General features: G+C 41.5%; 5 protein-coding genes across 16 annotated transcripts; 2 read left to right on the top strand and 3 right to left on the bottom strand.

Annotated features, from left to right (window-relative positions):
- Positions 1-1,772: 1,772 nt before the first annotated feature.
- On the bottom strand, positions 1,773-37,042 carry CAPS2 (calcyphosine 2). Of its 12 annotated transcripts, none has more exons than XM_033057658.1 (18): positions 35,809-37,042; positions 35,656-35,711; positions 32,171-32,220; positions 29,424-29,469; positions 29,188-29,298; positions 26,343-26,498; positions 23,959-24,078; positions 19,428-19,495; positions 16,057-16,176; positions 14,876-14,950; positions 13,259-13,354; positions 13,058-13,151; positions 11,714-11,829; positions 9,591-9,667; positions 7,853-8,007; positions 5,512-5,631; positions 4,346-4,442; positions 1,773-3,062 (listed from the first exon to the last, which is right to left on the bottom strand). In XM_033057658.1, exons 1-18 carry the CDS (start codon positions 35,819-35,821, stop codon positions 2,887-2,889), a joined length of 1,746 nt encoding a protein of 581 aa, XP_032913549.1. In that variant the 5' UTR covers positions 35,822-37,042; the 3' UTR covers positions 1,773-2,886. The 12 variants fall into 12 exon arrangements, with proteins under 12 accessions (XP_032913549.1, XP_032913547.1, XP_032913546.1 ...); XM_033057656.1 differs by lacking the exon at positions 35,656-35,711 and adding an exon at positions 34,506-34,613; XM_033057655.2 differs by lacking the exon at positions 35,656-35,711 and adding an exon at positions 34,506-34,630 and having other exon boundaries at positions 35,809-35,825.
- Positions 37,043-37,130: 88 nt separating this feature from the next.
- On the bottom strand, positions 37,131-45,065 carry CCDC107 (coiled-coil domain containing 107). Its single transcript, XM_033057663.2, has 6 exons — positions 44,858-45,065; positions 42,167-42,372; positions 40,923-40,989; positions 39,645-39,735; positions 38,427-38,536; positions 37,131-37,811 (listed from the first exon to the last, which is right to left on the bottom strand). Exons 1-6 carry the CDS (start codon positions 45,024-45,026, stop codon positions 37,522-37,524), a joined length of 933 nt encoding a protein of 310 aa, XP_032913554.1. The 5' UTR covers positions 45,027-45,065; the 3' UTR covers positions 37,131-37,521.
- A 4,453-nt stretch (positions 45,066-49,518) lies between these two features.
- Positions 49,519-55,312, top strand: LOC116995211 (glioma pathogenesis-related protein 1-like). Its single transcript, XM_033057664.1, has 6 exons — positions 49,519-49,698; positions 51,728-51,973; positions 52,400-52,512; positions 53,188-53,270; positions 55,002-55,028; positions 55,113-55,312. The coding sequence occupies exons 1-6, from the start codon at positions 49,519-49,521 to the stop codon at positions 55,310-55,312; spliced, it is 849 nt and encodes a 282-aa protein (XP_032913555.1).
- Positions 55,313-57,515: 2,203 nt separating this feature from the next.
- On the top strand, positions 57,516-68,753 carry LOC116994891 (glioma pathogenesis-related protein 1-like). Its single transcript, XM_033056847.2, has 6 exons — positions 57,516-57,842; positions 62,442-62,687; positions 64,688-64,797; positions 66,552-66,634; positions 67,751-67,777; positions 67,861-68,753. Exons 1-6 carry the CDS (start codon positions 57,663-57,665, stop codon positions 68,010-68,012), a joined length of 798 nt encoding a protein of 265 aa, XP_032912738.1. The 5' UTR covers positions 57,516-57,662; the 3' UTR covers positions 68,013-68,753.
- Positions 68,754-71,665: 2,912 nt separating this feature from the next.
- On the bottom strand, positions 71,666-77,430 carry KRR1 (KRR1 small subunit processome component homolog). The gene is made up of 10 exons (XM_033059044.2): positions 77,311-77,430; positions 76,770-76,945; positions 76,157-76,291; positions 75,762-75,887; positions 75,583-75,666; positions 74,926-74,982; positions 74,261-74,431; positions 74,040-74,117; positions 73,817-73,910; positions 71,666-72,321 (listed from the first exon to the last, which is right to left on the bottom strand). Exons 1-10 carry the CDS (start codon positions 77,405-77,407, stop codon positions 72,179-72,181), a joined length of 1,161 nt encoding a protein of 386 aa, XP_032914935.1. The 5' UTR covers positions 77,408-77,430; the 3' UTR covers positions 71,666-72,178.
- Positions 77,431-123,051: the final 45,621 nt, after the last annotated feature.

Here is a 123,051-nt window from a genome sequence, read left to right as displayed (position 1 = left end):
AACAACCCCAGCTCCCTCAGCTGCCACTCATATGACTAACTCTTTAGACCCTTCACCAGCTCTGTTGCCATTCTCTGGACATGCTCCAGCCCCTCAATGTCCTTCTTGTAGTGAGGTGTGGCCTCCAGCCCTGCTCCTGCTGGCCACACTATTGCTGATCCAGGCCAGGATGCCTTTGGCCTTCTCGGACACCTGGGCACACGCTGGTTCATGTTTGGTTTCTGCCAACCAGCATCCCCAGGTCCTTTTCCACCAGGCCACTTTCCAGCCACTCTGTGCCCAGCCTGTAGCACTGCATGGGGTTGTTGTGACTCAAGTGTAGGACCTTATACATTTGGATCCAGCCCAGATCCCTCTGCAGAGCCTTCCTACCCTCCAGCAGATCAATACTCCCACAGAGTCTGCAAACATACTAAGGGGGCAGTTGATTGTCTCATACAGACAATCAATAAAGGTTCTAAACAGGAGTATCCCACGACTGAGCCCCAGAGGGAACCACCAGTGACCAGACACCAGCTGAGTGTATCTAAGTTCACCACAACCTTCTTAGACCTGGTCATCCAGCCAGTTTTTCACCCAGCCAACAGTGCACCTGTCCAAGCCATGAGCAACCTGTTCCTCCAGGACAATGCTGTGGGAAATGGTGTCAAAGACTTTACTGAAGTCCAGGTAGATAACTCCCAAAGCCTTTCCCTTACCCACTAGGCAGGTCACTTGATCATAAAAGGAGATCAAGTTGGTCAAGCAGGACCTGTGTAAATGACCTTAATAGAAATTACAAGGATAGCAGGTTTCACATTATTACCACAGCACTGCTTTAATTTTCAGGAAAATTTTGACCTTTGGAAATTATCTTAGATTATTCTGTTAGGGATCTGTCTTCAGATTAAAAAAAATAATGCAGGCCTACCAAAGCTATGTTCTTATAACAGCATCTCATTTCCATGATAACAACAAAATAAATTTGTGGCAGATATGACCTATACAGCTTCTTCTGACAAGCAGACACTTAGTATACATCTATTTGTCTTGAATTTTTCCATTCCATAAAATGTGGGACAATTTTCCTAAAAGCTTCACAATAAAATTAAACATTGCATAAAGAAATATGCCAGTAACTCATTTCACAATCACTTTCATTCATTAAATTGAACAAAGTTTTATCTGTTGGTACAATTTTCCTAAGTGAAAAAGTCTAAATAAAGCACATGATACTTTAAAAAACTAACAAAAATTCGAGTTGGAATTTTTTTTCAGCTATTTGAATGGACACATTAACAAGCAGATCCCTCTACAACCAACTAAAGTTTCCCTTCTCAGAATTACATGCCCTTCTCAGAATCACAAGTTCCAAGAACACTAATTAACGAAACCTTTCCAGTGAGAGAAATTCCAGCAGGAATGGAGAACAAGAAAATCATAATGAGTCAGAATTCTTGTTTAGAATATGCATTGACAAAATCTGCCTTTCCCTGTAAAAAAAATGCATTCAGACTTTTGCAGCCCCAAAAGAATCCCCCAACATCCCTCATTTTGGAATTTAGAGTAGAGTGTCCAATACTTCTTATGTTTGATGCCACAGTCAAAGAATCCAGATATAAAAACACACAAGTTATTAGAGCAAGAAAGTGCTATATCTAGATTATGCTAGTCAGTCACAGGGGACCAGCATCCATTCCAGCACTAGCCTTTAATTCCTATGAAACACAAATTCTGTCTCAGAGGAAGATCTTTAAATGACAGACTATAAATTCAAAACCAGGCAGACAAGCTTAGAGGAAAGTTATATATTTTAATAGCATAGGCTTAAGAAATGCAGTTCAACATACAGTTAATTTCAGTGACAGGACTGAAAACCAAAGTCTCTCTCTCATTAACTACATATTTTTATTTCTTAACACAAAGAATTTTACAGAATTGGCAAGATGTATTATATTGAAAAGCATAACAGTCAGAACATTTGAAATAGAAGAGAATATTTTAATTTATGATTTAATTTTTGTTGTGGCAGAGGTGGTTGTTTTGAGCCTTTTTAAAAATACTTCGCTGTTTTATACTTTCTGAGTAGATATGAAATGCTATATATCAGTTTGACAAAATATATAATTGCTATGTTTTAGTTTAAAAATCACAGCAATATAAAAAAAACCAGATATTTAAATATAAATTACTTGTTTCGAAAACATATTAGCAAAATCAAGAAAGGAAGATATGCTTTACAAAATACATTTGTGTTTACTAAAACCTTTGAGATTCAATGCTCATCTTCGGATGCCTGACCAAAATGACAAAGCAAGATCAGTCAAGATGGTGCACAGACCAAGGGGTTAAATGCTGTGAACATCTCTGCATTTTCAGTGCAGCAGACATCCTCAAAATTGGAAAAGAATTACCTGCTCCCTGTCAAGCTAAGTACCAGCATAAGAAAAAATAAGCGAGACAAAGAATGTGAAAAGAAAATTTCCGAAGAAAAGCCACCATTCATGTTTATGAAGTCAAATCTGAAGCTTTTCACAATAAATCATAAAACAAAATTTTCTCTCCCACATACCCCTTCAGGCATTTTAGTATTCTAATTCCCTGTTATTTTAAAATAGGACACTTTATTTTAATATAAAAGAATATGGCTTTTGGTATAGGAAATAGCCTTAATAATTTCCAGTGCAAAGACATGAACAGCATTTTTATTAGAAGAGTAGCTAACATAATTCAACAGACACTCCATGAAATTTGCCATGTATTATTCTGAAAGCATCTAAACATTTCTGTCCCTGAAATCAGTTTAAGACACGAATTATAAAGTAATGCACATCAAAACGAAATCCTCTGTTATTAGTCACTCCTTGTTTAGAAAATGTCCCCTCTTCTTTTTTGCCATCTTCCATTCTAAACTCCCCATGAATTCCTTAAGATATCAACAAAATCATCATCACCCACAATTCCAAAACTTAGTCCTTCATAGTAATCTTCAAACTCAGAATAGGACACTTCATTGGGGTTGCTGCAGGACTCTCCTAATGCTTCTAGAAATGATGATTGCATTTCTTCTTCTGCAGTTTTGCCTGTGAAAGTATATTTTTCTTTTAAATACATTTTAAAGAAGAGTGAGTATGTAGTGTTTAATATACTTCAGACAAGAAATTTTCAAATTTTAGCTTGCCAATATTTTTTTTGGCATGAACAAATTCATGATTTCAGAATTAAGTCATTGGCTCACTTATTACCACCTGTAGAAATTATCTTACTTTAACAGCATGATAGAATTAAGTATCAACAGAAAACATGGGGTCATTGTAATTAATTATGAGATTGAGAAATTATGAGAAAATTTTTTTCTTCAAATGACTATAAAAGCTGCATGATGCATTTGTAAATTAAAATTCTGAAATTATCTTGTAACAAAGCATAAGTTTGTTGTAATAAAACTTCAGAGTTCTGGGAAAACTTTGAGATGGAAATTGGCATTTGAAAAGTGTTCTGTAATTTGCATCTGTGTCCCAGCAACTTTATAAAGATAATACTCAAGATGATTTCATAGCATTGAGGAAAAAAAAGTACAGAAAATACGGCATTGCAGAATTGGAAAAAAAAATCACATATTGTATCCTTATACCCCCATGTGACTTCATGTGCTACCATTAAAATCACTGGCAATATAAAAAAAAATCCTTTTTTCTACAGATAAAAAGGAAAGGGACATGACACCAAGGAGACTTTCACAGTGACTAGTTTGGCATATGGAGGTATTGTTTTTTTAAAAGTGACATACAAATATTTAAATTCCTATTTTTTCAATGCAGACTTTAAACATTTTTGAGAATCCTGAAAAAAAATGAAGAAACCAACATTTCCTCTGTAAAAGATAACAAACCCGTCCCAGAAATAAATTTGAGTTCCTTCTGAGTAAATTATTCAAGTGTTGTGTACATTCCATGTCAGTTGGGATCTTTGCATATTTTGATGGATAACAGAAATGTGAAAATGAGAGTATCCTAGTAAGTGAAAATTACTACTATCATATTTGCCACTGATAACTTACTGATGAAAGCTGAGAAATAACTGCTTACAGAGGTGGGAAGAAGAACTATTCTCATACAGGCAATATTAGCATCTTGATAAAGAACAAGTATTAAAATTGTGTATATGAACTCCATTACTACTTATAGTTATGTTCTGGAGAGGTTTAAGTCCTCAGATGAAAAAAAGTTCTCCTTTTAACAGCTGAAGTCTAAGTAAATATGAAAACAGTTTTATAACCAACCAGTTTCTGGATCTGCTGTCTCTGCTAACAAGATTACTTCTGTAGTTAGAGATTTTTATTTGTTTGTTTGTTCATGTGAATTACCTGCCAAAACTAGAGGATGTTTCTTTGCACAGTAACATTTTCTGACATCTACCATAGGCACACTCCCAGTTTTGTTGAAATCTAGCTTCATATAAGCCTATGGGGGGAAAAAAGAATTTCATATATGCATCTCAGAGAAAAAAAAAAAAAAGTGGAGAGATTAAAAGATCAAATACTCTTAACAACCTAACACATACTTTTAGATCTTGTGCAGAGGATTATGTCAATTTACCTATTTTATGTAAGGCACCAGATACCAGAAAATCATTCTACATTATGCAGTTTCATTATTATTTTACCATAACAGCTTTCACATCAAATATGTGTCTCCTGGTCAGCAAAAAAAAAAAAAAAAAATTGTCTTCTCTCCCTAATTTCTAGCTCATCCTTAGAATCAGAAGTTTAGCTGCTTCCCTTCTGCCTCCTCCAATTATCAAAATTCCGCCTCATTCTGACAGAAGCCTCCACATAGCCTCTCCAGCACTGCTAGCAGCAGCTTCATTTTCATTTTAGTTTACTCAAATACACATGCTTGATGCGTAAGGCTAGGAGAGTCACATCCTCCATGATTGAAAGCATGAAAGTATATGTCATTTTTCTTGATCTTGATGCCCAGTTGCTGCTCCTTGGGCTGGTTTGTGATCAGAGTCTGATACTGAAAACATCTCCACATTAGATTGCAGACAAATAACAAGTGGCATTTCACATATAACACCTCACAAATATAATGACTCTTACTGTAGGTCTCAAAGGAGACAAGTATTACTGCCTCCTATTTCAGGCACTGCGGGAAGAAACTCCATTACACATGTAGATTTGCCAAAATTTGTCATTTGCCGAAATAAGGAAACAGATTTCTGGAAGAGATTGTCTCAGGATGCCAGACACTTCATACATGGAACTGAACTACAAGAATAGCACATATGCATGAAAACTCAAAATAATAAAGGAATTAATCCTAGAATTTAAAGTGAACTAATTTAACAATGGAACAGTGTGGAGTCCACTAATTTACCTGTCTGTTGAGAAACTTCAAGAAGTCAATTTCCTGATACCAAACTTAAGAAAAATGACAACAAAACCCAACAACTAGAATATGATGAGTAACTAACTCCAAAGTTAGACTGCAAAATATTTGCACATTACATATCTGCAATAAAACTTACTTTTCTTACAAATGCTTTCCTGTATTCATTCATTTCTCCAAATATGGCATGAGTAAATTCTCTATAGTCGACCTTATCACTCTTGCTATCATGAAGAATAAGCCATAAGGATTCAAAGTCCTGAAATTTAAAAAAGACTTTCACTATATCCTGAAATAGAACAATTTCTATAATGGGAAATTACAGTATTCTCACAAAACCCCCCCAAATTTCTAGATCCAAACTCACACAAAGATTTGTAAAAATAACACATCATCAGCGGTCACTGATGGCCATAACTGACATTATTTGCAGTTCTGATAGATGTGAGCTACTTTAACAACATAATATATAAAGCAAAGAAAATACCTAAGTAAAGAGTGTAAACTAAATTATTTTTTTTAAGCCTAAAGAGAAAAAAAGTGATGCAATCACACTTGGCTTCTTTATGTCATGATGTTAAAAGATGGCAAGTTTTAAAATACAGTAATTTCACGAATACAAGCCGCACCAATTTGACCAAAATTTTGGTGGAAACCCGGAAGTGCGGCTAATATTCCGGGGCGGCTAATCTATTAACAAAATTCTAAAAGCTGCCAACACGGAAGTGAGAGCCCGCGGCAGCCCCAAGCCAAGCTGGAGCCCGGCCGGCCCCGGCAGAGGTGGGAAAGCCTGGCAGAGGCGGGGCCAGCAGTGTCGGGGGCGGGCGGCAGAGCCTGAGCCAGCAGGGCGGGGCAGGGAGGGCGGCAGAGCCTGAGCCAGCATGGCGGGGGAGCCCGGGAGAACTGGGGCTAGCAGCGCAGGGGAGCATGGCAGAAGCAGGAAGGCCGGCGGGTGGGGCTGCCTGGCAGCGGGGGAAGCCCAGCAGAATCGGGGCCAGCAGCGTGGGGGAGCCCGGCGGTGCGGGGGCCTGCAGTGCCGGCCAGGGCGAGGAAACGCGGCGGCGGTGCAGACGGGAGGGGGCGGCCGGCGAGCCTGGTGGCGGCGGCGGCAGCCCTGCCGGCGGGGCGAGCGAAAGCGGCGCTCGCGAAAGCGCCGCCGCGAGCCGCGAACCGCGAGCCGCGAGCCGCGAGCCGCGAGCGCGCCGCCGCGAGCCGCGAGCCGCGAGCCGCGAGCCGCGAGCCGCGAGCCGCGAGCCGCGAGCCGCGAGCCGCGAAAGCGCCGCCGCGAACCGCGAGCCGCGAACCGCGAGCCGCGAACCGCGAGCCGCGAACCGCGAGCCGCGAACCGCGAGCCGCGAAAGCGCCGCCGCGAACCGCGAGCCGCGAAAGCGCCGCCGCGAGCCGCGAACCGCGAGCCGCGAAAGCGCCGCCGCGAACCGCGAGCCGCGAGCCGCGAACCGCGAGCCGCGAGCCGCGAGCCGCGAGCCGCGAGCCGCGAAAGCGCCGCCGCGAGCCGCGAACCGCGAGCCGCGAACCGCGAGCCGCGAACCGCGAGCCGCGAGCCGCGAAAGCGCCGCCGCGAACCGCGAGCCGCGAACCGCGAGCCGCGAACCGCGAAAGCGCCGCCGCGAACCGCGAGCCGCGAACCGCGAGCCGCGAGCCGCGAACCGCGAGCCGCGAACCGCGAGCCGCGAAAGCGCCGCCGCGAGCCGCGAGCCGCGAACCGCGAGCCGCGAGCCGCGAACCGCGAGCCGCGAGCCGCGAACCGCGAGCCGCGAGCCGCGAACCGCGAGCCGCGAGCCGCGAGCCGCGAAAGCGCCGCCGCGAACCGCGAGCCGCGAGCCGCGAGCCGCGAAAGCGCCGCCGCGAGCCGCGAAAGCGCCGCGGGGCGGGCGCGGCGCTCGCGAGGCGCGGCGCGGGGTGAGCGAAAGCGGCAGCGGGGCGGTGCCGACGGGAGAGGGGGGCCAGCGAGCCCGGCGGCGGCGGCGGCAGCACCACCCGGCCAGCCCCGCCGAGCCGTGGCGCTGAGCTGGGCCACCCGGCCCCGTCGGCAACCATGAGCGGGCCGAGCCTGCCTGGTCCCGCCCCGAGCCAGTAAAGCCCGCTATGCCGCGATCCTCTTACTAATTGGCCAATTTGTGAAAGCTGCGCACGGATTCTCGCGACGAACGAAAGTGCGGCTAATATTCGGGGTGCGGCTTATCTATTGACAAAGACAGCAACATTGTCGAGGCACCGGGGGTGCGGCTTATAATCCGTGCGGCTTGTATTCGTGAAACTACTGTATATTATTTTTTATTTTTAAGAACTTCACATAGAACTGAATGCAGAAATGCCAACATATACCCTAATGGAAAAAAAACCACCAAAAGATAACAAGCACAACCCAGGTATTAAACTATAGATTTATGCAAAGAAAAGAAGCAATTCCATAAATTAAGAAAAATAATACCCATGTTTACGGTTTCAGCTAGACTCACCCCTTCAGGCATTTCCAAATGGAATACTTTTAGAGCTTCTTTCAAGGCTGCCTTAGAGAGAAAGCCACTTCTGTTCTTGTCTATTTGTCGGAAATACTTTCCTAAGCCTGTTATAACCTGAAATCCTCTTTTACTTAGTGTTTCTCTGAATGTACCTGAGGATTTAGAGAAATAAAGGACATGACATTTACCTGAAGTTATCCACTTGCTATGGAGACAATATAGAAGTAAAGAACACCATGTCTACATATGATGGTGCTGGTTAGAGAGACATGCCCATGCATTCGGGCTCCCTTGTTTTTGGTGAAAGAACGCCAGTCCAAAAGGAAACCATCAGTTATTTAACATTGCAGTGAAAATCATGTCAGTATGTCTAACAAGCAATATCTAACCAACTTTTTTCAGAGACCACATAAGGAAAGAAAAAATGGCAATTGCCCTCTCTATGTTCAGACTGTAAACTGCCTACTTCTGTGAGAACTGATGACATGCCATGATTTAACATATGAAGTAACTTTGGAACAGCTACTTCAGAGCAATACAAAAATTCCCTTATGAGACACAGAGTTGCTTCTTTATTCTACAAACTTGTTAAGTACACGAGACTAATTTGGAAAAAATCATTCCCAAATTATAAGCAATTTCTATGGTAAGATTTATGAAAGTCTTCAGCTAGCATATTCACATAGGGATGTCTGAGTTTCTCAGCATACTCTGTTAACAGAAGTCACCTGCTATTACCTTCAAATTCCTTGCATCTACAATTTCAAGACAAATAGGGGAAAGGTGAAAGAAGTAGGCTTTTTCCAGTGATGCTGAAACTCAGACGTATGTTAAAAGGTGCCTTGAAGTACACACACACAACATTCTTCCAGGCCACATCAGCAAACCTTAGATGTAGTCAGATAACTAAAAAGTCAGCTTGTGTCTATTATGCAAGGGGAAAAATGGAATAATTAGATTTAAAAATAACCCTAATTATTATTCCAACTTTTTTTTTTACAATTCTAGTGACCAAAGAGTGCCTACTTAAAGGAGGTTTAGTTAATGACAGTAAACAGGGGAGATTATATAAGCTGTGAGCTACTCAGATCAACCATTTCTGTTGACATGGTTACAAAAATAATACCTACTTTGTTTGTACACAGATGTACAAACATCTTTCCATAATCTTCAACAAAGAGCTATGCCTTTGTCCTAAAGACTGTAGATAGGAACGTGGTAGAATTTATTTACATATTCCAGAGTACACTACACAATTATACTCATGATTTTTAAAAAGCATAATAATAGAGAATATAAAAATGCAACTTATCAATGTATAGAAATGATGGCCAAAAGAAATATTTAGCACAATATTAATGGAAGAAATGAGATGGCATTTGTACACTTGGTCAATAACAAATTTAATGCCAATGTAACACAGCATCAGCGTTAAATTTCAGAATTTTTTCAGAGATTATGTCGACACAGAGATTAACATTGTATTGATTACATTCATAATTACTCTGTACATTCTGCTCAGTCTTTACCCAGAGTGCTTATTTGAAAAGATAGGAGAAAGCTTTCTTATGACTGATGTGTGCTGATATCAGATTCTAATAATATTCTGATAAATATCTAACTTTTGTTTAATTTAATTTACACAAATAAAATCTTCATGGCATTGTTCATTGCATTGAGCTGCAAAGATAGAGATACAGAAATTAAAATTAAATGGGTTCTGGTAGACACAAACCTTGAATCTTCTTGAAAACTTTGCTGTCATCAACCCCTTGCCTGGAGCACTCTTCCTTGAGTTCCAGAGAAGAAGCTCTAAAGAAGGGAAATTCTTTAGTTGATTGGTGAAATTACATGTAATATGACTACATTCAAAACAGATGTAGTAAAAAATCCCAACCTACCCAACTTTATATTTACTTCATATACTACCCTTATAAGCACAACATCCAATTGCTAGAGTTTGAGAGGGCACTCACAAAAGTCCTTGTTGACCAGCTGCAGATATGCAGAAATTATTTTCTAACAATATTAACTGGCATCTCCTCTACTAATACATTGACCATGGATGATTCCTCCCATGCATAAAATCTTCAGAAGTTTAGTTCAATCCTAATCTCATACCACTAGAAAAGTTTGTTAAAGCAGCCACATTTAACCACAAGGAAAATAACATGAAATACTTTTCAAATCTCTCTATAGAACACAAATAGCAAAAGTGTAGACCAAAAGTAGAGACTATGGTTAAATTTTGTAAGGTTTTTTATGCTAAATTCCCTTCTTAGAAGGGCTTCCCACAAGTTTTCATCTGAAATTACTATAAAGGTTGATAAAAAAGTATTGTGGAAGAACCTACTGGAAGAAAAAATACCAAACAAACCAAACCAAAAAAGTCCTACAATTATTTTAACAAGAATATTAGAAAAAAATGGAAAAGCATTATTGCCAACTCTGAGTTGCATGCTGACCAGTGTTTTGCCATGACATACTCCTGCTTTCTGAGGCCAAAGATCTGCTATCTAGTAGGACTTTTCATCTCTACTTTGGGTACCTCCCATTATGAAGTCCCTAAAAGCTCACCTATATCATATCACCTAAACTGGAAAGTCAACAACCACCTGCAGAGAACACATGTAAACTAAAAGATTCATGTTCGCGACAGAAGGACATAGCTGCTCCTGGGAACCTGCAGTAGATGTTTTGGACTGTAGCTGAACAGGATTTTTTGTCAGCAATGAAGGTAAGAGGACTCAATTCAAGAGTTTTGCACCAGCGTATAGACAGCTCAGTGACATCCTCATACAGAATAAAAAGACAGACTGAAATTCATTCACTAATGGAAAGAATACAGAGAGAGTATAAAAAAGGAAATAATCTATTCCACCACAGGTAGCACAAAATCCAAAATTACAACCCATTGAACAGGTCTTCTTTCTGGTTCTTCTATTCAGAGATAACATTGGTTCACCTCCAAATTTCAGAGATATAAGAACAGCAACAAACAAAAGAAAAAGCTGTTTACTTGAACAATGGGTTTCTGAAATGTAAAATGTCTTACATAAACTATCTGAAATTAAACTATCTTGTGTTTTATCTCACTGAAACCTTGCCAAGAGGGAACAATTAGCACTAAGCGTCATACAACTATACAGTTCTAGAACCAATTAAATTTGAATTTACTGTCCTATGCACTGTTAGTTTACTATGGTTCCTTTGCAAAGCTTTCAGTCTAAAGGGACTTTAAGTGAATATTACCGTATCTGAGAACAAGCTTCGTGTGTCTAAACACTTGCAGAAAGAAAATAATAGTCAAGTTCTGCTAATAAAGTAGTCTTTACATACTGAGCATGTTTAATTGAGATTTAAATTATTCTCTTCCTAATCAGGAAGGGATAGAAGTATAAGATATAGGAAGAGAGGCTGGGAGAGCTGGAACTGTTTAGCCTGGAGAATAGAAGCCTTGAGGGATCTTACCATCAAGTATGTATGAATATCTGACAGAAAGGAATAAAGAAAACTGAGCAGGCTCTGCTCAGTGGTGCCTGTTGACAAGACAGGAGGCAATGAGTACAAAGTAAAACAGGAGGTATATGATTTGTATATAAAAACATGTGATCTCAAACAAAGCAAATGGAACAGCTTCCCATTTCAATTCTTACTTTAAAATTACTTCTTACCATTCTAAGAAGTTACTGAACTATGCAAAATCCTCTAACATCTGCAACTAATTTCTCCAAAGAACAGCCTAAATAGGGATTCTGTTTTTAGCAGTATAAGTAATAAGGTATTAGGAGCTCAAAAAAAAATTATTTTTTTTTGCTTAAGGAAGGAAAGGTGATTTGAAAAGCAGTTAGCAATTACTTCAGATAATCCATAGCTGCTTCATCAATACTTATCACACGAAGGGTGAAGATTGGGTTCTGCTTAACACTTTCTGGGAGGTTATGATCAGCACTTCGGAAGGTCAGATTGGCTCCCTGTTGGTAAAGCACACAATGATTTAAAAATAGGTCATATGTTTCATAAATAGGGGGGAAGGTGTAAGAAGGAAAAGCAGCAAACTAAAAGCAAAGAAGAATAAAAGAATGCAGTAGTTCTAACTGTAATATCTGGGCAGGCTTGGTTTATAACGTCTCCAAAACTTATGAATTTGGAAGGAGGAGACAGAGGAACTGTTATTGTGCAAGGGTCTCTACCACTTGGACTTTGTGAGAGATCAGCATATCTTAATGTCAGCCCAGAAAGCGGGATTTCAGATATGGAGATTCACAGACACAGCATCATTCCAAAGAGCTACTGAACTCAATGCAGTACGTTTTCTGGATGACTTTATGATGCATCTTTATTCAGAACACATTTCCATCTGCAGGCTGCAAAAACACACGTGACAAAATACGAAAATCCCAAGAAGTAGCTTTATCTTCCATACCATAACCTCATCTATTTCATCTTCAAAATTCTTCGGTGGTTGTGTAGGCAGTTAGGATATGATTAGACAAAACACACTAAAAACTAATGTTAACTTCTTTTACTTTATACATTTCTCACAAACCTGGTTTTTCCTCTAAACTTCAGATTTGCAGGAGCATGTGAAGAATTTGGTGAAAACAGTCTGTACTTGAAAACATGCTCAAATATTTATAAACCATGAACACTTTACCCAGTACAGAAGTACAGCAGTACAGAAGGTGCAATATGCTTTTTAACAGTCATCAGAATTAGCTGGTAGACAAAGCTTAACATTGTTTCATACACTTGCTCTAAGCATCTGGTCGTTTACTTCAAAATGTAGGTTAGAGACAATTAACCTGCAATTTCTTCATGTTTAAAAAATATTTAATCATTGCTTCGAGCTAAAAATGCCAGCAGACCTTGCAAAGATTATTGTACGTACTTTGGTCTACTTCCTCTTCAGGACTCCCCTTCCCGAGTGGATCATTTCGCCCAAAAAGGGTCCGCACTGTCAGCAGTCTTGTGCCCTCTAGGGGGAAAACTGCAAACTACAGCTTAATCTGAAACCTAAACTGGGAGCCTCTGAAACACGGGACAACAAAACGGTCCAGACTTCCGAAAATCTTTAATTCAAAAACGTCACTTAAGGGGAAGACCTTTGGTCTTCCCAGAAGGCTACATCACGATTTACAATTCAAATATACAAATATTACCTCCAAAAAATAGTTTTACATTCAGCAGAAGAATACATACAATGTAGAAGTCACTAAGATCATAAGCATTTCCCTTTCTTTGTCCACGTTGATGTTGATAAACTCCCTTCTGAATGAAAGGCAAGGCATTTGTCCTGCAAAATAATTCAAAACTGGTACTAAAACAATTAAACTTATTTAAGCTTCTTAGATACAGTGAAATATGTTTTCTAAAACCCTTTTAAAAAGTAATTAATCCTACCTGTTTTTTCCAAACTGTCGAAATTCATACACAGTAAGGGATTTGTCATATGCAAAAAAGAATCCAATCAACTCCCTACATGCATCGTGACCATTTCTAGAAGGAAAATTAAAAAGCACTTTTATGTTTTTCATCTATATGAATCAAATTCGACCCAAACAGAAGTAACATTTCTTTTGGAATCAGAATGGTTTGAGTTGGAAGAGACCTTAAAGATCATGTAGTTCCAAAATCCCTGGCATGAGCCAGGATGCCTTCCACTGGAAAACCAGGCTGCTCAGAGCTCCCTTCAGTCTGGCCTTGAACATTTGCAGGCATGGGACATCCTCAGCTTCCCTGCAACCTGTTCCAGTGCCTCACCACCCTCACAGGAAAGAAATTATTCCTAATATCTCCTAATATCTAATCTAAACCTGCCTGCTTTTAATTTGAAGCCATTCCCCCATGTCCTACTACTACACACCCTTTAAAAAAGTCCCTCTCCAACTTTCCTGCAGCCTTCCTGTAGGCACTGCAAGAGGGTCTCCCTGGAGCCTTCCCTTCTCCTGCCTGGGCAATTCAACTCTCTCAACCTATCTTCATAAGAGAGGTGCTCCATCCCCTTGATTATCATTGTGACCTTCCTGTGGATCACTCCAACAGGTCCTTCTCATGCTGGGGATCCCAGAGGCGGACACAGCACTGCAGGTGGGGTCTGACAGGAGAGAGGCAAAGTGGCAGAATCCCCTCCCTCGCCCTGCTGGCCATGTTTCTTTTGGTTTCCTGGGTACAAGCACACAACGCCAGATCGTGCTGAGCTTCTCATCCACCAGCAGCCTCAAGTTCTTTTCCTCAAGGCTGCTCTCAGTATCCATTTTATTTCCAATGTTGCATGCTGTACAATTTATTTTTTTAAAGAGCTCTTTGACTACTTTCTCTAACCCACCATGAAATTCAACTTAGTGATTTGATCACATATTTTAATTCAATCCATTCTCCATAATGCTAAAAACACCTCTTGAGTCTTCATGTTTTAGTATGCCAATATAATTTTCACTGATTAACTGAAGGATTACATACACCAGGACTACTGCATTCATTGAGGTATTTGAAAGTATGTTGCTGAATACTCAGCTGTGTCTAACAAGTATACAGCTCACAGCTGCAGAAAAAAGCACCACGTTCAAAATAGAAAAATATGTTTATGCTACCACTACTCAAATCAGAACAGTTTCAAAGATGTTCTTGAATTTCATGCATAAGGAGTTATGAACAAGTTGCAAAGCCATTACTACTTACAGTAGTTGCCACATCTAAGATAAGGCTAAAATAATTTTAATCAACTGAGATGCAACAGCTAAAAGCATTATTTTACACGGCCCCTATGCTAACTGTCCTGAATAGAGCAATGGGTATGATAGCAGCACAACGTTGCTTACAGATATTAACACTGTACAATGGGGCTGTAAAGTCACTATCCATAGCCATGTCAAAATTGGTGCTACACACAGACACTCACATGTACTTTTTTTCTTCAACACAGGGAGCAGAAACATTCAGTGCAGTTAATCAGATCAAGAGAGTAATCCTCATTCACAAATTCAGAGCACTGAAAAGCTTCACAAAATTTGTGATTACCTCGATATAATCCTACTATCAAAGCGTAGCTTGTTGGAGAGCATGTTCTCAGTTAGCCCTGATTTGGTCCTTATTCTGTGAAAATAATGCAGCATGTTAATGATACCTATATGCTCACAGATAAATGTTACATAAAACTCAACCATTTCCAAACCACAAAAAAACCATGAAATACGGTATCCTTGGCAACTGGCTGAGGGGATGATCCTTTGTAGTTGAATTATAAAGCAACTCAGAGCTGTAAAGTGTTCTGATATTATATAATATGAGAGTACATTCACAGAGAACATAGATATGAATGGGAAATTTTGTTTACATACACTTATATAAAGAATTAACCTTTACCACTCACCATACTTCCTTGAACCATTTTGCATTCTCTTGCAAAAATACCCAGGTTGGGGAATTTTAACCTATCTAAATATTTTCTATTGGCCCTATTACTAGTTCCAGAAATGGAAATTTGTCTATATGATGGATTTAAGAAATTGAGACTGGTTTTGTTGTCTTTTTTTCTTTTTTTAAGAATACAAAGGTGACATTTGATGAGAAAGACTTTAGAGCAGGATGTTAAAATGCACAAAGTAGAAATGCTTGCGTGAATTTTGAGAAAAATTAACAGAAAAAAACTCAGATCTGCAGATTCGTTTAATTTTATGGATCATGGTGTTTCCTCAGGTTTTTTAAGTCCTCTGAGTGACTAGTTCAATGCTGACAGTCCAGGAATGTAATTTAAATGCCAATAGGGTTAATTATTGCAGCAGAAATCAAAACGTGAAGGAAAAGTATGATTATATTGTGAAGATCTAAATTAGCATTTACAGATGCATATTTATGCAATTTATGCACCTAAGGATGGGAATCTTTAAAAGCATATTGACAGGATTGCAACCACTTGGAAAAGGCTGCCAAATCCTTGAGATGAATAATATCAATATAAGCTTAACAATGTTCTCCCAGGTTTTATAAATTCTATGAATAAATCATAATACACAGAGAATTCACATAGAAAGGCCCTATGATCTCACTAGGTGATAACAAGCACAGGAAACCTATGAAAAAGCTCACATGAAGCTGGTAGATTCAAGCCAAATACAGACCATCTGGAAAGGCTAAAAGAATTCACAGAGCTAAAAAAAATAAAATAATAAACAGCAGAAAATTTATTATTATAAACTTACTTTGTTTCATGGAGTGTCCTTTTCCTAAAACGTGTTGGTGCTATCCCAGTTCCCAGAGGTCCTTGAGCTTCCTTGCAAGCATCAGAACGTGTGGACTGCTCTGGATCACTTATAACAGCTCTGACCACAAAGAGCAGAGGGAAAAGCCCTCTGACTATTAGTATGGTTGAATTTCAGGTCTTACATATTTTTATGCAGAAAAGAAAACACCCAAAAATAATATAGTAATACAATCTTGGAATTATCCATTAAGCTTGCATAAATTTGTGGGCCTAATTTTTTTTTGTTTTTACAAATCCTTAAGTCTATTTCTCAAAATCAAACATATGCAATAATATTCTGGCAGTATGCTGTTATGTAGTAATTTTACATGCAGATATGTATTATTTAAAGTACAGTAATTTCACGATTATAAGCCGCACCATTTTGACTAAAATTTTGGTGCGAACCCAAAGTGTCGCTTATAATCAGGTGCGGCTTATATATGGACAAAGAACAAAAAGTTGCTGTTTTAGTTTGGAGGACAGGTGTCTGCTGAGAAAGGCAGGAACTTCTCTTTGAAATGGAGAATGTAAACCCCCTCTCTCCAAATTATTATAATTTGGAAATCAAGGGGCTTTCAGGCAAAAATATGGAAATTAGGAATAACAGTTCTTTACTAGGGAAATTAAAATAGAAATACAGTACTACAAAGAACAAACCCCAAACCCTGACAAAGTCAGAGTACAACCTGACACCCTGTCAGGCAGGGTGTTGGCAGCAGTCCCATTAAATGGTGGCTGCATCCTCCTGCAGTGACAGATGTGGCTCAGTTGAAGCAGTGCTCCTGTACAAGGTGCAGTTTCCCTCCGGAGGTCCAGTGGTGATGTGGAGAAATCCGGTTTTCCTCTGGAGTCCAGTGGAGAAAGGGGTTCCTTTAGTGTCCCAAAACCTCTGTTTTTATCTTGGTGAGAAATGTTGGGCTCTTCCCCCTGACTGGAGCAACTTCCAATGGGATGCAGTAATTTTATCAGTCACACAGTGGGACTCAATGGGCCATTAGCAGACAATGACTCCCTGGAGGAAGGATGGGTTGTGGAAAGATAAAGAACAATGCCTTGCCTGGTTTCAATGGATGGCCCATTAGCAGATTATCTGCCATTGAGATAAGGATCACTGTCCCCACCCTCAACAGATGGTGATAGAACAGATACCTTTTATCACACTCTGTATTGTAACATGCGGCTTATAATCAGGTGCGGCTTATGTATGGACAAAAAACCAAAAAGTTGCTGAAACCCAGAAGTGCGGCTTATACTCAGTGCGGCTTATAATCGTGAAATTACTGTATATTTTATATATCTTCATATAAATAACTCTTAGTATCATGAAGGTTTGTGGGGTTTTTCATCATTTCAACTATTTCTGTAAATATTCCATCAGTGATGTTCTTTAACCATGGTTCCCTCCAATAGCAGTGATATCAGTTACTAGCACTGGCCAGTGACATCACCTCAGAATTATAGAAGAGTCTAGGTTTGAAGGGACCTTAAAGATCACTTAGTTCCAACCCCCATGCTGTGGGCAGGACACCTTTCACTAGGCCAAGTTGCTCAGAACCTCATCCAATTTGTCATCCAACAAAAACATTGGCACTTGCTCCCTCAAAGTGCTAACTACAGAGCTGAGAGGATCTCAAAGTCCCAACAAGCAGAAAAGAAACAGATGAACTGGGTGTTGAATATTTTGATATTCTCTGTATCAGTTCAACAAGTAAACAAAAGACCCTTCAAAAATAAATGAGATGCTTGTTATGCTATTGAAATGGTTATCAGAAGGGAAAATATAATTTTGCATGGCTATTATAGTTTTCTAAACTTGCTCTCTGATCTATACAGATACATCTTTGTACACATCAGTTACACTGATTTAACTGCAAGATTTGCTTTACCAAAAAAATATTCAAAACACCTTTGTATTTCCTTTAATAACCTTTTTTCATGCAACAGTTTTGAATGAATCTTTTCCGATTAACATCCTGATATCTGATACCAATTTGTTTAGAAATAATGGCAGAGTTATATTTGGAACATAAACAGAGATATTTTTTAAATTAAAGCTTCATCCTGATGCAGTTGCAGCACTACTGAATTTGACATTATCAACAGAAGAGTTCAGAGAAGGAGAAGGAATACAAGGAAAAAATAAGTCAAAGCAGCAGAAGGAGGTTAAACACAGAATGGGCATCCATGATCCAAATGCACAAAGCTGTACGTTTAATGCAGCATCAGTAGTACTGAAACACTTAAACAATAACCAGTGCATTTTTAAGATCACCTCTGTAATAATCTTTAAAGGGATATTACATAGGCCAAGCACTTATCTGAAAATTGGGAGTTTCTATTCTGTATAGTTCCATAATTTTAATCCTGCTAAATGAGGATTAAAATTGGAATTTAACATTGTGTTTTCCTCAGGCAACCTTCTTGTCATGTCAGCTTTTAAATAGTGTAAAAGTGTTAATAGACTTTTAAACAATATAGGTCATTTAAACTGCCATTGTAACAGAAACAAAGACAAACTAAAATGGTGAAGTACAACAACATTTCAACCTCAAAATCTTAGGATTTGATGGGCTGGAACACCAGTGCAGATGACTCCAGTGATTGTAAACTATGCACGGAATGCAAAATAATCTAGACATACCCACAGATAATTTTTAGTAAGTGTAAAGTAACATGAAACTATATTAAACTAGCTTGTATCTTCTTATATTGTCATAACCAGACAGCTTGCATAAAGCCCTGAATTATTAAAGTATGCTTAAAATAGAGGGATCTTTCTGCACAGAAGCAATGCTTTCTTGAAGCTAAAGGGATAGCAACAAAGGCAGGAGATCTTGCTGTTCAACATGGATCAACTCAATTAATAATTGTGCCTTTTTTTCCGACATGGCCAGCATTGGTATAATAGTCCTTTGTGCCTGAAAGGTGCTGTGCCAGTATTAATAAAGGATTAATAAATATTTATAAAGCTAAGATTTTCAGAAAGAACAATAAATATTGAGGATGTGTAATTTATAACATCAGGCATCCATATATTTTCTTGAGGTGCAAGAGACTATTGTAAATACCGTAAAATAGGTTCAAGTATAAAATTAAAAATTATTTCCAGAAAAAAATAACATACACATGGCACTTTAAACTGATATTTTAGGTTGCATTTAAAAGACTTTTCACTTAGAGAATTTTTGCAAATAATACTGCTGCATAGGACTGCACAGACTTGGAACAAGATGACCAAAACATCTCTTAAGCAACAAAAGCCAAATATTAACAGATCTAAATTCTTCTGTACAGAAAATTGAAATTTTACATTATAAATTCATTTACCTACATAATTGATCCACCATAACTTGTTCTACAACAGCCTGTTTTCTCCTCTCTGCAGCAACATCCTCCTGCAATGAAAAACTGGCTGAGAACAAATGAAATAAATAACAGCAGGCACTTCAAATAATAAGTTACCCTTTAAGACAGCATTCAGTGGTCACAAACTCAGCCATGCCACAATTAATATTTTTTTACATTTTTAATAGAGTTCTATTTGCATAAAAAATAGACATATAATATTCTCTGCGACACACTCGATTTGTCTATGCATATTAGTTGTAATAAATATGAGAATTCTTGTATTTGACAGACAAAATCCTTATTTCTATATTGTTTCCAATACATTCTGTAAGTACAATAGAGCCTGAGGAGACTCACATTATTCCAGGTTTTATGGGTGACACAGATTCCAACTAAGAGAATAAAACTTTACCTCCAGCAATATTTAGTCAAAAAAATTCTTTAAAGACTTAGTCTCAGTTGTAAGATTTTTCTTTCCTGCATGCCACAACAATTTTCTGCTGAGACAGGTCAATCTGAAAAACTTTTCAGGAAATATCATCCAAAAGGGGAAAGGGGATTTAACATGATCTTCTTATTTTTATTAGAGTAACACTGAACCATAACTTTGTGCCATTCACTGTAAAGTGGGCAGGTGTTGATCATAACCTGTTACACGGAGAAAAACCAATGCACAAGAGGATGGTCCAGGATAGTATGGAGTCCACCAGCAACAATCAGGCCTCAGCACCTCTCTTTATCTTCCACTGCACTTGTTTACTGCATTTAAATTTGCTTTTTATTCCAAAAAAACTAATTTTATATATGAAAAAATAGATATTATTGGTATTGAGGGGTATATTCAATCTTCCATATTTTTAGATATTCTGAAACTAAAGAATTATGATATTTCTTTGATTGATCTTGTGTGCAAAGCAAATTCTAGAGAGATCTAACCTTTGTGCAGATGAAGAACTGAAAAGTTCCCAGGTACCCATAAGAGATATTTCCTAATTCCACAGAGATATTATGGGTAGAATTCACAATCTTCAAATAAATACTGACTGGCACTAGTCAAATTAAAAAAAAAAATAAAGCAAATTGAAATAACCCAAATAACTAAATAACTAATGCAACAACAAACCAGTTGTTGGTTATTCTAAACTTACTTTAAGCCTTAGAAGATTTCGGAAGTATAAGAGATAGGGGGCTTTTTAGTTTTTGCACCTATCAGAACTACAGGGCACTTTATTCTGAGCTATTGATTCTTTACCCATTAACTGTTGCAACAGATGTATTAAAAAGAACGCTGTAAAGGAGGATACAGTGATAGTACAGAGCAATATTTGTTATAACATATTCCGTGGACCCTGGCTTATAGATCTAAACCAGTTAGCATGCCATGCTGAAAAGAATCTGATTTTCAAGAAACCAAACAAAGAAAACCTTACACCTTAATTTTCAATTGAATATTACGTCACCAAATGTAATCTTTCATGAAACATCTTCCATTCTGCTCTTAGACAAAAGCTCTACTAGGAAATTACAAAAATGCAGAGGGCAGAGGCAAACATTGAACTTGCAGCAGCTCTCACTGTTACAAAAGTAGTAACTGTTGTTCCCTAAATATGAGCATTCAGAGAAAACCAGTCTTCTTCAGAGGTTATATATGACATGTCTTGGCAATGGACTGTGAATCACAAAGCCACAGAACAAACTGAACTGGAAGGGACCTACAAGAAGCATCGAGTCCAACTCCTGGCACCACACAAGAACATCCCTGAGTGCCATGTGCCCACAAGCATTGTCCAAACACTTCTTGAACTGTCAGGTGTGGTGCTGTGAGCACTGCCCTGGGGAGCCTGTTCTGGTGCCCAACCACACTCTGAGTGAAGAACCTTTTTTGATATCCACCCCAATCCTCCCCTGACACAACTTCAAGCCATTCCCTCGGGTCCTGTCACTGATCACAAGAGTGAAGAGATTGGTACCTGCCGCTCCTCTTCCGCTCATGAGGATGTTGAAGACCACACTGAGGTCTCCCCTCAGTCTCCTCCAAGCTGAACAGCCCAAATGACCTCAGCTGCTTCTCATACCGCTTCCCCTCTGGACCCTTGACTGTACTTGTTGCCCTCCTTTGGACACTGTCTAACAGTTTCATGTCTTTCTTATATTGTGGCACCCAAACCTGCCCCCAGCACTGCAGGTGAGACCATCCCAGCTCAGAGCAGAGCAGAGCAATTCCCTTCCTTGCCCAGCTGTGATGCTGTGCCTGATGCCCCCAGGACAGGGTTGTCCCTCCTGGTTGCCAGGGCACTGTTGGCTCTGTCCAACTTGGCACAGACCAGGACCCCCAGGTCCCTTTCCCTGGCACTGCTCTCCAGCCTCTCATTCCCCAGCCTGTCCGTACATCCAGAGCTGTCCTTTCCCAGGTGTAGAATCCAGCACTTTGCCCTGTTGAACTTCATGTGGTTGGTGACTGCCCAGACCCTGATTTGTGGAGTCTCTGCAGGGCCCTCCTGCCCTCAAGGCAGTCAGCAGCTCCTCCCAGGTTTGTATCATCTGTGAATTAGCTCAGTGTCCCTTCCAGTCCTGCTCCCAAGTTGTTTATGAAGACATTGAAGAGCACAAGGCTTAGATGGAACCCTACAGAACCCCACAAGTGAACTTTCATCCCAAATTACAGAAAAATCAAGAGAAGTTCTACTTTAATATTTGACTTTTTGGTAATGATTACAGTAAAAGGACTGTTAGCAGTAAAGGAATCTTAACATTGTGCATTCTTAAGCAAAATTTTCAAGTACCTTAAAATGAAATGCCAACAATTGATGCAACATATACAAAATGGAATTAATACACATGCAGTCACTACTGCCAGTTTTTTCTGGCATTCTACCACTATCAGAAGCTGGACCTAGGAGAGCCTGAGATGGTCTTCAAAAGAGAGAATCACCCTGTGCTGACCATGAGTGCTAATGAACAACAAAAGGGCTCCTGAAGGTCCCACTAACCCCTTGCTCAGACACCTGCTGGCTTTAATTTAAAGCATGGCAGCTACAAAATATCTTCTATTTTGTGGTTCTGCACTGTTCCCTTTCTCAGGGCTTTCACTGTACTTGCTTTAGCATTAAGTAGTTACTCTAGGGATACTTCAAGACTTTTTTTCCATTATCTTTACCCGATAGTATAGATTTTTTAATTTATTCTAAAAATAAAAGCTTAAGTACTTTCCCAAAAGATTTTATTATCATGAAAATTAATAGTGACCTCTGTAGAGCAACATCTGCATTCATTTCAACGAGACTAGAAATCAAATAAATGCTTACAATGATGCAAAATTCAGTGCATAGTGATGAGCAAATAAAATGAATTAAAATTACTATTTACTTTTAAAAATTATGAAATTTCTCATGGCTTAATATTTTGTGAGAAAGTTAGAATGCATAACTCTTTTCAGCAATACCTTCAAAACCAGTTATAAAAGCCATCACTCTGCATATGCAAATACTGAATCATGCAAATATCAAATCAAGGTTCTTCATTGCTGCAAATGATCTTAAATTCAAGGCCTGACCTCAGATGGACAAGACTCCTGTTGTTCAGTCCCCAAAAGAGCAAAATTCATGTCTAGGTAAGAAATTAAAGTGTATTGGGTATATCCATGTAAGGAAGGTTTTAATTCCCCTCTCTGCAGGCTAGTGTGTCCATGCTAGTTTCCAGACTTCAAGGCTCCTTCCTTCCCTCAGAAAGGATTTGACAAAGGATCAGAGCAAAAGCCATCAAAAGGGGAGGCTAATGGAGCTAACATTTGTTTAGTTTTCATAACCAGCAGCTATGAGGCATTCTGAAGGGAAGTTACAAAGAAAAGAGAACCAAACTTTTTTTGACAGAAGCCAACAGAATAATATTACACACTGAGCCTTGGGAGGATTGGTGTACACAACAGCAATAACTTCTTCACACAGAGAATAGCATGTCACATGAAGATGTTGCCCAGAGACACGGTAGAAACTCCATCCCTAGAGCTTGAAGACACAGCCTAAGTTGTTGCTGACTCAGTCTAATACTAGCTGATGGAATTATGGAATCCATGGAGCATTGAACACAGGCTCAGCTAAAAGCTACAGATCAGAGGAAATCATAGAATTATAGATAATCCTGAGCTGGAAGAGACTCACAAAGATCCTTGAAGTCCAACTTCTGACAGTGAAGGTAACATGTTTTAAGTTCACTCAACTACCTCAGTTAGTCTTAGTTGTATGAATGTATCTGTATATATTGCTCATAATTTGTGTTCTCATTTTTACAGATTACTGCATAAAATACAAGCACTGCAGATAAGATTTTTTAAATGCTCACTGGATTGCTCAGTTCAGCTCCCATTGAAAAAAATGTTTAAACTCACACAATTTCAATGGGTTCAATTATCTACCAGATCCAAATCCCCAAAGGCATAACTTCTGTTGAACATCTGGGAAGCCATTCTCCACATCTAGGTAGTTAGCAGAATAACACCAGTCCAAATACTTACAGCTTCTGATTTCCTTATGTTGAGCTGCATATTATAAGGCTTTTTTGTATAGCATTGTTGCAGGAGAGCTTTGTTATCAAGAGTTACAAAATCATCACGTCCATCTTCCAGCTGTGTACCCTACACAAAAATGCATTCTTTTAATAACTCATATTTAATGAATTGTAATAAAAACAAACTAAGAAACCCACACGTTTTCCTCAACAATTTATTTAAAAGTACTACTTTCTTTCTTCTTTACTTGTTAAAATGTGTCTACTTCTTCCACTTCATGCTCATTAAAAGAGAATTTTTTTAAGCCCAGCTTTCTACAGAAACTGAGCTTACAAGGAAAGACTAAAGAGAGAGATTTGTATCTTTTGAATACTTATGAGTTTTCATTCATACTGAAATAAATAATAAATTAAAAAATCTCAAAAATACTGTGTTCCTACAAGCTTTGTGAAAAAACATCAGCAAGTCAGAGAAAGCAGACTTCAGAATCTCAGAGGAGAAGACAAGAACTCATCCTTTTTCTGTTCTGCTCAGGAACAGCTAAGTGGAAGCAGAGGATTTGCTGTTAGGAATAAAGCTCAAAGCTCACTGTAGAGATACTGCTTTGTGACAGTGAGGAAGTTAAATACAGCCTAGACAGGGAAAAGCCAAAGCATGCTGCTGGTTCTATCAGACTTGTAAACCAGCCCCAGGGTATTACAGAAATATTTCCTACGTGGACAACATGAAAAGAAAAGGATATGGGAAGTTTTTACAGAATTCAGGAAAGAGATAGCATAGGAAAGAAATCAAAGGAGTAGGTTTGTTAGCAATGTCCTCCATGAGCACCTTCTTTCCAGAAAAGATAAGTTGTTCTCCTAATCAAGCAAAACAAGTGTATTGAAATCTTTTGATTTATTCATCTAATCAGGTAGTGATAATATCTAATACAAAAAATTATTCTGATAGATGTTATATTAAAATCTGTGAAAAGAATTAACACACATGCTTCTAGTGCTTAGCAAGTATCTTTCTGGAACCCAAAATCATCAGAATACCAGCATACATTTGCCATCTATTTCTTCACTTTCAGATTAACTTGGCTGCTCCTGTAAATACGCTTTTGATGAGCTTGCAGTAGTGCATCTAAAAGAGTCACTCTTTGAAAAACAAATGCTATGAGTGTCAGACCAGTACATTAGAGTGGAATCATTAGGGGGGAAAAAAAAGCAACAACCACCAAACTATAACAACTCTCCAGAACAGAAAATCTTATCTGTCACCACAAAATACCTCAACTTTTTTTTTCATTCGCCTCTTATTCACAGATCACTAGCAAGACTATGAAGAGAAAGCTCTTTTAAAGCTATCTACGATATGTGAAACAATATTTCTTTTGAAAAACCTTCCCTTTTCATTCTACTGAATGTTAAGAAAGTAAATCCAATAAACTCATTGTTATTCATCACAAACCTTTTCTCCAGAAAGCAATGAGCACAATATGTTCCATCAACATTTGCACACTTAACTTTACATTAAGATTCTTAAATGGTCATCTCCCCTCAGCAGAATCTAGCACTCAACCAGTCCTCAGAGCTGTTGCTTACTCAGGTTTCCTGCTTCCTTACACCTACAATGATGCATCTTTCCCTGTTCAACCACTCTCCTACACTATCTCTTCCAAACAAGATGAAAGTTGGGTTTTTCACCCCTTTGTTTTCCAGTTTCTCTCTACTGATCTTCCCTTCTTTGCACCTTAGTTTAAAAACACAAAAGAAACCTGGTAGAATTAGTACAGCTTGCAGTCTAACTGTGCTGAATTTTATACAATATCAAAGCAAAAAGTACAGATATCTTTCATTATTTTAACCCTATATTCCTTTGTATTTTCAGTGTTAATAGTTCTCTAAGGAACAGATTAAATCTTTAATTTCTTCTTTTTTAAGTCCTATACACAGTCCAAATTTACAGAGCAGTAATTAAAATACTTCTGGATGTAAAAAATAAAGAAGCTTTAATGAATTTCTGGTTTTGGAAATAACATTGTACCAAGATCTTCCTGTTATCTCTTCTCTTCTTATAGGCTGTAAATTCTTCCTTATCAATCATGGCAATCTTCAGGGTCAGGCTAGAAGTGCACTAGGAAGGTCAGTGTTACTTTCCTCACCAGAAAACACAGCTATATATAAATTCTCAGAGCACTTCGGTTTCTCACTCTGCAACAACTGAAAAAACCTTCCTACAGTTTATTTCCTCCACCTCAACATTAGCTGCTTAAATTACACGTTTTTATTTCTTCATGATAAAAACATGAAATTAATTACACACATGTACAAACTTTTCCAAACAGTGTAATTAAATAGTGATGCACATTTGCTATTTAAAAATGCAATTTTTACTTTGCCAGCTACCTTTATTGAAGTGTTTTGACACTGGAGATGGTCTTTTTTCTTCTCTGCAATTTTCTGAGGATGCTGCTTATATTCTTCCTTCGTACCTGCTTCATACTGACCATGATTCAGTTTGGATCTGTCTGTGGGGGATGGCAGATTTTCTGGTCTTGTCTTCTGCTCCAAAACAGAATGTTAAAGCAATGAGTAATCAGCATAAAAGCCTCTGGCTGGTCTATTGAATGAGAACAGCATTTTTTTAATTCCTATCCAGTATAATGTGTGTAACTTCTTGACATGATGCTTCAAATTAAGAAAAAATGCAAACAGCACTGCATTTTCAGTCTTACTTTTCATTGAGTTCTTCAAATTCTACCATTTTTTAAATCAAAAAAATACACACTCAAATGGTTATACATCACTTTTATAGAAAGAAGTCAGATTTAGTGGTTCTGCCTTTACTAAAATGGAAATTCTGACTTTTGATTTTTGGATGGCTGAAAATGGATGGATGTTTTTTGGTCAGAAGTCCTAATACTCTTGTATAGCAGATGAGAAGTGGGACACTGTTCCTTAGAACAACATCAGCTGCACAGCTAAGTACCTTTCTAACCTCACACCCATTTCAGGGCTCTGCACAACAGAAGCTGGGATCAGTAGAAAGGGCAGCAATGACAGAATTCCAAGATTCCATTCTCTTCGGTCTCCATGAGTAATTAACACCTTCAGTACTTAAGTTATATTCCTTCAGTGCTAACAAAAGTAAGGTGGCCTTCTCTTGCATCTCTACTCAACTTGCAACAACAGTGTTATAGTCCTGCTCTAGAAAACCATTTCTCAAAATCCAGAAAGATCTATGCTTTGAAGAGCCAACTTTCTCCTTCAAAAGAAGACTCAGATCCCTTCCCTGGTTAATTCCTGAATTATAAGAGTGTATTTAAATATTTCTTCCAAAAGTGACCTATTTTAGGAAGCCTTACTTACACAGTTACTGAAGAAGCTGGAATCTGTCTGGCTCAAGGAAAGCTTGGTCAGAGCCTCAGAAGCAAGAAAAGCAGAAATAAAGGCTGCTCAGAGGAATAGATTAAAATAGTCTAAAAACCACAAAAGAACATGGGGAGCAAGTCAGGCAAAAAAGGGACAGAAAAGAGAGAGGAAGAGGGAGAAAGAAAGAGAGACAGACAGAGAGAGACAGAGAGAAAGGGTAAATAAACTGAAGATACATTCCAATACATTGAGCACTCACTATTTAAGACATAATGAAGGCAGAAAGAAAGCAACAAGACATAAAAGAAAGGGAGAAAGACCCTAAGAAACAAAGCCACACCAACCTTCCATTGGCACTCCTGCAGCTTGACAGAGTTATACATATGATCTTTGTTTAAAAGAAATGGTAAAGCAAGCAGTGCAATCACAAGCATCCAGACCCAAAAAGGCCATAACAACCAAAGCGTGTTTGGTTTACAAGGCAGTAAAAAGGAAAACAAACTATCTATAGTTACATGTTTACAGGTACATCTTGAGATGGGTAAATACCTATGTTGAGCATGTGTTCCAAAAATTAGTACATTCTTAGCACATTATTTTGAAAAGACCAAAATAACACTTACCATTTCAGTTTTCACTGATTTTTTTTTTTTATTTTTTTCAAGTAGAGAAACGATTTGGTTATACAGGGAAACATACAAATTGGCAGATTCACCTTCAACTCCAGCCAATCTGGAGTTCTGCCCTTCAAATTACTATATTATTTTTTTCAAGAAGCACAGGTTATATACAAATTATTTTAAAATTGGTTTTCCTTCTAGTTAAAATCCTGGGGGTTTTTTTAAACACTTTTTTAGATATTTCTTAAGTTTACATAAGTTAAATATTTTTGAAATATGGACTTTTAATCAGTGCATTTTTATAGTTTCTTCAATAAGCTAGTTCCTGTCACATAAAATAAATTAAAACATATTACATTTTCAGACCATATACCATAGTACTGAACTGATAAGACTTTTTGTCCCTCTGTATTTTTTCAACTTCTTTACCTCCATTTTTTTCTAACACAATTTTCTAAGGAAAACAGGAAATAAGATATATCATAATCAAATAAAAAATTGTCACATTTATTTTATTCATACTTAATTCAGATATAAAAGTTAAAAAAAACTCTTTTCCTACATTCAGGGAATTGTAATAACTGAGTAATTAAATCTTAAAACTTTTATAGTGGATATTGATTCTGAACAATGTTGTGCTGTACTGTAAACCAGAATATTAGCATCTGGGCTACTGATTTTCCTTAAGAAGCACCTAAGACTAGTGGTGATTAAGTTTCTTAGTTATCCACAGGAAAAAGAGCTAACATGATGAGGACATTTTAACAATAAAACGAGCACCAACAAATTAGACATAATTCCAAACTTTATGTCCCAGTTCTGTTTTAAAGACAACAGCCCTAAGACAAAAAAAAATGAAATGCTGCAAGTAACTCCAAAAGTTTCCTTTTCACCAGAATTAACTACTGTTCCATAGAAATAATATTTAGTGTTTGCAAACATGGATTTTGTCTTTAATCATACACTTTCTACTACTAATCTTTGTAATTTCTATTATTAATATATCTCTTAAAAAACAAGTACAACAAAAGGGTAAGTGCATCAATCAACAAAGAGCTAAGTTATATAATAAAATCATTCTTTCTAAGTATTCTAAAGAATACCAGTAAAAGGACTTTGCTAAAAATATTTTGGACCAACAGTACTTGGAGATATGAGCTTAGCCAAAAGAAAGAACTTACATAAAAAATTATATGTATGTTTTTCTAAATTACTCCTAAAGTGGTATATTATAAAGATATCTGTAGTGACAGACTGACATGTTGATGCTGTGCATATGGAGTTTGTAATGATGCTCTCCACTCTGAAGATGAATCTAGTTGACACCTCTGGGAAGAATTCCCAGCGCACGGTGTGTAAGAGTCTCCATCCTAAAATCACAAGAAAAAAAGGACAAGCAATCATAATTGTTTTATATTCAGAGTGATACTTGTATAAATTCCTGAAAAATATGAATTTCATAAACTTTTTGAGAAAAAAATTAATTTGCAATTACCTCTTCATCAGAAACTCCCAGCCTCCCTAGATCTAGGCATGGCACCCTGCAAGGAGTTAAAACAATTTTAATAGCAATACATTCCCTCATTTCTTAACTACAATAAAAACACTGCCTATCAGTTACTATTAAGTCCTTCACAAAAATTTCCCTGAAACTGGATGTGGCCTACTCAGCAAATCTCTATTAGCCCCTCTTGCTCCAGCTCACCGTGGCCACTGAGCTTCTCTTCCTAAGGAGCAGAGTACCCTGGCAGCTGAAAAGGACCCTTCTTTACTCCCACATTGGCTTCCCTTCCCTCCCCAACAGGAGCTACTGCAACAAGATCATAAATCAGGGACCCCTTACTCTTGTCTTCCACAGCACATCCGTGTCAACATTCCTCTATAATCAGTCAACAGAGAGGCAATAGAGAAGCAATTGCTACTTGGGATGCAAATCTTCTCAACTTTCCATAAGAGATTAACACAGTACCATACCCCAGTATTTTGTTCTGCTTAGAGAAATGAAAACATCTCCAATCCATCATAGCATCTCTGTGCCTTTTGCCTTTACTCTAGGTATATTGCAAAGCACCATGAATATGTATTTTTTATATTTTACTACCAATATTTCCAAGAAGCTCTATTATAACTTATTGGAATAAGAGCGATCCTTATTTTACAGTCTTTTTTTATTAAATAATGACAGACAGCACACAGAAATTTGAATTTTTTTTACTTTGGTTGGAAGAATCAAAGGTCATAGTCACACATACTCATAATTACATGCATATAGTCACACATACTCATAAAATAATTACAGTAATTTCACGAATACAAGCCGCACCAATTTGACCAAAATTTTGGTGGAAACCCGGACGTGCGGCCAATATTCCGGGGCGGCTAATACATTAACAAAATTCTAAAAGCTGCCAACACAGAAGTGAGACCCCGCGGCAGCCCCAAGCCAAGCTGGAGCCCGGTCAGCCCCGGCAGAGGTAGGAAAGCCTGGCAGAGGCGGGGCCAGCAGTGTGGGGGTGGGCGGCAGAGCCTGAGCCAGCAGGGCGGGGCAGGGAGGGCGGCAGAGCCTGGGCCAGCATGGCGGGGGAGTCGGCAGAAGCGGGGCTGGCAGTGCATGGGAGCCGGACTGCATAGGGGAAGATAGTAGAAGCAGGAAGCCCGGCGGCGCGGGGCTGCCCGGCGGCGGAGAAAAGCCCCGTAGAAGCAGGGCTGGCAGTGCACGGGAGCCACATTGCATAGGATAGGATAGTAGAAGCAGGAAGCCCGGCGGCGCGGGGCTGCCCGGCGGCGGGGAAAAGCCCCCTAGAAGCAGGGCTGGCAGTGCACGGGAGCCACACTGCATAGGAGAGGACAGTAGAAGCAGGAAGCCCGGCGGCGCGGGGCTGCCCGGCGGCGGGGAAAAGCCCCGTAGAAGCAGGGCTGGCAGTGCACGGGAGCCCAGGGGAACCGGGACTAGCAGCGTGGGGGAGCCCGGCGGTGCAGCGGCCAGCAGTGCCGGCCAGGGTGAGCAAACATGGCAGCGGCGGTGCAGACGGGAGCGGGGAGCCAGGGAGCCTGGTGGCGGCGGCGGCAGCAGCACCGCCCGCAGGGCGAGCAAACGCAGCAGTGGCAGTGCAGACGGGAGCAGGGAGCCTGGCGGCGGCAGCGGCAGCAACACTGCCCGGCCGGCCCAGCCAAGCCGTAGCGCCGAGCCGGGCCATCCACCCCTATCGGCAACCATGAGCGGGCCGAGCCTGCCTGGCCCCGCCCCGAGCCAGTAAACCCCGCTATGCCGCGATCCTGTTACTAATTGGCCAATTTGTGAAAGCTGCGCACGGATTCTCGCTATGAACGAAAGTGCGGCTAATATTCGGGGTGCGGCTTATCTATTGACAAAGATAGCAACATTGTCGAGGCACCGGGGGTGCGGCTTATAATCCGTGCGGCTTGTATTCGTGAAACTACTGTACATACATTGGCTTTAAGGCATTTCAGTAAACAAAACTGGCTAAAATATCAATTATGGTCCTTGAAAGAGTAGATATTCCTTATGTGCCAAAATCACTATAAAGTTTTAAATTTTAAAAGCACAAACAAAATTTCCCACTGCCAAACTATTCCCACAATAGTTTCTCTGCATTTTTTATTGTAATACTTGTAAAAGTGGTCAATAGCTAAAATATAATTTTTCTCCTTTTGAAGGCACATTAAAAATATTCAAGAAAAATAATGTATAAATATGTATTCTCAGAGTGACACCTTCTGAAGAGGATGAAGCCAGGTTCTTCTTGGTGGTGCCCAGCAATAGGACAAGAGGCAATGGGCAGAAACTGATGCACAGGCAGTTCCACCCAAAACAATCTTCATCACAGGTGACAGAGCACTGGAAAAGGTTGCCCAGAGAGGTTATGGAGGGTCCCTCACTGGAAATACTCAAACACCATCTGCATGCAATCCTGAGCAATGTGCTCTGGGATGACCCTGCTGGAGCAGGAAGGTTGGACCAGATGGACCAGTGGATTAGACCCAATGTGGTCTCTTCCATCTTTATACATTCTGTAATTATACCTCCACCCAGCCAAATATAAATCAACTTAATTCCAAAGTAAATAATGCATCAAATGTTCTACTCCAAATATAGATCACAGGAAACAAACCTATGATGATAAATTTCATGGAACACTAAGTTGCATGTCACTACAAATTCAAATGCATTATGTTAATAATACAATTAAACAAGCTGATCAGAAATAGAAGTAGACTTACTCTGGTGGGCGAAGACTCTGGTGTGTAGCCTGTCTATTTGGTCTCCAGCCCTGAAAGAATGACACATTATTACATACCTAATGGATTCAGATTAACATACATTCTCCATTTCAATTTCCCCTGAAATATTTAAAATTAGAGGATCAAAGTATCTGTCCAACATACTTGACTAAGACACTACTAACAAGGGGAAAAAACCCAGAAACTTCTCATTGAAAGCTAATTCTTACACATCATGAGACTAAAAGACTGAATATTCATCATGACAGAAAGATTTCCAGCCATTAAGAATCTAGACAGCATCCACATCAGCTATTAATAATACATTAAAAATAATCCATGTTCCTGAGGCTTTGTACCGTCACTGCTCACAAGGCTTTAGGTCACATTGTCCTTGTTGTTTGGGAACCAACCCTTAAACCAAAACCACAAGACTGCTGGCTCACAAGGAGCTAGCTCAGACCCCAAAGAACCCTTGATATTTGGTGTAACTGTTTCACCTCAGCTTTAGTATAGCTGTCATGATGATAATCAGGCTGTTCATGGTATTTCTTTTGCAAGGCTGCATATCATACAGATCTCCAAACACAAGAAAAAAGACTTGAGCCAAACATCACCAATCCCCCTATGGCTTATGAAAACAGCTAGCAGCAAATCCATAGGTAAGGCTGCCTGGGGAAAGCACAAAGTAACAATTCACCTAACTGGCCTCCCAATCTGAAACAAAAAATGAAATTATTTGAGAACATTTGGAATCAAGGCTAACATTTTTGGTTTTACACTTTTCAGGTCATAAATCTCAGCATCACAGCCTAAACTGAGCAGAATCCGATTTCCAGCAGTGCCCGAACATCCTTCACCATCTGAGAGCAAGCACAAAACTGTAACTCCTTTCTTGCCATACAGCCTTGTAGCTGCTCCCGAAACAGAAGCTCGGCAACACTACCCTCTAGTGCCTCCAGATCGAGTCCGGGTACCCAGCTTTGAGAGCTCTCCGCAGGTGACAGCACCGCCACCGCGTGGTCACCTACCCAAGACCGTCAAGGCATCAACAAGGCGCTTTTCTCACTTTTCTCTTTCTTCTGCACCATTTCAACTGTGGTAAGCTAAAGAACACAGCTGATTCTAGCTGTTAAAGCCTTAATATATTTCCTTTTCTAGGAGTCAACAAATCAGGAAGAAAGCAAACAAAAAACATTGTGAACACTGGGGTGAAGCACATGTTTTCAACATAATTTTAATTTAAGATTTACTTTTGCAAAACTACCAAAAATCATGTGGACTAGAGAGTCTAAATTTGGAAACTTTGCACATAAAAGAAAAAAGGATGAGAGGTTAGAGAAAAAATGACATTTATTTTCTTTTACAGCCTACACTAAATGGTCAAAATGTTCTTGTTGTCCACAGGTATTTAATTTTGGTTAAATTAAATTCTGGTTAAAACATTAACACATTAAACATTAACATTATAACACTGATGAGTTATCATTTACAAAAGGTCTTTTTTCATTCCAAATCAAACTGAAAAGAAGACCAGAAACTTGGCAGTCAAACTGCAAGAATTCCTAATGTGGTCACACAACAAATAAGGAAGTAAAGTGAGTGCTTGGGGGCTGAGGGAGGATTAGCAATTAACTTTAGTTCATGGACATAAAGTACACAGTATCTGTGAGAAAAATCAACTGTTACTAACAATATTGGTATTAACTTAGCAGTAAGGAAAATAATGGCCCTCAGAATCCAAGATCATATTCACAGGAACTATCAAAAGCTGGCCCTAAAGTTTCTACTAGAGTGAACATGTGAGTGCTGCACACCTACCCTGTCTCAAAGCATAGACTATTAGGAATACCTGGAAAATGTCATTTCTCTTCACACCGAACACAGAGCACTGAGATCCATTTTTCATGTCGACCTGAAATCGTGCCTTTTCAAATCATATTTTGGGGGTTGCTTTACATTATTGCTGTCTTGCAAAACAAAGACACAGACACACCTGTTGCCAGTTTCACCAACAGCCTGAGTCAGCACACAGTACATGTTCAGTACTCTGTGGCTCTTAACTGCAAGTACCAGTTCATTCTTAAATTCCCCACACTCTAATTAAGTGTTCAGAGTTATTCTAGGATAGCTGTTTATATTGGAATTTCTCGCCTTCATTTGAGAAGCTGTCATAGCAAACTATCTCTTCCTGACAAAAATAATTTCTTTAAAAGGTGTCTTCTGTATAGAATGGATTTTAACCTCAAAATAAGAACCTTCTGAAGCATTATTAAAATATTTTTAAATGCCAAAGTAAGGAAAAAAAAACAATCACAAGCCTTCCATTGACTACCTGACACCACTTCTCCCTCAATGACAGCTCAGTCTTCCTTCGAGGGGATGCAGCAACTCCTTTGACTTCCAAATCCATGCAAATTCAATGACAGCTTTCAGAAAAAAACTGAAAACCAGAAAATCCTATTGAGAAAAACATGTATTTTTATCTAAGTACTTCTGGGATAAAAAACAAAATGTTACTGCATTAGAAAGAATCTTGGTATTGTCTTCAGCAAGCTATGAAGTGCTGTTGGTTTCCTCTTTTTCACCGCCTCTTAATTTCAGTCTTTTATTACTAATGCTTAACCAGATTCCTGCTCAAATTTATATTTTTGCCTCAAGCTTAACTCCCTCTTTCCCTTGCACTTATCGACACCTTCTCGTTCTAGTGTTATTAATTTGTTACCCCTTGGCAACATCAAACCTTTCGTACTCTCCGCTTACAGCGCTGGCTGCTCTCCATCTCTCAGCACCCTGGGAACACCTCGGGAAGGCGGGCGGGCGGTCCCGGCACCCTGCCAGGCTCCGAGAGCTCCAGGGCGACATTCCACCAAGCACTCCAGCTCTGCTGCCTTCTCCTAGGCAGCCAGCTTTGAACCCAAACCCACCGTGTGGCTGCCATCAGCTCCATTCCCACAGGAAAGGCTGAGGGCCCCGAGCACTCCCACTCCCAAGCATCCTCCCCTTTGCCGGGCAGGAGCAGGTACCCCGCACCCGCACCGCGCACCCCGCACCGCGCACCCCGCACCGCTCACCCCGCACCGCGCACCCCGCACCGCGCATCCCGCACCGCGCACCGCGCATCCCGCACCGCTCACCCCGCACCGCGCATCCCGCACCTCGGACCCCGCACCGCGCACCGCGCACCCCGCACCGCGCACCCCGCACTCCGCACCGCGCACCTCGCACCGCGCACCCCGCACGGTCTCCACGGTGCCCGCGCCGCACCAGGGTGCTCGGTACAGCAGCGCGGAGGGGACAATCCGAGCCGGGCCTCGCACCAGAGCTGCCAAAGGTGCGCCTCGGCAGAACGGGGAAGCGCAATGCCCCATTGCTCCTGCGGAAATACGCTGCCCGAGACCCGGCCTGCTCTCCCTCCCCGCGCCCACGGGCGGGTGTGCCCGCCCTGGGCCCCCGCAGCCCCGCCAGGACCGGCGGGCGCTTACACAGCGCACGGGTCCTGCCCGGCACACCGCGGCAGCTGGAACCGGAGAGCTCGGAACTGCGGCGAGAGAGCGCACGGAGCGTGTTTGTAGCCTGGGTCAGACACGCAGCGATCACCCCGAGGCAGCTCAGAGCCTTTCGGACAAGGGCTTCACCTGCCAGCAGCATCCGAAACCTCGCGGAGCTGAAAGGCGCAGCAGGGACGATTCAAACACTGCCCCAGGCGGGGAAACGCCGCGGCAAAGGACACTGGCAGCAGAACCTGGAAGCAGCAGGACTGACCTGCACCCTGCACACACCTGGCTCCCTCTCCATCGTTCCCTCAGATCACTGGCTTTGACATTAGTTCACTTTATTAGATAACTCAATGAAAAGCCTCAATGAACCTGATTTTTTTCAGTTTCAGTTGTCCTGAATGACCAGAGCAGCATCAGTTATTTTTTAAAATCAAATTGTATCCAAGCGCCAGTTCTGATTCACCCGTTCTGTCTTGGGGGGAAATTTTGCCGCCTCTTGAGAAACCATGGCTCTGTAGCCAATCAGTTTTCCAAAGTTAGGCAAAATCTCACTTAGTCCAAAACTACTAACACACTGATGCTAAGGATGTATTTCTGGATGCTACTTCCAAGCCTGTGTGATCCAGTTTTAGAACTAAACACATACCATGTTTCTACACCAGAATGAACAATTCATTCCATTTCAGTGAGTGACAGGATAATAAATTTAGTGCCTTTAAGTACAGTACATTTCCTCCATAAAAACGAATTCACATGCTATTTTCCTGTAAGAATAAGGATGCCAGAAGAGTTCAGGTATCATAACTGGCCTACTTAAAAGCTATGCAATTATAAAACAGAAAATGTAACAGTGCTGTACTGTGAGACCTACCTCTAAGGCAATCCCTGTCATGAGAGGATTGCAGTACTATAGGTGTGTGCATTAAGAGAACAAAAAAATGTGTAAATAATGAAAGTGTGCACAAAAATTATTCTAGAAAAGGAAAATAAATGCCTTTCCTAATACTGACCTAAAAAGGCCACTATCAAGTTGGCATAGTGTACTGAAAAAGATCCCATGCCCCACAGTTCTTGCATGGTATGTAGCAACATATCTGTTAATTAGGATTTTTGAAAAAGGGTATTAAAACAAATCAAAAGGTCCCATTCTATGGTATTAAAATAAATGTGAAACAGAAATACAGTACTAATGGGTATCAATCAGTTATCAGACAGCTACTGAGTTTAAGCAGTGGCAAGTGGAGAAGAAATTAAGCGATCTACTGTAATACATTAGGGATTAAGTTGATATACAAAACTAAACAGCATTACTCAGGAGACTGCAAACTCAGACATCATTATTTTCATATAATATCCATGGCTAAATTTCTCTCTCCAAATAAAGAAATGTAACCATGAATATCAAAGACTTAACCCATACTGCTTTTCACACTCCCAGAGTAAATTTTTCCACAAAGAGCTGAATTCATCAGTGCATGCTCTTTAATGAACTCAAGAAAGTCACAGTTCAAGTGGCATAATGCTTTCTAGTTACAAAACATTTATGAAACATCTATTCTTTATAGCCTAAATTAGAAGATATTCTAATATTCTAGTGAAGCATCAGATATAATTACAGTGCATTATATACAGAGTACAGAAATATTTTTATAGGGAAAAAATAAATAGAAAAAATATGTAAACATCCTGAGTAAAATTCTGCTGCCACTGAAGTCAGTTACAGAATTGTCAAAGATACGAGCAAAGGCAGTATATCACCCTCTTTTTAAAGCATATAGCAGTGCACATAGCTTCATTTCAGTTTAAAGTGCATACAACATTATAAAAAGAATTCATAAGCTTTTGGAAGTTTTACATATGCAGATTCCATTCATATCTATTGCGTCTCCTCAGTCCCATCTCTTCTGATTCAATGGTATCTTTGCTTATCATTTCTTCATCTTCTATAACATCTGCCTCCAACTGATGTATTTCACATTCACTGTGCAATTCATGCTCTTCTATTTTGTAATCATTATCAATATCCTCAAGTAAATCTTCATTACAGTCATCTTCTCTGTTGTCCATTTCTTTCTCTTGGGAATGTTCAGCAAATGACTGAATGAGATCTTCAAGTTTCTCATTACAAATGTGTCCAAGATCTTTAAATTAAAAAAAAAGTAATCAAAATTAAAGTTTACTGGTAAGGTTCTGAATTTCAGGGTCAGTTTAGAACAGAGTATTTTTAATTACGTTTGTTTTTTTGGTTTTTTTTAAGTAAGACTCAAATAATGCAAAAATTTCCCAAATTTCTAATGGACCATTTTTAACATTTAAGATATCTCTTGGGCTACTATGCAGCTGTTGGAAGTCTCCAGTTGAAACTAACATATAATTTGGTGGTTAGTGTTTCATGCAAGCATTACTCACAGCCTCAGAGGTCCCCATTAAGGGGAAATCTTTCGTCTAAAGTAAGTCCAGTACTAATAGACTGCTTTGGAACTGATGTTCCTAAAGCCTGTTTTATCTAAACAGAATGCGACTGTATGGTCCATCCCAGTTCAATATCTTGAGCACCTATTCTTAAATAAATCATGATGTATCAAAAATTTGAAATTGGATACATCTCAAATAGGAAGAATGGTATTCCTCCAGAATAAAACTAATTCCACACTAATTACCTAAGGTGCAGAAGCTGAACACTATTATAATAAGATCTATTTATTCTTCTAAAATATAAACTACTGAATTATCTATCTGTCTGAAAATTAAATTACCTTTCATCTTGTTTTCTGATTTATCCAATCCACTTTCTTTCATCAGTCGCCTAATTGATTGGAGCTGTGTCATTATTTCATCTTTCTGCTCACAAGCTAAAGCATTGACACTAGGAAAAAAAAGACAAATGTTAACAGCTGAAAGATTATCTTGGAAGGGAGTGTTTGATAATAACACACTTATTGCAATATTTCTTTCTGTGCATAAATACCACACCTAAGTTTGTGAAATGTTTAGGTCAAGCTTTCCTTTGAGAACTGTCTCTTGAGAAGTGGGGAGGCCATTACATCATACCACTACTGAATGTCACTGTACTCTAACACGAGCCCCAGTAGACAAGGTTGGGTAATGACTACAGAAAGTAACACTTATCCAAAGTACTGTTATTAGTAGTGCCCCAATGCCTAATATAGAACTTTAGAGTTTGAATGCTTTTTCTCGTTCAAGGTTTTTTAACTTTCCTCCCCATCATTACTAGAAATTTGTTAGGCAAACCGGCCAGTCAATTTGCTGCTTAATAGTTTCAGCAGATATCAAGTTCAGAAGTACACTGAAGAAACAATTAGGAAATTCTGCATATTTTAACCTGTGTTTCATGAAGGATGTCAGTCTCGAAAATTAACTACATGGATGCTTTTATTTCTAGTAGATAAATAAGGCTCTAGCTTCTTAAGCACAGAACTTCTCTAAAACTACAAGGAGTTTTTATATTACTGATTCCCTTGTCATACAAAATAGACAAGTTCTATTGCACTGAAATACACACACTTTACAAATTCATTTCAAAACACAAAAATAAGCATCTACACCTTGATAACTATTTTTTTTATTATAATTACATCTAAAAGAAGAAACTCACTCTGCTACCAAAATCTAATTCCCACAAAGGCTTTCAAATGCTACTGAGTGTAAGTGTATTTTCACTATTAGACTCCTTGGTCCATATTAAAGTTCACCTTGTTAAGCCACAGAAAAATGATAATTTTTCTTCTGTATTTATGTTTGGTGAACAAGAGATGGGAGGTATCTGTGAAAATGTTCACAAATGGCAGAATTTGTATTACCTGCAAAAGGCTAAAGAAACAATAAGTAATCAATGAAGGTTCCTAAAACTGTTCCTTACCTATATATAAGGATCATTTTAAGAACTCTTTGCTAACATTTTGGCAAATTTCAATATACAGGAAACAACAGAGAGATTTTTTAGAAACACTCACCAGTTTGAAAGTGGATCCAACTGAGTCAATAGAGAATTTAACATTTTCTCTGTCTGTGCTAGATGTTGCTCCAGTTCTAAAAGCTGATGTTCTGACAAAACAAACACAAACAAAAACAATATAACAAAAACAATATAACAAAAACAATATAACAAAAACAATATAACAAAAACAATATAACAAAAACAATATAACAAAAACAATATAACAAAAACAATATAACAAAAACAATATAACAAACAGAGGGAGGCGGGGGGAGACGGGAAGCAGGAGAGAAAGAACTTTGTAAAAAAGTCTTTACAGTATCATTAAGAAATTACTTTATATTTTTCATTCAACGGATTCAAAACCACAAAGCTTCTTTCAACTAAAAAATTCTGCAATATGAAAAGGGAGCAGTGGGGTAAGAACAGAAGCCTTATTATGTGTGATCAGAAGTCCTTTCCACCCAGCAACCTACCTTCAACAGTGCCCAAACAGAGGACACCTCCCGTAGAAACTGAGCAAGAATGTGGAGTTCACCTTCCCAGTCTCAAAAACTATGCAGTTGCAAGACTTCTTGAGAAGTACTATATTTATACTTAATATGCTTTCCTTGTTTGTCTATTCACATCTTACAAATATATTTAATGCTTAATGCACTAGAATAAAGGAATCACTCCTCCTAAAATACAATTAAACTTTGAAGAAAGAAGAATGTAACATGCAAGGCAGCAAATCACTGCTGAACCTCATTACAGACCTGGGGTACACAGACATCAAAAGATGCTGCTGGTTGTTTAATTCACTAAAAATCTGTCTATACAGGGAGGGAAAGGTATGAAAACAGCATCAACTCTAAATGTTTGTGACAGGTTTCTCATTTGGCCCAGAAATCATAAATGGTCTCTATAATTGTTTAGCCACACTTTCCCACTGTTGATACAGTTCAGTTCTAGACAAGATAATCATATTATTTTAAAATACCCTATTTATTTAATTATATCCCATTTAAACTGAACAAATCTTAAGTGAGAAAAACATCAGACATTTTAAAGGCAGAGAATCATACTGCATTACTACAGCTGTTTGAAGAGCATTACATCTGGAGAATTTAAACCTCAAACAAGCATTTCAAACATACAGAATAACAAAGTGGGTGTTTGTAGATTCCTAACTGCTCTCAGTAACCTGAAAGATTGTCTTCATTTAAATAGATTGTATCAATGAAAACATGTTTTGTTCCCGTAGGAAATAAGCATTTTTGTTGAACATATGTATTCTGAATGGGTATCTTACCTGTTTCCTTTGCCTTGTCTTCTGTACTTTTTTCCTTTTTGGAGTGACTTTCTTCATGTGACTTCATCTTTAAAAAATACAATCAAATTAAACAATTTCATCACTATTTGTGTACTAAAAACAAAACTGCATTTAGAATTTTACTGAAAGTAAACAGCAACCATGAAAATGTGCTACATTAATGAAACTTTTCTTCTATGATGCCTCCTTCCTGTCTTAAACGAACATTTCTGATTTTAAGCAAACACAACATGATGGGCAAAAGCTTCAAAAGAAAGCAGTTGCTATTTCAAAAAGAAGTAGAAGAAACTTTCTAGGTTACTGGATCCAGTCTCCTATCATTAACTACAGTACAGAATTTATTTCTTAAAGTAATAAAGATGCTATCAAAAAATATTCACATTTTATTCCCACAAGCCCAAGTGTAAAGAATTGTAACACACAAAGTAAGGTTTTCATGGTTTTTAAATCTTGTACTAAACTGGGCAGCTTCCACACTAATTTTGCTAAGCTGTGATATTTTTCTCATACCAAGACTAATGTGAACTGACTCCAGAAATAAGGATGTTGTCTCCAGTCTTACTCCTGTTAATTTTTATTTTCCCTGAGGGCAAGCAACAATATTACAGGTGCACTCTCAGCTTTGTAAGTCCTGTAGTATCTCTTACTATAAATAATACATTTCAAGACTGATTCCTTTTGAAAAACAACCTATCATGTGTTCTCCTTTTTGAATTTACAAATGGTAGGAAAGGTATACCATACTGCAAATAAATCTGCATGTTGCAACTGCATGATCAAATGAGAAGTCCAAACAAAAGGTCAAGTCTACTTGCTATTCTATCTAACTGCTAATCTAAGATCACTGCTCTGCAGGAATTGTTCGCCTCCTTCCCACACTCAGTCTCATTCTGAAGAATGAAAAGGAAGTGAAACACAGATGAGACTTAGGTTACAGACTCAGGTAGCAGCACAGTTTAGGTTCTCAGATTCGCATTTGAGGCTGCAGGGTAAAATTCTCACTTCTTCAAGCAACTAAAAATATGTAAGCCAGAAGCTTTTATGCAGAAGAATTAGACATGCTAAAATTTTAACTTTGGACTTCACATTCCAAGTCAAACAGAGCAAGAAATGGCTTTTCGACAAGCATGTACACGGGCTCAGAAGTAGAAAAACAAACAAACAAGCCAAGCAGTCACATTTCCTCCTAACCACAATAATTTAATGCTTTTCCTATGGCTTACCTTCAGAAGTTTGTATGCTGCAAACATTCCCACTCCAAGAGCATACAACGGCATAAGGGTGAATGCTAACTCTCGACCATTTCCTCTTGGTCTCTCGTTTTTTATCTCTTTTTCCATTGCATTTCTCATCTGTTGAATACTCTGGTAAGCATTACTGTCAGAATTTCCTGGGTTCCGGTGAACTTGATAAACTGTCTGAGGACTACCTTAAAAATGAAATTGAGGGAAAGACAACAAAGTAAGAAATAAAATCAGGAGCCTACAAGTGGAATTAAACTGTTTTCTTCTTGTGCAACGTCTTTGTTCATCACTCTTTTAAGACAGTGTGGGCAGCCTTGTATCACTTAAAAAATTAAAAATTATTCTTACATTAACCAGATGCAGTTAAATCTAGGCAGCAAAAACTCTCAAGTCAAGCTTGGTTTCTTTAATGGATACCATTTTTAAGCTTCCCAGCAACACTGGCAAATCCTCAGCAAATCACAGAAAGATAGATGTAACAAGAAACAATTTTAAACTTGAAATTAAAGCATACTCAGAGAAACTATTGATAATGCTGAAAACAGTAATTAATATTTTTTTCCTTTGCACCAAAGGAACTGAGTTAATTACAAATTGAATTGTCTGGTCCCAGAAAAAAAAAGGTTTTGTTGAAATACACTGTGTTGCTGCTTTCATTATTTTGACAGTAAACTCAGTTTTACATAGATACAGGCTCAGAAGTACTGTACCTTTGCAAATCAAATATTTAGCAGGAGAAGATTATACAATAGCCAAGAGATGCAACCTGGGAAGCCAGAAGCATTTTTGCATGTAATTTGCCTGCCAGAACAGGAGCGGATGAGAAAACAGCGAATGTCATTGTTCAACTTAGGAAACAGGTTATTTGGTAGTTAAATCAAGGGTTCATAGGACATGCACATATGGAACAGTATCAGCAGCTAAAGAATGCAGATGCTTACAGGGACTGATTGCAGGAGATTAGGGGATTGTAAAGTTTTACAGTGATGTCTCAACTGAGTGCCCAGACTTAAAATTTCAAACTTAACATATCAGAGCTGAGTATGGGTATGGCAAGGTTCATGTTCTATAGAAACTCGCAAGCAAAAGACCATTATGTAAATCACTGTTGGTCAATTACTACTGTAACAGTGGCATTTCAGGAACTCACAGTAATCTAACTCAAATGTGCAAAGTACAGCCACGATCAGATAGAGAAAAAATTAATGTTACACAAAACCTAAATGCTCTAGCTGATACAATCAGAACTCAAACTACCTTCATCGTTCAGTACCAATTCAGGCAGGCACTGTCCTTTCAGAACAAGTAGGTTCTGAACAAGGACAAGACTTAGAACAAGTGCTAAAACTGCACTAACTGAAAATTACATTGCATATTATATATATTTTTCCACCTTTCAGAATGTTTCATATTGATTCCTAATTTTACATTTATCCTCAGCTTTTCCTCTGTTTTAATTTAAATTCGTTTTTTAAAGTAAATGAGAAGTTTTACTAAAATAGTTACTATCACAGATGAAAACTATTTCTACAGATCATAAAAATAAGAATGTGGCAAGGGAAACACCTTCAGGGTGGAGAGGAGGAATGCTGAATCCTAGTGGAGTCCAGTGTCCTGCACCATGTTCAACCCACAGAAGAAGTGACAAAGTGAGTTACTGGCCAACCAGAAGAAAAGCACCACCCAGAGAGATGAGAATAGGAGATCCATCTGAAATTTATTTTACTCAGTGCTGGGCCAGTACTTCAGTAGAATCATAGGCATGTGAAGTGGTTTTTTTGTGGGTTTTTTTGGCTTTTTTTTTAGGATTTTGTTTTAAAATAATTTGATTTACAGGGAATATACAACTACCTTATAAATAAAAAAATAATCAGGCAAAACAGGCCAGGCAAGAGCTTACGAAGCACCCTAAGTTTGACAACAGGTGGGAAGAACATGGTAGCAGCTCAAGCCTCCATTTTTCTGCCAGCAGGGAAAAGCAGATTTGTAGGATTACAGCAACTATCTATCTCTTGGTTTGAAACACCTTGGAAGACCTCACAAAAGCAAGCTTTTTGTGATTGCCAAGAACAAAGGTCTACCTTTCGACCTTGAGCTAAATCGTGACATGCACCGACACGGCTTAACATACATGGATACCACTTATAGCTCCTACAAGTAGCAAACTCTGTGTAACCCATTCACTGATACCTTTCCCAAACAAGGATCTTGGACTCTTTTTTAATATACTGCCGGACAGATTTTGTATGACTCTGTGCATATATTTACTAACAGCAACACTCGGCTTCCTTATTGCCATTGATTTTTCCCAGTGAGAGCTCTCAGCTCGTCCGTTCGATTGCGCCCCTGCGGGCACTGCTCGTCACACCGCTCCGCACTCCCAATTACCGGGTGCTCCCGGCACTTAAGAGGAGTTTCGGTAAGACAACACAGACAAAACCCAAAGCACTGGCGAAGCAGGTCAGCCAAGCAGCGCAGGAGCTGGGGGTGTGTGAGGCGCAGGCAGGCCTGCCCGAAGCGGTCTGACCAGGCCTCTCCGCCCGCAGCCCGTGCCCGCCCGGCGCCTCCCGCCGCACGATCCCTCTCGGGTCCTGGGGTTCCTTCGAGCCCGCCCGAGCCCGCGGCGGCTCCCGCACGGAGCCCCGGCCGCGGCATCGCCCCCGCTACTACCTCTGCCGTGCTGACGGGGATCGTAATGGCCGGGGCCGGCCTTGCCGCCCCGCGGAGACCGGCCGGGCCGCCCGCCGCCTCCTCCCCCGAACATCCTGGGCATGACGACGAAGACGCAGAGCACCACCACGGCCGAGACCAGCACCTGCTGCACGGCTGAGAGCGCCATGGCCGCGGCCTCCCCGCCGGCTCCCGCGGCCGGGCCGCGCCCCGCGTCCCGCGCCCGCCACAGCGCCCCCGGCGGCGCCCCGCGGCACGGCACGGCACGGCACAGCAAAGCACGGCACGGCACCGCCTGGCAAAGCACGGCACCGCACGGCACGGCACCGCCTGGCAAAGCACGGCACCGCACCGCACCGCACCGCCCGCGGGCACCGCCCGGCGCCGCTCCCGGCCCGCCACCGGCTCTCCTCTCAAAGCCAACCCGAGAGCTGTGCCCCGAGACATGAAGGGCTTTTCCGGTGGGAAGTGAAAATTTTTGCTGGAAAGAGTTAAACGAAAGTGAAGAAGATGCAGAAAAAGCAGATGTTTGATGTTTAGTCCGCTTAGTGCCACTCGAGGAACATGTTAGCAATGGGCAGCTAAATGATGAGCATCCCGAACACGGCTGGGAGCACGCATTTATTCTGCAAAGAATGTCCTTTGCTTGGGAGGGTTTCAGCTGGATTGGCAGATAAGGGGAGGGGTGGGGATTTGGGAAGCGATGAAGTTTGCAACAGACACCACGTGCAGTTTTAAATGCTCAGGAATAGGAAAACCAGGAAAAGTTATGACTGAAAGTATGGCTTGAAAAAAAACCAAAGGACTTAGGAAGGGAAGAGGATCAGCAACCAGTGGAGTTTATTGTAAAGTCCAAAAAGAAACTAAGAGTGAACTGAAACGTATAAGCACCAGTAAGCCTAAGTAATAAATCACAGCATCTTCTATCAAGATATCAAATTGGGTACTTTGAGTAAGCTTTCTGAAAAACAGTCACGACTGGAAGACAAATACAGATCGTTCATGTTCAGGAATCAACTACAAAGAAGTAAGAGGTGGTAGAATGAGTAGATGGCCAAGAATTGGCATGTTTACCTCATGAAGTTGTCTTTGTAAAATGCCATGATGTGTATTTGAAGCCATACCATAGGAAGAGGCTCTCTTAAAAATGCTTAAAATATTTGTACTATTCAATCTACTATATCTGTGCATTTTTACTTTGAATTAATTTTTATGTATCAAATCGAAACCCTTAATGACCCGTTCAACAATAAAACCCAAAAAGTTCCATATTTAATTAGCATGTCAACGATTCCTTGCCTGAAGACAAAACTGCATTTCAAATATCTTTTCAGTCGCTAGCAAGAGCTCTTACAAAGTCAATTTTCAACACTGAAGAGAGGAAAATCTTGTCTGATGAAATTAATTTGTATTCCTGTGCTGCAATAAGAAAAGTCAATTAAAATAAAACACAGGTACTTGCCTAAATAAGGGAAACTATTTGTTTTTGAAACTCCAGCGTTTGATATTTATCTGCTTCTTGCTGACTGGTATTATCTGATTATTTAAGATTTTGTTGTAAGTCAACATTGCACAACTATTTCACCTTTCATGCTTTGTAGACTTGGGAAGCAAAGACTGCACAGTCTTTGGCACAAACTGCAAAGGAATAGATGAATGCATTTTTGAACATAACATATTCTTAAATAACAAACATCTGTGCCATCCTAATTGCACATCTGTTGGACAGAGTATTTGGATTGGAGGCCATGAAGTTTTTGATGTTTCTGATGCTACTAAATTGGTATGGTGAGGTCAGATTTTTAATTTTCGTAGTGCAGAACTGTACTAAGGTTTGTGGTGGTTACACAGAGGTGCATATATGGTAGCAATTGGCAGGTTGCTGTCTTTTTTAATATCAAGCAATGACTGTACTGCATTACCCCTGCACTGGCTCACCTCAATACTTTGTACAATGATTTGCTCTTCTTGTCCACAATATCGACCCCACAGAAAGCCTCACTTCTCATTTCACTGCATGATTACTATATTAACTTTATAGAGCAATAATTTCCAGTTCTCTAGTTACCAAGCTACACCAGTTTGGAATTCTTTAAGTCTGGAGATGCTATTCAAAGTAATCACAGTAATTGCAGAATGTCTGTGGGTATTCCTTAGTAAAAATGTCAATTGAAGGATAAAATCCAGCCAAAGTAAATTATATAAATAACCAAAAGTTACCAGAATCATTTATGGAGAATTTTCCTTTCAGCTCTTTTTGTTTTTTCTCACTTATTTCTCTTCAAGTGTTAATTCTTGTTTTCTGCCCCTGGTTCTGCCTATAACAAAATCAAAAGCAAAGCCGCAGGATTTGAGTTTTGCTGTTTATTTGGCAGTAGATTTTTTAGAAGGCTAGAACAAGACAGTATCTTAGGAAAGTATTTTTCATTTTTTTTCTGTGGCACAATAAATTATGAAAAGTTATCTAGCAAGGTAGCTTTTACATTTTAATAATTGCAATTCAACTTTGTCTGCATAGAATTCTGGGGGGTTTTGCACATTTCTCTTAGAGTGATGTTCATGTCTAAACTTTCTTTCCCTTGACTGTTTGCTCCTTTCTTGTTATACAGTTAAGTCATATTGAAATGTTCATGCATTTCAAGCAACATTTCAGGGCAAATTACAAAGGAAACTAATCACTGGCAAAAAAATAAGCAGGGTACATGGATTAAACACTGTGAACATGTAAAAGTACCTGTGTCGTGAGAATTGATAATTGAAGACCATGCATGATCCAGGAGCAATTGTGTTCTTGAAGACTCAGACACAAAATTGAAAATGGGTAAAATTTATGAATCATAAATGGGTGGGCTGTGTAGACCTGTAAAGAGAGCTGCCTAATCCTGTGGACAGAATAAGAAAATCCAGCAGATCCACCCCATTTGTTCAACTGAACCTAGAAAGTCAAGGTCAGATCTGATTTGAGGACAAAATTAAATGTAATTCCACTGATTCCCAGGCATCATGGATATGTGTAATAGGCTGTAATTCACCAGTGTTTAGTCCTCTGACTAAATAGAATGTTAGAAAAAAAAATAAAATCTGAGGTTTTATTTTTACAGCCATTTTGACTATAAAAAGCAGATCAAAAGTGTGAAAGTGGGATGTAAACATGGGGAATTTTTCAAAATCATGAGACTGTAAAGCTTCTTGCATGCACCCAGCTCATGGTGCTAAATTTTACTTTAGATATGTGGAAGGATAGGCAATGGCTTGTATTGTCCAGACTATGTAATGTGATATCCAAATCCCATAACTTAATTGTCAAGATCTTTTGCTTAATGCTGGCAAAAGTCTAAAACTCTTCTTGAGAAAATATCATAGATGCTCGAGGGCAGGCTGAATTTCTGCTTTAATTATAGATAGAGTCACTAGATGGAGCCAGAAATGCACAAAAGCATTTTACAACCTGGGACTATCCTGGACCCATCAAAATTTCCTACTGCATAAAATCTCAGTTCATTTTCCAAACACAGAATTTCAGCTGCATGTATATATAAGTGCAAGATCACTGTACTGTTAAATTAACGGTACAATTTTAGTGTGATGATTTTTTTGGTGCAAACTGCATGTAGTTGTAATATTGTTTTAATCATAGTTTTACATTAAGTCTGACCAGGAAAACTGAGCAGGGAATAAGACTCATTAACATATTTTACAATTTATTTGCAACAAATTTTCCCTCTAAACCTACCTAAAACTGGGTTACAAGACTTTAGCTCTTGAAACATATGGTTCTTCTTATGCTCTTGCATATTTGTACAATTTGGATTTTTTGAAAAAAAAAAAATCAACCAGCTTGTAGTACAGTTGGAGAGACAATTCAAATGCCAACACATACCATCCTACTGCCCTGAGAAGTGATCAGACAGGGATGTTGTACCAGGAGTGCTAATCCTGGAGCTGCTGTCCAGGAACACAGGAAGCTGCTCCAGTGATTTCAGGCTAGCAGGTAATAGCAAATAACTAAGAGGGGAGAATCAACACATACTCAAGTTTGGGATTTCCAAATTTTATTTTTGCTAGAATTTATTTAGGCCAGAATGTCTGTTCTGCAGCAAGGTGCAGTTCAGGAACCATTTTTTTTTTTCCTTCTGCTGAACCACAGATTTCCTAATTCTGTTTATTTCTTGAGTAATTCTGATACGGAAGCAATGTCCTGCAACATAGTTGTAACTAAGCTGGTGTGACTAAGCAATAGTATTGGAAAATCAGCTGAATAGCAGTTTTCTGTTTTGTCAAAGCTGCATTTTTTGTGATTTATGCAGTTGTTAAGAAAGCTGTTCGACAGCATCTCTGTAGATAAGACCAAGAGTCACAGAATGGTTTGGCAATCACCCAAGATGGAGCACACTCAAAGAAGAAACAGAAGTATACTTGAGTGTTGCTCCTTGCTGATATGCATGGCAGATGCACATCACTGTTTCACACTTCACTCTTTGACTGCCAGCTGTGATGTCAGATAAGAGTTGTACCTGCTTAAGCAATTGCTCTTCACTTCCTGTTTGACACTTTCAAATGCCTCCACACCCAGGGAACAACCTCTGAAAAGCTGCTTGTCGGTATCATCCCCACCTAGGAGATACTTTGATTTAAAACTTGTGAAGAAACACTGGAGAATTATGAAAATCACATTTTTCTTTGCTGCATTGTTCTTAGTGGATTTCTTCACTTTCTTTCATGCTTATGTGCAATATCCCTTGCCTGACATAGAAGATGCAAAGTTCATTGACGATTGTGTGAGAGCTCACAACACATTTCGATCCAAAGTGAATCCACCAGCCAGCAATATGCTTCGCATGGTAAGGTGGTGTTTGTAGTCTTTTTGAAATTATTATAGATTGAGCTGCTGATTTAGCCCATCTTGTTCTTCATTTTTACTGTGCTATTCTTTCCATTTCAGTTAATGATTTCTGTAACATATGTTGGTTCTTTGTATGAAATAGAAAGCACATTAATTTTCACAGTATTGTTCAATTTTAATAACTTGAAGGGATTTTCTTTTTTAGCACAAGATTTTGCTACTCTCAACTTCAGCCAGAGCAAAGAGCTGTATTGAAAAAAAATAGTGCTCAATTCTCAGTATGTCATCTACCTCTTTCTAAGAGAGTAATCTGTTTTATATCAGGTCAGGTTGCACACATAGAGGCTGTTTGGCTTTTAAAGAGTTTCTGAGTACACAGTCTACAACAGGTTTTGTTGAAAAGCTACCACTTCCTGTTGTTTCTTTTTATCTAGAACATGTGTTGAATAAAGGGATTTTCCAGGACATTAATTTAGACACCTGATCTTCATTTGTTGTAGCAGGGTTTGAAGAGGAGGGATAGTGTTATCTAGGCTGAGAAGTAGAGCTTGCTACAAATACAGTGGATATCAGAACAGGTTATGGGTAGGCACTTCTCTGAGCCCTCCAGCAGTGCTGCATAGCTGGAAAGGAAGTTAAATGCATAACCACATGCTGAGTATGAATCATTTCTACAAGTGGAAGTTCCCTGTAAAGGAGTGACATTCAGAGTACCAGTGACTTTAATTTCTTGCCGTGTTAAAAGTGATGTTTAATTCAAAAAGCTAGTGCACAAGAACTTGCTCAGACCAAAGACCCAGGAATTCTGGAATAACAGCAGGATGAATATATTTAAACCTCTTGAATCAAAGGTGTACTTACAAGGTGTACAAATAATGGTACAAGCTCTTAATGGCTTTTTTTTTTTTTCAGCCTTGAGATCATAAAAGTTTTAACCATTTCTAGCATCTCATGGCACAGCCTAACCACAGGTTGTGTGAAGCTATTTCCTTGTGTTTTATTTGGGCCTGTTAGTATCTAGCTTAATAGTGTTTGGTCTTTGTATTGGAAGATGCAATTAATGCTGGTTATTTACCTATTTCACACAAGATGTCCAGATGTCTCTGACTGAATCTGCAGAGCACTCTCTGTTGCTATATGAAAGCCCTCCAAACTTGCAGATCATCATCCTACTCCAGGTTCTCTCTGGCCTCTCTAGTTCTAGTGTACTTTTCTTGAGGTGGGGTGCTGTGCTGCACACAGCATATAATAGGACTTCTGCAGAAGTGTGATTATATATGTGGTTTTATTCTCCATTTCTTTGCAAAGAGTTTCTAATACTTTGTTTACTTTTTGATCTACTACTTGCAAGTGGTAATAGCCATCTCCAAACCTGTTACGAGGAACACAAACTCAATTTTTTCTCACATACCTTAACTTGATTTTCCCTGTACTGAACTTTACCTGTCAACATAAAATCTGCAAGTCTGCCAGACTGGTTTGTTAAAACTTCTGCCTCTTTGGATGGGAGCTTTTCCTTCTCAGCCCAGCACAGATGAGTAAGTCCTTTATTTATTTTGTCCATGTGCTGAGGAGGGAGAAAAGAGGCAGAAGGAGCTGAGGAACAGAGCAGCTGTGACTCTCCTTTCTGTCCTGGCTAGCAGGACAGAATTCCTATCTAGACTGGTAAAAATTGCCAAATGCAAATTCCTGGACAGACAACATTTCCTAGGCACAAAGCCCCTCTACAGCTGGAAGTTTCACACAGTTATCCCCTCCAGATGTAGCATTCTAAAGGTACTGCACTCCAGCTCTAAATATATGAACAGGACAGTAGATAGGTCCTACATGTCCTGAATAGCTAAGGGAGAAAGAAGACAAAACTTTGTTACGGGAGTAGAAATGTCAAGTGAGAAAAAGAAACTGAAGGCAGGGATGGGAAGCAGAAAAGGGGAAAGGAGCTCTTAAAAAGTTTCGATTTAAAAATGTCTGAATTCAGTTAAATCACTGCAGTGAAGATTATAGCATTTTTTCTTCCTTTTCTATAGTCCTGGGACGCTGCTTTAGCTAAGACTGCCAAAGCATGGGCAAAGAAGTGCAAGTTTGACCACAATCCCTACCGTAAAATTCCAGGAAAAATGCACCCCACCTTCCCATTTGTTGGAGAAAATATCTGGACTGGCACAGCCCACATCTTCTCTGTGGATGCAGCTCTCAAGTCCTGGTTTGATGAAGTCAGTAGCTATGATTTCAGCACCAATAGATGTACTGTTGTGTGTGGTCACTACACTCAGGTGAGGCTTACATGCCCAGTGCTTTATAGCCTAACATATGGATAGTCTAATACATGTAGTCTAATTTCACTAAAGATCTGAGTACAGGCTTGGAAGAGATTGCTTTGGAACAGGAATTAAGGCAGGGCTTTGCACCCCCCAGTTTATTGTTGCATGAGATTGGAAATAAATATTATGAGCCCCAGGAATGTCAAGTTCTACTTCCAGTAATGGTGGAAAGGGATTATACCCTGGAAATCTCTCACTTACAGGGAAGACAGATAATAAGTGCAAAAATGGTTATTTGTCCTAGCTGCCCTTCAGGGTTAAGTTGCTCCTGAGTCAGCTGATTTAAATTTTCCTGAAATACTTCCCTTCTTTTTCCCTTAATCCTGTTGCTTTGGCAGTGTTTGAACAGTGCATTATGTATTTCCCTTTATCCTGCAGGTCGTCTGGGCAGAGAGCTACAAAGTTGGCTGCGCAGTTCACTTCTGCAATACAGTTGAAAGTTTTCCAGGACTGTTCAAAGCAGCACATTTTGTTTGTAACTATGGGCCAACGTAAGTTAATTGTAACATTTGGGTTTGTTTGTTTGTCTTATTTAAATATCCCAACTGATCTGGTGTCAGATGCCAGCAGTGATGGGTGCAGTTGTAACAAATTTCAGAATAAGCTACATTCTCATGTCACTTGTCCAAGGGAAACTTCTACTGGACATTGCGAACAGAATCTACTGGACATAGCTGGGACTGAAAATCCCATTCTAAAAAAAGCAGGAGAGCAGATCATAGCTGAGACCACGCCTCGTAATGCAGATGGTAGAAGAAAATCTGTTTTGACTTCAGTCTCTGCAGGAAAAGTGGGAAAGGTGTACTCTTCCTACTTCAGAAACATTACCTCTTTCTCTCAAACAAGACAGTGTAATTTAAGAAATAAAAGGAAGACAGTTCTCTAGTTTATATGGTACCTTGCAGTATTTCTACTTACTTTTTACAGGTTTGTCCAGGTGGGTAATGAGGGACTAGAGGCAAATTCTTGTATGCTTACAATAATACAGTATTGTCTGAGAAGTCTCATTAATTTCCAGTGGCAGGAGTCAACTGCTCCCCATGCCTGTGAGAGCTTTAATCTGATCTAAAAGAAATTTGAAACAATTGCAATGACCAGTTTTTTGATTAGGGTTTTCCCTCCCTGTGATAGCTTTTCAATCACAGCTAACTGTTTGTGTTTTGCAGAGGGAATTACCCAAGAAAACCATATAAAGAAGGACAGCCATGCAGTAGATGCAATAATGAGAAGTGTGTAGACAAGCTCTGTGGTAAGACCAAAATGATTAAGTAAGAAAATTGCATAGAAATAAAAGTAGTATAATTTGCAGTGGAAAGGCAACGAGTCAATTTAAGTGCATATGGGTCTGTAGCACACCCCACAATAACAGTACCAAACTCTGGGAGGAATAGTGTAAGAAGGAAATGATTGAAATACTTCGCTGTTGAATGCTCTCAGAAGTAGAAGCCAGAGTTCCTGATGCAGGGAAGTAACCATTAGACTATCTTCTCCCTTTTATCTGGTCAGGAAATCAAATCCAAAATTTTAGCCCCAGCAAATATTCACTGTCTAATTCTTCTCTCCCAGCAGAAATAGGAAATGTATCTTCTGCTTTTTTGCTTGTTTAGCATGTCCCAACACATTTTCCAGACAACTGCATTTCTGAACTAATAATAAGACTGTACCAAAAAGCACAGTAATTTCTAACTTCCACAATTTTCTGAAAAATAGCAAATCTTTTTGATTGTAAATCTTTTCCCTACTGTGCTTAGTATTATCAGAGTGCTGGTGGAAAATAATTAAATGAACAGTTTTAACAGAGCTCAGAAGGCTCAGGGGATGAGGGGATTTTAATCAAATCTTGAGGAGCAATTAACAGAGGACTGGTAACCCCTTTGGAACAGGCCTGTGGCAGCTGTGGGATGTCTGGCCAGTGCTGGGAGCTGGTGTGGGGCTGAGGCAGCACTCCCACTCCCAAACCCTGCAAAGATTCAACAATGAAAGGAGTGTGGTTGGAGTAAAAGCCTTTCTGGGGCAGAGATGTTCCCTGCAAACATGCTGCCTGGCCCTGGGAGAGAAGTGGGCGATGGCAAAGGTCTCAGCCTGCTCCCTCCCCCTTGCTCACCCCAGCCAGAATGACTCTGTGCTGGGTCTGTCTCTTCACTGTCAGAGTGTGGGCACAGCAGGGAAACCCACATACACCGTCACTCCCCAAAGAGCAGTGGACCTTTATGTCAACTCACCTAGTACCAAACTGGCCAATGTTTTAAATAAACAGAGATTAAAGGAGATGCAGCAATGTCTTAAATAAAATATGAGTTTTATACAGAGGTTTCATGGGGATGGTCTTTACCAGCCAGACTCTACACAGCTTCAGCTGTAGAAATTATTGAGCATTTGGTACTCTTATTTCCTTCTGTAATATCCTGGCTGACTCATCTGAAAGTCTCAGACTGATGCATCACATGAAAACTAGAAATATCTCAAAGACTAGGGGGAGGAACAGGAAGAACAAAGAATTTAAAAGTTAAGTGCTAGAACCTGCCACCCATATTTACCATTTTCTCCTATAGGGCAAATGAGGAATTTCAATAGGATGCACATAGGCAATCCTGCAAATGCATCTATACTTTCAGTAAAGGTGTATTTCTGTGATAAATTAGTAGGTATACTTGTCTGTCTGTAACTACTTAAATTTGGTATGTGTAACAATTTTAAATAAATTCTATGTTTTGTTGTTATTTTTTATTCCCTCATCTCCATGACACAAATTTGTCCTGATACAGCTGTTTTTTCTGCTTCTCCTTCAATTCAATAAAAATTATGAACTCCACACCAGTTGGGAGCCTGCTCTTGCTGGCCTGCTTCCCCCTTGCAGGATGTTTTAAGCATTAACTGGCATCATCAGTGCAATCAGCCAGGCATGAGCAAAAGCTTACCTCTTTACATTAAGAACCACCATTGAATAGTACTCACATTTCCTCTTCTGATCTCTTTGCAGAAAATACAGAACGTGACAAGCTGATAAGTACGTATCAAAGTGTTTTTAATGGCTTTCCTGTAAGTATGGCTAAGACTAGGTCTTAACACCTGTTTCTTCACTGACTTTCAGGTTATGCCAACTGGTATCCAGACTGGGACACACAGCCCCATCCCCCCAGGCCTGCTGTCCCACCTGCTGGGCATTCACGACCCTCTTGTGACCAATACTGTCTTAGTGTTTTAATTTTAAGGCCACTGTTTCTCGTACTGAGTGCTGGTGCTGTACTTCTAGTACAACAGAAATTTCCACACTTTTTTTTTTATGAGTAATGGTCATTTAAAACACTCATTGTGATCCTACTGCTGTATTACTCTCACACAATTGGCACACATTTAAAAAAAGATTTGGTCATCTGTCATTATCCCTGCAATGTTTATCCAGCATAGGAAAGGTTGCTTCTTCACTCAAAGCACAGTATAAGTGGCTGTGCACAGAGGTAGTATAATTTATTGGCAGTAGCTGCAACATGCTCCTATGTCTGTACGAGCCTCTTAGCTCTAGGGGCAGGTTGCTAGAGGGACCACAGAGACTAGGTATTACTCCATGTACTAACAATCCTCCTGGAAGCCTGGGGCATCACAAAGACATGTCTGAAGTGGCACACTGTATCCAAAAGAAGCAATAATTCATCTTCATTAACCTTCAGTTATCCCGGACACAATTTTCCCCAGATAATGAAGATTTAACTGTAAATATTACTTTTTATGAACAGGACTAAAGCCTGCCATTTGCTATATTTAGCCTATATGTGTCAGTGTCTGTTAATCTATTGTTAAGTTGTACTATTCAGTTCTTCTCCTCTCAGAGTTAATCCTTGTTCTCCATAAGTAGAATACCAGGGAAAGTTGACAGAGTAAGAATTAAGGTGGGGTGTCAATGGACAAAGTTTAATTTTAGGATGTGAGGTGGGTGAAAATATCTAAAATGCAGAGTAGATGGTAGCCATTGAGAGCTTTCAGGTAGCAGGAAACAGAGACGGAAGATGAAATGGGCCCAGGGCAGATTCTGGCTTAGAAATGGAATATCTCAGCCTCATTTAAAAAGTCCAAACCTCTGATGGATTCAGGTTGTTTTAAGAGACCTTTAGCCCTCAATCTGACCCCCATTGTTCCAATATATGTCTGTTAGTGAGAGGAATAAACCAGTCTTTCAAGCCAGGAGATACTGACTGATATTAGTGATCCATAACCATGCTACTAATATTTAAAGCTGTTTTTTCCTCCTTTGTCTTTGTTCTAATGTTTTAAGAATGCAGTGACTCAATTTCTGAGCCACACTGCAGCATGTCATCCCACAGAATAAAAAATGGGTGCCAACCGAGGTTTTTGTTAATAGATCCCTTGGGGGGGGTTAGAGTGAAATGACACTGAATGACCAGTAAATAAATAAATAAATAAATAAATAAAGCAGCTTTATTTTATAACAATTTGGTTGTAGTGGAAAGGAAGAAAACTTATAAGAAAGAGAGAAGGCAACAGCATTAACAGGATCTAGTTTCATCAAAAGAAGAAAATTTATCCAAAACTTTTCTGCAGTACATAGTGATTGCTATGAATAGGATTACAGGGGCCAAACAAATAGTAACAAAGAAGTCTACGGACAGGAGAGATGCTTGTCCACCACAATTAAAGAAAGAAGGAAAAAAGAAAGAGACAAGGCTGCTACAGCTCTGATATGAGCTTGTATCTTAATTTCCTTATTCTCATAGCAGTGTTCTTGAAATATGACTCGTTTCCTGTGACTAACTTTGTATTCAATTACCATGGCTAAGGTAAGTCCAGCCCACAAATCTTCCAAGCAAAATGCTGCTGGTAGAGCTAAAATCGCTCCGTGTAGCTAAAACACTCCGCTTTTAAAGCTAGAAGACCACATGTTGAAAAGCATGACTGTAAAGAAAGGGCTAATGACAATTGCAGTGCATGCCTTAAGCAAGTGCTCGGTGACGGAACTGGTTGAAGAAAACTTCCCTGGTGCCTGTGCACAAACCGCAGAAATGAACTGACCTCAGCGCTGGCCCTGCGGGGGCAGGACCGACAGCGATACTTGTCCCGGCGGCATTCCGCTGTGCTGTACAGAGAGGGAACAAGAGCAGGAGCACGGGCAGCGGGGGTCTCAAACAGCACCCCGGGGTGCGGGGGTGCCCGCCCGTCCGACCGGAGCAGCCGCGGCCCGCACCCCGCTGCCCCGGGGCGTGCGCTGCGCCGGCACCGCGCCCACCCTCACGGCCCCTGGTGAGGGCCGGCCACGCCCAGCGCCCTCAGCCGCACGGGGCTGCTCTGAGCTGAGGAGGGCAGGACACGCTCAGTACCCTCAGCCGCACGGGGCTGCTCTGAGCTGAGGAGGGCAGGACACCCTCAGTGCCCTCAGCCGAACGGGGCTCCGCTCAGTGAGGAGGGCAGGACACCCTCAGTGCCCTCAGTCTCACAGCGCTCCGCTGAGTGAGGAGGGCAGGCCACGCCCAGCGCCCTCAGCCGCACCGCGCTCCGCTGAGGGGAGCCGGGCGCGGGGCCCGGCGCGTTTCAGCACCGCCAGCTCGGGACCGTCGGGTGCCCCGGGATGCCCCTAGAGCCTCTGGGCTGACTTCCTGCGTGCATCGTCTCTCTTCTTCTCCCTTTCTCAATGACAAGCAGATTTTCTACTTATGTGCTGGCTTTACTACTCTTTTGTTATTCCTCTGATTCTTATGATCCACCGAAATTGCCTGATCCTCGGGATCCAAAGTTTATTCAGGATTGTGTGCAAGGCCATAATGAATTGCGGGCGAAAGTGGATCCTGGAGCCAGCGACATGCTCCACATGGTAAGGGAATTTTCATGACTTATGTACAAATTTGTAGCATTGCGATGCTGTTTATGATTCTCAAGGATTGCTTTTGTTATTAAATGCCAAAAAGACAGAAAACAGTCCCACAAAAACCCGGTGTCATAAGACCGGCCGTTTTTACGGCAGAGAAGAAGCTGTAACTATGAGGAAGCTGGCTTTATGCAATTGGACGTGTGCAGAGTTTTGCTGTGATTTAAATTCCTGTTTGGAAGCCCGGGCTCGCAGCCCTCAGCCGAGTGTTGTGCTGTGTGAGGAGCCCCTGGTTGCGAGGCGCCACACGCAGCTCGCAGCCGGAGTGTGGGCTTTTGTGCACATCTAAGCACGGCTTTCGTGCTCCAGTCGGCGAGGGCACATCCTCTTGCCAAACAGCGCTGGAGAGCTTTCCCTGAGCGTTCCCTGACCATTCTCTGCGAGGCTCTCACGGGCTGAGCCAGCAGGGCGGCAGCTCCGAGGGGCTGGGCCTGCAGGGAAAGCCAGAGAGCACCAAGTGCAGCAGGATCGAGTGCTGGAGACAATCGTGTCCTCCACTGCTCTGCTCCCCAGGCACCTCAGGAGCAGCATCTGCAGCTACCGTGCAAAACACAGCCTGTCTTTCAGTGGACCACAACCACTGTCCTAATTCTGAGCTTTCTTTTTGGCCCGCTTTCTTACTATCTCGCAGAGTCACCACCAGAAGAGGCCATAGCCGCAGCTGTAATTAGCAACACTTCCACTGAAGTTAGGGGGAAAAAAAGTTCATTTTCCATTTCTGGTTGTCAGACACTACAAGATAAGTGCCCCATTTGGGAGGGGTAACTGCACAGTAATCAAACTTGAATTGTCAACATGACAGGAATCTTTTACATCAGCCCTCCTCAGCTGTGCACCCTGACCCTCAGAACATGTTGCTTTGGACTCTTAATTTTCTACATTGCTTTACTGGCTCTAAACAAATGAAATATTGTTAGGGTGTGTTAAAAGTGGAGTGTTCGTATTTTTAAATTATCTTAATTTCTTCTTTTGAAAAATTAAAGAACTGAAATCGGAAGAAAGCCTGGTAACATAAGAGACAAATAAATTGCATCTAAAACAGAAACTGAATCATGGTAAGTTTCTTTCAAAACACTGCAAAGCCCCTAGTCTTAAATATGACCTCTCCCAGGAACTATTTAATGTGGAGACAGCAGTGCAATACCTGATAAAATCTATTACAGAAGTAAAAGCAGTGGAATTGAAAATGGTATTTGGAGTGGCCTTCAGCACTTCTAAGAGGCAGAAAAGAAGATGGTGCTTTTATTTCACAGGGAACTTTTTTTTTGCTGGAGGTAACTGTCCACTAGATATGCAAAAATTAAGACTGAATTCAGGGCATTCCCACATTTTGGAAAAGTATTTTTTTGAAGAAAATGCAAAGTGGAAACTCCTTTAATTGCAAGTAACAAAGCTCAACCATTGATATTTGTAATCCATGTATTATAAATTGAGAATGTTGATCTAAAATTTTCTTACCTGACAAGTGCGAGCCCTTTCTCATCCACCCAAAGCACTGCTTAGTTCTGTTCTAAGGCTTCTCAAAAACAGCAGTCTCACCAGGGCTTCACAACGGTCTCCTTCTAATTAGTGCTACCTTCCATCACTTTTCACATGTTATACATTAAACTTTTCCTCCTTAAGTCAGCAAGCAACTTGTTATAAAATGAAAACTGAGAAGCAGTTCGTGAGGGGAAAAAATGTAAGTATTGTTTCCTTAAACAGTAGTGATATCTGTATGCAAATCTCCCTGTCCTGTGCATTTTCTTCCCATGCCATTTAGTCCAATCTTTCTGCTTAAGTGCAGTATTATAAACAGGTAAGGAGTGTGACTGCAGTTAAACTAAAGATCATTGTCAATGTTTCTGTACACTGCTTTTCATCTGTCAGCCAGTTTAAGCATTCATACAAAATAGAAAGTATATTTAAACTTACTATGCAACCTTAAACTTAGTAATATGCATACCTTTATTGAAATTTAAACCTATGACTACTATAGGATGAAGGAGATACATAGACTCTTAAAAAGCAGAATTTGAGAAAAAAAGAGACCGTGAAGTGCTAAGGTGCATTCCCCACAGTTGCACATCTTTCATCATGATCATCTCAGAGCCTTGACAAAATGTAAAATGAAACTTCAGTCTTAACTGTCAGAGTTACCTTCCAGGACTGGAAGATAAGTTCTGTACAATGCCAGATTTTATCCATGGTTCTTCAAAGTATCTAAGGAAATACCAACTGCTCACTTGAAATAGGACTCCCTGCCCCAAATGTAATACTTGATATACTGAGTGCCTGTCTTAATTATTTATGTCCTAGTTTTGTGGGTGTTTTCACTGGCAGGTTTTGGAAATGGAGGGGGCATAAAGGGGTGGCTTCTGTGAGAAGCTGCCAGAAGCTTCCCACATGTCCCACAGGTCCATTTCCCTGCTGCTGGCCAAGGTCAAGTCCATCAGCCACAGTGGTAGTGCCCCTAGGATAATACATTCAAGAAGGGGAAAGGTTGTGCACAAGCAATTACAGCCAGAAAAGAGTAAGAACATGTGAGAGGAGCAGCTCTGCAGACACCAAGGTCAGTGCAGAAGGAGGAGCAGGAGGTGCTTCAGCCACTGGAGCAGAGATCCAACTGCAGCCCGTGGTGCAGCCCATGGAAAGGCAGGATGTGACCCTCTGGTCTGTGGAGGTCCATGGGGGAACAGAGATCCAACTGCAGCCTGTGGGGGACCCCACACTGGAGCATGGAGAGCCTGAAGGGGGCTGTGGCCCCGTGGAGACTGTGCTGGAGCAGGGTCCTGGCAGGAGCTGTGCCCCATGGAGACAGGAGCCCGCACTGAGCAGTTTGCTGGCAGGACTGGTGGTCCCATGGAGGACCCACTCTGGAGCAGTGTGTTCCTGAAGGACTGCACCCTGTGAAAGGGACCATGCTGGAGCAGTTTGTGAAGAACCGTACTCCATGAGAAGGAGGAGAAGTTTGTGAAGGACTGTTTCCTGTTGGAGGGACCCCACCGGAGCAGGAGAAGAGTGTGAGGAGTCCTCCCCCTGAGGAGGAGGGAGCAGGAGAGACAGTGTTTGATGAACAGAGCCCAGTTTGTGTCCCCGTGTACTTCTTGTGGGGAGGAGGGAGTGGAAAATCAGGACTGAAGTAACATCCCAGAAGAAGGGAGAGGTGGGAGGAAGGTGTTTCAAATTGTAATAAATACAGTTTCTCCAGGCTGAATCTGTTTTGCCTGTGAAGTAACTGATGAATGATCTATTCCTGTCTTATCTCAATCCAGGAACCTTTGGTTGCATTTTCTCTCCCCTGCCCAGCTGAGGAGGGCAGTGATAGAGTGGCTTTGGTGGGCACCTGGCCAGTGTCCACCCCATCACAATGGGAAAATACACCCTCCACAAACATTAGGCAAAGGAAGAAATGGAAGACATAGGTTTAAAAGTATTTTCAAATCTCTGTAGATGCATTTTGGCGTGATCTTGTGATTTTTAATTATTAATTGGTAGCGTAAACAATACACATCGTTTCAGACTTAGTTATGGTACAAAAAAGGTTGGTTAGGTAAAACACAGGCATAAAATCTAACAACTTACCTTTATTAGATTCTACCAAAAAATCTACAAAAAGGTTTATTGTAAAATACACCTTTTCCGTCATCATTTCTGATCCGTTCTAAACACTTCCCTTAGCGTTTCCATCATTTGCAGAAGCAAGTAAGCTATTTTAATTAATTCAGAAGAGGACAAATAAATGGTTTATTTTAAAAAAACAACTTCAATACAAAATAGTCCAGTGCTGGGCAACTTCATTTACATAACACAAAATATAACTGGGACTACAAGCGTATACTTGTGGTACTGTATCTACCAGGAGGTACAATGCTGTAATCGCTCAGGCAAGGTGTGTGCACAAGAAAACTCAGCAAGAGCAGACACCACCTGCAGTGCAAACAAAGACATTTACATAACTCAGTGCTTAAATAACCACTTTATCTAAAATTGAATAGCAAGTGAATGAGTCATTCCACAAATATGAATTCAGCACTAATGTTTCAAGCCACCAAACACAATGATGCTCACCAAAGGGTTGGTTGAGTTTAAACTGTCCCTGAAATCCCAGTGTGCTTGTGAATCCATGGCCTTAAGCAAATACTAGGCTACACAAGACCTTTTGCATTATTGATATGGTAAGCATAACCCTCATTTTCCAGATTCCATGTAGATTCAGTTTAATTTACATTAATGTTCTGACATGGCCAGCACAGCCTTGAAATGCTCGTTTTGCCACGAACATTGTATTTGAGTGATACACAGCTCTTGGTGTCCAACAAGGCAGTCAGCCAAGAACATACACCACCCCAAAAATTTTCCTCAAGCTTAATTAGCAATTTAAGTTCAAATCAGAAAAAAAGCCTACAAGCTGATCTACCATGTAGCTCTGTAAGTCTCGACAGAAGTAAAAAATGAATGAACCAAAAATATCTACACTATGAGATCCAGCTTTTCCTCAGAGCTGCTCTGAATTCCTGCACTGCAAATATAACAAAGTGATTTTTAATTGTCTTTATTTTGCAGAGTTGGGATCCAGACTTGGCAAAGACTGCAAAAGGTTGGGCAAGGAAATGCTTATTTAAACATAATATATACCTCAAACAGCGAGGGAAAGTTCACCCCAAATTTGGTACTGCTGGAGAAAACATCTGGACAGGCTCGGCTTCTGCGTTTACCGTGAGCGGAGCCCTCTCCGCTTGGTTCAATGAGGTCAAACACTATGATTACAATACCAATAAGTGCACTAGAGTATGTGGCCACTATACACAGGTAGGCTTTGCATTTCTCCATTTAAACCATGAACCAGCTTGGCTATTTTGATACAAAACCTTTCTGTTGAAGATGCATTGAACTTTTCCAGGTTCTGTAGTCTTACTGTATGTCTGTGTGCACATGATGTTCTTATGTTCTCATTTATGGGAGGAAAAGAGTCACTGTGTTACTACTTTAAATGTAGCACTATGGGGGTTTTTTTGGAAGAAGACAGTGCAGCCATCAAGCAGTTAGATTAGCTAAGCAGTGGCCAAAAAACAAGCAATGACAGTGGCTGTGGGCTGCAGTGCATGAGTGAAATGAGGTCCCAGCTCTGTCTCTAAATGCTAAGGGCTGGAGAAATACCATCATGAAAAGAGATGTCTGCAGTTCTGCAAATACCATGTGCACACTTTGTCCAGCTGCTATTCCCAAAGGAAATGGGCAGAGTGAGGAAAAGGACTGCCACTGCCATGCAGCCCTGCAATCACTACCCACTGCTATAGGAAAGCAGAAGACCTTGCAACAGGAGCTCTAGAGTTAAAATTTGATTTTTTTGCAGAGGTATGCATGTGCATTTAGGACTTGAATAGATGAGGTGAAGCTGGTGGGCTTTCTGAACTTGTGTGCAGAGAATACAATTGGGTGCAGGAGCTGTGAGAGGTGAATGTGCTGCTTTTTGAGCTTGCTCTCAATGACGTTGCAAGAGCCAGCACCTGAAAACTGCACAGAAGCACGCCTTAGCTAGTACTAAAGCACAGTGCTGTTTACCATGGTGTTTGTAGAGGAGTGGCCCATACAGTTTCATGGGGGTAGAATAAAAAAATGAGATTATTCTCATTTGGAGTTAGCAGTGATAATGACTGTAGCTAGAAGATGTATATCTGACAGCCTCACGAGGTATCCTTAGGTCTTTACTGTCGGGGAACTCATCATTCCTCTTTGTCCCAACTGTGGTGAGGAGAATTTTCCCTGGGCACAATTACTGCAGTTACCACAAATCACTGCTCAGTCAGTGGCCTCCTGGGATAGGGAAGGTCATTCTATTCAGTCCTTCACAGTCCTCAGGAATGAAGTTATCTATTGCTAGTGCCAAGAGCAGCCTCTGCTCTGCCACTGCACTGAGAAGACCCTCAGGATCCTGAGGACTGTCCCCTCTTCCCAGAGTTGGTACCAAACAGCCATAAACAGAAAGGGCCAGACCTCCCCTTTAAGTCAGTGGAAGCACAAATGTATTTATGTTCTGAGTTGCCAGGATCTTTCTGTATTGCTCATGTAGTCAGTCATCACTGCTGTTTTATCACCCTCGAGTGATAAACTCGATAACTCAAGTACTGCTGTGCCCTTGTCTCCCCTCCGCTGCTGTCATGGAAGTTACTTTTTCAGGACTGCAGCATTTGGCTGCACTCTGATAGGATGCTGGGTCCCACAGAAAAGCTGCTAGTAGAGAGAGGATCAGTAAGTGAAGTAATGGCCTTGCTTCTAGATTATTTTAGTCACGGCCATGATGTTAAAATGCTAGACTGCAGCCCAGACACAATCCTCCTCCCAAAGCACCAGTGCCTTCTGGGAATTTGCTTTGTGTCCCCATGGGATTTAGTAAAGGGGCAACTAGCCCTCATAAGAGCTGTAGCAGATCATGCAGCCTTTTCTACACAGGTGTGAATTCAGCTCCCGGGCAGGAAAGAAAGAAAGTTAATGGATTAGGTTGAAACAAAGGAGATTACCTTCACCTTTCTCCTTTGCAAGAAAGGAAAACATCCTGTTACAGCCAGTTGTGTCTTCTTTCTGCATAGTTTTAACAAATACATAGTGAATTGAGTAAAATAATCAGTCATTTTTCAGAAACAACTATGATTTTGAGATTCCATTACTGCTGCTTTTCCCTGTGAAGCCTGCCAAAGGAGTTGTTCTCATCCCATTTGTACGTGATAAAACAGAAGAGAGCAGGTCTTCTCCTAACTCTTCTGATGCTGAGTCAAAGCCTTTCTCACCCGTGTATCCATCTGTCTCTGCAGGTAGTTTGGGCTACAAGTTACAAGGTTGGTTGTGCTGTCCACTTCTGTCCCAAGATGGGATACCTCTCCATACGCAATGCAGCACACTTCGTCTGCAACTACGGGCCACCGTAAGGTTTTTTGTTGTGAATATTTCACAGGGTTTGGGTCCTACCCCTTCCCTTCCCATCCCCAACATGAAAATTTATTAGATCAGTCCATTTAGTCCTGTTTTTTGTGGGAGGAAATAGTCTTCGAAATAGAGAAGAGGTAAACCTTTGTCCAACCAGTTTTTTGTGGTTTTTTTGCTAGATGAGGGCTATATATTGGAGACAAAAAGTAGTGGGACTAAAAGAAAGGATTAAATATAAGATGCTGATATGAAAATACTGGTGTGATCATCTGAAAGTTAATCCCTTGCTCCTGATTGCCAAGATGGCCCCAGACTGTTGCCAAGGTGCAAACCCAAAGTCTGAAGATACTCCCACATGTGCCTGAAGAATTAAGCCCCTAAGTCAATGGCTTGGATAAACATTGAAGTGTGCAGTGTTGGCAGCCTGCAGTCTTAGCAGCTGAGGGTTGCTTAGAAGGCCAGAGCTGCTCAAGACAAAATTTGATCCAGAGGTCCTTCATGTGCATAGTCAGTAGGATATCCAGCTAGGATTGATGGACTGTTCTCTTCTCCAGCTGTACCACCACGGTATAAATGCAGCTTTAAAAGCCTTACATGCACACCATGTTGGGCTAAGGCCAGACAGCCCTTCAACTCAAGCAAGTTTGGCATTCCTTTTGCCCATGCCTCATCCTTGGAAGAATATGTACCTCTGACTAGATACCTTGAAATGACACAGCTGCTGCTCTCCCCAGAAGTCCCACATCCAAATGTGCAGAGGCCCAAAATCCCACTAGATTTCTTGCCCTGTTTTGGCATGGGGAAGAGAGGTGGTCCCTTCACCAGCACCCAGCAAAGCAGGCATGGGGCTTTCTGGAGAGGCAAGGCACTCCAGAGAGGGCTTTAAAGCTGGGCCCTTCCCTGCTGGGTGAGGACACCACAAATGGTCAGTTGCATGCTAACAAGTGGAGTAATGTCACATCCAGCTGTTGATTTTGAGAAGCAGCAGCTTCATTGCTTTGATTCAGCTCTGCCAAAGGCCCAGGCAAGACGCATACACAGTTTCCTCAAGTGAATATACTCTTCAGCTTAGACTAAGCAATGAAAGCCTCACCTTGCTGAAAGTAATGAGGTTTTACCATGAAGTTTCATCTCACTGCTGAGATTTCATTCTTAAAAAATCCATCTCTGTGTTCATGGACAGTTTGAGGCATGCTTTAAGTCTTGCTTTGGCCATGCTTTGAGCAAAGCACTGAACTGTGTTTGGTACAGTATCAGCCTAGGAAGAGGTAGTTGGTCCCACTCATACCACTGGTGGAGGGATCAGGAGAGAGACCTACATCACTCCTAAAATACTGACCAACAAATGGATGAAATCATCACCTATGAGAGCTTCTCCAACACCAGAGCATTCCTCTTCAAGGCTGAATACACACATACATACAGTAACTGAACCTGCTTGTTTCCATAACCAGAGCCAGCTATGAGAGTCCAGAGTCTCCACGCACACAAATTACCCAACTCTGAGACTGTTTTAATTCCCAGGTGTGCAACACTGCTGTCTCCAGGTTCCTAAACAACAGGGTGTCCCATTACACTTAATCTCTTCTGTTTCACTGCATATCTTGGGCTCAGGGCACTCAGACTAGACTCTTGAAAAAACCATCACTCTATCAACACAAGTGAAGCAAAACTCAGGTTAAAACCTAATCAGCACTAGGTATTAATGTCTTCCCAAGGCATATTTGAGAGCAGTGTTATTTTCCTTCACAGTGGAAATTACCCAGTGCGCCCATACAAGACGGGAGCAGCGTGCAGCGAGTGTGGTGGCGACCAGTGTGTCAACCAGTTGTGTCGTAAGTAGAAAACAACCAGACATCCTCCCCAAGCACATGTAGGAGGGCAAAGAGCACACAAAACATACCAGCAGAAGGCAGGAATAGCACTCTCCTGTTCCTAAATTTAGGCTGGAAAACTGCAGTCAGAAGCCAAGTGGGTAGCGATGCACAAAGAGAGGGGAAGATGGCAGAAGGAGCCTGTTTTCTACCCTGGGGAGTAATGGCATGGGATCTGCTCTTCAGGTGCTGAGGGTGTGTTACAGGAGACATGGTGGGGATGCAGTTTGAAGTGTTATTATCCCTGCCAGAAATTACTGCTTGCAGAAACAGAAAGCAGAGAATGGGATACCTGTCCTGTCCTGTGGGTTGCAGGTTATTACCTGATGTGTGAGCTGTGGCTTGAGCTGGTGCAGGTCCAAGCAGGCTTTGCCCTTGCCATGCCACTGTGGGTGGGGAGAGCAGCCATGGCATTGCCAAAGCTGTTCACTCCAGTGAACGTCAGCCGGGCCATCTGCTTTCCCCTAAGCACTGGGAAAGAGCAAGGCTGACATGCAAGAGCCTTCATGGAGATGCAGTGCTCAGTCCAAGTCTGGACACCTTCCTGATATGCCTGCACTTGGTTTTGTAATGGCTGCATGGAGTCAGGAGGGAAGGAGACCTGAAATTTCCACAAAGACAAGGTACTGTGCTGTGGCCATTGGCCTGCAGGGGGCTGAGGGTGTGGTCACACTTTTCCCCATCACCAGACCATTGGTGAACTGAAGGAGTGGGAAGATGCCATTAAAATACCAGTACCTAAGGAATGTAAGGGAGTCCTGGATTCTCAGGGCTGTTTAATGCTAGTTGCAGGCTCTCAAAACACAGGGCACAAGGCAAAAGCCAGTGATCTTGGGGAGCACCTGGAGGGGAGTCCTCTCTACATCAGCCACTGGTGGTAGAAGTCAAAAGAGTGTGATAAACCACTCCTCAGCAGAGTCCTGAGAGTCACTGCAGGTCTTTGCATCTTCCTGGGAAGAAACACATCAGCTGTATTTATAAGCCCATTGCGATGGTCACATTTCATTCCCCTTTGGTTAGAGTCTAATGGTTTCTAAATTATAAGTGTGCTTATGTTTACTTCTTTTCTCTCTCCAGGAAATGCAGAGCGTGACAAAGTCACTGGTAAGTACCACTGGAATTACCGCTTCCTTTTGTTGCCTTTGTTGCAGTTATACTTGAAAACAAGTGAATTGTTTTCTTTACAGAGAATTCCAGGTGGCGTCCAGAGTGGGACAGATCTGCATGTGATGAGTTCTGCATCTCCGTTATTGCTTTAAGATTTCTTTTCCTCGTACTGACAATTGTGGCCACCTGGCTCTTACCAAAATATTGGTCTGTAGTACGTATCAGTGGGTAACACATGTAGAAGACCGCAAGAGCACTTGGCTCAACTCATCTCTTCCAGTAACATAAGTTACAGGCAGCACAGACATTGGTAGAGATGTTGTTTTCATCCACGGGTGATTTAGAATTACAGAAATAACTTCTTCATCGCAGGTCATAGTTACAAGCACTGATAAGCAGCTTTCTCATTGTTCAGAACCAGTTAAAAGTTAAAATGGTTTTAGATGTTAAAATTTCTTTAAAAGTTAAAAAGTTAGAATATTTTTAAAGTGGAGCAGTGTGCATGTGATCTCATGGGTACAGGATCACATTGTCCAGGCAGCACATTAATGTGCCCAACACACTTCAGGATGGGCTGGAGAGTGTCCAGCCCAGGAGCCCACAGCCAAGGCACAGGCAGAGCATACACCTGTCTCATTCCTATTGCACTCTTATCTTGGGCACTCCTACAGCAAGATGCAGAGTGGCCTGTGTAATTAGAAATATTTTTAAGGAATTTTTGGATCCCTGTGAGCACTGGAATTTGCATCCCGTGGCAGGCAACACACTTCCCAGTCTCACAGAGCGCTTGACATTGGCACTTCACTTTGCTTAGAATTTGTTTTTAAACTCATGGCATCTGTGCCAAACAGTGTCACCTATGTTTACATGGTTATATATCACTGCAATCCTTCCTGTTGTGGTTTTGGGTTTTGTTTTTTTTTGAGCATGGAGGTTTTACTGCTGTTTCCAACAATAAAGTGTTATTTCCTGCTTCCTGTGTGTGGCAATCATGAATTTGCAACATGAGCTAAAGCTTAACTGCTGGTGCACAAAAATCCCAAGATTCAGCTCCAACTTGCACAACACCAGAAACAATGCTGGGAAGGATAGAACTCCAAATAAAATCACACTGTCCTCGTAGTTACAACTTTGGCTCAACATCTGCCAAAGAATGAATCTCCTGGAACCTGCACATCTGGAGCAGGCAGAAGGCTGCAGGGACAGCTGCTGTGTTCAGCTGAGTATATCCTCTACTAAACACGGTCACCCAGCTCAAGAAGGGTCTGGAAACAGCAGAGCTGCACAAACTCACACGGGACCACAGCAATCCCTGTCTATACTTTTAGAAGCTTCTGCACACACTGCTGAAGAGGAAGCTGGGAAGTTCCCCTCACCCCTTCATTTCTGTGGAACTGTCACCACAATGTCTGTCAGTGTTTTTGCCTGCCCATTCCTGACCCTGACTCATGATCTTGGATTTTAACTGAAAACACTGGAACCTGGGGCCCAACATTTCTCACATTACACTTCCAGATACACTTCTGCTAGTATTGCTTGTACTAAAATTGTTTCAATATTGCAGCATTCCTTGACTAAATAGTTTTTCAAAACGCAAATATGGTTGGGGACCAAATTACAAATTTCATGCTTGATATATCTATCTATCTATATATGTATCTTTATATATATATACATCCTTATTTGTTGACTGTTGGAGCCTCCTTAGCCAACACAGCACACTAGTGTGTGAAACCCAAGCCTCAAGCTTCATGCACTGCAAAATCCTGTCTAAAAATCGGCTGGCAAGTGGCACGTGGGCAGCAGGACTGAATGTGTGGGCACTCTCCCGCCCCGGGTTCCACAGCAGGCTGCCCATGCGGTAATAGCCAACTACTGGAAAGAGGAATGCAGGGAACCAGATACACTGGTGTGTCAGGGGAGTTTAAAATGAGCCCAGCAGGAATTCTCCCCAGCTCAGTTTAATTAGAGAGGTCTCCAGGAGAAGAAACAGAAGCAACGCGGAGACCTTAAATTTCACAATGTTAATACTTTCATTTAACTGTATACTTAAGTAGCTCGGGAAATCCTAAGACCTTCCGTAAAAAAACTGTGAGCCTAGGGGGATTAAACTCCCAAACTTTACAATGTGGCATCTTTCAATCAAGAAAAAGCTTGAAAATCAAGAAGTCAAGAGGAAAAAAGCAGCTTTGCCATTTTAAGGATACCCAAAAATCCAGGTATTTAGCTCTGGTTGATCAAACCACTTTGAATTGTCCACATGGCATATGGCCATGAATTCCACGTGATAAATGCAAAATGCTGATACAGAAATACAGACTTCAGGTACATTTTTGCAAGTCTGTAAACTCTAAAATCAGCTTAAGAACATAATTTACAGTAGTTCAAGATGTTCTGAAAATAGAAAAAAAAACCTTCACTCTTACAAGCCCACTTTATTGTCTATAATTTATGTTTTACACAAGTGTTATAACTGTACTGCCACACTCTGTCAGAAATCAGGTGCCCAAAGCACCAGCAAGTGACACCATGCAGCCCCTTTCCATTCAGATATGAGTTCTTGGGTAGACAAATCCTTGGGGTTGCCTATGGGAATGTGAATAAGCTTTCTTGATTTTCCAGTTTAAGCAGCTCATGTCCTACCAACAATCCTTGAAACTTGTCAACAACCAAGAAATACTACACCATGTAACACCTTTCCACCCCATAACAATAGGACAAGATTTCCTGAAGTGTACTAAGAATTTTACCGGAGAGAAAGATGTCATGTAAAAGCTACATAAATGACTCAGCTGGGGGTCCTAATTTTAAAAAAGTGCACTTCCTTTGAAGTAAACATAATTTAAAGGCAGGCTGCCCCAAGTTGAGCTACATTTTCCTGCAATGCAACTCAGGCACCCCTTTACTCTGCCAACTGCCAAACACCAGTTGGTATTTCTGAAAAGCTTTTTGTAGTGCTGGTATCACTCAACCCATCAGATCACTAACAGTTTCTGAGATGGGTGGCTTGTGACTTATGCATCATGTTCTCAGTGAAAGATGCTTAAATAGTGTTTTCCTGATTGATTCCAAAAGAAACTGCCACTTATGAACAATGTGGTCCATAAGAGGATGGGGAGTATTTTTCCCTTAACAATTAAGTGCCAAGAACTCTTCATATAATTGAAAGATCCATTTAGGGTACCCTAGAGGGCAAGCACCATAGCTATGCACATGTACTGACTAATGCACATGTACTGGCCATTAAATATATTCTCAATTCTTATTTATTTGTGGAAAAAAAAAAAGATGTTTTTTCAGCTACTAGTTTCAAATAAAAAGTCACTAATCTAAAAGGCATTGAGCTGCATCCTTCTAGGAGAATCATTTCCACTGCATGTGCAGTGATCAAAATTCCAAAAAACCCAACAAAATCACTCAGAACCATGAAATTAGTGTGGCTCTATCTCCTCCTCATTATGCTTGTTTCTTTAATCCCAGATGAAATAAGTAACAGCTCTCTGCTGGTGCACTCTATTTCATCACATTTCAGCTTCAGGAAATTGAAAAACCTCTAAACTTCCTTTAAAATAGGTGAAGTGTCTCAAAAAAAAAAAAAAGAGGAACATAATTTTTTAAGACATTCTTGCAAGAAGGAAATAAACTAAGAATATCTTTAAAGGTAAATAACTTCTTGCTTTCCCTCCAGAACAATTCCTAAGTAAAGACACTTATTTTGTACCATATTCTGTGAGCAACCCATCAGGATAATGCTAATAAATTACAGTTTATTAATGGTATGCAATGAAGATTATGGTTTGTCTGATTTTCAGATGAAACTGTGAGTTTGCTTCCTGGACAACACAATGGAGGTTGTGCAGTAGATGAACTATGGATTTAAAAACATTGTATTAAAATAGTTTATTAACATTGAGACAAGACACACAAATATAATCAGCTTTTACAAAAATAAAAGCATAACATAGTAATAAATCTTGCCCATTTAGCAAAAGTTATCACCACAGTTTGAGGCTGCATATTGTCTTTCACAGAATTACCTTGAGCTTTCACGTCCCAGAATTCTCTGACCCAAATGTTTAACACTCCACATCAAACTCCTCAATGTTTCTATTGTGAAACCTTCCCTTCAGACAGATGGGTATTATCCAAACACATTCTCTTACTTTCCTAAACAACACACTAGCACATCTGTTCTTCACCAGCCTCACCAGCAGTCTGTAGCTATAGTCCGTACAGCTATTTGTAGGTCCACTAATTAAACTGTACTTAGGAAAAGAGAACAGTCTTTCTACTTAGTCTTTTCTTGTCCACATTATACTGATAACAAAAAATCTCACATCTTCCAAGTGTAAAAATATTCATTATCAGAGGTGACAAGTAAACATCTTGGGTGGTGAATTACTTCTTCTTCTTTTTTTTCTTTTCATCTGCTGCCATTTTTAACTTTACTTCTTCCTCAGGGAGTGCTCCTAGTTTCTTCTTCTTTGCATTCTTTACCTTCTCTTTGATGGCTTCAATATCAATCTTTTTCTCAGTGGAGGCTACACAGTAAGAAATACAAAGGTAACAGACATTAATTTTACTTCCGAAAAATGTTAATAGTCTACAAGACTATATACATAAACACAGTAAACTGCATCCTGTGGCATTGGTAAGAATTCATTTTATGTTCACTAACAATTATATAGATTATTCTAGTAATATTTTTTAAGCTAGTATTAGCTACAACTCTTATTCAGCAGAATTTGAAGAACAATTATATTAAAAAATCCCATACAACAACATTTGAACACAGATGCCACACCCCACGCACATACAAACTGTTACCATCTCCTCAGAACACAGATGCACTCCTCTCAAATTAACACATACACACTTAGATATAGGCTTGACTGATCATGCATAAGAAACAAAGTTAACTGCTGAGTGCTTACATGCAGAGAAGTTTTTATGGCATTTTGTCTTTCTGCAAGTAACTAAAGTGCTAAGATCCCAAACATGTCTGTCCCATCCTCACATTCTCTCTGTAGCCATCCATTAATGGCCACTGTCAGACAAAGGATGAGGAGGGGTGTTTTGGGAGAATATGATGTAGATCTTTGACTCCTGCATGAAAACCTTTATTAAAAGCTTCTACAGGAAGTGTCAGAATGTTGAAGTTAAACACATAGTGCTGAGTAATGTGAATAATGTGAACTCTTATGTTCACACAGAGATGTGATGGTATTTTCTCTTTTGAGCACAAGTGATGAGTTTGGATCTAACTCTTGTCTCACACAGTTAATTCCTAAATGGTGGGTACCCTACAAACTACTCCTGTCACCTCTTCTTGGAAGACTGAAGGATTTCAGTTCAAAACATACAGCAGCTAGAAAAGCACCATATGAGACATAATGCAAACAACAACAGGATCATTGGAAATTTACTGCCATCACAACACAAGAAAGAATTGTATCAATGTATCAGCTTTTCAAGAAACACAAACTTCAAAGTTCATAAGAGATTATGTAATACATAGTGTAATTATACGTAGGTAATAGTAGCCAACAGTACATCTAATACTATGAATATGAAGCATAATCAGTGAGAACTAAAGACTTGCTTCTCTAATGCATTAAAAAAATAAGTCATTTGAGAACACAGCTCTTACTCTGCACATACTGTGGTTTTACTTTAACCTTTAGAAAAGCTGTTTACCCCATCTTGTACCAAAGTTGTCACGTAAGTTTTTCAAGAAAGTATTGTTTTCTGTTTACTTGAATACAAAAGTCATGGCAGCTTCACTGTAAAACTGAAAGGCAAAAATTGATGAAGCTAGAAAAACCAATTAAGATTGACTGTTCAACAGAGAATTGTCATTTTATAGGTACAGAATTATTGGCTAGATGATCTTTCTGCTGTCCCTGGCAAGTCTGGGTGTGGATCTTACTGCCAGGATTTTTTGCATGACCTTTCTTTTTCCTAGGCTGTATTTGCAAAATCACTCAGCCTAGAAATTAACAAAAGAAGGTTTTAGAACATGAAAAAAATTGTTACCTTTCTTTGTTTTCACAACTGGCTTTTCCTTTGGTGGGATAAAAGCTTTATTTCTTTCTTCTTGTCTTCTCTTGATTGCATCTGCTTGCTTTGCCTGAAGTTACCAATAAAAAGGTCAAGTAGCAATACCACAGGGCAAAAAGACAAAAAAAAAAAAAAAAATCAGATTCCAAGTCAGCAATCAAATGCTTTTTAACTGGGCCCTGGATTAGTACAAGTTTACCTTTATCTCCTCCATTTGCTTGCGTTTCTTCTGTCTTTCTTTCAAGAAGTATTCGCCACTTGCCAATTCTTTATCGATCTGTATAAGGCAAGTAGCAAGAAACCTTAGTTATTTATGCATTATAAGCCAGATGTGTAACATCAGGGAATCAGAACATGTCAGAAAAAACATCCCCATTTCTTTTTAAGAACACAATTTCAGGTGTGCTATATTCAACTGACCTGACTTTCTGGCTGCGGAGGTGGGAAGGGTGTGTATTCCTTCTTAGTATTTTTCTTCTTGGGCTCCTTGCGTTTTTTCAAGTTCTTCCGCTTAAATTTAGGCAAAAATCTTTCCCAACTTTGTGTCCTTAGTTCAGGATCTTTTGCCAATTCCCTTTTGATCATCAAAGTCTTCAGTAGTTTCAGAACATCACAAAGAAGTTATTTTAAAAAAAGAGTATTGCAGTAGAAGCCAAGAGATGCAAAATAGAAGTTTCACTAGACTTTCTTACAGGGAATATGCTACATCCGAACCTTCCACATCTCACTTCAGTAAGAGCAGAGGGGTTTAATTATGAACAGCAGAACCAGAAAGATGTCTCAAAACAAAGACAGAATGCACTGGAGAAGGTGCTTCAGTTAAATGAGCAAGTATCAAGCGAACAATCAAAGGGGAAAGTCTATACACACTTTTCCTTTGATTTTGCAGACACTACTATAATGGTGTTATGGCAATGTGTCCTAGTAAAATGAAGAGTATCAGTCAATGGTTTTATAAAGCAGCACGCTGCAGATAATGTCAAAAAAAGATTATCACACAGAAACATGTAAGTTATTAACATACAACCCTCTGAGAAGAAATAGTATGTTCTTGTAAACGAATATGCACAGTGGACCACGCTAACCTTGATGTTATATATGGGATGTATATTCTTCATTGTGTCCAGAACAACTTTTCTGACCTGTATTGAATACAAAACAAAAAGAACAGAAAGCTCAGCAAGTATTTCACATTCTAATCAATTAAAATTTCAGCTATAAAGTATAAAATGCTTCCTCTCCCCACCTCTGCCTCTCCAAAGTAGTAAGACTTAAAATTACAGAAACATTAAGGTTGGAGAAGACCCCCAAGATCATTGATTCTAGCCTTTAAAAAGTTAAAGCACAGCTTAACTGGAAGGAACAGCAGTTCAAAAATGCCAATAATACCGTCATGCTTTTAACAGACTCCAGCAGACACCACAAACATTATTTTCATGCTATCATGGATCTTCTGGTGTCATGAGGAACTTGCTTTTGAAAAGAATTCTTCTCCCACACAGTTTTTAAAACATATACAGATGCTTTTTCTTCCAAGACAGAAACATCTTAGTGTCTAAACAAAATTCAACAGCTAAGATGATAACACTTATGGAACATTCATGTAAATGTAGTTTACTAACACACACTTCAAAAGTCAGTGAGAGACTGTTGAGGTTGCCAGATTTTGTTTATCACCCATCCTTGAGCTAGGCACAGAAGTTTGTGTTTGCTACACAAAGGGCTCATCTACCTCATCTTACCTCTTTTAGCCCACTAAAGGGTCCAAGAGCCGAAACTGTGTTGCCTTGCACCATAATATAACAGTTTGTTAACAGTTCCAGGGCCTACACCAAAAAAAGAACTGAAATTAGTACAATAGGAAGACCTGACACAAATCTAGGTCTCAGTATTATCTAGTTAGTACACCTATAGGAAATACCTTCAGAGTAGATCCTTTCGGCCCAAGAAGTCGTGCTCTTCTTTTTATAAAAGTCTCTCTCTTCCTCACCAGAGAGCCGATCTTAATGATGTCACATGCAACATCATCCTGAAGGATACGAACTGCCTAAAAAGATGCAGGCAATATCATCTGAATTTAAATGGATTACTCATAAGAGTTAAGAGAACACTTCAGTTTATTCTTCTCCCTTTACTTTCAGCTATATTTATTTTAAATATATATTTTATTTTACTTGACTCACTTGAAATTCCTGCATTTTTAAAACATAGTATTTTTAAAGTATTATGATACAATTTAAGTATAATATTATGATAGAATTTAAGACAAAATGTAGGCATTCTGATGGATAAAAACTTTCAGGATTTATTACAGACCTGCTCGAATGGAACACTTCTTGCCAGAAGTTTTATTAAGTCTCTAGCCCTAATGATTGCATACGGATCAAAAGTCTTCTTAGTAGTAGTGACAGTCATGCTTCCTTCAATTAGATCCAGCGCTGCGTTCACATACTGCAAGATTTGTAAAGAAAAACCAGGTCAATATCACAATTCAGTTTTGGCAGTAAGCAGTTAACTAACAGAATGCAGATCTGTTTTCCAAAATTTCTTAAGTGACTTTTAGCTTAAGAAAATTCACACACAGAGAGACAAAACCCAGACTGAGTATGTGCCACAAGGCCCAAAGTGCCACCTCTGTCATCTCCCTGAATTCAAGCACAACAAAGCTGTCAGTGCCTGGATGATGAGATATTTGCTGCTGCAAATACTTTGCTGACAGCATTTGTAAAGAACTGCAAGTCTGGCTACACAGTTCTTCACCGATTTTGATGGCAAAAAATGACATTGCTAATTCAAAATGCAAGTACAGTAGAGATATACAAATACGGAATGAGAAAAGCAACTTGCACTCGTTTTTTTAGCTTAAGTAAGACCTGTAAGTATGTCCCAAAAGGTAAAGTGCAGTATCACAACTATTAAGAGTTCATACATGTTCACCCAAGGCTTTCTGGACAAGTGGCCAGCACTCTTTCAAGTAGGCTTCTCTATACTTCGGAAACAATGTCGCAAAACTGCTTTCTTCCAGCAGCCCTTTGGGATTATCCTCTCTCGTAAAGGCTGGCTCTTTCCATCCATCCGGCACAGTGAGAAGTTCAGATTCATCAACTGTCATTAAAAAGAAAAGAAGTGCTATTGTTATAAGAAGATTGTGGGTGAGGTTTGAATCTCTTCTGACATTGGAAAAATTATTGCTTTAAACTATTTATATTAAAAAAAAAAAAAAACAGAAGAAAGTCGCAGTTGAGAAACGCGCTGTTGATCGGGTATGTACAAGATGATTATGCAGGTGTATTACACAGAACAAGGCGCACACTGAGGCGAGGAAGCCGAGTACCTGGAGGGCGGGCACACCACACCACGGCACCGCCGCCGCCGGCCCCAAGCACCCACCGGCCGCCTGCGCCCTCCGCAGCGCCCCGCGGCCCTCCGGGAGAGCCGCCAGCCCCGCACGGCCCCGCGTCCCGCCCCACCTGGCGCCGCTTTCTTCTTGTTCTTGTTCTTGCCCTTTTCTCGGTGCCTCGGCCCCGACCCGGGCTCGGCCTCCTCCTGCTGGGGCACGGCCGCCATGTCCGCGCACGCCGGAAGGGGCGGGGCCGGGCGCTGGGGCCGGAACTCCGCCCGCCATCGCTGTGGGACGGCCCGGCCGGGCCGCGCCCGGCACCGTGCGCGGGTACTCCGGGGGTGAGGTGATTCCAACTGAAGGAAAGGGGCTGCGGATCAGACCTGATTTTTCAGCTGAATAACTTGCTGTTCAGTTGATGAATCTGCATAGTAAATGAGTAATTTAAGGTTTTCTGGGGGATGCTCTGCATCCTCCTCCTCCCCGTTCTTGTACCTGTAACTGAGCATTTCCTTCAATGGAGCAGCAGGAGTGTGCTGTGCCTCCTGCGCTCTCTGCCATGGGCACCACGAGAAGCCAACGCGGTGGAAAACTGGAGGAGACCTTTAAGGGCAGCATCCCAGTGTTATCTTTGGCAGGTGTTCACCGCATCTGTTCATAAAAACCCGCACTTTACGATATTTAACTACCTAAATGATGAGAAAGAGATTTATATTACCTGATCTATACCTAAGTAAAATACTAGTTTATAAATCAGTTTTAACCCTCCCAAAACCTTTCCTTCGGACCTGGATGCTGTTTTCCCTCGGCTGCTCCGTCTGCCAGCCCTTTGCGCATCCAACGAGCAGGACTTCCAAGGTCCTCTCTGTCTGCAAGCTTGGCATCGAGCTGATGCGATTTTAGCCATTCATTTCAATTTCTGTCCCGCGAGCGGGGAGCGGGAGCGGTTCCCAGCGAAGGGAAAGAAGCGGAAAGGGGAGAGAAACGAGGGGCCGCTGGTAGAGGGCGCTTTGGGAAGGCTGGTTATCCATTTCCGATCCCGCTAGATGGCACTGGCCGCACGGAGCCGTGCATCCCGGCGGGGCCGAGCCTTCCGCGGGTGAACGGGACCGGCAGGGAGCGATGGAGGCGCTGCGGAACGTGCTGCCCCTCCGCCCACGCCGGCCTTTGGATGCCGAATGCCATGGACATTGAAAGGTTCCGCGCCCCTAGACAAGCACAGCGAGGCGAGTTTGCCTCTCAGCTCTTGGACACGGACGCTTTGTGGGGCTGCTTGCCCGGCTGGTTCTCCTGCCCGGCTGCCGGCACCCGGTGGGTGCGAAGGGAGGGCTGGGGGTCCTGGGGAGGCGGCGCCGAGAAGCGCTCAGTGAAACTCACAGATTTCTGTCTCACCTGGAACCTGGACACGTGTTGGAAAGAGTTTGAGGGAGGATAATTGGTTTGGTGCTGCTCTTGTTTAGTGTCTGACGACTCCTGTGGTGCAGCCCACCAAAAAAAATCACAGGAGTGGGCAGTGGAAGGCGCATGCCCTCAGCGCTTGGCCGTGGTAGTAAGCAATGATGGGATGAGGGGAGAGAGGCTGCAGTCCATAGAGTGTTGAGAGTGTGAAGAAAAATTACCGGCTGCAGCCTCCAGCCTGCCAGCCTCCTGAGTAATGCACTGGCTCCATGTACATCCCACACCTCCGAGTGGCAGCAACAGCCTACTCATGTATCTCCTCTCCTGCATCCCAGCCCCTTGGCCAGCTGCTGCTGCAGGGGGTTTCACCGAGCCCCAAGCCTCAAGTGAACACTGCATGGGGTAAAGGGCAAGGGACTGAGCCTTGTGTCTTGTTTTCTAACAATGGGCAGCCCTCTGTTGTCCAGTGCTGCACTGTAGCATCTTTGCCTGATCAAGACAGATACACTGACAATAACAGAAAATAGAGGCAGTAATGCTATCAGGCTTGGAAGGTGCAATTTGAGAAGGGCCATCAGGTCCCCCTCTGTCTGCTTCTTGGGGGAGACAGTAATTTCTCACCTTTTCTCTACCTCAATATCTGCAGTCTGGCTGGATACAAGGAAGTCTCTTTCCTGAATTCTTAATAGGAGCAGGATGCTCACACAGATCTTCTCTGCTTCCCCAGACAATGGCATGTGTATATAATTTTTACTATTCACAGCTCAAATGCAATAACCAGCTATTGCTCATCTGGTGGGGTTAGGAAACTGAGGACAGCTAGCTACAGTGACAATGGCTGCTGAGGGGACAGGGACTCACTCAGCTATCCAGGTGACTGGGACAGGGATTCTGTAATCCCACTGTAATCCCACTCTGCACACTGGTTTGAAGCTGAGCTCCCAGGCAGGAGGGACAGTGCGAGTGCCACCGCAGTGGTGGGACACAGATACCACATGTGGGGGTGCAGTTCTGCTGTAAATCCCTGCCCTCCACCACCCCTTCCCCCAGGTGTATGCCCTCCCAGCTCTTCCAGGAGCAGCATGTTTTCCAAAAACACCTTTCACTGGCAGCACATACCATGTTCAGTGTTCTACCCAGGCCAGTGTGGGATGGAGAGATGCAGGTGCAAAAGGTTCCTTTGAAGACTTTTGTCTGAATATTACAGATCCTAGTCTAGCAAGACCCCTACACCAGCTGGAGCCATTGCTGTGCTTGGGAGGGCCTGGCTCAGCTCTGTGTGTGTGTGTCTATGTGCAAGTGATTTACCCTCTTAACAATAAAGTGAAGGAATGAAACAGCACAGCCTCCCTTACACACATTTCATATGATACGATAAAAAGGGCAGAGCACTGCTGTTAGAAGGAAGGTGCCTCTTTATTATGCAGAGAAGTAATTATTTCCTAGTCAGTAGATAGGACTCCAGCCACTTGGCACTTTCTTATGTGCCATTTTCCAATCCAAAAGGGCAACTTGGGATTTTGTGATAATTCAAGCAATCAGATGAGCTCATGCACATGGCATTCATTTGCTAGAAACACCACACAGATCCCATTCAGCCTTAGCACTCATAAATCCATGTGACACGTTTATCTATTTATAAACTTTAAACAGCAGGTTATGCAAGCCATTTTCCAGGGATTAATACACATCTTTTGTAGATGGCAGGAAGAAGGGCCATTAATTGCTCTGGGACAGTCATTAATCTGTTGTAAATGCTAAGCATCTGGATCATTTCTATGTAATTAAATAATCAATACTGCCTTTTGGTTCAAATAACTGGAGAATTGTATTTCAAATTTATCTTGGCTTAGGGTGTTGTTAATTCTTTTAGTTTACAACAGGGCAAGAAACAGGCACATGGTCAAGTGAGATTTTCTCCTGGTGTAACTGGCTCTTAAATTATCTGGTATTTCATATAAAACCTGTCAAGTGATCAAAATAACATTCAAACTGGCCACAACAACCAATTCATTGGATTGGATGGAGAAAAGAATCATCATGTGTTGGCCTTTTTCATAATAGAGTACTTTCATTATTGGAATAAAATTAGGTGACCTGACCCTGGGAGGTATCCTGGAAGAATTAAAATAATCAAACAGAAACTCCCCCTGCCCAGCCACCCTCAGAAAAGTCCGTTTTATTTAGTTCCCTGGCTAACATGACCTCTGTGCCCTCAGGCGGATGAGATTGTGGTGTCATTTCTCTCTCTCTCTCTCCCTTTATCTCTCTGGGCACTGGTGTGAGTCACTCCTCTGGTTTTGTTTTGTTCTTGTCTTTGGTGCGGAATCCATTGATCTGCAGAGATGCTCACAGATTATCGTGTTGGTGTCCATTGCAAACCCGGCCAGGCAGGAACACACTGCAGAGGGGCTGCTGGAGAGCTAGGGAATGCCCCAGTAAGCAGAGTTCATCTTTCCCTTTGAAAGAGAGCAGAGAGGACAGTACCTGCTGAACCCTAAGAGTAACAAGGAGCTGCAAAATAAGAGGACTGTAAACCATAAATGCATCTTAAAGGGCTGACTGGAATCGCAAAGCAAAGATAATTTGTGGCAGAAAGAGGAACCCAGAGTAAGGAAGAATCTATGGGTAAAAGAGACCATAACTTTGTCTTTGAAATTACTTGCTTGCAATAAAATTGCTGTCAGTTTAGGGGCAAGAAAAGGATGAGAAGAGCCAAACTGGGAAATGAATTTAGTGTCATGAAGTAAAACCAGCAGGTTTAGATCAAAAGGTCTTTGGAGCAGGGAATGTGCCTAATCTTGTATTCATACAGTGATTGACAGAATGAGGCTTTTGTCCTGACTTGAGCCTCTGGGAATTGTCAGAAAGCAAACACCAGACCAAGGCAAGCTGCACCAGAGATATACACAGGAGAGTAAAAATGAGAGTGAAGGTGAGTGCTGGTCAGGGGTAGGCGTGTCGGAAGGTGGGGAGGATGAAGGCAGGGGCCTGAGGAGGGCAGTGGAAGAAAATGCCTGTGTCATTATACTGGTCCAAAGCCTCAGAGGGGAAGAGAGTCAAGTGAGGATCAGGAAACCAATTGGTCCCATAGAAGCAATTGGTCCCCAACTTTAGAAAATCCCCCACACAGTGTGGAGAGCAATCACAAGTTCCCAAAAGCCCAGTAGGGACAGCTGACAGATTTCTCCAGCTGTTACAGTGTCCATCCTATTTAGGTAATGCCTAACATGGGCTGTGTCTGCCAGGGCACTGCTGGTCTATTGCATCTTGACTCCCCAAAGGAAGGGGTGTCCCTCATCACCTGTGGATGGCCATGGCAGTAGAGCACCAAGTAGAGAGCAGGTGCTCAGAGGCTCGGGACTGCTGCAGAACTGAAGGGTCCCCTCTGCCAGTGCCTCTCCCAGCCCCTCCACATGGGCAAATGGGGTGATCTATTCTAATGAGGGCAGGAGAAGCACCCCCAAGCTCCCATCTGGCCGCCAGGGCCCAGCCAGAGCAGCACAAGAGGATCTGCTCTACTGCTCTCTGTAAGCATGCAAAGAGAAAACCTGTTCTTAGAGGCATACGATACTCCAAGGCTGTGGAGCTGAAGCTGAAAATTCCCCCTCTCTTCACCAAAGGCTTTTAATATAATTTTCAATAATAATTTTTAAGTCATACCTGAGAAAGCAGAGTCTGAGCATGGTTTTTATTTAGGAATCTGCCTGCTCATGTGCCTTATTCTGAAATACTCCCGCAGTCTATTTTTCTCTTGCACTAGAATCTGGACATTATTATGCAGATTTCCACTACAGCAATATTACGGCAGAATAAATAGCTCTGCTATACACGGAGGGGAATCCTATTACATCTTCAGTAACTCTCAGTAAGCATTATCGCTATTATACCAATTGAAGAGACAGAAAACAATTTTTAATTAAAAATATTTATAGCAGGCATAATACCAACTGCCAGTTTCACTATCCAGTGAATGCATTTTGCAGCTGGTACTAATTCTCTCTTATTTCTATGAGGTTAGCCAATATCAGCTGTTCATTAAGCAGAGGACATTTCAGGAATATCCGTATTATATGCTGTAACTAACTAAGAAGTTCTTCCTTTGACAGATATTAGGAAATCAAGATTGCTTGGCTATGTTATTCTGGGACTTCATAATAGAGAGGTCGCTTCCCAGTGATCTGAGTGGGCTGCATCATCAGTTTTTATTCAAATCAATCCTACAAAACTGCTTTCCAGCAGATTAGAACATTTTAATTAGCAATATATCTTTTGTCTTCTATCTGCAGTGGAATAGGGGGTGGGAAATTGATTTCAGTACACCCTTTCTTTTACTGGGAGAACAGCATAATCAGAAGGTGTCAGCAGAACCACAGGCAAATTAATTTTGAGATACAGAGCTTTCTACAGCCAACCACACTGCTTCTCCATGCACTGAGTCGGGCCAGGCTGTGTGGGCGATTTCACTGCTGCTGTCAGTGCCAGACGCTCCAGGGGGCAAAGTCTGATAAGGCTCTCTTGGGTGAAGGGCATGACAACAACCCACTGGCTCACCCTGAACATTCTCACACTTTCTGTGCCACAGAGCACATAAAACCTCAGTTCTCATCCTTGTTAGATGGATGTATCTGTAAACGTGTGTATGTGTAGCTGTAGGTGATAAACAGCTGTCCCTGGAAGCTGTAAAAGCACCTATCTGCTGCAGCTGTAACTCGGGCTCAAAGGAAACCAGCAGGCAGAGGATGAGCCACAGAGGAGCCCTATTCCCACGTATCTTCCATACTCCTACCTCTCTGTGCCATAGGACATGTGTCTGAAATAGTTCTCCACCAGTTTTGTGTCCATGGAGAGCTATTTCCCCTTAAATGCCGGGATTCATGACAGTCAATTTGTCAGGTTCACATTCATGTGGTTCAGAGGGATTGTGGCATGCTGAAGGCTCTGGCCCATAAAATCTAATACAAAACTTCTTGTTCCCTGTGTTCACCCCAGGATAGCTGGCAGCCGAGTCAGTGAGGAAATCCCCTGGTGATTTTTCAAAGGAGCAGCTGGGAACTGACAAACCAAGCAGCTCATCATAACCTGGCAGGCGAATTGCTAAATCCCATATGGTTATTGTTTTTCACTTTAAAATATTAGCAGTGAGTTTCAAAACAAAGAATTTAGCAAGCTGTGTTTCATCACTAGAAAGATCAAACCCCTTCTGAGTCTGTGAAGCCATTTACAACATGCTTATCTTTCCACCTGCAATAGATTTCACAGCAATTTCCCCTGGTCTGTGTCCACAGTGACAGCAGAGGAGCCCAGGGGACACAGCTGGAAAGATGAATGATGTGAAATGGAGTCAATGGGTGTCTGCGAGGGGAGCAGAGGCTGTCCCAGGAGGTGATTCAGAACAAGAGTTTAATGTAGGGGTGTTTTCTGAGTCACTTCCAGGGGAGCTTCCCTCTGCCCACTGCCTGCAGAACGACCTGTGAAGAGCAACTGCTGTTGTTTAATTAGCCTTTGTGAATATTCTGCTTCAATCCATCTTTAAAGCTCACAAAAGCCTATCATGTCTGTGTGCTGCTCTTGCTCTGGGCAAGATTGCACCAGTTATCAACAGCTTCAAGAAGCTGAGATTCACCAGCAACATATGGGAATGTCCAAGCTATTACACCAATTTTCTTTTACCTACAGGGAAGTAAGTATGTCAGTCAGCTAGAAAACAGACTCTTTCTTCTTTGCACAGATGGCCATAAGAGCTTACAGAGCATTTTGGACTGAGTGTATGGAATGCAGCAGTCCTAGATGTGAATTTTTCAGTGGTCCTAGGCTAGCTCTGATTTCAGCCATTCCCCTTGGTATTTCATGGAAGTGAGCAGTGTGTATTTAAGCAAAGTGCCATTTGGTTCTAAAGGTAGCAAGCAAAGTTTCGATTTGAAAAAAATGATACTAGTCAACCCTCTAGAAAGGCAGTCTGAACAAGTCAAGCAGCAGAACATGAAGCATTCCTTCTTTTCATAAAATGGCACATGGAAAGACATCATGTTATTTCTCAAAAAGGCTTTTTCTGGGTTAAAGCAGAATTTGTAGGTTTAGAAACAGTGAGTTTGCATCAGTCCTGGAAAAGGGGAGTCCATCAGTGTAGTCAGCCCTACAGTGTGCCTGAGAACCTGGGTATCCATTTCCAGAGCTGCTACTACTCTTGGAAAACCATTTTCCTTGCCTACACTGTAAATTTTCAAGAACACAAACTTTCTCTAAGTATGTGTTTGTGCAGGAGGGCAATTTGAGGTACCACCACAAGGCAGACTGCTGGCTGCTCAGTGCTGAGTTTGTCATTAAGTTGTATCCAGTGCCGAAGGAAATACAATGGAGCTGCTGGGTGGCAAAGTAGCTGTTAAAACAACTATTCCAAATAAAATGCCACAGACTGAAGTTTGATGAATAAAATTTCATTTTTGCATGCCACTGGGTGGAAGAAAAGAGCCCATCTGTTTTCCAAGCATTGCACATTGTTAAGCAAACTACTCGCAGCTTGGCAGATCAGAACATTGGAAGAAAAAAAAATTAGAAAAGCCAACCATAGATGAGCATGAATACAAGATGAGTCATTGAAGTTTGCCCAAAAGCAACATAAAAATTATGGTTCTTGCCAGGAAGTTATGCCAGGGTATTCTCACGGGCTTGGCTCGCCAGGACAGGCAGGAGGAGGGAGAAGGAGGCAGGGAATAGGGGTGCATTCTTCCGCTGCCGGGGCTGGCGAGGGCCGCTCAGCCGCTCGCTGCAGGGAGAATGCATGTGTTTGTCTTAGCAGACAAGGGGCACCATTATCACATACCTCAGCAGGGTTGTAGATGTCAACCAAATAATTGGTTTTATTTAGAATATGACATCCAACTGGTGAATAAAGCATTTTGGGTGTCCTGGAAAGAGTTCATATACAAACCAGCTGGAATCCCATTGACAGGAACAGTCTCTTCCTTTTCTTCTCCCCGTCCCCATTATTTTGAGTCAGACAGAACTGGAAATGACTGAGAGGAACTCCAAGAAGCCTGTGCCTTTGAGCAATAAAGTCTACTGGTGCTAAACATCTGACACTTGTTCATTAAGAGAGACCCAGGCAAGCATTTCATCATTGAGATGAGTATTTAATACATGAGTGGGTAACGAGAAAACATATTTGTGGCCAATTCAAAAGGCCGTCATACAAGGAGACTCCAAGTCTGAGCAGGTTGGGAAAGCTGCAGGGTGCTTTGGATTTCTCTCAAGTGAACTCACACTTGTAAAGCACAAAGTTGCTTCTGCAGCCTCTGAAGAAAAGTGGAAATAGAATGGGCAGACAGTTGTGGGACGGGGAGCAGGTGCCAGGCTCCAGCCTTCCTTTAGCACAACCACTAGGTTATAGGGAAGAGGGAACCTTAAACAGCTTCCCATAGAGAGCATCACATCTGCACCCATCCCAACATTCATCTCATCATTCCAGAGCTGCACGAGTTATGTGCTAGGATGTTCCCAAACTCAGAGAAAGTCCATCATGGTAGCCCCTAGTACATGTGTCTCATGAAAAAGGCTATATAGATGCATCTTCTTGCTGTGGCAATCTACCATTTGTTTGTGGAAAATTATTCAGGGTAGATATACCGAAACAAGAACATAAAATTACTGAAGGCCTCCAATAGCTGACTATTAAAATACATTTCAAATGAGACAAAAAAGGACAGAAACATTCAGTAAAGTGCTTTTCCTGACTTTTGGAAGATATGGGATGCTGTCTCCTGTTACAGGAGCAGATCATGTCTTGCATGTCCCAAATGTCCCAAAATATAAGAAAATGAATTTTTCAGTAACTTCTTAAGTACTAGAGGCATTATAGAAAATTTGAAGCAAGATTGTGATGTGCTAATTAAACAGGATGAGTAGGAAGTCACTGGTTGAAGGATTTTCATCCTGAGTGAAACTATGGAGAAGCTTGATGTGCAATTCAGTGATCAAGAAGATGTACATTTCATCACTGAAACCATTGTTTCATAAGAACAAGCTGACTTTGTTTAATATACCTCTTACTTTTCCGGTTTATAAGTTTGTTTGAAAAAGGCAATCATGGACATGACAGAGTGCCAATCCATACTTGTTGTGACAAGCTAACTGGGTGTTATCTCAGAAAAACCCCACCAGTATCAACAAAAACTCCCCACTACATAATACAGGACAGACCCAGTGGATTAAGCCCTCTTTGATTAACAGTGAGGAATAGCCATGAAATGGACTGCCACGTTTCTGAGTCAGGCAGCCCAGGACCAAGGCACAGCACCTGAGGGTGATTCAAGAACCCTATAAAGCCAGGAAGATGTGGAAGATGCCCAGGCAGCAAAGGAAATCTGTTGTGACACGGCAGTCATGCAGAGTGAGCTGGAGCACTTGCTCAGTTCAAGTCACCCAAACAAAAATGATTTTAACACCAGGCAATGCAAAACCACACATCTGGGGATGAGGAGTCCTGGATCTGTGTGGTGGGTAATAGGATGCTGGAAAGAAAGTACTCTGTAGAGCTTGTGAATGAAAAGAGGTCAAGCAATGCAACTGAAATGCTCAGAACAGTGCTGTGAAAAAATAAATTAAAAAGATGTATGGATAAGAAAATAGTGGGCAATGCAGTGATGTAAATGCTTAAATGCAGCACTGGTGAGATGATCCTGAACACCTGTGTCAAGCTGGTGACTATATTTCTTACAAAATTAAATTAACTTGCAGAAGAGATCTACCAAACAATTGGAACACAGGAAAATTGCCAAGAGCTCTGTCAAAAATATAATTTGTAATGCTTCTATAGTGTCTTAAAATGCCTACTATTAAGAAGGTATTCATTTTTCAGATAAATTATTCAGTGGTAATATTTATATTATCAACAGATAATAATTATCAGGTTTAGGTAGCAGAAATAAGAAATGCATTTTTATACAAGTACATTTGTACATGAATACAAGTGTGATTAAAAAGGGGCTGAGGTGTAAATTGTTTCTCTACTTCTTGATGGCAGCAGCTGATGATTTGTTGCCTTTCTGGGTGATATGCTCTAGTGTATTGGTGTCAATATATGAACACTCAAAATTAAATGATCTGTTCCTTGCATGTGATTGTGCTAAATTTCATTTTTTTTTTCTCGCCTTAAGATTGGTGACCCTCCCAGTTCTCTCCCCACATTGTTCTGCACATTGAGGTTTGCACCATGGAAACCACAAATAAATTAAAGAAAACGTAAAAACTTGCAAAACACCGTGGTTAAGCAGCAGTTCTTACTTAGTATTTGAGACCATTTGCAAATCAGGAGAGAGGGAACAAAGGGAGTCAGAAAGACAGACAAGACATGCCAAGTGCAGTACTAAGTGCTGGGATTATTAGGGTTGTGGGTACCCAACAAGCTCACTGGAACCCAAGGATGCCCTGTCTCATGGGTCAGCATGTGCTGGAATTAGAATCCCGCCTAAATGCTCTCAAAACCTTTTACTGTGGGTTTGGGCTGTGTGCTGATCCTGTTATCAAGCCTAAGAGCAGGAACTGTGGTCTTGCCAAAATTAGATAAGGGTTACACAAAAAGAGAAAAGGGCACCAGCAGACACTGCTATCAAACAGAGTGCTTGCTTGTGCTCTTACGCTGCTGGAAATCATCAGCAAATTAGGAATAAAAGGAACATGCAGGCAGTATGTTCCCAGCTGAACTGCTATAAATGTCACAGCATTTGTATTGACACTACCGACTTTCATCACTTTAAAAAAAAAAAAAAAAAGAAGAGAAGAAAGATAATATTGCAAAGTATATTGTTTTTCAAATGAGAATAGTCAAATGTACTTAGTTAAATCTACCCTGCAGGAATCTAATAATCACTATAATTAAATGATGGGCATAAGATAATAGACTGAACAGTAACTCTACATCACAGATAAAAACTACTTAAAACATATTAAATATCTTATACCAAAGAATATGTGGGAATGAGACAAAGATGTGAAAGAGTTTGAGCTGTTTAAGTTCATGTTTATGCATCATGTTTCAGAGCAGACCCACAGGGACTCAGGAGTCATTGAGACTGCAAAACCAAAGAGGGATAAACGCCATGGGAAATACTGGCAGCTCAGATGAAATTGTGCTCTTGAGAGCCAGCGGTATTCTGCAATCACTTGAAAGCCTCCAGTGTACTTTAGCATCTCTTGGCCTTTGGTGAGCAAAAAAGCAGGATGGAACAGGATTCTGCACACAGCAATGCCAGTTGGAAATGGGACACCAAGTTGCTGAAGAGATTTTATGAAATCTCAGCGAGGCAACACCTGCACATTTGACAATGCTCTTCATAGTTAGAATGACTCCTCTGATGTTTTGAATGCCACAATGCATCATTTATTCCTTTTCAAATAGGAGGAACTTCTCTCTGTGTAACTCATGAGACCGTGTTTGGTAACAGCCAGTCTGTGGCATCTTTTTGGGGAATGAGGAACCTTAGAGCAGATACCACCTCATGAATAATTTCTGTAGCACATGAGAAAGACCAGCAAGAACATTTCACATATGCCTTCAATCATGCCTTCCAGAGGGACCATAACGCTTACCTCTGCCTTGGAGAAGTAAAGTCAGGGCACACATTGCAACAGGACGAGATTTTAGTTCAGGAACATTTTCATACCAGGTCCTTAAGCTGGGAGAAGAGAGCTTGACTATGCTTGCCCACTTCTGCAGCAAGAGCATTTCCTCTCGTTGCACTCAGTTTGCCTGGCCATCAGGTCCTGTTTCAGATTTGGTCTTCATATTATTCCACTTGCATCAGAGGTCTCAAGGGTAACTGGTTTTTCCTCAAAGTTTCTCTCCATCAAGATCAATGATTTCTAGCTGAAGGAAAGAGTGAAGGCATCTTCAGAGAGCAATGGATGTGAATGGACTCATCTCAACTAAAGGGGTTATAATCAGTATCTTTAATTACAATATAAATTAGCAGCAAGACACTTTCCTTTGAATAATTACTTTCAATCTTGTTACATTTCTTCTCCTTGTTTCTTTTGCAAGGGAGAGGTAGACCTTGCTGATTACTAGCCACAAAGATGTGATGATTTGAAGGATTTGAAGTTTATACAGTCTTTGAACAGAATTAGGCTTTTCTTTTTTTTTCTTTTTTTTTTTGGTTCTCCAGAGGGACACATGGTGAACATGTTTAAGCCATTACGTAACTGAACATACCCTGCTTGGGTTCTTCATTCTGTGTAACAGAGAACAGCAAATGAAAACTGAAAAAGCTAACTCTTTTTTGCATCCTGCTATTTCTGGATGGAAAGAGGGATTTAATAAAAGTTCAGAAATTTGAAACTATGGTAAATTGGTTTCATATGTTTCAGTTACTCTTCTCAAACTACAGTTTGCACTGGAAATTAATAGCCATGTTACTTAAAGCCTTATCCATAGTCATGGATTTTAAACAACTAAAGCAAAAGAAAGTGGATATTCCTTCTGTACCTGGAGAAGTGGCTGCTGCTGCTGAGAGCTGGTGCATCTCCTTGGTGAAACTCTGGTTCAACATGATCAGCTCCTGTCCTAGAGCTCCAGCTGTCTCAAGGACTTGAAGAACAAACAAGTAATGTTTGAATATTATCTATCAATGTTTTGTCAGTTCAAGCTATTTTAATACCCCACCATAACCTTAAAATAGACCATCATGGCTGTGAATTAAATATCAAATACATAATTACTTCAAGGGAAAAAAAAGCTAATTTTAAAATAATACATTAAAATTTATATTCAATAATATTTGGTAAGAAATATGCTGTATTTGTTCAAATAATAAATAATATTTAATTTTATTTGTTATCCCTCTACAGTATGGATTACAGTGCTGTGTACCTCCATTCCACCAGACAGAAGCTGTGTAGTGAAGTTTGTGACCCAGCATGTTCAGGGAACGGAGGAGGACCAGGCTTGGCTAGCAGAGAGCTGGATCCACAAAGACAGGGACCATGTGAAAGGTGCTGAAGAGAAGGGTGTGGGTATTTATCACACTATGGGGACAGCAGCTTTCCCAGTTGTCCCACTTCTGGAGAGGGAGTGAGGCGCTTCAGGGCAGTGATTCTTCCTTCCTGAAAAGTGCTGGGGCACTTCAGGGAATACTAGCTGCATCCAAGGTTACTGCTACCCACTGAGAGGCCTTATGGCCCAGGGTTTCTCTGAATCTCCATGCCAAAGATACTAATTCATATATTTATGAGATCCAAGGTAGACTCACAGCTTTAGTACTGAGAAATTTCATTGTGTTGTGGTATTACCCTTTTGTTCTTAACATTTACAGTCCCATTTCACCAGCTCTTTAGGTTATAACCGTGCTGTAGCAGCATATGGGACTGTGAAAGCACTGTGCCATAACAGCATTTTATTCTGACAGTGATTTACTCTTAGCTGTAGCCAGAGCTATGAGTAGGAGTTAGACCTGTACACCATCCAGGTCATTTTATATGCACTGCTGTTCTGTTAGAGGAGCTTTTTTAGGTATCTCTGCTTCTAAAGCTGTCAGCTTTACTGCTGCATTCACTCAACCTCTCCACAAACACCAGCCTCAAAGACTCAGTGCTTTCTGAGCGCCATTGGGCTTTCAAATACAGAAAAATATTGCTTTTTGCTTAAAGATGTGCTTTGTTCCTTTTGTTGGGTAAGCAGAATGTTCCGGCAGCCTCAGCACTTCATCATTAACTGCAGACCATAATTCACACCCAGCTTGGGAGAGAACTGGAGCAAAAAGAAAAATGGTTTTCCCTCCCTGCCCCTGACCCCATGCCACCGTGTTATTTGTCACAAGATTGCTAAGCCGTTTGTGAGTATAAATCAGTATCATTCAAAAAAACAGTGTCAAAGGAAACAATGAAAATCCCAGGATTTTATGAATGGGAGGGATTGTCCTGTGCTGCCAGACTTGGATCAATGCAAAGCTGGCAGGGGATGCTGCTGCGACGCAATAAACGCTGCCATCTGTTACCTCTGAGTTCCTGGAGCATGCAAAAGGCACCAGTGAAAATCAGCCCTGGCCTGACACGAGCTGCTGGGGTGGTTCCTTCCCACCCATGGGGGCAGCAGGCAAAGCCAGCGTCTGGTGGCATTGGTGACGCTTTGACTGACTGGTGTCACCACAGGGAAAGGCACCTGGGGGTGCCAGGACTGAGGGAGCATCCCCACGGTGGAAAGATCCCCAGGAGCTTCCCAGCACCGTGGCTGTTGCACACTGGTCTCCCCCACAGCACTGGCATAGATCAGTGCCTTGGTGGCACTGGGACCTTCCTTCTCTGCCCAGGAAGGTCCCATGTGCAGCACACTACGAAGAACTTTCTGTGTTTTTGTGTGCATAAAGCAACCATTCCCACTACAGTCTGAGGGTGATCCAGGAGTGCATGCTGGGCAAGAGGGCTGCTTCCCTCCTGCCCATCCCTCTGCAAGCACTGATCCATCTCCAAGCTCACAGGACATGTTTGTCAGGTTCTGTCACCCCTCCACAAGCATCTCCCCGCTGTGGGGAATGAGGGCTGCCTGCCAGCATTTGCCATGGGAGCAAATGCCTTCCCACAGCACCCTGCTGCTGACTGCTTGGCTGAGCAGTGCCTTGTTTCTGCACACTCGGCCATGATCTGGTTGGGATTATTTATACCCAAGATACCTGCAGCTGAGGTCTTAAACACAGAGGCTCCCCAAAAGACAACAGGCTGTTGTTCTCTGCTCTGCAGAGAAATCTGTGAAGCCTGATGGCAGAAAGGGAGACACCCACATGCAAAAGCAGCCTGCTCAAAAACTACCCAGTTATTTTTAGTGTGGAGTACTACTTATGTTTGCAGACACATTTTTTTTCCACACCCTGAGTTCATGCAGAACAGGGGATAAAGTTCTGTAATACCTCATAACTTCCATTTGCTTTACACTCAGTTAACATATTTCCAAATGTAAAAACTGGGTGTACAACACTGGCTACCAGAGGAACAGTACTGAAAACAGTGCTTGTATGCTTGTCTTTGAATATCTGGCCCCTGGGGGCTGTGTTAATTTTTCTCATTATTTTAGCTGGGCCTCTCTAAAGCCCTTCCCCTCCCGGGCTCATGGTTGCTTGGAGCTGAGGCCACGTGCCCCACAAACACATTGGGACCTGCTGACCATGCCACAAATTCACTGGGATGCTACAGGGGGGACCATCTGTGCCTGATTATGGAGAGCAAAACAGCCATCCCACAGCAGGGACAAGCATGAAGATGAACCTCTCAAAAGATTTAATTACGTAAAAGTGATTTCTATTTTGAAATCCTATAGCATTTTTATTTTGAAAATTAACTACTAGAAAAAATTCTTGTTCTGTCTATTTGTGTCAAAATATTTGTGTCCCTCTCATCCTGCTTCCTAGTTCGTTTTGTATTTACAAGATCATGACACTGCACATGTTCTGAACAGCATTTTTTCTCAAAATCAGATTTAGTAATCATGATTAAACTGAGATGTGCCTGAGTTTCTGCTGAACACAAATAAATGGCAGTTAGCTCCTTACCTCTGAGCTTGTCAAACAAGAGTGATTAGAAGTATGCAGTTGGCTGGAAAAAAACAACATAGAAGCCCATGAAGCTATACAGAACAGCCTCATAAGCTGATTTTTAGCTTAACTGGTTTTCATTTAGCAAGAACTTTAGCAGGAGCAAAGTAAAACTATTTAGACAAGAAAAATAAAATTTCACATTAAAACCCCAATTCATTTGCTAACTAGGTCTCAAAACACTCTGAGCAATGACTGGCAGGTGCCTGGAACCAAGCTACCCTTCCTAAGCAATCACTTTTAGCATGTTATGGCCCAGCAATTATCTACTATATTAGCAGATAACCACATTTGATCAGTGTTACTAACTAATTTAGATAATTCACATGCAGTCACTACCCTGTATAAGGGAGTGAAGGGATCCAGAGCACCTTAGTTTGACTTCAGTTCCAAATCCCAGTATGAAATACAGATGTTGTAGACTGCTGGTCATGCCATGTGGGCAGACATTTAGAAATGCCCTTTTCCCCCCAGTCACACTGTGGTCGTGGTGGTTCCACCAGGAGATGGGTTCATGGGATTAAGAGAGGTGAGCTGCTGGCTGAAGCCTTCCCCATCCAACCCAAGCTCGTGTTTGCCATGGGCTGGTAGCTGGAGGAGGGCACACTGGGCATGTGGGGCAATGGGCAGTGAGTGCCTGCAGCCTGTGTCACTGGTGGGGACATGTCTGAGCCAGGAACAGCTACATCTGTCCAGAGATGGGCAGTCACGGCTCAGCCTCCAAGCTGCTCAAACACTCGCAAATTTTGGAACTGGGGAATGGCTCATAAGGTGCCTGAGCTGACCTGCACAGCAAGGTCTGTCCTGGTACTGGTGGGGGAAGCACAGAGAAGGTGAACCAACAGCTGCAAGGAATCCATATGGCTGTATGCTCCTTCCCAAGGCCCTTTCAATCCCTCTTTGCTACCAGACACTCGTGTGATTTTGAAATCTGACCGCTGGGAGCAATCCCAAAGCAGAGATCATTGGCTTTCTTTACTGAACATGGGAGAATGAGTGATGGATTGGACTCCTGCTGGGTGCTCCCCTGATCCCAGCCCTTCTAGGGAAGAGGCCAACCTCCCCTTTCCTTTCCTCTTTGTGGATACTGTGATCCTTCAACAACTTGCACATGGTCTCTCTAGTTTTGCCTGCCTGATTACATGTGTTTCATTCAGCATCTATGGAGGAATGAAGACATGTGACACAACTGTACAGGACAGGCAGGAAGAGCTTGGATCAGATAGATGGAGTATCCTGCCAAACAGGCAGCACAGCTTCCCAGCCTCTGCAGAGGGAAGGGTGCAATGCTGTGGCACCCCAGGCTAGCTGGGAGCTCTGCTGTCATCCCAAGGTGTCTGACCTCTCATCGTGACGTTGCCACAGCCTTATCCTGGTCAGGAGAGCACAATAGTCTGTGTCGTGGGCAAAGTGTGTCACACAGCATCATTGAGGACAGTGGTGCCAGTTCAGCCTCCCTGAATGCCTTTTGTCACAGTTGTTAAGGTTTCTTCCACAATCCTGTCTCTCAGCTTTGATAGCACATAGCAAGTCTGCATTTCAAACCATACAAATCTACCAGAAACCCCAGGTTTGGATCATTTCCCTAGCATAAAATACTATGTCCTTTTATTTTTGTGCACATCTTAAAGATGTAGAGCAGGGCCCAGATTTTCAACTCACTGAATGATTATGTAGAAACAAATTTGTGGCAAAAGGCTGAAAGCAAGCCAGAGAGCAAAGTATTTGACTCAGGCAAGAGGGTGCAAGGAGTTCTGGTCCTGAGCTGCTCTGGTGTGGGTTAGAGGATCAGAGGGTGACTCAGGTAGGAAGGGATCTCAGCAGGTTGTGGGTGTAGCCCAGGCTCCCATCAGAGCAGGAACAGCCCATTTGCCATCTGCCTTTGCCTTTCCCTTGTTCTCCTCCATCACAGCTGACCCTGGGGATTGTCTCGCAGCAGATGCAGCCAGTTCTCTGCAGTGGCATATCCCAGCTGGGGCTGCAGCTTCCTTTCCTGGGCAGTGGGGAGCAGGGCTGGGCTGCTGGGGGACATGACATGCAGGGGGGAAGGATCACCTTCAGCCACTGCCTCAGGCTCTTCGCCACAAGAATGACCTGAAACTGCTTAGCAGCTTCCGACAGTCTCAACAATGGAAATCACTGTTCTATTAAATATTGCACAATCTAGTATCCTCATTGATTCAATTCAAATATCTATATTTACACAGAGCATGCTGCAGAACGCTGTAGAAACCTTATTTCATCAGGCTGCCCGCAGAGGTCGGTAGGGGGGACCAAGAGATCGGACAAGCAAACGGGAAGCAAAAGGCAGCCCTTTAATGGATGTGGGGCTGACAAAGGGCTTGTCTCTGGATTAGTAACGGTGAACTGCCACTACAGGAACCTGTTTTGTTACTAGGACACGTTACAAGTCAGCAGACAGCCACATTTTTCTGACTCATCAGCTGATACTAATTAATGACTTGGGAGCACACCAAAAATCCCCACTGGCCTTCCCTCCTTCCTTGAAAGGCTGTGATTGTCTTTCTCCCCTTCCCTCCCAGCTTCAGGAAAAAAAATCACATCAAAAAGCTATACATTTTAAATATGGAGAACGACCAAAATAGCTCACCAGTCCCAGCATCACCCCAAATAAAGGTGCAAATCCTCCAGAGGGAAGGATGCAAACCTAATAAGGAATATGAAATATAACACCAATTTTTTTTCTTTTTTCATATGAAAATCAAAAATCTCTGTTACCAGAACTGCCTGTGACAAAGCAAATGCCTGTATCTGTGGGCTGCTGCATCTCTCTGCCAGCCAGGCTAGCAATGCTGAGCAGCAGGATTTCAGGTACACATCTTGAAAATGTCTTTGTGTCTCTGAACAAAAGAATGAGGCAAAACTCTACAAACTCCAAAGCCATCCTCCTTCAAAGTGGGTAGGTATGGTCCCTTGTCTCCCCAGGGATGCACCCTTTTCTTGTGCCACATCTGCATCCTCAGTGGGGCCAGCATCAGTTAAAACCCCATTCCTAAAAGCCAGGTTTACAAACTGGTTCCCAGCACCTGTATTTCTCTGTCCTAGAAAACAGAACCACTGATCTGACATTCTTCTGGAATCCTTCATTCCTTATTTAATGTCCAGTTTCTCATTTAAATAATCTGTGTTGATTTGAAACCAATTTTTCCCAAATCCCCCATAAATATTAATCCTCAGGGGAATGTATTTAGACAAAATGTAAATAGTTCCCTTCATTCAATTTTGTTTGGACAGAACAACTGCCACCAAGATATCGTGTGATCTCCAGAGTACCATGAATAGTGCTTTCATACTTTTCTGTCACTGGGGTGTAATTAAAAGATCTCTCTCTCTTTTTTATTTTTTTTTTTTGTCTTGAGTCATTACTGCATAAATAAAGCCTCCTTTTGAATTACCTCAGTCTCCTTCAATGCAAGAAGAACACAGAGCAAAGCTGTGTTTTTGAATTCTGTCTGTTTTTAGCAGATATAACTCTCCTAGAGCTTAACCATGTCTTTACAGACACAGATGCTCAATTACATCTTTACTTTCATTCTTATGCTCCTACACTGTTTCGTGAAGCATGAAGGAGCATTAAATGCACTTTGATTGATTCCTAGAGGAAATTAAATTGGGTGGATGTCCTGATGAAATAATTCCACCTCCATCATGTACATATCTAACTCTAAATGAAATATTAACAAGTCAGAGAAAGATAAAGATGAATAAAAGGGTCTAAAATACTTATTTCCCACAAGTACTCTCAGAGTACATGAAAGTGTCTCCAACAGAATGTTTGATGGGAACAATCTTGAGTGACTTGCATACCTGCAGAACTCAGTCCTGTGCAAAGTCATACCTCAAAAATACGTTCAATAATACTCCTCATTTTGTCTCTAAGGGGTTCTCAGAACAGACTATCTTGGGATGGTGTCTTTGTTTGCCTCTGCTGTTCTTCCTGCTATCACATTTCAGTGGCTGGAACATACAAAAAATTCATCCTGGCATTTTCTTCTTCCCCCGAATGCAAGGGCCCTAATGCGTGTTTGCCGGGGACTAATGACTCATACACCCTGAAGCCCAAAGCAGGTACTATCAGCACATTATGAAGATTATACGAGTGGCTGACATAAAGCTGCCTGCTGCAACAGGGACTCAGAAAGGGCTGCTGACTGCCCAGGGCCAGAAGCGAGGAGGCAGCTGGAAGGCAGGCTGAGAATGAAATCACACCTCCGTGTTCAGAAATATGAACAGCTTCTCATTCAGAGCTCAGAATTTAAAAGCTAGTAAATTACAGAATGAACACAAACATCTATTTACTTTATCCCTTATCCTTGTTAATTTTGCTGTCCAGCCTAGCTCATCCAAAGCTTAGCACTAATTTAGTGTCAAAAATTCAAAAGCATTTGGCCAGGCTAGAGCAAGTTAGCTAATAAATTTGCTTGCTTATGAATTGTTAAGAGTACAGAATTATCTTTTTATCTTTTATCTATATTTAATTTATTTAAATAAAATTTGGGAGGGTTGGGTGTTTTTTTGTTGTTTTTTTTAAATTTCCCAATGGGTAATTTATATCAGAGGAAAGAGGATCTGATGAAAAACTCCAGATCTTTATTTGCCTTCCTCACAGGACAGCCATGACTTTCTCCTCCTTCCCACTGATGACCTGTAGTGGGGAGTGTTGCTTTGAAATACACATAAGGACGAGGCACCTCCTACAGAAGGGGAAGAAGAAAAAGAAACAAAAGTAGGGAAACAGAAGCATCACCAAAACAACATCTGTTTTCCTGTGAAGGAACTAAAGAACCCAAGCTGGACTGGTGACTGAGCTAACAAAACAAAGCTGATTCTTTGCCTTTTTCTGACAGAAGACTCCATCTCAACCCCCACATGTCTGTAGGCCAAATTTGCCTCAAATTCTGACTCCAGAATGTGTGTGTTTTGAACATGTGAGGCTTTATGCTTCACATAGGAACAGAAATGCAAGTATGAGCCAAGGCTTTGGAGTGATTTCTAAAGCAAGCATGGAAACAGGATCTGAAGGTTTCTTAGCTGAATTTGTCTGTGCTTTCTGGTGCTTCAAATTATTGTTATTTATATGCAGAGGGTTTGAATTAACTGCATGTTTGTACATGGTAAATCTGAAAACAGAGTTTGACTTTAATAATGGAGTTGACAGCACTGAAACAGAAACACTGAATCTAAAACCCTGTGAACAGCAAATCCTTTTGTGGATGCTCACTAAGTCCAGGCAGTAATCCATGCTGTTAGCATTGGATTTTCCCCTTTGCTTCCTTCAGTTTGGTAAAAATGCAAATAAAAAGTTATCTGGTCAAACATGTAAGCTTGCCCAATCCATACTCATAAAGAAAATGTGTTCATTTGAGTTCAGTGTCCCAACCAATCCACCTGATCTGGGTTATCACTCTGTGTTGCACATACCAGACTAGTTAAAAATGAAACTAGAAGAGCTTTGGACTGCTCCACATCAACAGCAGAAAAGTGAGTTGCACAAGTTATTCAAACAGACAAACTAAGAGTACACATTAAACTAACCCTAATAAAAATATTCCATTCCTCAAATTTTGCATGCAGCATCTGGCAACCTTTTAATCCTTAAAAGCAGATTTTAAAATTTTTTTTTATTTTTATTTTTTAACATATGCCTATGGCTAATTCATAAATTAATTGTGATAAAAATGCCACGTGTGTTGTGTCCATATACCGTGGCTTTGTAAACTCTTTATGTAATAACAACAGTAAAAAATTAGAAAGTGTCATTGTAATAAAATTGTGACAATGATATGCTAAAACCAGTGGATGATCTAACCCAGAAATCCCTCAAAAAAGGAAACTTTTGTTCTCTTAAACACAAGGCACAGGCAAGGTGTTGCAAGCAGTACAATGACTGAGCTCAGATACTTGTCCTGCTCTTCTGGCCCCCGGAAAACAAATGTAAAATATTCAGTCAATAGCTCAGTATCTTCTAATACCCACCTGGTTTGGACTTCACAGAATACAAGGCTAGGCAAAACAACATTAGAGACATGCATTTCAGCAAGCACTGCATTTAAACAAGGTGTCACATAATGTCAAAAAATGTCACCAAGGCTCATACAAACTAGCAATGCAAGATTTATTTTTAAAATTATCTCCTGAATGCTTATCTAAAATACACAAGTACAATATAATATGGTTATAGGAAATACATACGGTTCAACCAAGTTATTTTTCAATCTCCACTTTGCAAGCCCTTGGTAAAAGCCCTGAGTGGGGTTTTTTGGTGGTTTTTTTCCACTTGTTTGGGTTTTTTGTTTGATTTTGTTTTTGGTTTTTTGCTTAAAGGATTTTGGCTGAAATTCCCTCAGGACATAGAATCAGAATCATAATCTAATAATTTATTTTCATAACTGGCTGCTATGTTGTGAAATGCTCCTATGAAGCTTTGGATATTGCAGCCCAGTTGTTATCTGCCAGCAATGTTTATGCACACAGAGTTAAAGATCAGCCAAAAATTTCATTACAGGAAATAAAAACCACGGGAAGACAAATGCAAAAACCATTTGGTAGAAACCGTAGATACTGGAATGAAACCTTTTCCCCATATTGAATTAGGAATAGAATATATTATATCTGTTATTCAAAAGCAGAGTTGGAAGAGATGGCTGAGATCATTTGGTTTGAGATTTTTCAGAATGTCAAACTCAGATTTCTCTGTTAACCCCTGTTGCATCCAGAGCATCTCTTTCAGCCGGAAAATAATACAATCTATGGTAGTTATTAACTGGCTTAGTTGTTAATTACTAGTTTTGTTACACTTACACCTTATTTTTAATCTGAAGTGTTTCTTTGAGTCCTCCTGATGGACAGTGCTCTGTATTTGTTGGGCTGAAGAGTTATCTGCTAATAAATTTTTCTTTCCTTTATAGATATTCACAGGCTGCACTAGCCTTGTTTTTCGTAAGATAAACAGGCTTCTCTCCTTGAGACTTCTTCATGTTTTCATTTTTTTTTTTTTTGACATTCTGGTAGCTCTTACTTGAATCCTCTCCAGTTTTCAATATCCTCCTTGAATTGCTGACACCAGAAACAGACTCATTTGGCCAATGTGCTGGTGCCAAACATGGAGGTAATGTATCCTACTTACACCCACTCAGTATTCCCATGTCTTTAATCATTTGGCAGAAGGGCTGGGTTAACAGCTCGTATTTGTTGTGGTCTCCAGCTCTTTTCCAGTCTGTCATTGTTTCCTTGGAAGAAGCACTGCCCTTTCCCCAGAAAGATGCTTTGCACTATCTCCCTCGGTGTCTGGATTTGAGCTTGGCTGCGTTTTTTAAGTGCATGCATTTTAACAGCAGCCAGACTACCAGACTATCAGGTCATGCAGTCTGTTGTGTGCCACTGCCCTGTCTGTACCTCATTTGCTGTTTCTCCTATCAGTACATCACTGTCAACCTTCAGGAAGACGACAAAGCTATAAGATCTATTTCATGTTCCTTCAAAGCAAGGGAACATATTTCTGTCACTGGCATAAGCACAGGCTCTGTGTTCAGGGATCTCTTCTTTCCCAGTTTTATTTCTGTCTAACTGCAAGTCCTTTGGCACCAAACTATATACTATCACCAAATGGCAATAAGTAAATGCTCTAGGTTACATATAATTTAGTTCTGCAAAGGACCTATTCTAGTTAATGCTTAATTCTAGAATGCTTAATCACAAGGCAGTGTCTAACAATCACTGGGTGGGAAATTAAAGCATAAAAAGACCACACTGCTTGGCTTCTCCAGGGATGTTTACTGCTTCTTGACATTTTGTGGGTAGGAACTGTTGCAGCCCCTCAGTGTGAATGCAGCACGAGACTAGATGTGCTTATTAATAATAACAACTTTCTTCTGGTTTCTTCTTATTCTTCTGGCACTCTTCTATAAGCTTTATAAATGTGGCTTTCCAAACTTCAAAGGGCAGTTTAACACTTGTCATTTGCCTGCAGATGCTGTAATTCCACTCAAGTATGCCTGCTCACTGCAAACCTACGAATTGCATCCATGCTGGCACCAAACTGCAGTACCCTTCTGAATCCCACTGGAGACCCCCAGCCAGCCTGGTACCAGCCCTCCTGTCGCAGAGCCCTTGCAGCAGGCATGGCAGAAGCCCAAGGGAGACTGTCACCTCTTCTAGCCAGGACCCAGAGCCCTCTCACTCTGTGCCACCACGCTGTCATGCTGCTGCCACCCAAGCCCTCTGCCAGGCTCCCCAAAGATGGGATGCCTGAAGATTGGCAGCCTGCTGCCCCTCCGGCTGGAGGCAAGAGAAGTCATATGGAGTGGGATAAACCCAGTGGCCTGCAGTCTCAGTACAGCCAGTGAAAATAGCTCCATAGCAGGGATAAGAAAAGCAGGGCTCACTGTGGCACATGCCAAAAGGGAGACCTTGCTGAAGCTTGCCTGGCACTCAGAGGCAGGACACAGGACCCACAGCAGCTGGGCAGGGCAGACAGGCTGGCAGGACCTCGCTCCCAGGATGTGCATTGGAAATATGAGGGAATCTGGCTCCACGCAGCCATGGCCATGGGCAGAGGGCAGCTCCATCAGCACATTGAGCAGCTGCACCCAGATTCAATTGTTTCTCTTCCTGTTTGTCTGACAGTGAGCAGAAGGGCTGTTCAGTGTTAGGGGCAATTTGTATCATATGTTTAGGCAGCAGTGGTGCATTGTATCCCCGTGGTGCCTTTGTTCTCCCCCTTTCCTAGCCCCTGGGCACCTGACATCACTCTGGCAAGCTGCTGTACAGCAGGATTTTTCCAGCTGGTGCTGGTTTAAAAGCATTAACTGATCCTATTAACTGTCTTTGGAGGAACCCACCTTGCAACTGCAGTGAGATCACGACACCCCTGACGCCTCTGGAGGCCAGACGTTCCATTACACGATGACTAATGGAGCAAAAGGCTTTTCTTGGCACATGTAGATAAAATCCCTGGAGCCCACCTCTCCTGCTCTACCCTCTTCCCTGCCTTCCCACCCCCCACCCTTCCCCCACCATTTTATACTGGTTTTTAAACAATTGATTCCTTGGGAAAAAACACATCTCATTTCAAGCTTCAGTGGAAACCAGCCCAGCACCCAGAGGAGATGCTGAAAGATCCACTGGGGCTCAGGTGCTGAGCATGACACAGGAGCAGACTCCAGAGGTGGACTCAAATCCCTGCAGCCACAGGAAACGAAGCAGCTGTGCCCCTGCACAGCCTGGGTAAGTAGAGCAGGAGGCAGCTGCTGGGCCATTCATCCAACATGGTGAGAGAAGAAGGAGCAGAAATTTATCTCAAGCCAGGAGGCAGATTGAGGCAGGCTGTGTGACTCAGCAGAGCCTGCCCATGGTCAGTCTCAGTCTAGTGCAGAGGGCTGCTCTGTGGGAGCTCCATGGCACCACACCTCTGTAGTGGTCACATCTGGGCAGTCCAGAGGTCTCTCTTTGTGGCTGCACCAATATTAAGACCATCTCCAGCTGATGCCAAGCTAAGGAGGAAGCTGAAGTGGCATAAATTAAAGTTATAATCTTCTCTTTGGGCACTGCCAAGGTGTGGCTGGGCTTCAGCAGCTCAGCTCCAGAAGCCAGTGGTGCAGAGGTTCATCTGTGGGGCTTTCAGAAGTCAAGATATTTACATCTTCCTCGTTTCTGGTGCTGCCTGGTCTGTGTCCTTACAGTGACATGGAATGGCAGTAACATTTAACCTGGGAGTCATCACTATGGGTGCTACACCTCATGAGAAAAAGGAAGGGAAAACAAAGAAAAAATCAGCTGGTGGGGTATAGTAGGGCTGAAGTTGGTTGCATAAAAATGGAGCTGAACAAAGCATTAGAGCACACGCTACTGGGAACAGCCTTGGTGAGGATAGAAGAGACCAGTGTGTCAGCCAAGCCGATCTGGAACTTTCCAGTATCACCTCTTGTGCTTCACAGTTGCTACAGAGCTGAGCTAATAAGTGCACAAGCTCTCCTGGTCTTTCTGACAACCTTATTTAATACACATGTACCTCCACCTCTCGTAATTCTTGCTGCTGTCCCTGTGAATCCTGAATTATTAATATTTAAAACAATTAAGTAGCTGTGAAACTGCATTATAAAGCAGATTCATTCTTATTCAAGTGATTCTGGCACAATACTGCAGGGCTTCTTCATCATATGCTCTGAGATCAACGCCCAGGGAGTCCTGCACAAAAAGGGCTGTTCCAGTTAGTGACAGTGTGAAGGGTGCCAGGGAGCCTCTAGTGATTTTTTTTCCCTCAAAGGTGAATGCATTGCTCTAAATACACAGTAGTTTTTAAGCACAGCTGTCCTGCACGTGCAGAAGAGTCATGGACACTCCCAATAAGCCTCTGTTCAAAACCTGAAAAGGCCAGGAAGTGTTTTAATGTAGTTATTCTCTGCTTTTAAAAAAGCACACAGAAGAAAGCAGGCTGCTTTCTTCCATTCCTTGGCTGGAAAGAGCTTTAACAAACCCCCTGTCTAAAACAGGGGAAACTGAACAGCAGGTTGAACAAGATGAAAGGGACTGAAATATTACTAGAGCTTCTGTTCTTACAATTGTTTACATTTTTCCTCCTTTGCCACTGTCCTTTACTGAAAGCATGTATTGATTTTTGTTATCTGCTCCTCTGCCTGCTCTCCCCCGAGTCATTTAGATGCTTAGAGGAATTTAAATAGACTTTCAGAAATGGTGTTTCCAGTTCTGAAGGTTATTTAAAAGGACGCTGTCAAGACATTTCCTTTGTTTTTATTTTTTAAATTTGTTGAGTTAAAATTTGAAGATATTTTATTTTGACGGGATTGATGTTTATCCAAGCATAGGTCAGATTCAGATTTCCCTTATTACCTGGGCTCTAACTGAGCTAATATTTTTCCTTCATCAGAGAACTGCTACCAACATAAACATTCCTCACACTGTAACATAATAAATTCATGTCTTCTGCAGAAGAAACTAAAAATAGAAAAGAGGATTGTGGCATTAACTTGCTGGTTTATGTAGTTACAGGAATTAATGCTGAAGTATCTTTTTTTAGGAATTAATGCTGGAGTATCTTTTTTAATATTATTATTATTCCTTTGATACCAAGATGCATGAGGAAAAGTGAAAAATCATCACCAAACTCAAGCTTTCATTTCCAGCACTTCCTTAAACAAATCCATGGGTTTTTCCCAGTGAATCTGTACAATGACAGAGTCACAATGGAGGGATACAAGGGATACAAGATCCCTCCGTTCTTCTTTCAAACCAGGAATCTCCAGGCTCTCTCCCAGAGACAACAAAGCAGCTGTGTTGTAGGGGTCTTCCATGCTTTCCAAGATTTCACCAGAGAGAAAATAATTTTATCCAAGAGTCCCTAAACTGTGTCCCCTGCCAGCCTTGTGCTTGGGACATCTCTTCCATCCATGTAGCTGGGTGGTTTCTTCCTTTTGGGGTGTGGGGAATGAATCACGTACACTTTGCTTGATCCCTTTCAAAGGGATTTAAATATCTCATTAAGGCCTCAACTGGTCCTGCTTCCCTTTCAGCAGAGAGAACAATAGCACAAGTATCTTAGCTTAGCAAAGCAAAGCATCAGAAAGGGGCTTTGAAGCAGGCCCATACTTTGGGACTCAGAAGACCTAAACATCAAACAAAATAAAAACACTCCACTGGTGGTGGGCCTTTAGTCAGGTTCAGGAAAATTAAGGTTCAACCTTGAAGATAGATGACTTAGAATTACTGCCAGAGAAGGACAAATGGAAACAAATAGGTTTTGATATGTTTGTGCTCTGGTCATCAGGCCAGCTGTTGAAGAAGCTGTTGTTGGTTACACACAGTCACCTCCTGAAAAAGAAAAGATCCTTCAAAAGTGGCTGCTCTGCTGATGCAGTGACATGCTGCATGCCCCTCTTGAAGGGAAACTTCTCTAGGCAGAAACTTGCCCTGGGCAGAGAAACCACACATTTTGCTGTAAACACACATCCACAGCAATTGTCTGTGTCTGGGGCAGCAATTACCCCCTCTGCCCTTTCCATCCCCAAAAGAAATTAAAGTGCTCACTGCTAACAATCATGTAGGAATTGTCCAAAAGAGCTTTGTGTTGGTTTGTAACTTTCCAGATGTAAACCCCTTCCCTCAGCTGGAAACAAAAAGAGAATCTGGCCTAATATGTCTGTAAGGAAACCCAGGGATATTTTGGGTGAGGCCACAATTGGCCAAGAATCATGAGCATGAACTATACAGCAAGTAGCTGTGGCTTCATTCAGATTTCTGTCCTAGAAAAAGCAGTCATAGGCAAGTCAGTAAAAGAAATTGGTTGAGAGAAAGGAAGGAGAACCAGAGTGATTTTACCTAACACCAGTCACAGCAGTGTGACTTGTGAAATGCCTCCAAGTATGTCAATGCAGTGACTGTCCACCTCCATATTTCTCTCTGTCACTAATGGCTTGTGTAAGGTTTTGTTGATTTAATGTCTGCTTCTAAATCTAACAGCACCAAGAGCACCATTAAGATGGCAGCATTTGAGCATGAGCAGAATAAGGTGGAGGGGTGTTTTTTTAAAGGACTTCACTTAGAGAACTTGTTGATATCTCCTTGCTGCTGTGGGTCAGCACTGAAGTACTGGCAGAGAACATCTTTGAAGTCATCCTTTCAAAGGGAACTAACTGGGAAGACTAGATAAAATCTGTTCTGAAGAGAAATCTATACAATTGTTGCAGCTTTTGCTTTTATAGATCCAATTTTTTCCCTTCTGAGCCTAGTCCTTTTGAACTTTACTTCTGTAAAAGGCCTTCTTGAACACAGTCTGAAGCAACCACAAAAGCAATCCTTAAAAATCACTTCTATGAGGCTGAGAGACTCTAAATTCCCTTCCACTGGCTTAAATAACCTTATTCTAAGTTCAGTGAAATAAGAGCTGATCCAGTGTCTCAACAGCAGTATTTTACAATCAGCATGTTCTTTTCTCAATTTCCCAAGAGTAACAAAAATCCTTCCATGTTTATAACGTTTATTGGGAAGATAGTCTCTTACACTGTGTGCAATGCCAAGACTCAGGGATCTAGCAGAACTGGGAATCAACAGACTCAAAGCTAATATAAACAAGAAATCACCAATGCAAAAACTATCTTGCTGTAAATTCAGCTGAAAGGTTACTCAGGCTCATGTACAGCAGCTATTCTGTTCACTGGTCTGAAGTATTATGGAGTTTTTTAGCTGTTAATGATAACAATTGTTTAGTTTACAGTATGCTTGAGTGACACAAGTGTTACTTCAATTCTTATAAAGCAGTCAAAAGTCAGTTGAGTAAATCTTTTCATTTTCTCACTTCCTTTTGGGAGATATTTGCCTGAAGACAACCCCAAACTAAGCCAGCTAGGGGGTTGCAAGGGAAAAGATGCCAGTAAGTGTTGATCCTTCTAATACACAATATCTTCCAGAAACAGTTTGGAACTTCATTTCCACCTTAGATGAAGCTAAGCAGGCCAGCTGTCATTTTAGGAAAAACCAGGCTGGGGCAGAGACAGATGGAAAATTAAAGATAATTTAAAAGGAAACAAAGGAAACATGCATAATTTTGAGGCGCTTTAGAAACTTAAATGCTCACATAACCACTGCAGAGCTAGCAATGAAATCATTTCCTTGAGCAACAACAAAAACATTTTACTCCTGTGAAGAAATATAATAAAACATTTTCCTTACTTTTGCACGACATTATCTCATAAGGTTTTGAATTGCAGCAATGTATAAAGCAAAAAAAAAAAAGAGAAAAATATGGTTTTTTTCAGTATTGAAAATAAAAACTTCCAGAGCTCATTGAAGAGGAATGACTTCCTTGTGGTTTCAATCAGTTCCAGTGAAGATCGAGAAGGAGGAATTTTCTGCACCCCTTCTTTGTTCTGCAGCATGAAGCAGTACAGGCAGATGGTACACTCAAGAGATGTGCACACTTAAATTCTGGAGCCATTTGTCATCCTTCTGCTAGGCAATTTGCTCCGTGCCTGCACCCATGTCAGTACATGAGGGTGTGTGTAAGGGCTGAATGGGAATCTGGGACTTTCAGGGACATTCCTAGTGGGTGACTTCAAAGAGGATTCCATCTACTTTTTCCCTCTAAAGGAAATGGGTATCACAGGATAGGTGTGAATGCCAGCATATGCCAACCTGTGCTCTCTAAGAAAAAATTAAGATAATGTCTTAATCAGCTGGCTTTTGTAAATACTCTGCTGATATTGCATTTTAACTTTTTGAAGAAGTTGGGACAGAGGAACTGCAGCTCAGACACCACCTGCACACTCTTGGCAGTGGGTGAGCTTGACACAAATGCCTCTCTGTGTGCTCAGTGAGGGAAACATCCTCACATGCCTGGAAGGCTCGGGAGGTGAGACCCAGCCTGCCCTGCTCCCATGGCTGACCACAGTGCCCAGCGTCACAGGTAAAAGCCTGTGTTTCATCAGACCTTTTGTGCTGTTTTAGAATCTCTCAATTGCATCTGAAACGCAGGGGGTTCAGTGCTGGTAAGCAGATACTGTTTTGGCTAGCTCAGGAGACTGTTCTGTAACTTCATCTTCGCTGCTGAACTAGATGTTCCCTGAGTGGGAGGAACTGATAGCTGAATTTCAATGCAGTTAATAGTCTTACTTGCACTTTTACAGTATTTGGAAAATTGTAATTAACCAGCTTCGCTAATTTACGTTTTTAATATTTAAATGTTGCTTGTTACACAGAAGCTGATTGCTGTAGTAGCTACATTCTGAAAGCTCATTAGAACTGCTAAAATGTTTAAATACACACAGCTGAAGAAATACATGCATTTTTATAAGGCAGGTATTATGGCAATACTTTGAATTTCATTGGCTTGAGCAAATGTGCCAGACTTCTGCAGGATTTTTTAATCAAGCTTATTTGCATTTGCTTGAAAAGGTACATTGCTGTTTTTCTCAGCTACATACTTAAATGGCATTAGCTAGCAGGAGTTTTAAGTTTGTGTTTTGCACTGTCATTAACCTTCCATTATGACACAGCCAAGGAAAATCAGACAGGGAGTCTTTTGTGCTCTGTGTGATTCATGCAGGATGTAGATAAGACATGGACAGGAGGAGCAAGACTGGTATCTGGAATTTTCTTTTAAAGTATACCAATATTAAAGCACAATATCTCTTTACGTAAGGATGTATACTCCTTTTCCTGAGCTGGGATGAAATTAATTCCTGTGGGACATGAAGACCAAATGCTACCTGCTCATTGAAAAAGGAAATGCAGATGAAAGTGTAAGGAGGGGCAACCAGAGGGAAGGATGTGGCAGGAACATATTTCTGCTGGCTGATGTGGCATGACCTGACATTAGCATAAGACAGAGATCTGAGACAAAAAAGCCTCTTGCTATTTTCAGGCTTGTGTTCCAGTCCCATCCCAGCTAAACCAGGAATGCAGCTCACCCTGGCACCAGGGCTGTGTTGCATTGTAAACTCTTATTACCATCATGTGTGATAAAGCTCTTAGCTCCTATGGTAATACAGTGAGAATTTTCCCTCTATTTCCTACCCCCTCTGTTATGTTATCCCTTTCATGGTTATTTTTCCTGCTCTAGTAGCTTCCTTTTCCCAAAATATAACTGAGTCCTGTCCATAAATATCCCAAAAATGTGCAGAGTGCCAGATTATGATGAGGAAACCATCAGTGGGCACATCTGAATGTGTAAACACCCCGCTGCTGTAAGGGCTTTTCTGTCTGCTCAGCTATTTGGGAAAAAACACCTCAGAAGCCAAAAGCTATATATACATATATCAATATAGATAGATAGATACACATGCAGAATCCTCCAGTCAGCAGATCTTGTAAATGAACTGGCATTACCCCACCAGCATAAACAGTGGCATGCTTAGTGCAGCAAGCTGAAGCACAGGAAAAGCCTTGTTCTGGGCTTCTTAATCCTCTTCACCTTTTCCTGGCACTGCCAAACTCCTGCTGCTGTCCCCTCATCCTTTTCCCACCCCTTCCAAAGCCTTACTTCACCTTCTGACCCTTCCTCTCACACCTGGAGTTTCCCTGGAGGCCCTGGACACTGAAGTGTGAGTGGGGTGCACTCTGCTGATAACTGCACACCTCAGGGCTCGCAGATGGTGGCCTTACAGTCCTTCAAGTGATGCAAAAGGGGACTAAAAGACACTACACTATTTACTGCATCCCTCAGGACAATGTGGGAGGAAGCACTGAGTGCAGAAGCTGCAGTTGGGAGAGCAGAGATGTGGCATGAGGCGGTGCCACAGACCCCACAAACCAGAGGTGGGCATGCTGTCCATCTCAGGAAAGCTGTACTGGGAAAAAGAAAAAAAAAAAAAAAGGTTGGCAGATTTTTTCGGGTGCTGATGTGCTGTCCTCACTCCGGAAGGGATCCAGTCATGCCCACTACTGGGCTGAGCTGTGTCTACCCTAGGTGTGCCCATGCTGGTGACCCTTAGGGAGAAGGGGCCTGAAAATGTGGTGCTGCAAGGCAGGCAGAAGAAACCTGAGGTTTACCTTTTTGCAGGCAGGTGCTCTTTTCTGTCTTTCTAACTTTCCTCACGTGCAATCAGAAACCCAGCTGACCATGAGCAGGAGCTAGAAAAACAGAGAGCCTCTCTTCCCTTCCAGTTCCCCAACAATGACAGACTCCTCACGAGTCAAGCAGCTGTACCATGCCATTGCTGCTTGGCTTCCACACCTGAGAGTCTCCAGTTTCACTACTCCTTTGGGTGAGGAGGATACAAAAACTTTCAGTCCTTACAGTGCATTGAAGGACTTGTTTCTCAGGCTACTCATGTCTCTTGATTTCCTCTCCGTGGCTGAGAAGAGAAGAAAAAGAGAACGCGTGCAAAACACAGGGGTTCTTAACATGGCCCTGATTGTACTCTGGCCAGCTGCAGAAGTCAGGCCAGCCCTAGGCACAAATTCTGCATCCTGGCTCTTGATGGTAGCCACACTTTTGGCAGGTGGATATAGACTGTGACCTCCACGTCCCCCAAGGCACCCCCCAAGTTGCCAATGCTCTCAGACCATGGCAGAGGGACTGCTTCAGATCAGGACTGGTGTGACGAAGCATCTAAAGAGAAAAAGGGGTAATGTTTATTTGTCTGAATTGCTTTCCACAGCTGCTGCAGCACTGCAGCCAGGCTCCAGAAAACTGTCATACACGTGGATCATAATACTTGTAGTAGCTTGGATGGGTTTTCTCTTTCCCAGCTGCTCCCAAGGGTGCTGCTCATCCCAGGAGTGGGATACCTAGTTCTGCTCACTGACCATGGCACTGCACAAGCAAAGTCACAGCTGTGTGGTGACCTTCACAAGCCATTCTGCATGTGTGCATGGAAAGCAGACACACTTTGCTTCTCACAGGGCTCAAGTAGCATGTAATAACTGCTTAAACCAACCATACTCCCAGTCCTAATGATTCCCTTCCTCCTCCTCTTCCGTTCTTGCGCAAAGAAGATCAAGTTACTTATCAGGGGCTCTCAGTACTTTCCACTTCTTTCCCACCAAATGGTTCTCCTATCTAGCCAGATACATGCTGATATTTTTCTCCCTTAAATTTGGATGGAACCAGGCAGGGAGTGAAGTCTCTTGAAGGGCTGCTTGGGTGAGAGCAGTTCTACTGCAATGGAAATGGGTGCCACAGGATCAGAGTGTATCAGAATAATATATACAACAAATAAATGTTGAAAAACCCAGAGCTGCTGACAGCCAGCCTCATATTTTCAATAGCTGGAAAGATTTAAGGACAAAAATTTGGCCCTGCTGAAAGAGGGGATTTCCACTCATCTCAAAGATGCCGAGTTTTCAATAAAAGTTCATATTTTTGATGCTCACATATCTATATTCAGTTTCTACTTATTCTGAAGGCATTCACAGGAGTACAAGTCAAACATGAGGAAATTGATATCTGCCCCCAGTTCGTGACAGTGCATTACAGGAAAGAGACCTTTATAAAAAGTAATGGAAAAAGTTTAATAAAAAGGGGGATTTTCACCAAAATCTGCACAGTAGCATAACTACATCCTAAAGTATAGTGAAAATACCAGGATGCAGTATTCAGGTCTGAGGGGAAATCTCTTTCAGAGTCTCAGTCTCAATAATTGAATAAAGAAGAAAATTTAAAAACTGTGTTCACTGCATCTGTTCTCTGTCACATGCCCTCCACAAACAGCCTTTTACTAAATTACAGGCATAGTTAATCTATTAAGCGTAGCAAGAAAGAAACCATAGAGCATCGTATTTTCCCTTCTAGCATACTAATTGCCTGCCATTTTCTTTCTCATTACAAAGGTCATTTTATAGTGTGTCTTGGTGCTATTGGGAGGGGCAGGAGGAGAATCCTGAGCCAGAGGCAAGCAGCATGCTCTGGTCTGAGTATTGCAGAGATGTGCTGACATCTTTTACAGGAGGAAGAGTGTGTGTGAGAGTGTCTGGAGAACACCACTGCTCACATGCAATCTGGTGTAGCTTGGCAAGCTGCAAGCGCTGTGCCCACGTTTCTTCTGCACAAATGGTGTTAATTCCTGTGGACATCCCTCACAATTAAAAGTGTGGCAGCTGATAAACAGCAACGTTTATGCAAGATAAATCCCAGTAATGCTTTCAAAATAAACGCTAGAAGCCTGGACCAGCATCAAATGCAGGGTGATCCTGGGCTTTAAGGTGGAAAGGAAAAGGTCTAACCCTCCACAAGTAATTACTCACATGGCTGTTGTGTTGCACCATTCACTGATTTCATGGCCTGTGTATTTCATTTCACAAATAGCCTATGGGCAGTACATCTGAAAATAGAGTCCTGCCAAATGAAGCAGCGAAAAGAGTAGAAGTAGCTCAGCTCCTCCTATTGAGCTCTTATCCTCCTCAATAGAGGAATATGGCTCAACTACCTCCCAGCTGTTCTGGCAGGGGAGTAGTATATTTTTCTGCTACTTTAATTTTATCATCACCACTGACAAGATAAGTTTGTTTAAGAGAGTGGTATGGAAGATAAAAAAAAGGGAGAGGGTGAAAGTCCAGAGAAATGAGTGTAGGGAAGGGCGTGTTGGAGTGATGCTGAGGTGAGAGGAGGGGAGGAGAGGCTGGGAGCCAAAAGCCATGTAACCTTGAGGATGCTTCCCACCTCCACAATGAAAGCAGTGCCAGCTTGATTGTGAGGATGTCACTGAGAGGAGGGGTTTGGCAACATAATTTATGAGTCCTGCTGCTAGAGATTCCTCCTTGTAATTTTCTCCTTAGTGCGCTGTGCATACCAAACGCTTCCCCCACAAAAGCAGAAAAAGTGCTTGAATGCTGCAGAGATTGAGATACAGCACCTCCTGCTTCATCTCTGCTGCTTCCAAAGCTTACCTGGAAAACTATTCTGTAGCATTTTTATTTGTCATCTATATTTTAAAATACTGTCTAAACAAATCAACTGTCATGAAGTAAGAGGGCTTAAAAAACAGGGTTCAAAAAAAGTGTACAAATGCTTATTCTCAATGTACTGTATAAAATTATAGTTTCATCAGCTGCACAAGTCTAAGATATAATTTCACATCTCCAAACAATTTTTTCATGTAACATGGTAGTTATGTCAATTAATAAGTTATTCAATAAATATTTTAATTGATGTTTAATTAACCCATTGTGGAATGCTAGCATATTTATAGCTACTGGTAAAGACATGTTTCTAAACAGTAAAATAATGCTATTTTACAGAAATCGGGTACATAATAGCAGAGCAATTATACTCCTAGCTGCAATGTGCATAATTTGTGATCTTTTAGGTTAATTCTGCCGGGCTACACTCCAGTTCTCAGCAGTAGCAGGCTACGAGCAGCAGTATCTCCCTGAGCCAGTGGCTCCCTCTTGCCCCTTTGCACACTCCTTCAGCCAAGGACACACACAACAAAGCACAAGTACACCTAAAAAGACAATCTCGAGTTGCTTGATGGGTGCAACTCAGTGAAAACAACCCAAAACCCCATTACAGCACTCAGTTGAGGGCTAAAAGGGAGTGTCAGGCACAGAAGTCCAAAAATGTGATGCCAGACTGCAGCTGCTGCCTAGCTCTGGCAGTGCCAGCATCTCTGAACATTTGGCTTTTTTTCCTTAAAAAGGAACTGCTGCTGTGCTGGGAACTATCAGGGTTGGATGATGCAGGGCAGCCAGCCTCCATCCTGAGTTGTGTGTGTTGAGCTCCCTCCTCTCCCTTGGGAGCACCAAAACCTCCTCCTGCTTCCCACCTGAATCACCATATTGCCCTGAGGGGAGACCTGGGGCACTCTTGTCCTCTCGGTGGAAGCAGGAGATCTGGGTGATCCTCTCATGGAAGGAGTGATCTGGGGCTGAGGACACGGAAGGGCTGAGCACAGCCCCTGAGTGGGCAGGTTGGATGTACACAGCTCCCCCACGTGGGTTCAGCCAAATAAAGAAGAGAAAGATCATAAACCCTCAGTGTTGTGGGGAGCTGGGTGAAAACTGTTCCTTCCTTGATGTATGACACATTCAGTATTTGCAGTTCTGACAGCTCCTACACTCACCATTAGGAGTCAATGACAGCAGACACAGATGCAAGTGTGTGAGGTAAGAGGGAGAGGAGGGGAAGCTGCTCTCCCTGGTATGGAGCCTGCTCCACCAAAAAGAGTCAGTCATCAGACAGAAGGGAAGCTCATGGAAAGCCTGGCAATAACTCTCTAGCATCATTATGGAGGAACATGCCTTGCCCTATCTTGTGTTGTCTGGAGATGGCCAATTAAATACTGTAATAAAGACAATTCCCATTTGTTCTATATAACGAGACTGTCCATCTGTGTTGTGAACTCAGTAATAACCTCACCAAAGCTGCATGCCTCATTTCATATTGCTTGGCTTGGGGTAAATCATACAGGACTTATTTTCAAAGGAAGGATTTTTCAAATATTTCATCACACTTTGGATAAACATGAACTGGGGCCCACAGCAGACACACAACTGTATGTATAATGTAATTGTTTGATTTTTTCCCCTGCATTCTCTCCAGAGCTATTCATATTTGCTGTTGGACTTTAAAGCTGTGTTGCTACCTTTTTAAAATAATTCTGTCTCAGTAGTGACTTGCAATGCAGCTATCTGCACTCTCCCAAGCTATGAATTCCCAGGTGCACTGTCTGTGAAACTGAAAACCCAGAGTTATGGCCTTTTGTTATTCCATGGCCATGAAAGTGGGCATTGCATGTGCTGACATCTATTGTGTACTGCTGCAGAGAAATAAAGGAAGAACAAAACCCAAACCCTTGCTGGCTGCAATGCTGAGATTAGTGTTTTGAATAGAAAACAACAAAATCTAATGGAACATGTTGGGTTGTCTGCTCTGATGGCTCCCGGACTCCTGTTATTTAAGTATTTAAGTAAGTAAGCAGGCAACAAAGGAGGCAGAGTCTGTGTGAGGCAAAAGAGAATCAGGTTAAATTGCAGAGGATTACACGAAGGACTGTTACAATGAAAATATCTGTGCATTGCCAACTGGGTATCAGCTGGTACCACATCCCCTCAGGGGGATGCAGAACTTCCAATGTGATGGAGCATGAGGATGGAGCCCTAACAGTAGAACTGCAGGAACTTTGACAGTGTTTGGATGTGTGCCCATCTGGGTACTCATGTGAAGAGAAACAGGGCATCCCTGCAGTGGCTGCACACACATTTGTAGCTCTGACAGAGCTCAGCCCCTGGGCTGAAGCAGCCAGAGCAGAGGGAGCTTCAGCACTGAAAGCAGCATAGATGACAGTTTGATCCAGAAAAGGGACATTTATCCCTCTGGTCCCTGAAGGCCACAAACACAATCTGGTTCCAAAAATCAGCTCTGCAAAGGCACTGCAGAAAACAGGACTTGGCTTCCATGTGCATGAACCTTCAGGTGATATTTGGCATCTCTGTGGTTAAACTGAAGGTGAGCCCTTGGAGGGAGGAGATACCATGCAGAGAAATGCTACTGGGGGGTCCCAGGACTGTCCCTCCCTGACTGACTCCCTGGGTGCTGCTGGATGTGCCCCATCAGCCACCAAGCCAACAGTGCACCCACTGTGGCTGCTCCACAGCAGCAATCTAAGGTAAAGATGGGACAACTGGCCTTTAATTATAGCCCAAAGAAGAAGAAACACCATTGATTCTAATGGAGTTCAACATGGGGCTGAATTTCACCCACTGTTCACCATGCTTGAGATACAAACAGGCTTTTCTTGAACATCCATAATTTCTTACACCACTGAATTGTAAATATGTTTATTGTGGGCAACAGTAAGAAAACAAGTCACCATTTATTATTGAATTTCCTCCTATCCCATTTGCTGTAACAACCTTAGGTATTCATGGGCTGGGACATGTACAGTGGAAGCTTACATCTTTGTTCTCCCAAGGCAGCAGGGCCACACCACAGCTGGTAAGACTTGTGCTATGTTGCGCCAGTAATTGTGCCTCCCAGGAAAACCTCTCCCTCTGTCCACCAGCAGCAGAAAGCACCAAGTACAACAATTACTTGTCATTTACTATTTTGTTGTAAAATGTTTCAAACAAGAAGCTCCTCTACTGTATTAGAAGAGGGTAGAGAGGCATGCTATGTATTCTTTAACTGAGGGGCTGTATGCATGTGGTTATAGAGATATTGAAAGACTGGGAAAGTAGAAATACACTCAGGACTGAAAGGAAATGAAAATATAATTGGGGAAGAGATAAAGTCTGAATAGAGAGATGAAAATCAAGTTACTTTTGTTGATGGAAGCACATGGAGATCGTCAAAAGAAAAGATCAAATTTAGTCATATAAATTTTGTCCTTGTGGACAAGAAAAGGGCACCTACTTTGCACACAGCCTTTTAGCTTTGGATTTATTAGTTTATTTTATAATTGCATTTTTAACCTACTTAGGGAACATCGAATATGAAATTTCAAGCAAGCCACTCAATTTTTTCTGAAAGGCAGAAGGCTATACTTTAACCTTGTCTTTGTCCATATTCTGCTGAGTGTGTAGCTCTAATTAGATTCACAGCTCATATTAATATTGTGGAACCAACTGCTCAGGAGTCACATCAATATTTCTCAAACGTTCCATATGAAAACTATTCATAATTCAGTGTTCATTGATTTTTAAGACTGATGACATTTGAGTTGCTGAGCAAGTAAATGGGGTTCATTTAGGGTCATGTCCTTAATCGCTGCATGAAAGTAGTAATACCTGGCTTCTGCTGCTCCTACCCTCAACTCAGAGATAAGCAATGAAACTTAGCATGACCTAATTGCTACTGCAGTTCAGGGAGCCACAGAAATAACTGAAGGAGTTCTTTAAGGAGTTCTTACACATGCGTGTCCACAAAAGCCTCAAATTGCACATATTGCACTGAGAAAAGGTAATGGGTGATGGAGAAAGTCTCTGGAGGTGTTATGTTTGCTAGCTGAATGGAGTACATCCCTTACAGCACACTGGCTACAGCCAAGAAATGCAGAGGCAAGCTGTGGAGCAGTCTGACCTCCCCTTGCTTCCCAGGGCACTCCATTCCCATGAGCCAGCCCCACGGGGGAAGCAGCAGGAGACAGGGCTCTCTCCCCAGCCTCAGACCCCCTGTGCTCCAAGCAGACGGACATCAGCTAGGTTTGGACCTGTTACACAGCTCATACCACCCCACAGATTTTGGAGTTGCTGTCCAATAATGGTGGACTTCAATTTGATGCTATGGATGGATGTAAGGAAAAAGGGTTTAAAAGAAAAAGGCCAAAAGCACTTGCAAACAAAAAATATGATTCTTCTGGTTATAAGAGTCTTTCTTTTTGGTGGGTTCATGGAAACGACTCCATAAATCACCATTAGGGAAGAAAAGATGACATCTAAATCAGAGAACCTGCTTTCAGTTCCCTAAAGCACTTCTTTGAGCTCAGATTTGATTTTCAGACATGGTGAGTCTTGCCTAATACTGTCTAAATTTAATCTGAGTGGCAGACAACCTGCATCCTTGAAGATCACACACTTGTTTAGGTTCTTAATGTAGTTCTCCAAAGATGTCATTCTTCTAGGATGACATGAAAGAGCTCCACTGAGCTTCATCTTAGCAAATTGCAATTGTGTTCAGCATGTCAAGACTGGTTATCCTGAGCTTGGTCCTCCCTGGGACCAGCTGCTTCTCCTAGGCCAATGGAAAGACTGTCCTCAGCAGAAAAGCAGACTAAATGCACTGCAGCCCTGAAAGACTCTCTTCTTTAAGGGTAGACAAGCTAGGGAAAACCAGACTCTTCTACTTCTTGCTGTAGTTATCTTTGGGGAGGGAAATAATTTCCTAGCACTCTTAATCTCTCACCAGGTCTCATCCTTTAAATGTTTAAATGTGCTACTGCTTCCTAATGACTCCAATTATGCCAGGAGTACTGTGCTACAGGCAGTAGGTGTTAAAGGCAGCCCCCTGCCTACAATAAACAATTTTAGATTGCACTGAGAAATAAGAGTTGGGAAACATGACTGACGTGAAGAAGCAGAGGGAGGCCTGCATGTTTTCCATAGGCTGGATGTGTAGCCACATTTAGGTATGTTTGTAAGTATCTAAACAAATACTCAGTTCAACAAGAAGGGTGAGAAATCCAATTTAACTGTGTAAATATGCAGTAGGATATTGTGTCTAGAGAAGCAAGTGATTTCTGATGCAAGCATTCATGCACAATTTTGAGTAATGACTGATTTTTATCTTACATAAATCGGATTTTCTAGACATTACTCTCTTGATAAGACATGGTTAAATTTAGTGTCAAAACTGAAAAGCATTCCCAAAGCTGTTTGCATGGTGATGTATTATGCTCATGAAGGCATGATTTCAACTGTTCTGCTGGTTGCTTTCAATGTTCTGGCTATGGAGAAAATGAATATTTCTGCATTGCTAAAATGTTTTATAATTCATATTCGAGGGAGTAGCAAGCAAATAAAAAAGAAAATATGTGCTAGACTCATGCTAATAAAGAAAAATACGATTTTTGTCTCTTTAATTTTGTCCTGCATTATTTAAAAATTGTTCAAAATGAGACAACATAAGCTCCGTGCCAGTCTTCTGCTTCCTGATGAGAAGGCCATGGTGGTCAGGACAAAAAAACCCAGGGGAAATTGGGAAGTCTGCATTCAGATGCTTGTCAGATCACCTGAGCAGACAGCTAAATGAAAACAGTAGCCTAATTTTACCAGACTATTGCACATAACTTGCAAATCTTACATGTGTTTAAGAGGTGAGAAAATGCTTAGCATACCCAAACTGGTGATGCTGCAAAATCAGAAGGTTGTGAGGAAAGAGCTGAGACCTACATTTCTGCAAAAATAACTGGCTTTTAAAGCATTTCTTATAGTGTAGGGTGTAAAAAGATTTCAAAAATAGCACAAAATATGGAACACAAAAGGCAAAACTCTGACAAATGGCAAGTGTGTTAGGAAGTGAACTGAAGTATTTGTAATCAATGAAAAAGCTCCCTCTGCACAAAATTGCAGAATCACAGAGGCTAGAAGAGCCCTCTAAGATGGGTGATATTCTTGTTTTCTCTCTAGTCATGGCAGCCATGACAGTCCTCGGCATACTGGGTGTGTCTTCCTGCAAAAGAAGAGCAGGGGTGTACGTGTCAGTCTGACAGCTCAGCATAAGGAGTTAGGATGACCTCTAGCTTTAAAAGTCCCAACTGAAGTTCCATCTGAACATGTGGAATGACTTCTTTATTGTGCAGGTGATGAAGCACCAGCACAGGTTGCCCAGAGAGGTTGTGGAGTCTCCTTCCCTGGAGATTTCAAATGCCATCTGGACACAGCCCTGAGTTATATGCTCTAGGGCACCCTGCCTGAGGTAGGTGATTGAACCAGATCACTTCAGTGGTCCCTCTCAACCTTACCCATTCTGAGATTCTATGAAACCTCTGTAAAGGAGACAAACATCCAGCCAGCCAGCCAGGAGCATTTGCATCCAGCCATTCCTCCTGATGCTGAGTCTCAGAAATCCCTCTCAGCTGTGTGAGAGCACGGCATTAGCTCTGTGCACTTGGGGAGTCTTTGCTCAAAGTCCTGCACTCAGGGAAGTGCTTTTCTCCTGCGAATTTTGAATTGTCGAAGCATCTGAACAAATAAAATGTTCCCTTAATACCAAATCAAAGTCAAATAAGTTGATGCTTTTCTTTTCTAATACTAAAAAGAAAGTTCAGGGTGCTTCAGGGCTCTGTGCTTGTAGGCATTATTACAGTGTATTCCCTTCAGTCTCATTGTTCGTTTGAATTATTCATGAAAATATACCTTCTACATCTGCAGGTGTGGAAGATGACACATTTTTCAAATGAAAGGTCTACTTTGTAATGAAAAAAAATACTGTTTGTGGCAGAGAGAATGAATAAGCAGTCAGGATATGGGTTGGCACAGGTAAAAGAATGTGTTCCAGTGCAACTGTCCCAGTAGAGAGATTTTGCGTATCAGGATAAAAGACCAGTGAAGAGCAACTAAAACCAGGAGAGAATTAGTACAGCTGGTCTAAATTGTCCAGTTTAGCACTAAGGATAAGGCATGTCATTATTATACACAAACAGCAGAGTATGAAGCAGTAGCATATGTATTGATATCTGTGCTTGTAGAGTTTTTTGTGCACCTTTTTATTCAGGCTGTATTTGAGACCAAGAATGTACTATAAAGCACAGATGACAAAAGTACGAATTTTTTTTTTGTAAAGTACTATTGCTTTATTGTATTTCATTTACTATAAAGCAAATTGTAAACAGAGATCACTGGAGGCTTTACCCTGTGCTCACCTTCCTACTCCCACTCTCCAGTTCTTAACGTAACCCAGTGAAGTTAGAGCTGTCCAGAGTTGAGCTGTGGGAACACTCAGTTCAGGTCCCCACTGGTCTGAGCACCCCTTAGACACCAGGTCTCTGCCCTTGGAGGTGTTTGGCCACCAACCTGCTTTGCAATGCATCAGCACTCCTGTTGTGCCCAGTTAAAGATACAGTCAGGGTCAGACCTAGCATCTTTGACTTCTTCAGGAACTCTGGAGTCAGCCACAAGTATGTGGAGTACCAATTCCATCCCCAGCTCCCTGCCATGCTCTGGGTGTGCCTGACAGTTTGTAATGGGATTTAGGTGAAGTATCCTGGTTTGGGGAAAGAGACCAAAAGCAGGAGTTGGAGTCTTCTAGGGAGGGAAGGTTGCTCACCTGTTGGAATTAGCCCCTGCAACCAGAAAGGAGTGTTTAACCTCAGACATTGACTGCAAGGCATTCCAGGCTGATGTGAATTTATCTGAAAACTGTGAATTTATTGTAATTCAGTTTTACACTTGTATGCAAGTCCATATAAGATGCAATTAAAAGCTCTGCCAAGAGTAAGTTTATGAATAAGGTTGTACAAGGGTAAATGTAGCTTGGGGCTATGTTTAGAGGTCTGAGCCCTTCAGGCAGCTCCCCAGATGATGACCAACCTGCAAAGCAATGGAGAACCAAGTGCTGTACATGCAGAAGTGAGCAGTGAATGCTGAAGAAGATGCAAAGCCACACTGAAGGTACAGTATTTGTAATCACAGGAGACTGATGGAATGCCCCAGGCATTGTTCAACTTATTTAGCTGAATATGAGCCTGAGGACATTAATTTGGCATGAAGGTCCTGGCAGAGAAAGGGCTATCATACAACCCCATGAACACAGCACTTCATCTCCCTTAATCACATTCTCTCCACACTTTGGCCTCCTCTCTCTGCATTTCCTTTGCTACGTGTTAAGCAATTTGAGGCAGAAGCTGCACAAATTACCGTCAGCTGTACACATCTTTCAGATGGTATCAGCTTGAAAATATTCTTCATTCACTCTCCAATGCCTCCTATGTCTTATTAAGCACAATTAAGGGTGTTGCTCACTCTCCCAGCAGCCTGCATAGCAAACTTTACCTAGCATGTTATAAAATCCATACCCCTGCAGTGGAAGTTTGCCTTCATAAAATGTTCATTTACCTGGCTCTGAAATCAAGCTTTCCCTGGCCTTCCCAGGTCAGCCCTGCAGAGTCCCTTTTTGTTTGGTCTATCCTTTGCCCAAGCATTCTCTACTCTTCCTGAATCCTTCAGTCTCTCTGTCTCTTCTCCTCCCTCATACATGTTTACACTGAAAAAAAAGAAGTGGAAAAAAGCAGTGCAAAGGCCCTACAGATGATTTCTGTCAGGCTGAGTGCATCAGAAGAATTCACTGGAGCAAAAAGGCTCTGAATCAGGAAGAGGTCAACCCACTATTTCAAGCACTGTCACTGATCTGGGGACACATTATGACTGGTGACATCAGTGGAGTGCATTCATCCATGTACCATTTTATACCAGAGGCAGAAAGGTGGGATTTGGACATCTAACCTTCTTAAATCCTTATGTAAACCCCAGTGTAAATGTCTTTGCTGCAAAGTAAGAAAAATCTCTCCTGCCAGTAGAGCACCTGTACTGGTTCTTATACTGTGCCAATGCTGTGCAACATAACACCTCTAATTAACAACAAACACTCCTCAGACCCTGGCTATGCCTGTCTCTGTCTGTGTGACAGAAAGGAAGGCTGAGTGAAAGCATATCTTGAATGCCATGGAACTGCAAAAAAAAGTGGAGAGAATTTTGTTCATCACTGGCATTTGGAAACCCACTAAAATTAATAACACAGAACTGAGGGTGTACTAAGTCAAACACAGTAAGGCATTTGTGCTGCTGGGTGCATCATCCATGTGCTTCTTTCATTAATTTTGCACAGAAGCAATATTGCCTTATACATCTGGAATAAGTTTTAGGACCCAAAGCAATTTTATAGGAATTAGTCTCATAGCAGCTCTTGGATATAGGGCAATGACCAAGTAGGGAACTAGTGACAAGACTGAGTAAAAACTCCATTTTCCTCTGGAAGTAGGACTGCCCTGGAGCACCACAATCAGCCTTTCCCCATGCTTCAGAAATGAGGAGTTTATATGCTATTTTAGCTCCTACCCCTTATTAAATTACTCTTGAAAATACAGATCTCTCCATAGTTGCTTGAAGTCACAGGTTTATTTTGTTCTCTCCGCCATAAGACACGATGATCATTTGGAAGAGCCAGAAGATAATCTTGACAGAACAAAGAAAGAAAAGCAAATATTTCTCTGAATGACCTCAAAGCCAGTGTGTGGTGAACTATGAGCCCTGAAGCAGATGAGTGAGTGCAGCAGTGAAAGAGCTCTTCGAGATGCCTTGATCTTCCTGAGCTACAGCAGTCACCATTAGCAACCACTGCAGTGGAGGCTGCATGTCACCAGCGACAGGGGCAAGCAGGGGATGTGCCTGCTGATTTAATACAGCTACACACAGTGGAATACTTGGATCAGAGTGTGCTGGCTTTCAGCTTCTTTTAATATAGGTGATTCGCACTTTATAACTTTTAGAAAATAGAAACTAATGCTTTGCACACAGTGAAAAAGAGGAGTTCCTATCCCTCATGGCTTGAAGCTGACCTCTGACCCACCTCCCTGAAACTGCTCTGTCCATCTGGGAACAAATCCTGCATTTTGCAGAGCCAACATGGCAAGGGGTTTGACACAACCAGCAGGAGTTTCCAGTCACTGACATAAATCAGACTCCAGGAGAAGGCTGCTGATTTTGCTCAGCCTCTTTTCTCTGGCTTTACTTTCTTTAATAAATGGTGCATTCACATCTCTGACAGCAAGTCTCAGTATCAGTGAAGCGATGAGCTGCTTTATATACAGCAGCAAGCAATAGCCACAGCTCTAGTCAAAAAGGGTGATTTAATTACAGAGTCTGGAAAATATTTCTTCTAGAAATTCTTGTCCCTATTCCCAGTTTTAGGAGAGTCTGGTAAATATTCAGACTTCTGGATGCATATATTGACTAACAAAAGCTGTTAGCTTGTACATACACCCATTCTTAAT

Source organism: Catharus ustulatus, chromosome 4 (genome assembly GCF_009819885.2).
Source record: "Catharus ustulatus isolate bCatUst1 chromosome 4, bCatUst1.pri.v2, whole genome shotgun sequence".
In the NCBI taxonomy this organism is placed as follows: domain Eukaryota; kingdom Metazoa; phylum Chordata; class Aves; order Passeriformes; family Turdidae; genus Catharus; species Catharus ustulatus.
This window is presented reverse-complemented; position numbering and strand designations above follow the sequence as displayed.

Coding starts and splice junctions, on each gene's coding strand:
- LOC116994891 (XM_033056847.2), top strand. CDS start 57,663: ATGACAAGCAGATTTTCTACTTATGTGCTGGCTTTACTACTCTTTTGT. Junction 57,843..62,441: donor CCAGCGACATGCTCCACATG/GTAAGGGAATTT, acceptor TTTATTTTGCAG/AGTTGGGATCCAGACTTGGC. Junction 66,635..67,750: donor GTGTGTCAACCAGTTGTGTC/GTAAGTAGAAAA, acceptor TTCTCTCTCCAG/GAAATGCAGAGCGTGACAAA.
- CAPS2 (XM_033057656.1), bottom strand. CDS start 34,583: ATGGATTTGGAAGTCAAAGGAGTTGCTGCATCCCCTCGAAGGAAGACT. Junction 14,951..16,056: donor AGGACACTCCATGAAACAAA/GTAAGTTTATAA, acceptor TTATTTTCACAG/AATAAGGACCAAATCAGGGC. Junction 11,830..13,057: donor ATCTTAGTGACTTCTACATT/GTATGTATTCTT, acceptor CTTTACCAACAG/GGAGCCAATCTGACCTTCCG.
- LOC116995211 (XM_033057664.1), top strand. CDS start 49,519: ATGAAAATCACATTTTTCTTTGCTGCATTGTTCTTAGTGGATTTCTTC. Junction 52,513..53,187: donor GTTTGTAACTATGGGCCAAC/GTAAGTTAATTG, acceptor TGTGTTTTGCAG/AGGGAATTACCCAAGAAAAC. Junction 53,271..55,001: donor GTGTGTAGACAAGCTCTGTG/GTAAGACCAAAA, acceptor ATCTCTTTGCAG/AAAATACAGAACGTGACAAG.
- CCDC107 (XM_033057663.2), bottom strand. CDS start 45,026: ATGGCGCTCTCAGCCGTGCAGCAGGTGCTGGTCTCGGCCGTGGTGGTG. Junction 39,736..40,922: donor AGACAAGGCAAAGGAAACAG/GTAAGATACCCA, acceptor TTGTTTTGTCAG/AACATCAGCTTTTAGAACTG. Junction 38,537..39,644: donor TTGGATCCACTTTCAAACTG/GTGAGTGTTTCT, acceptor TTTTTTTCCTAG/TGTCAATGCTTTAGCTTGTG.
- KRR1 (XM_033059044.2), bottom strand. CDS start 77,407: ATGGCGGCCGTGCCCCAGCAGGAGGAGGCCGAGCCCGGGTCGGGGCCG. Junction 76,946..77,310: donor CAAGAAGAAAGCGGCGCCAG/GTGGGGCGGGAC, acceptor TTTTAATGACAG/TTGATGAATCTGAACTTCTC. Junction 74,118..74,260: donor CTCCGCAGCCAGAAAGTCAG/GTCAGTTGAATA, acceptor TGCCTTATACAG/ATCGATAAAGAATTGGCAAG.